Raw genomic sequence first — 144,179 nt, 5'->3', positions numbered from 1 at the left:
CTTTTTAGGAATTTGAGGGAGTTAGGTAATCATACCCATATTACCTGTGGGTTCTGAACCAATTGAAAAAAAAGACACCCTGGTGTGTAGAGGGTATTTGTTTCATGGTGGTGGTGATGGTTGCTTTTGGCCATTCTCCTTTCCTAATAGCACCCAATTTCCATTTACAGAATGTCCCCTCTACTACTGTGGGCAGTTCCCATGGGACGATTGGTAAGGTGTCTGCCTTGTCCCAGCCAATTGAATCCATTCCCCAGTGGGTGTACGTTTGGGTCGTACCAGTTATTTGCTGTTGTGGTAGAAGCTGCTATAAACATTATTGCATAGGTCTCCTGGTGTTTATATGCAAGAGAGGGGATTTGCTAGGTCATAGGATATGTAACAAGTTACTGCCGAAGTTTTTTCCAAAGTGGTGCTTCTAATTTGCATCCCATAAGCCGTGGATGAGAGTCTCATTGTTCTGTGATCGTGCTAACACTTGGCACTTTCCAATATTTGAATTTTCCCAACTTGTTTGCAATAAAATATCATTGTGGTTTTAATTTGTATCTATCTGATATTGAATGAGGTTGAGCACTTTTAAATTTTTTATAACTACTTCCTTGGGATATAATTCACACAACTTACAATCCACTCATGTAAAGTGTACAATTCAATACTTTCTGATTTATTCACAGAGTTATGCAAACATTACCACAAGCAATTTTAGAATATTTTCATCACCCCTAAAAGAAACCCTGTACCCCTTAGCAGTCATTTTTCATTTCCTCCCAAGACCCTAAACCCTGGTAACTTTTTGTTTCTATAGATTTGCCTACATTGGACAGTTCCTATAAATGGAATCATATAAACCGGCTTCTTCCACTAGCGTAATGTTTTTAAGCTTCATCCATATTGTAGCATGTATCAGTATCAGCACTTGATTCCTTTTTATTGTCAAATAATATTCCATTGTATGGATGTACAACATTTTATTTATCCATTCATCAGTTAATGTTAAATGGAAATACACTATATGGGCTGTTTATACTTTTAAATATTCATGTACAAATTTTTGTGTGGATACATATTTCCATTTTTCTTGGGTATACACTTAGGAGTGGAGTTACTGGGTCATATGGTCACTCTATGTTTAACCTTTTGAGGAACTGCCAGACTGTTTTACCATGGGGGCTGCCATTACCATTTTACATTCTCACCAGTTTGTACATATCTTCATCAATTTATTATCTGTCTTTTGATTATATTCATCCTACTGGATGTGAAGTGGTATCTCAGTTTGATTTGATTTGCATTTCCTGATAGCTATTGATGTTGAGCATCTTTTCATGTGGTTATAGGACATTTGCATTATATATGCAATATATCTATATCTTCTTTAGAGAAATGTCTATTCAGAGCCTTTGCCTATTTTTAAAATGGGTTAACTGTCTTTTTATTATTGAGTAGTGAGAGTTTGTTATATATTCTCCACACAAGTCTCTTATCAAATATAGAATTAGCAAAACTTTTCTACCATTTAGTGGGTTGTCTTTTCACTGTCTTGAGGTGTCCTTTGAAGCACAAAGTTTTAAATTTTGATGACGTCCAATTTATCATTTTTTTTCTATTGTTGCTTGAGCTTTTAATATCATAGCTAAGAAACTACTGACTTGTTCAAGGTCCTAAAGATTTATGTTTATGCTTTCTTCTAAAAGTTTTATAGTTTTAGCATTCACATTTAGATTGATCCATTTTGAATTACATTTTGTGTATGGCATAAGGTAGGGCTCCAAATTCATTTTTTTGCTTGTGGATACCCAGTTGTCCCAGCACTGTTTCTTGAAAAGACTGCTCTTTCCCCATTGAATTGTCTTGGCACCTTGTTGAAAATCAATTGGCCCTGACTATGACAGTTTATTTCTGACTCTCAATTCTATTCAAGTGACCTGTATTTGAGTGCCGCATGTCTTGCGTACTGCAGGACTGTAGTAGGTTTTATAATTGGGAAGTGTGAGCCCTCCAACTCTGCTCTTTTTCAACATTGCTTTGGCTCTTCTGGGTTCCCTGCATTTCCATATGAATTCTAGGTTCAGCTTGTCAATTTCTGCAGAGAAACCAACCATGATTCTAATAGGGATTGCATTGGATCTGTAGACCAATTTGGAGAGTACTTCCATCACTACAGTATTAAGCCTTCCAATCTGTGAGCACATAATGTCTTTCCATTTATTTTAGGTCTTCTTTAATTTCTTCCAACAATGATTTTTAATTTTCAGAGTATATTTTTTGTACTTCTGTTAAATTTGTTCTTAAATATATTATGCTTTTTGATGCTATTGTAAAATGAATTGTTTTCTTAATTTCATTTATGGTTTGTACATTGCTACTATCTAGAAATTTTGTGGTATATAAATCTTTTTTTTGTTGTTGTTGTTGTTGTTTTTTTTTTTTTTTGCGTTACGCGGGCCTCTCACTGTTGTGGCTTCTCCCGTTGCGGAGCACAGGCTCCGGACGCGCAGGCCCAGCGGCCATGGCTCACGGGCCCAGCCGCTCCGCGGCATGTGGGATCTTCCCAGACCGGGGCACGAACCCGCGTCCCCTGCATCGGCAGGCGGACTCTCAACCACTGCGCCACCAGGGAAGCCCGTGGTATATAAATCTTGTGTCCTGCAACCTAGCTGAATTCATTTATTAGTTCTAATAGTTTTTAAATAGAATCCTTAGGATTTTCTGTATACAAGAAAGATCATACCATCTGCAAGTAGAGATAATTTTTCTTCTTTCCTATCAGGAGACCTTTTATTTTCTTTCTTGCCTAACTGCCCTGGCTAAAACAGCTGGTACAATGTTGAATAGAAGTGGCAAGAGCAGACATTCTTTTCTTGTTCCTGATCTTAAGGAGAAAGCATCTAGTCTTTCATCATTAAGTCTGATGGAAGCTTTTCGTAGATACCCTTAATCAAATTGAGGAATTTCCTTCTATTTCTAGTTTATTGAGTGTTTTTATCATGAAGGATAAAATTTTATCAAGTGCTTTTTCTGCATCTATTGAGATGATCATGTGGTTTTTGTCCTATATTGTTTGATGTATTACATTGATTGATTTCAGATGTTAAGTTTGAGTATTTGTTTACAGGCCATTTGTGTTCTTCTATTAAATACTGTTCATAGCATCTGCCTTTTTTTCTACTGGGTTGTTTGTCCTTTTCTTACTGACTTTAATACTTTTTTTATATAGCCTAAATATCTTTCTCAGTTATAAGTGTAGCAAAAATTTTCTCCACATTTGTCATTTGTCTTTTCTGTCTTTTTATGAAGTCTTTTGATGAACAGTAGATTCTTAACCATAAATGTTATATACAATTTTTAAATCTTTATGGTTTGTACTTTTGGAGACCTGTTAAAGAAATCTGTCTCCTCAGGAAATAAGTGTATTCTCCTGAATTGTCTTCTGTTGACAGTTAGATCTTGACTCCACCTAGAATTGTTTTTTTTTTTAGGTGTGAGGTAGGATCAGATGTCATATTGTCCCATTGTTTGGGGCCAATAAGTGGGGCTCCTCAGATTCACTCAGCCTCACCTTGCCCAGGGTCCTCCGCTGATGGTGCTTGGGGAGCTCCTCGTCTGCTGTTCCTAATGCCTCCTCTACCAGCACTGCAGCTGTCTTGACCTTACCCATGGAGAGTGGCAGCTCCAGCATTGCCCCCATCATGTCTGTTGCTGTGGGAACATCAGTAGATCTGGAACCCGGGCTGTATGGTCAGGCCACTCAAGATGGCTGTTCTCTTGCTCTCTGTACATCCCCTGCTGGACCAGTCCCTGCTTCACCTATATCCTGCTCACATGACTGACCTTCCCTCTCAATACATTGCCCCTGGCCCAGCTGGTGATTGTTCTGATCTTTGTTCAGAACATCTCCACCACGATAGCTTATCAAAGGGATGGTGAAGGGCAAGCTCCTCGGCCGGTTTCCTTGGTAATAGATGAGCCAACCTGATGTCAATTCCCCCTGTACACACCCCCGCCCCACCACCCCCATAGCAAAGACTACTGCCACGTCCTGCCTGCCGTCTGCTGCACACGGTGGGGTGTTGCTGCAGGACCTTGCTTTAGACATGTAAGATCTCCCATCCATTAAACCATTAATGTCTCTGTTGCTGACTCTGGGCTCTTTCTTGGTCTTGAGGCTGGGCAAGTACAGGGCTTGCAGGCCTGCAGGGTGCAGCCCAAGACGGGCCCAAACCAAATGGACCCATAGAGTCTCTGGCTCCTCCTGCCTCTGCCCACTCTGGACAAAATCCAACACTACAAGGTATGAGATCTTGGCGTGAGTGTTCTAGAGGTGGCCCAAAGAGGTCAAGTGATACTGCCTGCAATTGTGCTGGGGTTCATGGTTTCGGAGATAGACTTTGACCAGTGAGGAATAGAAGACGAGAGAGAACCAGCAGATCAATTCTCTCCCCAGTCTTCCCACTGATAGGCTACTGTGAACCATCCATGATGATCTGAATAACCTGCCTTAAAATGTCCAGCATCACTGAGCAGTGAGCAAACAACCATGTCTTTATGTGAAGCTGTGGATAGCTCAGAAATATATTCGTTTCCCCTCCTTCACAGCCTCACTGCTTCCCCCGCCCCCTGGCCAGCTTTTTTTTTTAAATCACTTTTTGCTGCCCTAGGATTAGATCTCCCAGTAAAGTAAAAGCCCTTAAGCTTTCCCCTAGGCTCTAGTTTCCAAGAATCCAGGCTAAGATAATTATCTTAGACTCTCTTTTACTCACTTAACCTGCAATGCCTATGATACCGTAAATCAAGTTTCTCTAAATGTGTGTGTTTCAAATTTGTATATTTGGTTCCATTGATCTATTTATGTACCTTTACCAATACCACTCACTTTAAATTTTGTCATATAGCCCCCAAACTTAATCATCTTCAGGTGATTTGGGGTCATAATATATTATAAATCTAATACTCACCTAGATTCAGTTCATCAGTACTTTGCCAAGACTTTACAGTTATGTTCATAAGCAGAAGGGTTTGTGTAAAGTTGGGATCATATGATAGAATTCACCTGTAAATTTTATGGGGCTTGGCATTTTTTTTCTGGGAAAAATTTTAAATGACCATTTCCATTTCCTTAATGTTTAGAGATTATTTCTTATACGGTTATATATGAGTCAGTTTTAGAAAATTATACTTTTCAGTTTCATGAGCTGTAGAGTATGTGTGTGTGAATATAAATATCTATAAATCAGTACCAAAAAATCAAATAGCAGTGGATATGACCAAGCATTTCACAAAATAGGAAACACAAGAAAAATACTCAGTCTCACCAGTAGTAAAGGAAATGTAAATTTAAATAAAAATGAGTACTATCTTATACCCATAAATTGTTAACAACGTAGGCTGAAGATACCAAACGTCAGAAAGAATTTGGAGCAGCGGGAACTTTCACTTCTTTGTGAGATATATGTTGGTGTAACTGCTTTGAAGAATACATGTTACATGTATGTGCACAAGGACATCATACATGTACACAAAGATATCATCAGGTATATTAATGAAAAAAATGGAAACAACTTATTTGTCTATAAATATAAGAATGGAGAAATAAATTTTAGTATAATCATGCAGTAGAAAAAGAAGATCCTAAATGCAATATGGTATCCCAGATTAGAATCTGGAACAGAAAAAGGATATTAGTGGAAAAACTGGTCATATCTAAATAAAGTCTCTAGTTTAGTTATTTGTAATGTATGAATGTTAATTTCTTCATTTGGACAAAGTACCATTGTTGTGTGAAATACCCACTGGGAAAAGTTGAGGAGGTGATGTGTGGGTAGGCTCTTTACCCTCTGACTTTTCTGTAAGTCTAAAATTATTTCAAAATAAAGAGTTGGGCTTCCCTGGTGGCACAGTGGTTGAGAGTCCGCCTGCCGATACAGGCAGGGGACACGGATTCGTGCCCCGGTCCGGGTAGATCCCACATGTCGCGGAGCGGCTGGGCCCGTGAGCCATGGCCGCTGAGCCTGCGCGTCCAGAGCCTGTGCTCAGCAACGAGAGAGGCCACAACAGTGAGAGGCCCGCGTACCGCAAAAAGTAAATTAATAAAGAGTTTATAAAAAAGAATGAATAGAGCTACTTATATCATTATGAATAAATTTCGCAAACGTAATGCTGAGAAAATAGCAAGTTGAAGATGACACATGCAATATGTCCAAATAGACAAATGTAAAAGCATTCAGCGTATTATGTGTTATTTCATGAGACGTACATATGTATGTGAATAATAAACACCAAATTCTGAATATTAATTACTTCTTGAAGGTGAGGGAGTGGCATATGATCAGAAAAGTTAATGACAGAATTTAAACTTTATTTTCAGTGTTTAATTTCTTAAGTTGGATGGTGTGTACACATACAGATTTTGTTATGAAATTCTCCCTTTAAATTATTTAGAATATTTGATAATTTTTTAAAAGCCAGTTTCTCTAAAAGGAAGGAAACAAGGAAGGGAAGGATGGAGGGAGAGAGAAAAGTGGAAAGGAAAGGAAGCAGTACTAAGTACAGAAAGTTTTAAAAATACTCTTTTCTAAATGGTTTGGAAGTCTTGATGACCTCTCGTAGTAACCTCTAAGGATTGGAATTTGAGGCACATTTAGGACAACAACCATCTGATTCAGAAACTCAAGGAAGCTCACAAAGAAGTTTGATTCTAGGCCCAAGACCCCAAGAGATTTGAGTTCAAGTAAGACCTAGAACTTGGACTTTTAGCATACTAAGTGTTCTTATACCATTTAGAGTATGTCTACGTAATTAAACTGATTTGGTTTATTTTAGCATGAATGATTTCAAAAAACTTCTTATTTATCTCTCTCTATGTCTCTCTCTCTCTCTCTTTCTTTATCTAGCTATCTGTATACTTTATGTGAGTATGAATGTATGTATATGTGAGTTATAGGTTACCTGAATTAATGAGTAGTCCCAGCTGAGAGATAACTTGACCAAGAGATTATTAGCCAGCTAGGTAGCTATCCTATAATGGGTTTTAAACTTTCTTGTACTTTGCATCCTTTGACAGTCTGGTAAAGTTGTGGATCCCTTTTCAGAATAGCGCATTTAAATGAATAAAATAATTACATAAGATTATAAAAGAAAATAATTATATTAAAATATAGTTATAAATTATTTAAAAATTTTTGTAGTATATTAATGTGTGTTTATTAAGGCATTGAATAACAAGATATACTGCAGATATAGCTATCATAATTTGAAAGTAGTGATGAACATAAATGATATTTGGTGATATTTGCAACAATCATAATGTCACATGAATCATCTATAATTTCTACTGGCCTCGAAGTCACAGATAATACTTATACTGTTATAGTTTGTTGCCTAAGTTCATAGTTAAAGACAATGCTAAAAAAAAAGAAAAGGAAAAGGAAATGCTAAGTTTCAATTAGAAGTTTTTGAAAATAATAATTGTCTGTAGGGCTTCCCTGGTGGCGCAGTGGTTGGGAGTCCGCCTGCCGATGCAGGGGACACGGGTTCGTGTCCCGGTCCGGGAAGATCCCGCATGCCGCGGAGCGGCTGGGCCCGTGAGCCATGGCTGCTGAGCCTGCGCGTCCGGAGCCTGTGCTCCGCAACGGGAGAGGCCACAACGGTGAGAGGCCCGCGTACCGAAAAAAAAAAAAATTGTCTGTAGATCAGGTCTAGCACCAGGATGAGGTGAGTAAAGCCATCACCTCAACTGCAAAATTTAAGGAGCACCCAAAAACTCGGTTATCAAGATATGTTTAAGAATTTTAATATGTTTAATAAATCAAAATTTTACAAAAATATTTACAATATTTAAAGTATTTTTAAAATTTAAGGCAAAACGAATCATGATGAGCAAAATATCAAGATTTTTAAATAAAGAGAGGATCAGTATGTATGTCCTGAATTCCAACTGCAGACCCAAAGAATTCTACCCAGAATGCAGAAATCCTGCATTTAGGCAGGCATTCTCACTTTACCACTTTTCCACCACTTATTTGTCATTGGCTGGCAAAATCTTCCAAATCTCACTTTTGCATGAATAATCTCTACATGTGATAACAAATACGTTTTTCTAAGTGCTGTATAGATTCCTCAGAATACAATAAGGTTTCAAAATCAAGTCTGTCTGGATTCTTTGGTGATGGTGACAAAGATTAAAAAAAAAAATACAGAAAAAGGTAATTTTTTTTTTTTTTTTTTTTTTTTCTGTACGCGGGCCTCTCACCGTTGTGGCCTCTCCCGTTGCGGAGCACAGGCTCCGGACATGGCTCACGGGCCCAGCCGCTCCGCGGCATGTGGGATCCTCCCGGACCGGCGCACGAACCCATGTCCCCTGCATTGGCAGGCGGACTCTCAACCACTGCGCCACCAGGGAAGCCCCCCAGAAAAAGGTAATTTTGACATCTTGCAGTTTCCGTTTGTAACCTATTAAAGTCGTTTAAAATAATTCTGATTATTTCTCTTATAATGTGAGATTTTTTACCCTAAAAATAAGTTAGTGGTGGTGTCCCTCTAAGGAGCAAGGAGAAATGGTGGGGAGACCATGCTAAGAGGTTAGGGACAGTCCCTCCCGCCCAAACACTGCCTCTTAGAAACCCCCTGAGACAGAATACCCACAGCGGCATGAATGTGCTTGTTTTTTTGTTATTTTTTTAAAATTGAAGTATAGTTGATTTACAGTGTTGTGTTAATTTCTGCTATACAGCGAAGTGATTCAATTACACATACATACACTCTTTTTCATATTCTTTTCCATTACGGTTTATCCCAAGATATTGAATATAGCTCCCTGTGCTCTACAGTAGGACCTTGTTTATCCATCCTATACATAATAGCTTACATCCGCTCACCCCAGAATAATGTGCTTTCATTCTTTATTAGGGAACACACTCTTTTGAGAGTTATTCTTAAGCAAAACATATATTTTTCTATATTCATCTTTTTCCTATACCGGAAGCACAATATCAACAACGCACAAGTCTGGGGATAAAATGCTGTCATTCTTTGCGGCATTTTTAGAGGACTTTGATGTATGTTCTTTCTCATTCGCTCTTGCATTTGTGGCGACCAGTACTGAGGCTCCACCTAGGGCCCTTTTCTGTAATTACATTCATACTCGTGAAAGCTAATCTTTGGGACGGCAATAGGAAAAACAGTTATGCAAATTAGAGAGAGTGGTTGAATCTTTGTTTTCTTCTGAGCATCCAGCACAGACAAATTAGGTTTGGTCCCTCCCGATGACAGGAACGGAAAGCTAAGGCTCTGATGGCCATGGGGGATGCTGACCAGGCGAGGATGTGGTTCACATCGTTCCTGTGGCCTTGGGACAGTGCCCTCCAGGAATGCAGCAGGCTAACCTCTCTAACAGGTGGTCCCAGCCCAGGCGGGGCAGTAACGGGGAGAAACAATAATCTCTTTGTGCCTCACAGGGAACACCAGCCAGCGAGGTGGGAGAGGCTTAAATCAGATGAAGGCAGAGAAAGATCAAAGGGCAGGACTGAAGAATTTGGTAAGAAGTTACAACGCTTAAAACCTTGGCTGTCTCCTTTACCTTTTGTATTTGTGTCTATTGGTTGGATTTTGAGCACTTTACTCCTCGTCCACTGGGCGATGGATTTTTTGCTTCTCCCTTTCTCCAGCAGTGAGTAATGCAGAATGCTTTGAGCTAGCGCCCCAGAGTGTTTTGACTCACACCTGCCATCTGTCTGCTTAGTCACCGTGCAACCATCCTTCCCCGAAGTGATGGTTTTTATTTGCTATAAGAGCTGGCAGGAGGCAGTGGTTGTGTGAGGAGATTGCTGGATTCCCAGTTTTCTTTATTCTTGTGATCATAGCAGCAGGGCGCATTAATGTCTCAGATATTCCCTTGGCTTTTTCTGGCAACTACCATATGTTCCTGAAGATACGGAGTGTGGGGAGAGTTGTAAAAAAGAAGGGGATTATTTTTGAAAATGTTATTTTGAAATTGTAGGCATGTAGACCGTTACCACTCAGCATAGAGCAAAGTGGAAATCTCCCAAATTATTGATATACAGAATGAATAGAAATAATCCCAGTCCCCAGTTTCATCACAACCACCCCGACTTTCTGCTTGTTCCCATGGATAGACTTACTCCGTAGAGTTTGGATGTGAATTCTCAAGGAAGTAAGACAGAGCCGTAAAGAGCGAGTCCTCTTTACATTCGGTTATTGGAACCATGCACACAAAGCAGAAATTGTGCTTAAAGTGACCACTGCAGGTACATATCCAGACAATTTAGGCAAACAAACCCACTTTAGAATCAGGTTGTAAACCAGGAACATAGTTAGTTCACTAAACGCCTATTACATATGGTAACAACAAATTCATTTAATTATTTATATATGTAAAGAATATATAATATACATATGCACAGTATAAATAAGAAAAATAAACACCTCTACGTACCACGCGGCTTAAGAATGAAAACCGTGACATATTTTTGATCCTAGCATTACCAAGCATCACCAGCCTTCCAACTTACTCCACTCCTGGCTTCCTGGGTAACCACTATCTGGAATTATGGGTGTTATTTCTTTATTTTTCTTCGTAGTTCCAAAAAACGTATGTATCACTAAATAATATGTTTGTGGGGTTTTGTATGTGTTTCTATATACATTTTTTATAAATGGAACTGCAGTCTATGTACTCTTCTGTCACTTTCTTTTTCATCAGCATTGTTTCATTCATCTGGCTGCATGAAACTCTAGTCCATTTGTTTTCACTGCTATAAATTAAGTATTCCACCTTATGTATCTACCACAACTTATTTATCCCGTCTCCTGTCAATGATCTTTTGAGTTGGTTCCGGTTTTCACTATTAAAACCAGTACTGCAATGAATATTTTAGCCCCTGTGTACTGTTGCATATATATGAGAGTTTCTGTAGTCTAGGGTATTTATCTAGAGTTGGAATTGCTAGCTGTTAGGTGGGTACATCTTCACCTTTACTAGATAATGTCAAATTATTCTCAGAGGAGGTTGGACGCATTTACTCTCTCATGAGCCGTATTTAAGAATTTCTGTTTTCCCTTATCCTCACCAGCACGTTGGTCTGTCAGGCTTTCAAATTGTGGCCAATATTTTGGGTGCAAAATGATATTTCAGGCTTTTCCTGATTACAAGTGAAGCTGGACATCTTTTTGTATGTTTACTTAATATTGGCTTTTCATCTTCTATGAAATGGGTACCCATGCTTTTTGTCCATTTTTCTATTGGTTTGCATGGCTTTTTTTTTTTTTTAACTGACGTTTTATAGACGTATATGATTCTAACACTTTGTTCTAACTAAAATGTGTTGGAAATATATTACCCTGGTTTATATCTTGTCTTTTTACATTTTAAAAATGGTGTCTTCCAATCAACAGAAGTTCTTATTTTAAGAGACTTGTATTTGCTGTTTTTCGGTCTTAAGAAGTCCCTTTTGTGACACAAGTTTGCAAAGATAATCTATATTTTCTTCAGAACGTTTAGACATTTATGTGTATTTAATCATCAGGAATTTATTTTTTGGTTATGACGCGGGTCCATATAGAAAGCAAACTCTCCATCCATTATTTATTAAGTCGTCCATTCCTTCCACATTGCTCTAAAACTGCAGCTCTGACTTCTTTCATATACATATGTGAAGGTCTGTCTCTGAGGTTTGGTTCCTATTTTTGTTGCTTTGGTATATTTGTGTATCTCTGCACCACTAAGACACTTGTGAAACTTTAAGTAAACCTCGAAGTCTAGTAGGTCAATTCTCTTCTCCATCTATGCACATTTTTTCTTCAGTAGTGTATTGGCTATTCTTTCTTCTCCTTGGCTATTCTCATTCTTTTGCTCTTTCGTGTAAAATTTCAATTCACTTATCACATTTCACAAAAGCAATTTAATAAACTTTTTCTGCAGGTGTACTCTCATTAATTATAATTTTTCTATAACATAGGAGGAAAATAAATGTTAAATACTTAAGTAAGTGTTAGACACTGCACAAAGAAGTGTTAAATCATTTTAAAGCAGTGCTGAGAGACTAAGGAATGAGTTAACACAGTAACATCCATCCTAAAAAATTTAATTAGCAAGACTTTATTTTGTTTAAAAACAAGAAACATCACAGCCTATAGGAAACCAGCCAAGATCAATGAATGGAGATTTTATATGTTCTATACCAGATAGCTCATTTTTGGGAGAATCTAAGCTTTCAATAAAAATTGTGAACAAGTATTTATTCATAATCAATTGTAATGTACCTAGCCCTGTTCCAGATAATATAAAAATATGTAAATGGAGTAAAATATGATGTATGTCTTCCAAGGATTTATAGTTTATTGTGAAAACAATTGATTATTAATAAAATTCCGAGCTTTGTACTTCTGACTATGAGCTATTGTGGAATACAAGTTCAGAGAAAAGAGTTCTGTGGATTAAAGGAATCAGGATAAATTTCATATTAAATAAGTAGGATTTTTTTTTAATAAGGAAAGCAAGAGCAAGGTCTGGTACATAATAGGTGTCCAATAAATATTTGTAAAATGAGTGACATCAAGGAATAGTTGACCAAGTAGGTACAGAGCTGTATATGGTCCGATGGAAAATTCACTTGATAGGGTAGAGGGCAGAATAAATCAAGGAGAAACTGAGTCACAGGTAGTTGATTAATCCAGTTCAAGGCAATAAAGTTCGGAAAAAAAGTGTCATGGCAACGTGGAAAGAATGTAATTGGAGAATTAAGAAAATATTAATAAAGAAGGGGGCTTCCCTGGAGGGACAGTGGTTGAGAATCTGCCTGCCAATGCAGGGGACATGGGTTCGAGCCCTGGTCTGGGAAGATCCCACATGCCGCGGAGCAACTAAGCCCGCGTGCTGCAACTACTGAGCCTGCGCTCTAGAGCCCATGAGCCACAACTACTGAGCCCACGTGCCACAACTACTGAAGCCCGTGCTCCTAGAGCCTGTACTCTGCAACAAGAGAAGCCACCCATTGAGAAGCCCACGTACTGCAACAGAGAGTAACTCCCGCACGCCGCAACTAGAGAAAGCCCACACGCAGCAACGAAGACCCAATGCAGCCAAAACTAAATAAATTAATTTAAAAAGTTTTTTTTTAATTTATAAAGGGATCGTTGAAATTAGTGACATATTAGGTCACTAAGAAGGAATTACTAACATGTAATAATTAGTATCTAATAAAAATAAGAAAGGGAAGAGTCAAAGATTACCTCAGCATTTTTCATGAAGTATGATTATACTACTGATTCCTGTCCCCTCCTCCACAAATTTAAGAAGTTGGAAAGACTTTCTAGCAGGTTTGATGGGAAAGATAATACTTCTGTTCTGGACATATTGAGTTTGGGACAACAGAAAAATACAAGCATTTGGAAGCATAAGATGAGCACACAGTTAAGATTTCAACTAAGTTTTTAAAAGCTAAAATTATAGAGGAGTGTCTCAGTCTGGGAATTTAAATAGGGTTTGGATGCGACACTTTTGAGTATATCTAGAGGTCTAGCAGAGGCTGCTGCTTAATTCAGGAACTTTAATACACGAGTTCAAGATAAATCCAAGCTCTAAATATTTGACACTGGCAATAAGCCAGGTATTGTTCCTCCACACTCCTTGCTCTCATGGAATCCAGAATCCGGTAGGGGCTGAGATGCTCTTGGGAAGTAACTCATTCTAAGGGAGGAGAGTGTTACATACAGGTTCTGGGATGAAAGGCTAGAGCTCTCAGCTCCAACCTCCTCCCCCCGAAACTTACCAAAGCGTACCGTTCATCTCACTTAATACTAGGTCGACTGAAAAATAATGCACAACGTAAAAGTTGAGAGTTATGTTTTATTCGGTGGGCACTCTGAGGACTTCAAGCCTGGGACATAGCATCTCAAATAACGCTGAGAAACTGTTCTGAAGAGGCAAGGGGGGAGCCAGGATACATCAGAGTTTTTGCAACAAAAGACCAGGTAGTTGGAACGTTAAAAGCTTACTATTAATAAAAGAAAACCAGACATCTCAAGTTAAGAAATTTAGCACTTTTCTATATATGGGAAGATGCAAGAGACTGGGCTCACTGAAATTATTCCTTTGATATGCACCTCAGCTGTCTGGGGCCAGTATCCTGTGTTTTCTCATCCTGAGTCCTCTCAGGGTGCAACGTAGGGGTGGCTGCAGCAGCTGACTGCTGGATGGGGGGGCATCCTGCTTCCACCCTGAGTTCCCTCAGGGTTCATCGTCAGGCTTGATGGCTGCAACATCCTTTGTTTACTGATATGGCAGGTGATATTTTCGTTCACAACTGTCAGAATGTGGAGGAAACAGGCAGGTTCTGAGAAGACAGTGGTACCAGTGTGTATCTGGAAAGAGCTGTCGCAGGAAAAAGCACCAGCAATGATGAGATGGATATCACTGCAGAAAGCTGAAGCAGGAGGAAGGAAGTTAGCTGCTGTCATGTAGGAGAGGACAGGTCTATTCCATGAGCACAAGTGAGATACCCCCTAGGGACTCCTATAATTCATTGGGAGAGATGTAGAGGGGAAAAAGAGTTTGGGATGTCTCAAATCTGCACTGTATCAATGAATATCCTCAGGGACAATATGACACCCCCAAAGGGTAATTGTAAATGTGTGTGGGCACTTTTGCTTCTCCCAATGACTCTGGGGTCCTGTAGCCATTTAGTGTGTTGGGACCAGACGTGATAAACTAATGCAATGCTCAGAACAATCTCACACAGGGAATTATCTTTCTGGCCAAAATGCTACTAAATAGTGCCTCTAGTGAGAAACCGTGCATTATAACGATACCAAATAATATGATAAACTATGAGTTATGTTCTAATTCTCTTTCTTCTACAATATTTAAGATATTTGATACATGACAAAAACAACTGCATTTGATGAGCATTAATTTTGAAATCTAACATCATGGCAAAAGTAGTAAAAGACGTAATTTGCAAACTCAAGGCAAATACAAACTAATGTTGAATTATAAAATTCTAAAAATTAAATAAAATACAGTGCAGTTTTATATTCTTGAAGTTTCTTCTGCCACACATAAAGGTCATTGTAGGAGGCTTAATTCTTATTGTATTCATGTTTTTAAAAGATGGAGAATTTTCTCATTTCCAAATCCCAGGAGAACGGAGATTGTGAGAAAATTCAAAGAATAAAAGACTTAAAGAAATTTATTATGTGTTCCCTGATTCCAGGGAAAATAACATATAAATTGTTCCAAGAATAGAGTTCTCTGTGTGGAGGGAAAAAAAAAGGGAACAATCATCTTAACTGAATGTATTCCTCCCTTTCTAAGTAGGTTTAATATTATATCCTCCTGCTGTTGAACATTCATTTCTTCCTTGTTCTCCTGCCAGGGAAAATTCCATTTCATTAATCTAAATGGGAATTTTCCAAATAAAAAAAAACAGAGAAAAAGCTTATCCAGAAAAAGAGGAAGAAGCTAAGCCAGAAACAGCAGAAGATATACCAGGGGAGCATTACGGGTCAGATATCAAAGAGAGTCCACCTTCAACAGCACAAGCTATCGGGACACCGTAGTAATTTCCTCTCTATTATAATTAAAAAAGCATATTACAGCCCTTCATACATAATGTATCATTCTATCACCCATCTTGAATATTAAAAAGATTCAGTTCTGTGAAACTCTTGTGTATATTTTGAGAATCATTATACATGAAAAAAATAGCATACATTTTATTTTAAGTTAAATAACTCATAAATTGGAAGGCTCTCTTGATTGATAGAATTAGGGAAACAGGGAAGAAGGAAAGAGTACTAATTTTGAATCCAGAGAGCTGGAGATCAAATCCTGGCTTTACTACATGCTGTGTAATTGGGTAAATAGCTTCCGTGACCTCATCTGTAACCTCAGAGATTCGCTTTTTCTAATAAAGCATCATGGCAGAATTAGTAAAAGAACTTGCAAACTCAAGGGAAGTACAAATTAATATTGAATAACAAATTTTAAAATTGAATAAAATATAATGCACTTCCACTTTCTTCAAGTTTCTCCTGCTGGGCATGAAGGTCATTGTCTTCTAAATTCTATTTACAAACTGAGCAGTTCCTTCTTTAGCTCATCTCTCTCTTAACAGTAGTTTTTTAAAAACTTAATTTTATATTGGAGTATATACATTGGATTTATAATGTGTTAGTTTCTGCTGTACAGCAAAGTGACTCAGCCATACATATACATATATCCACTCTCTTCCAGACTTACAATACCTTCTAATAGACAGCTAGCAGAAACCAGTTGGTACTGCCTGGAAATCTCCATAAGAGCTCCACAAGTTTGTTAGGTATATTTGCTATCTTCCAAAGTACCACAGGTGACAGCTGTGAATTGTTGGACTACTATACTAATGGGTCACCATGTTTTCAGCCTGCTGCAGCAGTTTACTTATTGTCGTTCCAGTCTTCACTAATAGTTGGTTCAGCATTCTTTCCAGCCTTTGCTAACGGCTTTCTTGCTACTATTCCAGTCTTTGCGAACAGCCTTGGTCCACAGCTTTTCCAGCTTCCGCTGGCTGCCTACCCCTAAAGCCGCTGTCACACCTTTTAGATATTTTTTATAGCAACACCTCACTTACAGAAACACATTTTTCTATCAGCTCATTTTTGCTTGTTATGAATCACTCCAAAACATAGTCCCTGAAAAGGATCATCGGTTACTAGCTCACAAATCTGTAGACCAGCGATTTTGGCCGGATGTATCTGCATGGTCTCACCTGGACTCACTCATGTGATTATGTTCAGCTGGTGTGTCACTGGGGTCTGGTAGTTTGTGAAGGGTCTCACTCACGTGTGTGGTGGATGGCAGGAGCCACAGGAACAATTGGGTTACATGTCTCCAACATGTAGCAGGGAAGCCGAGGCTTCTTGACACTGTTGCTGTGTACCCAAAAGAGCAAGAGAAAGTAAGTTTCAATTCATAATCCTTTTCAAGTCTTTGCTTGTGTCACACTTGTTATTCTCACTGGCCAAGCAAGTTAGTGTGGGAGGTGACCACCAGGTGTAAGGAGAGAAATGTTGTAAACGACCTGTGACAGATGGTGATGCCTGAGCTCGGTTTTGGATGCACAGGATTTTACAGATAGAGAGGCAGGAGGGAAATTCATTGCAAAAAGAGGGAGCAGTATGTTCAAAGCCATGGAGGACTAAACATCATAACCTGCTCTGAAAATACGTGATGTTGCCTTTTCTTCATAGTGCCACCGTTCAACCTTGCATGTGTCAAGCTTTGAAATAGAACTTAGATTATATTTTTAAATGTCAAATTTGAATTCCAACCCATTTGCCTATGCTAATAGAAGAAGTCTTAAAAATCATGAAGAGGACAGTAAGAAAATGCAATGTTTAGAGTTGACACACCTTGCCTTTCAGACTTCTATTGTCATCACTTTCTAAATATGATAAAATTTCAACTCACAGACACATAATAAATGAATGATTAATATTATTTCCATTCAAGACAAGTCAGATTGGGAGTGGCGATGGTGGTGGGCGGTATATGAAACCCGTGAAGCACACCAGTGGAAACCCTTGAAAAAATGGACTCTGTGGCCTATGATGGATTTTACGTAGCTGAGTAGAACGGGAACCAATGACTAAGTAAAGTTTATTGGTGATGGTCGGTTTTATGCAGAAAATGGTTTAGCCAGTGATAGTAGTTGACCTGTTTTGTTAGGTACTCTATTCTATGCTTAAGTGACATTCTGTAACTCTCCATATTCTGATGTTCTGAAATTGAAAGAAACATCTGTGTTTAGATGCATTTCACATTTAACTGCAGGGGCTAGAAGATTTTGCTACTAGATCTGTTTTATGCCACTGCCAAGGTGTGTGTTTTTCAGCATTTTACCTCTGTGATCTAGATGATGAAAATTGCTCAGAGCAGTTGTAACCCAACTTTATATCTTCGCTCCCTCACGACCTATCTGACATGACAGTTTTCAGAAGAAGAATGTCATACATTTGAAAATCAGTGAGTTACTAAGCTGTTACATCTAGAGTCTTGCAAAATTATTAATATTTTTTTGCCAAAGGTGCGGGGAGATTCATCTTAGTGTATTAGAGGTGAATTAGAGACTGGAAATATGGTTCACCCTTTCATTTTAGCACTGTCCAGAGAGCTGAAGTTACTTATCCAAAGCTATGAAGCCAGTTAATTGAAGACTTGAGTTCCTAACCTAGACCACCCATCTGGACTAGTGCTGTCTACCACATCATGCTGCCTCTGGTCAAAATAAAGTTTGTGGTACAAATCAATCACCATTTCATAGCGATTTCAAAGTGTTAATTAAATATTTGATATCAGCCCAAGTTCAAGGTGCCTAAGATAGGACAGTGAACAAAAGATAGTACTTGCCTTCATGTAGTACCAGCTTAGTTAAAATATCACATAACTAATGGTTTTGACATTTTATAACTGTTTGCCCCTACATTCATTTGTTCAGGAAATATTTCGTAAGCACTGAATATACGTCATTACTTTTATAGGCACTGGGAAAATGTCAGTGAATGAATCAAAAAAAAAAAAAAAACCCTGCTCTCAAGGAGCTTGTATTGATAGTATAGTATTCATTTTTAAATGTGTTTTTAAATAAATAAATATAATAGTGTAAATATAAAATATATAAACATAAAATAAAATATTAACTAAATAAAATAAATATCAATATTATAAATATAAACATACACACATAAATAATATGGCATAGTGCAAAGGCAACTTTCTTGTAATCAGATGTGGATTTTACTTTTGATTTTTGCCTCTGAACAACTTTATGACTTTTTAAAAGTTACATAACTTCCCTGGGTGCACATTTACGAGTCTGTGAAACAAGGGGAATAGACTACGCCTATATGATTCAGTATGATAGCACGCCAGCCCTGGAATCAGTCATTCCTCGTAGAAGCCCTGGTTCCTTCCTTTCTGTAGGGAATGACATTAGAGAACAAGGTCTTGGCACTCACTATACTTGTTGTTTTGCTTCCAGGGCCCTTTCACTTGACAGAGCTCTTCCTGTTTCTTTTCCTTAAAAGTATCCATCTTCTCCCATTTATCTGAGTCATCCCTACCTGCTTCTGATTCTTTCATCCTGTTTGCTTTCTTTTTGCAGTTGCAGTACACCATTACTGTACCAATCCCAACCCTCATTCCTGATTTGCCCTTCTTCTACAGATCCAGAATAGGTTGTCTGTTATTCTTAGGAAAGTTGATACATGTTAACTTATTTCTTTTCTTCTTTCCTTCTGGGCTCTGGAAAGCGGATCAGCCTACTTTTCTTTTTTTTTTTGGTGGGTATATGGTTGGATTGTGATTTACTCTATTTCACACTTTCATCTCTCCAGTTCTTATATCAAATCGGTCTGCTAGAGTGCAGTATTCTTCTAGTAGTGATTTAGCTCTTTTTTCCTGTTACAATTTTCTGAACTAAATACTTTTATTTTTTTAATTTTTTTTGGCCACACCACATGGCTTGAGGGATCTTAGTTCCCCAACCAGGGATTGAGCCCAGGCCCAGAGCAGTGAAAGCTCGAAGTCCTAACCACTGGCCTGGCAGGGAATTTCCCTTTTACTTTCTTTTCATTTGAAATTTGTTCATTAAGTCACTCATTTATATATGTGTCATGACTATGCTTGGTATTCCAGATAATAAGGTGAAAGAGACACACCCTGCAGTGGTAATTCTAATCAAAGTCCATGCCACCAAAATATTGATCATTGTTTTCACTTGGTGATAGATACATGGAGACTCATTATACTAGTCTCTCTATTTTTCTGTATGTTTGAACATTTTCATAATAAAAAGTTAAATTAAAAAAACACCCCAAGTGCCAAGAATGCATCTTATAAAGTCACCTCAGTTTGTTATCCAACTGTTGTGGTGCACGGGCTTCTCATTGCGGTGGCTTCTCTTGTTGCGAAGCACGGACTCTAGGCTCGCGGGCTCCAGTAGTTGCAGCATGTGGGCTCAGTAGTTCTGGCATGTGGGCCCTGGAGTGTGCAGGCTGCGGTAGTTGTGGTGCGTGGGCTCAGTAGCTGTGGCGTGTGGGCCCTAGGGCACCTGGGCTTCAGTAGTTGTGGTGTGCAGGCTTAGTTGCTCCACGGCATGTGGGATCTTCCCAGACCAGGGATTGAACCCGTGTCTGCTTGCATTGGCAGGCAGGTTCCTAACCACTGTGACACCAGGGAAGTCCTGATATCTCTATTCTTTTTTAGCTTCTTTTCCATTATAGGTTATTACAAGGTATTGAATATAGTTCCCAGTGCAATACAATAAGACCTTGTTGTTTATCTATTTTATATATGGTAGTGTGTATCTGTTAATCCCAAACTCCTAATTTATCCTTCCCCCCCAACCCTTTCCCCTTTGGTAACCATAAGTGTGTTTTCTATGTTTGTGAGTCATTTCTGTTTTGTAAATAAGTTCATTTGTATCTATTTTTAGATTCCACATATAACTGATATCATATGATATTTGTCTTTCTCTGTCTGACTTACTGCACTTAGTATGATAATCTCTAGGTCCATCCATGTTGCTGCAAATGGCATTACTTCATTCCTTTTTATGGCTAATATTCCATTGTGTATATATACCACATTCAATCGTCGATGGACATTTAGGTTTCTTCCATGTCTTGGCTATTGTAAATAGTGCTGCTATGAACATTGGGGTGCATGTATCTTTTTGAATTAGAGTTTTCTTCGGATATATGCCCAGAAGTGGGATTGCTGGATCTATGGTAACTCTATTTTTAGTTTTTTTAAGGAACCTCCCTCCATACCGTTCTCCATAGTGGCTGCATCGATTTACATTCTCACCAACAGGGTAGGAGAGTTCCTTTTTCATTTTTTAAAGTGAATATATGACTATATGTAGTTAACAGATTCTGTGATGTAAGTATCCTCAAATAAATTGCTTCCTCCCTTCAAAAAGGATTCTAAAATTCACATTTATATTATGCATTTATGCAACCGTGGAAGGCTGGTCTTGACACCAGGATATAGTTTTTATCCTTATATTTGCAACACCCTCAACCATTGCCTATTTGGCAGTGGTGGACCCTTCTGTGTGTAGATGACCTGTGTTCAAACCATGCTGGTTCTCCAGTCCACCCATCTCCAGAGCTGAGCTGTCTGCAGGAGTTAAAGCAGCAGACTCCACACACATCCTCTCATCTGCTGTTCATTCCTCAGGGCTATGCTGTCTCCTTCCTCGCAGGTGTGGCTCATTCGAGTGAAACTCATTTGACCCTCATAGCAAGTCAATTCGCTGATGTGTTTAAAATTAGTTTTCTTATTTAGGAGATTCTCATTTATGATACTCATTTGCCTTGTAAACATTTTCTCCCTTGATGATTCCAAGGAAAACAAGAGCCCAGTCAGACTTGAATGATCATGTCTTAAATCAGTGACGTTCAAAATAATAAACTGTAATATACATAATTGTTTGTCCATTCCAGCCTGATTAATTCCAAACTCCCCACAATCAGGGTAACTTTTCTCCTGGAAGCATTCTGGAAAAAGTTTTGCATGCCAAATGGGACACATAAATGAATAATTGTCTTGTAAAATATTAAAATTGACTTAAACATGGTATTTTCTGGATAGCTAATGTTTGCTGGCTGAAGCAAGTTGTGTCCTAGCAAGCTTATCCACTACTAATTACAATGCATTTTCCTTCAGTGCTCATTTAGTCCAAATGTAAATATTCCAAACATAATTACCCTCAGAAGGTTACTGTATGGTAATGTTTGCTACAATCTGGGAACATTCCCAGTGGGATAGCTCCAGTTCTCTTATTTCTCTATTAATAGCTCCCCACATTTTTTTTTTCCATTTTACAGATGTTCTTGAAAATCTTTGCTGGATGCTTTTTGTTGCTCAATAAGAATTTTAAACCTTTTATATTTTAATAATAATTTGGAAAACTCAACATCTTCTCCATAATCATCAATTTTAATTTTTTGTGTCACGAACCACTAAAATGATCATGAACTAAAAAGGAAAAAGAAATAAATAGGTATTAATTTTAATAAAAATTAAAATGTGACTCATATTATAATTCTGTGTATCTTCTTTTCCCAATCATCTTATTTATCATGATTTAATTTTGAAGTTATCTATAAAATATTATAAATATAAATTGCAGGTACTCTTTTATATCTGCTGATTAAACAAACAAATCATGTTTTTTTATTTATTTATTTTTTGCGGTACGCGGGCCTCTCACTGCCGTGGCCTCTCCCGCTGCGGAGCACAGGCTCCGGACGTGCAGGCCCAGCGGCCATGGCTCACGGGCCCAGCCGCTCCGCGGCATGTGGGATCCTCCCGGACCAGGGCATGAACCCGCGTCCCCTGCATCAGCAGGCGGGCTCTCAACCACTGCGCCACCAGGGAAGCCCCAAATCATGTTTTTTAATCAAAGTTTATTGCAATGTATATAATAGCATTCTACTTGGACACCTAGGAGTCTATAATTATGCATGTGGTCTGGGAAGAAATATAAATTGGCAATTGTTATTTTATATATTTCTCACATAGTCAGAAAAGCATGAATTGTTATAAAAACAAATATGTTACTTTCTGAGTTTTCAAAAGTACTTTATCTTTTTCTAATCATAAAAGTTAAACATGTTCATAATAGACAACTCAGAACATATATTTAAAAAAATACAGAAAATTCCAGTAGTTCCATCATCCAAAAACAGTTAATATTTTTGCACATTTATTATGCTTTTGTATTGAAGTTTGTTTCTTTTTAAAAATTATCATATTATTTCCTCTCCTCATTGTAAATTTTACATTTTTAGTGTTTCCAAAGTTTAATCATATACCATGATATTTAATCACATTACTATTTATGGTTATCTTCAATTTTCTTTTTAAAATATTTTTGTGACTATTGTACATTTGCACATTACAAGTTTTGTATATAGGAATTTCTTCAAGGAGAATAATTCTAAAAGTGGAATTATTGGGTTGAGAGATACAGTCATTTTAAGATTTTTGATGTACTACTAACAAAATGGTTTAAACCAGTTTATACTACCAGAGAGTCTGAGAGTGCCTGTTTTAATACCTCCTTACCAGCATTCAGTATTTTTATTCTTGAAATAAGAAATAAGTGGAGGGATGAAAATAGAATCTACTTGGATTTAATCATTTCATTCTGAAAAAATTTTAAAGCCTTCTAATGCCGTTAGACTTTTCTATATTTCTAACATGCATTAATTTCTCTTTGGGCAACTGTCTATTCATATCTTTTGTTTATATGTTTACTGGAGACTTGTTTCACTATTTTTAATTTTAGAAAGCTTCCTCCTTGCAGAAATCTGATAAATATTTCATTTTATGCTTGCTTTTTATATTTTGAATTTTACATTTAATTCGTAAATTCATTTGATATGCATTTAATGAAATAGTATAAGGTATGGGTTATAAATAATGATCTCTAAGCCCATAACTTTCCCTAGAGTCATTTAATGAATAATTCTTTTATTTTTTTGCGGTACACAGGCCTCTCACTGTTGTGGCCTCTCCTGCTGCGGAGCACAGGCTCTGGACGCACAGGCTCAGCGGCCATGGCTCACGGGCCCAGCCGCTCCGCGGCATGTGGGATCTTCCCAGACCGGGGCACGAACCCGTGTCCCCTGCATCAGCAGGCAGACTCTCAACCACTGCGCCACCAGGGAAGCCCCTCTTTCTTTTTTTTGATTTGAGAAGTTTTCCTTATCATATATTTTAATTTGTGTTAGTACTATTATAAAAATTGTGGTAGGACTCTAACATTTTAATGTTTGAACATGTTATATTTCTCCTCATAATTATTATTTTTCATTTTTAAACTTACTTTGCATGTTTATTCATCTAAATATGTTTTAAGATCCTTTTGAAAAAATTTTTTAAATGGTTTTGGACTATCAGTGAGCCTATAAATCAATTTGGGATGATTTGACACCTTTAAATTATTCAGTTTTCCTTTCCAGGGACATGGTATATTTTTAGCTTTTTCTTTATGTAGGTCATGAAATGTAACTATTGTGAATGAACTATCTTGTCTTCTACATTATCTAGCCAGATATTGGTAGATATCTGATAATAATATCTGTAACAACAATATTTATCTATATAATAATATCTATCTCTTTCATTGTCCAACTAGATATTGCCAGGTACCTAATAAAAATATAATAATACCTATGTTCACTGAGGTTTACTAAACAATTATGTTATTTAATTTTCAAAAAAGTCTGAGGAAGTGGACATTTTGGTTTCCATTTTACAAGTAAGGAAGCTAAAACTTAAGAGCATTTGGGTAACTTGCCCCAGTTTGCAGCTTCTGAGAGACAGAGCCAAGTTTCTCTGACCTCTGACCTCAAAGTCTGTGCTATTAACCACACCACACTGCAGTAGGAAAGTTATTCCATTTTATATTTTTGACTTATACTCTGATGGACTGAATTTTAGGATTGAGAGGAAAGTACATTTGACTTACAAATTTCAAGTCAGCATTCTTTATTCCCTGTTGCAGACTCCTCAATAAATCTCTATTGAATTTCAAAGAATACTCCAGAAACAAGAATTCTCAAATGACTGTCAGTAGAACTTGTCAAAAGAAGATTAGAAAGGCTCTATTAATATTTTTGCACGTATTATGTCCTTAGCACAAACTTTGTGATTTAAAAATTTTGTCTCTCTCTCCCACCCCTGGAATTTCTTATATACAAAAAGCTTCTAGACACTTCCAGAAACTCCTATTTAATTTTTTGTTATACATTAGACAGCTATCATAATGACACAGTATTAATATACCTACTATGGTCACAACAGGAGAAATAAGAGGGAAAGACAGGTCATTTGCCTCTTCAAAGGCCATTGAAAATTATACTCATGAGCTCAACACAGCTTAATTGACCACATAATTTAAAATGACCATTAAGAAGTGCATGATAAATAATAGCTTCTGAACAATAACTGTAGCATTTCTTCAGAATGAAGAAGAGTCCTTAAAAAATGGGACCAGACCTTATAATTTTCTCAGAAACCTGTTCATTATCAAAGATACTTAATGAAAGAGGAAGGAAAATGGCTCCGTGTTACAAGATTAAGTCATCCAGGATCTTTGGTATTCTGATGGCTTCTGTCCATCATGGCTGCAAAAGTCACCGTTCTTATTTTTGATATATCATGTTTGCATGCTTGTGCACGTGGTAAAAAAGAAACCGAACAAACCAAAACATACACTGAATTTTTGGGTCCCTTCTTTTCACTGGGCCACAAGTATGGATTAGCTTTTATTTTTTTTTGCGGTACGCGGGCCTCTCACTGTTGTGGCCTCTTCCGTTGCGGAGCACAGGCTCCGGACGCGCAGGCTCAGCAGCCCTGGCTCACGGGCCCAGCCGCTCCGCGGCATGTGGGATCTTCCCGGACCGGGGCACGAACCCGTGTCCCTTGCATCGGCAGGCGGACTCTCAACCACTGCGCCACCAGGGAAGCCCGGATTATCTTTCTTTAGATGGTCAACTTTTTCTTTTGCACTCGGTTCTTCTGAACATGTGTGTATCTTGTCTAAAACTGAGGTTTTGTTGTGATTTTGAACAGATTCTTTAGAATGCAGTCTTGCAAAATATTTCCACGTGTAAGAAAACATACAAACACTCTCTTCCTCAACATTCTGTAATTTTGATCAGAGAGACATTGGGACTGGCAGGTACGAACTCAGAGGCCATGGCAGATTAGACGGTAAAACTAGAACTTTGTTGCTTGACTTGCATCAGCTATGAACTCCATCTTTTCTTTCTTCACTTGGTTGTTTAGACTATAAATGCTTCTCAAAGGAAAATTCCAGCAGTGACTGAGAAGTGGCTTCCATACCCAAACTGAATCCTCTTTGGGAGATGGGAGTCTCTCTGGTCTACCGCAGCACAATTAAAAGAGTCTGAATCACCAAGGCAATGAGGGGTTGATTGCACGTCTTTTGGCGTAGCATCTCATGCTTAGAGTAACTGCAATCTGAAATACTGCAATCATTATGAGAATCATGTAACCTATTTTAAATATCAAATAACCATTAGAGCACGCTCAGAAGTTAGTCGTAAAATTCATAGATGTAGATCCTCTGTTTTGACAGCTGAGAACATTCCCAAAGCAGGCTTGGATTTTCCTAAACCAGTACTTTTCAAACTTTACTGTGCGTACAAATCACCTGGATGAAGGTTTTTATTCTGTAGGTCTGGGGTGGGACCTGAGATTCTAAGTGATGTGCAGAGATACTGACACTGCTTGTTTGTGGACTCCACTTTGAGAAGCAAGATCTTGGCCAAAAGAATCCCAGCTGACATTTAGATAAACCACTGAGAAGGTAGTCATGACTCCCTTAGTATTTCAATAACTTCTACTGCTCCATTATATAGCAAAGAATTTGAGGGGTGAGGCTTTGTAACTCCTAAGAACTTGCACATAATTTAAAATCTCTTTATAGCCTGCAATGAAAAAAGCACACCAGAGGATCAGTAAAAAAGTCCTTCAAAAAAGTAACAGTCCCCATTAGTTTATAAACTATAAATGGAGTAAAACCTTTAAAAATTGTGAATCACTATGTTGTACACCTGAAACTTACATAATGTTGTACATCAAGTATACCTTAATAAAAAATTAAAAATAAATAAAGTCTTGGCAATGGGGGAAAAACGTAACAGTCCTTCAGATTTTGAAACATTGCAAAAATATTCTTAATTGGCCTTCATCAGGGTGCCTTGAAATGATAGATATTTCTAAAGGGCCTCTTTGTGGTAGGCTGACATGCTTCCCTTTTGATGTTCAATTAACACTGCATCTTTGACTACTGACTTTTGTAGAAAATCTTTGCTGGATTTTGCATAAAAGAATATGCTCTTCTGGGACACTGGCAGAAAAAGTATTAAAAGAAAGGCTCAGAGATAGACGCCATGGTCATGACATTGAAGTCCCAGTAAGACAGGTTTGCTGGAGGCACTGATAGTTGTGCCAGCATGGAAACTGCTAGAAAAGGCACCCACTATGGTAATCAGTTACTTTCTGATAATATTCTGCATTAACCACACCATATGTGGTGACCATCCCATAGAAGACCTTAGCCTGCATGGTCTTGACTTGACCACTTGTAGGAACAGCCGTCAGGTGGTCGTGGAGCTAACTCTGTAAGATCATGTCCGGTTTGGGTGAGACAGGACCAGCCAGTGCAAAAGTAGGAAGCAGCAGCTCCAGGAAGAGTATGTCCTAATGGGGAAGGTCTCATTGGTGGTCTCTGCCGTGGTCAGGTTTTTCTCTTGGTTGTTTTAAATAAGGGGGGGGAAATGGTTATGCATGTCTCATCCTACAGAAAAATCTAGAGAAGCAGAGGATCTCAGTGGGGGAAAATCCAGGAGTGGCTCAGTAAACCCATGGCTGGTCACACCCTCCATTTTGTGTGCGTGCAGAAATCATTCCTTTCTGAAACCAGTGCCAGCCTCCTCTCTTCAGGTCCAGTGTTTGCCTCTTCCAGCTACCAGTAGTTGCAAAGTCCAGCCTTCCCTCTTGGCCTCCTCCCTTCAGATACATGTTATTTTAAATTCTTTATCTGAATGTATAATACTTTACAGCAAGCCCATGGTCATTACTTTGTGTGTGTGTGTTTTGAGAGCCTATTTTTTTCTTATCTTTAAAAATTTTTTAAATCTATTTTTAGTTAAAATTTTTATTTAAATTTTTTAAAATTTTATTTTTTATTGAAGTATAGTTGATTTACAATGTTGTATTAGTTTTAGGTGTGCAGCACAGTGATTCAGTTATACATAGATATATCTCTATTCTTTTTCAGATTCTTTTTCCTTGTAGGTTATTATAAAATATTGAGTATAGTTCCCTGTGCTATACGGTAGGCATGACATTTTCCTAATAATGATTTTTTTTTCTATGACAGAAGAAATAGAGATAGGAAGCTTGGGGAATGTAGAATTGTAGAAAATCCAAAATTGTCCATAATTCTTATCGTTCAAAAACAACCACTATTAACAATTTAGTGTATTTTTGCTGTTTTCCTCTTACTAAGCATTTAAACATTTGTTTTTATTAAAGCAATATAAAAACTTAGAAAACCTTTTAAATTATACAAACTTCTCTGAGACTCCTTGCCACTCCCCCCACCTCCTATGCCAAGTGTCACTTCCTGGATAATCATTTTCATCAGTAGTCCACTCACTGTTTGTAAGGGATTTTTGTTTGTTTGTGGTGGTTACTCCTTAACCTCAAATAATACATTTCACTTCGATTTCTTGTATTTTTTTTAATTTAAAATTTAAAAACAACTTTTTAAAATTGAAGTATAGTTGATTTACAATGTTGTGTTAGTTCCAGGTGTACAGCATCACTTGTATTTCTTGACTTATTAATTATAGGTAGTATTCATCAACTTGTCATGAAAGATGAGGAAATTGAACACCTACGGATACTCTGCCTTTGTCCTTCCTGAGTTTGTTAAATTTTTTAAATTGTTGACATTTATAATGTTGATATTGTCTCGTGGCTTTAAGGAGATCTTCCATGCTGTGTTTATAGGTTGAGTTTGGAAATATAAACCCAGGGGAAAGAGAGGGAAAAGGGAGTGGGGAGGACCCAACAGTCTCAGTGCTTCTTATTTATTTATTTTAAAATTTATTTATTTATTTTTATCTTTGGCTGCATTGGGTTTTCATTGCTGCGCGCGGGCTTTCTCTAATTGCAGTGAGCGGGGGCTACTCTTCGTTGCAGTGCATGGGCTTCTCATTGCGGTGGCTTCTCTTGTGGCAGAGCACAGGCTCTAGGGGTTCAGTAGTTGTGGCTCACGAGCTCTAGAGCGCAGGCTCAGTAGTTGTGGCGCACGGGCTTAGTTGCTCCGCGGCATGTGGGATCTTCCCGGACCAGGGATCGAACCCACGTCCCCTGCATTGGCAGGCGGATTCTTAACCACTGCGCCACCAGGGAAGTCCTCTCAGTACTTCTTTAATTAGTTACACTGATAATATCCCCATCCTGAACTGACTTTTGCCAGTGTTGCCTCTGAACTTGGAATTTCTTTGGGCCTCCTTTGGAAAGGACTCCTCTTACTTATGAACTTTTGGACTGTAGTTTTTCACTTTTTGCCCCTTCAGTCTGATCCTAATTAGTTTCTGTCTTCTAGGACTTCTGCAAACTTCTGGTCAGCTGCTAGCTATCTCCATCCCACGGAGATATATTATGTTTTTTGGGGTTTTTTTTTTTTTTTGCAGTATGCAGGCCTCTCACTGCTGTGGCCTCTCCCGTTGCGGAGCACAGGCTCCGGATGCGCAGGTTCAGCGGCCATGGCTCATGGGCCCAGCTGCTCCACGGCATGTGGGATCTTCCCGGACCAGGGCACGAACCCATGTCCCCTGCATCGGCAGGCGGACTCTCAACCACTGTGCCACCAGGAAAGCCCGATATATTATGTTTTTAATCTTCAAAAATATTTTTAAAAAATCTATGTGATGGCTCTTCTGTTATTTCCCTGGGACTTCAGGGAGCAGGGGGTTCAATGTGTATGTTCAGTGCACCACTTGGCAACACTAGGAATAACTTCCCCTGTATGGCAATGGGTGGTTTCAGCCATATTATGGTAAACCTAATATCTTACTAACTGAATTAACTTAATTTAGATCTTAATACAAACAAGATCACGTCACGTAGGATCATGTCGATATTTATTCAGATGCCAGGACCCAAAGCTCCCTCTTCCCCTTCGTCTCTGCTTCTGCAAGTGGCTCTGCCTCCTCTCATTTTCTTCTGTTAGATCCATTCTTATCCTAACCGCCTCCTATGTGGTTCCCATAAATGCACCCTGCAAAAACTGAAGGGAAATTGAGGAGTAATTATGTCCCATTCCTACTTAAAACTACATTAATTTATTTTTAAGTACTTATTCAGCGCCTTCCCTTATTGGGCCCTGTTCAAGGTACCAGGCATACGACAGAGGATGAAACAGTGACAAACACCCACCCTTGTGGTGCTTATATTCTAAAAGGCAGAGACATGTTATATCCTGTAGGACTGCAGCCATCAGCTCCACACAAATTGGCAAACACTAGAAGGATAAAATGTGTAATGCTGCCAGCTTAGTAAACACATCATCGAAACTCCTGGCTGGCTTACGGATATCCCAAACTGTTCTAATGAATTACTAGGTAGTCAGTGGATATTTAATAATGATAAAAATAATCACATTGGGCTTCCCTGGTGGCGCAGTGGTTGGGAGTCTGCCTGCCGATGCAGGGGACGCGGGTTCGTGCCCCGGTCCAGGAGGATCCCACGTGCCGCGGAGCGGCTGGGCCCGTGAGCCATGGTCGTTGGGACTGCGCGTCCGGAGCCTGTGCTCCACAGCGGGAGGGGCCACAGCAGTGAGAGTCCCGCGTACTGTAAAAAAAAATAATAATAATAATCACATTAAAAGAACAAAAAAATATTATAATTCAAATTTGAAAGCAACATCTATGTCCTACAACAGAGTAATGGTTAAAAACTTGTGACATATCTGTAAAATGGAAATATGCAGCTGTTATAAATAATATTTATAAAGTTTTTTGAGCATGTGAAGATTTTTTTAAGATGATGAGAAAATTGTTATAAGTAAAAAAAATCACGTATAAAATTGTGTACATAGTTTGATTCTGTACGTTAATTAAGCTGTCTCAATATTCAAAAATACAACAGTATCACTGCTTTCAACTGTGCTCTCTTCAATTCCAGATTAACATCTTGGACAGATTCCATAACACTGTGGTTACTTTCAGGTTTTGAAGTATAGTCTAGTTTTAAACCTTCAGTCTCATTTCTGATTCAATTTCTTTTCCTTCCCTCGTACAGTAGAAGCTGGAACTCTGAACACAACAGAAGTAGGGGAGGCCGTACAGCTGGTTCTGGACAATGGAGGCGGTCAGCATCCACCTCCTTTTGTGAATGGCCCATGGATCACAGGTGGGGAGACATCACTTGTCTCTCTCTGGTTCGTCGTGTTCTTGTCCGATGCCAATGCCTCAGAGGATGAGATGGTCTCCAGACAGGTGAAGGTGTGGGTCCCTTGGGGCAATGCTCAGCTTTCCCCAGGTCCCCTCTGTTGCTGTGGGGAAGAGAAGGGCAAACTAGACTTCCTTCAGGTCGCCCAGCTGTTTGCTCTCCCAGCTTCTATGGGTTGTGCATCTACCACACATCTGCCTCCATGCTCTTCTGCTTCTCCTCTAACTCTCCACTCCTTCCCTGGAATAATGAGACTTCGGGTGTCCCTGCCATGTCCTTTCAAATCATGGCCAACTGATTGGGGGCAGGAGCCTTCACCTTCTTCTAGGCATACTGTATCTTCAAGCCTTATTGGGAGTGGTTTTTCTACTCTCAGCTTCAGACATTTCTAGACTAGAAATGGACATTAGTCTCTAGGCATGCCCCATAAACAATGGAAGATGCTCCCAAAGCCATCTCAAATGCCTTATTCCAAAGGCAGCACAAAGTTACAAAGGGGCTGCAACTTAGCAGGCGTCAGTCAGGGAGCAAGATGCTAGTCTCCTCTTCTTCAAGTTACCTGTGAATTGTTCTCCTGGATTTCTTCCCCTCACCCCTTTGGTGAGGCCCAAAGGCCCAAAGGCCTTTCCTTTGGTGAGATGAAGACAAAGAAAGGAGTTTCCTAGGGTGGTGGTTGGTAGTGGTAAGATTGCTTCTATACTTTTTAAAAAGCACTGGTAGAAGGTTTTGAGTCCTAATTATTTATGGCTCTTTAGAGAATGATCTCAGCTTTGGGAAGTAGCCACAATTCTGGACCAACAGGAAAAAATCCCATGCAACATGTCACTAAGCAGGAAGTGGGTAAGGGGAAGACTAGAGACACTTTCAAGTTTAATAACTTTTACCCCACTATTTGTATTATTTAATTTTTATTATCTGAAAAGAAAAGTCTTCTCAATTCATCCAACTCTTGCAGTTTTCTTAAATGTCTTAGGTATTGTCCTAGTGTCAGAGTCTGCCTGGTGTCTGTTCCCAGTTACTAATGTTGGTGTTATAGACTGGACCAAAGCTTATGAAATGGCTACCCTGTTCTCCCTAACCTTCTACCTGGTCCAGATACCATGACCTTAATCCCACTCTTGTCCTGTCACTAGGAGCAGGCAACTGGCCACTATGCCTTTTTTTTTTTTTTTTTTTTTTTTTTTTGCGGTACGCGGGCCTCTCCCTGCTGTGGCCTCTCCCGTTGCGGAGCACAGGCTCTGGACGCGCAGGCTCAGCAGCCATGGCTCACGGGCCCAGCCGCTCCGCGGCATGTGGGATCTTCCCGGACTGGGTCACGAACCCGTGTCTCCTGCATCGGCAGGTGGACTCCCAACCACTGTGCCACCAGGGAAGCCCGCCACTATGCCTTTGACAAGATGTTGCTCCCTGCTGTCTGATTTCTTACCTGAGCTTTCACAGCCAGGTCCCTCGTTCTTATCTCAGGATCCGGTATGGTGAATTGCATTGTTACTGATGCTCATCCACAGCCTGGACTTGCCCTGGGTGTCCTGCTTTGCCTCTGAATTTTCAGGAAGGGCATCCTGTGCACGTCAGCTTCCCTAAACTCTAATGCTAGATTGTGATCTATCACTAGTTTCTGCCCATGCCAGTTCACTAAAACTTCTTTCACCAAGGATAAGAACAGCTATGAATTGCAATATTTTTAAAAATTGTAGCAAAATACACATAAACATATATAAAATTTACTTTTTTTTTTTTTTTTTGCGGTACGCGGGCCTCTCACTGTTGTGGCCTCTCCCGTTGCGGAGCACAGGCTCTGGACGTGCAGGCTCAGTGGCCATGGCTCACGGGCCCAGCCGCTCCGCGGCATGTGGGATCTTCCTGGACCGGGGCACGAACCCGTGTCCCCTGCATCGGCAGGCAGACTCTCAACCACTGCACCACCAGGGAAGCCCTAAAATTTACCATTTTAAGTGTACAGTTCAGTGGCAGTAAGTAAATTCAAATGTATAACCATCACCATTTTTTATTTCCAGAAGGTTTCATCATCTCAAACAAAAATGCTGTATCCATTAGACAGTAACTCCCATTCTCTCCCTGCCCTTTGGCTGCTGATTACCTCGGTTCCACTATCTGTCTCTCTGAGCTTGCCTATTCTGGATATTTCATATGATATTAATGTTTCCCCCAAGGCTTACTCACCTCTGGTTACACTGATCACTGAATGCCAGATTTTTATGGGTTTTTTTGTTTGTTTTCTGTTCTTTTTTTCTTTTTTTTAAATTGAAGTATAGTTGGTGTACAGGATTATATGTTACAGGTATACAATATAGTGACTTATGATTTTTAAAGGTTATACTCCATTTATAGTTGTTATAAAATATTGGCTATATTCCTTGTGTTGTACAATATATCCCTATAGCTTATTTTATACCTAATAGTTTGTACCCCTTAATCCCCTACCCCTATCTTGCCCCACCCCCTTTCCCTCTCCCAACTGGAAACCACTAGTTTGTCCTCTATATCTGTGAGTCTGTTTCCCTTTTCTTACAGTGTTACGTAGGCTCTCCAAACTTTACTTAACCTAGTATAAGTTCCTTATATACATGTAGTGAGAAGAAACTTTAAATATCTTTTATAATTCCTTTTCCTTTGGAATCATATTTTTGAAATTATCTTCCTATTGATTTAATTATCAAGAAAAAAGTGCAGTTGCTGAGATCAAAAAGATTCTTCGAATTTACCGAGGGAAAAAAGGTTAAAAAAAAAAAAAAGGAAAGAAAGAAAAGAGAAAGCATGTTAATTCTTCTTTAATAATTCAAGATTTCAGTGATCCAAAAGTATTGGGGAAAAAAAATCACCTGAGTAATAAAGCATGCATCATTTGAACGGATTAAAGTTCAAATCACTGCAAAGCAGCTTACTTTTCATCCATCACCATGGATACAAAAGGACAGCTCAAGTGCAGGCATCTGACATCACAAGCATGTCCAGACAAGCCAGGGAGGGGAGCGGAGCCACAAAGGACTGGAAGAAAAGCCACGAAGGGAGGGGAGGAAGAGGCAGAGGGAATGGGTTATTGTTAAAATGATAAATCAGAAGTTCGGTTGGGAGGATTGAATAGGTGGAGGCACGAGGCCAGCTGAGAAGCTTGGAGACCAGCGTTTGTTTACAATGACCTTTAAATACCTTCTTAGCCAGAAACAGAACCAGAGGAAGACTGAGAAGAGGTATATCAGATCATTTGCTACTCAAACGGCAATTTCGATAGTTTCATTTGTTCTCCTTATTTTATTTTTAGACTTTAATTTTAACTAATGTTCTAAAGGTTTCACTTGCCTGGCCAGTGGTTAAGACTCCGCAGAGGCTCAGTTTGATCCCTGGTCCGGGAAGTAAGATCCCGCATGCCGCGCGCGGCTCTGTCAAAACAAACAAACAAGAACAAAAACACCTCAATCCCCAAAGTAGCTGAAATCTCCAAATAACAGCTGAAAAGACTCAATGGGACCAGTGCCCACAGGACAATACAAAGTGGTAAATATTGAGACAAATTGCTAGGTATTGGGCTTCCCTGGTGGCGCAGTGGATGAGAGTTCGCCTGCCGATGCAGGGGACGCGGGTTCGTGCCCCGGTCCGGGAAGATCCCACATGCCGCGGAGCGGCTGGGCCCGTGAGCCATGGCTGCTGAGCCTGCGCGTCCGGAGCCTGTGCTGCGCAACGGGAGAGGCCACAGCAGGGAGAGGCCTGTGTACCGCAAAAAAAAAAAAAAAAAAAAAAAAATTGCTAGGTATTAAGTTCTTCTTCATGAACAGACACAATTTTTACTATTTAAAATTTTTTATTAACTTAAAATTTTGTTTCCTATAAAGCGACAACGAGTGCATCTTATTCTCAGGTTGCTGCCTAGCGTATAAAGACCTGGACTTGGAAACTCTGGATTGGGAGGTGTGCTGGTCAAGGTATAACAACCGGTTCTCTGGGGAAAGCCCTGATTTGTAGTGTTTGCTGATTTCTGTGGTTTAAATATTTTCGCCATGCCTGATTTCCGGCTACTGTCCTGATGTCAGCTGGCTTACAAACCTTCTGAAAATGTTAACAGTTGGCTCTTGGGAGCCAGTACCAACGAGCTCTCGCAGGTCATTGATTGGTTTCTGTGACAGCTCTGACACCAGCTTGTCCTGGGACTCCAAGCATCTCACAAGACCTCAGTTTCCTCATGGGATGAAGGGGTTGGAACTGGACTTAAACTTTGGTTGTTAAAATTCTGTGTTGGTTTGCCCTGGTGATTTGAGAGAGGATTCTTGGGCGCCTGCTTCTGGGAGGGGTTTGGGAGATCCTCATATGCACTTCCCCTTTGCACAGCTATCCTCCTGACTCTATCATAGAGTATATATATATATTTTTTCCTTTATTTAAAATTGAAGTATAGTTGATTTACAATATCATGTTAGTTTCAGGTATACAGCACACTGATTCAGTTATACATATATATATTCTTTTTCAGATTCTTTCCCCTTATAGATTATTACATAACGTTGAGTAGAGTTCCTTGTGCTATACAGTAGGTCCTTGTTGATTATCTATTTTATGTATAGTAGTGTATATTTGTAAATCCCATCCTCCTAATTTATCCACCCCCCCCCTTCCCTTTTGGTAACCATAAGTTTATTTTCTATGTTTGTGGGTCTCTTTCTGTTTTGTAAATAAGCTCATTTGTGTTTTTTTTTTTTAGATTCCACATATAAATGGTGTCATATGATATTTGTCTTTGTCTGGCTTACTTCATTTAGTATGATAATCTCTAGGTCCATCCATGTTGCTGCAAATGGCATTATTTCATTCTTTTTTACGGCTGAGTACTATTCCATTGTATATATGTACCATATCTTCTTTAATCATTCATCTGTCAATGGACACTCGGGTTGTTTCCATGTCTTGGCTATTGTAAATAGTACTGCCATGAACATTGGGGTGCATGTACCTTTTCAAATTATAGTTTTCTCTGGATATATGCCCAGGAATGGGATTGCTGGATCATATGATAACTCTATTTTTAGTTTTATAAGGAAGCTCCATACTGTTTTCCATAGTGGCTATACCAATTTACATTCCCGTCAACAGCGTAGAAGGGTTCCTTTTTCTCATAGAGTATATTTTAGATTTCTGTGTAACCTACTGTTTGAAAAGAAGCTTCTATTACTACGGGAAAATAATCAGAAAGCCACTTGACTAATTGATCTTAAAGACTCCCTTCCATTAATGAAAACTGACGATTCTATGAAACTAAAAATGTGAGTCAAACACAAATATAATGATGTCTGTGGATTGTACTGTACTCACAATAGTACTTTCTTTTTCTTGGTTAAATCTTAAACTAAACAGTGGCTGAAAGAGTCAACCATACCTGAGTGGAGTTGTACCCATGGAATCATAGACTTTAAAATGAGAAGAACTTAGAGGTGATTTCCTCCAAGGGTTTCAAATATGCCCAAGGGGTTCATCCAAGTCCTCTCAGAAGATGCTCTGTGTGTGTGTGCATGTGTATGCACAAACACGTGTGTATGCTAAACAGGTTGTGAGCCACTTGTACCCCTCCCTCCCCATTGGCATTCCTCCTTCAACAGAGAAGCACATCTTATGTTTTAAATATTGGCTTTCCATTCAAGATTTCCCTTGAGGAAAGGGTTCCGATGTGTGTATGGGGGAAAGAAGAAGACTGGGAACAGAGTAAAGACAAGTGATTAATGCCATTTGCTTTGTTTTAAAGAAGAAGAATTCCTTGTCCTCTATCCCACAACCAGTAAGAGGCTGAGTCATGTCTAAAATTCAGGTCTTTAAGTTTTCAGACTATTATTTCCCTTTTCAGAAGCTGACTACCTTCCTTATTACATGCCTTTGGGTAAATAGTCTAACCCTATATTGCCCAATAGGATAGCCACAACCCACTGTTGAGTACTTGAAGTGTGGCTGGTCTGAGATGTGTTGTAACTGTAAAATAGACACTTAAGTGTCAAAGTCTTAGTAGAAAAAAATGTGAAATATCTCATTGATAATTTTCAAATATCAATTGCATGTTGAAAATGATAATACTTTGGATATATTACGTTAAATGAATTGTCTAAAACTTATTTTAGCCTGAGTACTAGACAGTTTAAAATTAAACATGTGGCTCACATTATGGGTCTATTAGACAAATCTGACTTAACCTTGGGGTCAGTTTCCTCATCTGTTGAAAGGGGAAAGTATCTGCCCTTTCTATTTCTCAGGATTGTTTTAAAATCAAATGAGGTAATCTTTGTGAAAGTGCTATGCAAAATGCTACACAAATCTAAGATCCTACTCCAAGGCATTTTAATGCTTGTTGGGTCACCCATTGTGTTAGTTGCTCCTTGGAAAGTTTTGTGGAGTTTTTTCTTTGTTATTGTTTATATGTTTTTGGAGGGTGGGGCAGGGGGAGGTAAAGTAATAGTGTAGGCTACAAACATAATAATGAGCACATTCACTTAGTCTTCTCATTTATATTCTGTGTGTGCACTGAGTCTGTTAACTCAGCCTCAGTACTGAACCGTATAAATGGTAGATGCTATACTTACATGCTGTGAGGATCTCAGCTTGAGCCATAGACCTCAGAATCCTCCTGGGAAAGAACTTTTCCAAGGGGAAAAGGGTAAAGTACAGCTACCTTGATCAAGAGCTGTCAGAGAAGGTAGTGTCTGACTACAGCACTCAAATCCATGCCAGTCCAGCTCCCTACTGTGTTTGTATGATAAGGCAAGAGAAATGAAAGCACTGTTTCATTAAATTATGTAAAACATCTGGGCATAATGAGTGTCTTAGTCAGTGTGGGCTGCTATAACAAAAATACTGTACCATAGACTGGGTGGCTTAAACAACATTAATTTATTTCTCACAGTTCTGGAAGCTAAGAAGTCAAGATCAAGATGGCAGCAGATCTGGTGTCTGGTGAGAACCCACTTCCTGGCTTGCAGGTAGCTGTCTCATTGTAGCCTCACATGGCAGAGTCCTAGCTTTCTGGCCTCTTCTTATAAGAGCACTAATCCCATTTGTGAGAGCTCCACCCTCATGACCTGATCACCTCCTAAAGGCCCCATTTCATAATACCATCACATTGGGGATTAGATTTCAACATATGAATTTTCAGGGAGACACAAACATTCAGTCTATAACAGCAAGAAACACTTAACTGGGATCCATGTAACAGAGAGTGACACATAGGGAAGGGGGCATATCACTTTTACCTCCAAACCTTGGCTCTAGAACACTAGGTCAGGATGCTGTTGGGAAAATAGAAACTGCACTAGGTTTAAATAGAGGGTATTTGGGAATTCCCTGGCAGTCCAGTGGTTAGGACTTCATGTTCTCACTGCCGAGGCCGTGGGTTCAATCCCTGGTCGGGGAACTAAGATCCCTCAAGCCGTGCTGTGTGGCAATAAATAAAATAAAATAAAATAAAATAAAATAAAATAAATGAGAGTATTTAATACAGGGAACTGGTACACAGGTGTTGAAAGGCTGAAAGATCACAAAGGATAACCCAGATATTTGTAACTGCAAAAAGCAATTACCTGTATGGATTAAAGGAATAAACACAGAGGTGGGGTCACTAGAACCTAGGGACTCAGAGAGAAGGCCCCACAGGTCTGGTATCTACACCCAGAGGAGAGAGCTCTAGGTATCTAGTCCTGGGAGCAGCAAAAGACATGTTAGACTAGAGCCAACTGCTTCTGCTGCTGGAGAAGGAATGTCTCTCTGCTCACCACCTGCCTTCTAAACTTTCCCCAATGCCTTCTGCTATCAGAACCTGGCAGGGAGCCAACTCACAAGGGAGTTTGGGAAATGCAGATAGCCAAGTCCTAGTACCAGCATCACATAATAGAATACAGAAAGGCAGGCTAGGAAGTGAGAAACAATAGGCATTTAACTGGCACTATTCCAGTTCAACTTTGGCACTGACATAGTGGTGGTACTTAGTGATTCAGTAACAGCCACCAGTGGAAACTGCCGGGTTCTGGAGAGAAAGGGGAGAGACTAACCATGATAGGGCAGTGGTCCTATTGTCTCTCCTAAGAAGGATTACCATTGAAGGTAATGGTGTTTGTAAGTATGAGACACTCTCTGGGAAGTCCCATAAATTACTGGTGGGGAAGTCTTTTGACAGTGGAGGGTCAACTATAAGTCAGAAGGGGTCAAAGGACAACAAAATTTGGCTGATCTGATCTGTATTTACAGACTGGGGATCTTAGAATTACATGTGCTTTTCTAAAAAGAACTTTAAAAAACAGCAGACCCTCCGAACCTATTTGAATAAAATTATTATCACTTTTGGGGACATCTGTTGGTTTTGTCCCGTATTCCTTCTTCTAGTAACGGCATTCCAGTTTTCCTTTGGAGAAGCACCTCTCTCAGCTCTTCTGGGTGAACATAAAAATACAGGTGACTTGATCATACCCTTTCCACCTCCCCACCCCAAGGAGCCACTTGGCCACAGTAATTAGTTCATGTTCAGGTATGAGCAGAGTTAATACCAGGATTTCTGCTGGACCAATCAGAAAAGAGGTGTTCTTTTTCCTACGGGGTTGCTAGATGAATAGAATGTAAGTTTGGCGCTTTGGTGGTCAAACTTGGCAGGGAAAGCCTGCCTGACATAAAACCTACACATAAAGAAGTACATGCAAGAGACAAAGAGAAAACAAAAATTTAATATCAATAACATTGAGCACTTGGATCCAACCATATTTGGAGCTGGGTTTACTTCTAGATTTTTCTATCATATAAAACAATCTATTCTTCTTTGTTTTTTACTAAGCCATTTTTAAAAATTGAGGTAAAGTTCACATACAGTGAAAAACACCTATCTTAATTATAAATTTTGATGAGTTTTGATAAAGGAAACACTCTTAACTACCTCCTCAGTCAAGATATAGTATATTCACATCACTCTTTCACTCCTTTCCAGTCCGTCCCTACCCCACCCCCATAGTCTACTGTTCTGATTTTCACCAGTTAAGATGAACTTCGCCTGTTTTTTAACTGATTGTTAGTGGAAATATACAGAATATATGCTTTTGTGTCTGACTTCTTCTGCTCAACATTATACCTTTGAAATTCATCCATGCTGACCAGTAGTTAATTCTGTTGATGACCAACATTACATTGTAAGGATAATACTGTATTTAAAAGTATTATTCTCATGTTAATGGATATTTGGGTTGTTTCCTGTTTTGCCTAATATGAATAACGCTGCTATAAATGCTATTGATTAAGTATTTTTTGAATTTTTTTTTATATCTCTAGTGTAAATACCTTGGCGAAATTACTGGGTCATGTTATAAATGTATGTTTACCTTCCTAAGAAATGCTGTCTGCATTTTCACCTGGATGTCCCAAAGATATCTCAAACATGGTCCCCAAACCATTTATTACTGTCCTTTATCTCACACTTGCCCTTCTGTACTCACCGTCTTTGGTGAAGGGTACCAGGCGTCTTCTCCAGGAATTTGGGGTCAACCTGGGATTCTTCTTCCCCATCACCCTCTCACATACAATCAGTCACCCAAACTTATAACATAGGTAATACACACCCATTTTCTTTCTCTCCCTACTACAATTGCAGTATAACATAGTACAGTCATTTTCAAACTTTCTTTTTTTTTACTTTGAGACATAGTAATACCACATAATAGATATATAAAAATCACTGAAACAGAAGTTTCATAAAATGATATTTATCCTTCCTGTACACAATATACTCTGGTATTTTCTGTTCTCCTCTATATCCATTAAAAAATGTGGTTACAAACCATAAATTGATTTGATAATTCATTAATAAACCACAAAAACAGGTGGTTGAAAGCCCGGGTCCTAGAGTCAGACAGGGATTTAAATCCCTACTCTGCTATTTCCTAACTGTAACCCTGGGCAAAACACTTAGCCTCTTTCAGCCCCAGGCTTCACTTGTAACAAACAAATAACAAAAATAATACTATATCAGAGTCGTAGTAAGGATTAAATTGGGTTGCGGCAAGGATTAAAGTGAGTATGTAAAACTGTATGTCTAGGGCCAGGAATAGAAGATGCTCACTTGATATTGGTCAATATTGCTCCCTCGATCAATATTAGTTGATTCAGGCCCTCCTCATTTCTTGCCTATGTTACTAGCCCCTTCCTGAAGTTTTAAAGGTCTTACCTGACCTTTCTGCTTCTAGTCTCACCCTGCTGGGATAATCTATCTAAAGTGCAGATCAAATCATATCAGTCCAAAAATTCATCAGTCACTACCTATGGTGTTTGGGATTAAATACAAGCTTAAAAAAGCATTTAAACATCTCTAGCCTTTGCCTCCTATCCAACCATACACTGGCGAGAGAAGGGGCTACTCCCTCTCTCAGTGTATGCTCTACCTTTCCCCATGCCCTCCCCCATGATGTTTACTAAACGATTTGCCCTGCCTCTGGGCATATACTGCCCTGCCTGGGGATATACTGATTTATTTCTACCTTATTTATCTTCCCATTTCTGGTTAGCTTTATGTGGCATAAGCTCTAATTCAAGAGTTATTTCCTCTGGGAATCATATCTGGGCCACCAGGCTGAGTTAAGAGTTCCTTCCCCAAGTCCCCTTAGCACCTTAGGTATATCTTTATAATTGCCCTTATTACATAGATGACCTGCAATCAGAAAAACTTATCTTTCTTGTTCATTAGACAGCAGGCAGCTGGAAGACAAGGACTTCATTTTTCATCTCTGTGTTCCCCAAGTACTCAATATGTATTTAATGAACGAAGGTTTCTACCTCAGAAATTTCCCATTGCAGCTCTGCTATGCCATTTTTCTGTTTTCACTGGAGAAATACCTGTCTATTATGCTAGAACTCCAAAGTAGTAAAAACACTTTTTTCTTTACCTAGGATATTTATTGTCAATTAAAAAGACAGTCACTGATTTTAATAGAATCTCCTGTGGATTATTTTCAGTTGAGAACAGGCAATCATCTACTAAGAAAACTATACTAACATTCTCCCTTTCAAATCTAACCATGTGAATACAAATAGAATTACATTTTCCTTCAGTGTTAGTCCTACTGTGTTGGAGACAGCATTTGACCTGTAGGTCAATTTACTTAAAGATGTAATTGTGGAGTAACAAAATATGAAAACATGTATTAAAAACTAGCTTAAAGCAGCTTTTGATTTAGTTCTTTCTATGCAAAACAAAAGCAAAAGCCCCCCAAATTCAAATAAACTCTAAGAAATTGAGAAACTATTAATGATTTACTCACCAATTATGAAAGAAAAATACTAGTAAACATCTCAATAGCCTTATTTCTTTCTCCACTAACAAAATAATTAACTTGTAAATTTCATCAAGTGATCAAATAAGATTTATCCTTTAAAGAAAGTAATAGTCAAAGAGTATCAGCTTTCTGTACTGCAAAGGCAAATAATAACAAAAATCAATTAGACTAAATTTGTTTTTATAAGAGCAGACTACTTTCTGTGTCCCCAGTTTTACTGTTCTTTATACCCTACTCAAGTTTTCCTAAGCCATTCCATTTTTTTAAACATCTGGTATATTAGATAATGTTTAAAAGTTAATATTATGTGTTGGCAACCCACTATTTACCTGGAATTTATAAATAAATTTAAAATTTTCTAGCAATATGGACACCAAAAAGTTAGATTTAGAATTTTCGAATTTTGTACTACTTATCACAAAAGGTAAAATATATAAGAATATATATATTCTTATATATATATTCTTTTTTTTAAGAATTGTATTAAATGGACAACTGAACTTTAGCTAAGAATAATTATATGCTGGTGTACTTTCTAAGTTGTGATTATTTCTAGTATGCCCATTTTAAATTATAGTCATTGTAATTCCTGGATTGTCTACAGTTGGAAAGTCTACTTACTAGTCTATTAATTTTATGAAGCTTCTAACAAATTGTTCAAACACTTAAGTTTCCCCATATGCAAAATGGGAATAAGTCTACTGGTAAGCATTTCTAGGAAGATTTTAATTGATATCATCTGTATCACTGTTGCCACATAGTATTAAACAAGGCAATCAGAGTCCTGCAAAAAGTTAACATTCAGTTAAATCTGGAGATATTGCAATAACAATATAAGCCCCAAAATAATAAAAATAAAACTCCAAAGTGCTTAATAATTATTAACATAATTTTTTTCATAAACATAATCTTTAAAAATAATAAGTCTGGTTCCTGTTGCTTATAATTTCAAGTGGCAGAAATGTAAAGATGTGATTTTGTTGGCTTTGTTTCCCTTTTTTTTTTTTTTGAAAAGCAGAATTCTATGTAGTATATAGTGAAATGAAATGGCAAATGGTATAATCTTAGGAAATTCCAGCCCTATCAAAATCATATCAAAACCATGTAAAATCACATAAAAACATTTGAAATTATCTCCTATTTTGGGATAACCTTTTAAAAAATTAGTTCAATAAACTGATTCTTAACTTATGTAGGTTTATAAATTCTTTTGGTCTTTTTCCTAGGTCCAACAAATTGATAGTCACTGTTATTCCAAATACGATAGAGTGAATAAAACTGTACATTGTAAAGATCTTGAAAATGTGTTACATACAATTAGACAATTTTGTGGAGACTCCTGAACTTTTAAATTCTTTCTTGCTCGCCAGCAACTCTATTAACCTGTAGGTGAAACACATTAAAGGCCTTAAATTTGAAACCTGGAACTTAGCTGACCTTGGCTTGAATCCTGACCCCACCACTTACTACTTTAGTATCTAGTGGTAGATCCTTTAACCTTTCAGAATCTGTTTCCTCAGGTAGAACGATGAATAACAATACCAGTCTAGAACCTGAATGAAGCCAGAATATTACACTGACTAGCACACTGTTAGTGCTAAATAAATACCGTTTCATTCTCAGCTCTCCTTGAGTGCTAGCAAACCCCAGTTTGACTATTTGGGGAGAGACTCTTTTTGTTTTTGTTTTTTAATCTAGTTACAGGATGTTTTTTGACTCTTTATAGCAACTTCCTTTAAAAGTAATCCATCAATGCGTTTACTGAGCTACATAGTATTAACTTTAACGGAGTAATAACCAGTGAACTAGTTTAATGAAGAGTATTAGCAGATTTAAACAAATTAATGAAAAGCTATTTCAGTGCAGTTTCTGGTATTACTCATCTTGATTTTTTTACTAACAGATGATTACTATCTTCTCCCGATTATTGCGCATAGAGACGATTGTATTTAATTATGGTATTGTTTAGGTGGGTTAATCTTTAACTTGAAGTAAAATATATTGACAGGGTAAAATGAAAGGTTTGAAACAGTGCAAGTCGAACACATGGTCAAGCAAGAAACGGAATTACCGTAATTCATGGTCAGAAGATTGATTAGAACGCCTTTGCCTTCAAGAATTAGATTCTCTGCAGAATGAAGGTGCTAGAGAAATTAACAAAGGCGAGAACAGCGGAGTATGGTGTTAAACCATCATAATAATCAGAAGGCTCAGAAAGGCTTGAAACTTCATCGCAGAGAGGATTTTCTTTTTACCTTCCCTGCCTCCCGCAATTAATGCCATTTAATATACACTGTCAATTATTTTTGAAGGGAAAATATGCCTTAAAGCAGCTCTCGATAGGTTACTGACATGCGCCACAAATGTCATTCCACCTCAAACCCCTTCCAAAACCTAACAATCACTTTTAAGCCTAATTCGGGGCACTTTCGTGCTTCACTAAAGCCAGGTCTTCGAGGCAGGCGCATCAGTACACTTATTCCACATCCTCCTGAAAATCAGCAATTTCAGTGCTAAGACAGAGAAGCGACTAGCTATTTGTTTCTAATTTAAAACCAAGCGATTTCCAAAAACGATTCGAGACAATTTTCAATGTTTTCAACTACGCAGTTGCTCATTTCTACAATTCACGTCAAGTAACCCCTCTCCTCTCCGCCCGCGCCTTTCACCTCCCACCACCCAGGGGCCTAGACCCTCTGCGGCCGCCCCTGGCTTCGCTCAGCTTAAAGGGCCGGGCGCGCTTCTACGAGCTTCGGTGCGCACGACTTCGCCACTCTCCGTAGCCTCTACAGCCAGAGCGGTCAACCAATGGCCGCCTAGTCTCGTACTCATCGTCCCGCCTTCCGGTTCCACTGAAGCCAATAGAAAGAACCCTCTAACAACAGAAGCCAATGGGAGGTCGGGGGCGGGCTTATCATTGGCTGCGGGCGTCCCGCAGTGCAGTCTGGGCCTCCCCCTCCGTTACCCTGGAGCCGAGGTCGCCGCGCCGTTGCAACCCAGGAGCTGACGTCCCTGCCCCTACCTTAGCCCCGTGTTCAAACTTTCCGCACCCCAGCCCCCTGAGCGCCCGCCCCGCAGCCGGGTCTGGCACCCCTTCTTTGGCGGCCGGACGCCGAGGCCCCGCGGACAGAAGGTAAGGAGGCGGGCGCCGCGTCCGCGTTGAGGAGGGGCGGGAGCGGTTTGGAGGTGGGCTTTGGGGTGGGCGTGGGGATAGGGGGGACTTGAGGGTGCGAGTTGAGGCCGGGCTGTGCGGGACCCGCCAAGCAGGTTGGGGGCGTGCGAGTGGAGTTGTTAAAGGATAAGGGATGGAGGAGGATTGGGGGACGCGGGGAGAAGGAAAGTCCTCGGAAAACAAATCTGGAGCCCGGCGGCTGGGAGGGGGTTGGGCGGAGGGGAGGTTGACCGAAAGATGGGGGATTGGGAAGTTAGGATGAGAACGAGTTCGGGAGGGGTTGCTTTGGGAGATCAGGGTAAGAAGAAAGGGAGCGCCTTGCAGGAGGATCTAGAGAAGGGGTTCGGAGTTATTAGAAAGCCCTAGGGGCCTGCAGACACTGAAGATGGGAAAGGAGGGATGGGGCAAGAAGGGGAAGGAGGCTGTGGGGCTCTTTGTAGCCCTGGAATTAATAAATGATAGGAAGTTAAGACTGATTAGAGTGGAACGGCTCTTTGGTGCAGGCTGTGAAATTTTTACACATCCTTCAGAGATGGGATGAGAGGAGGGGAGAGTTGGCAAAAATAAAAAAAAAAAGTGCCTTCTTGGCATCGGTGAATCGGAGTGGGTGCTCAGATACTTGGCGTTTTAAGTCGGCAGGACCACGGGGTAGCGTTTAACAGTAGTGAAGAGCACGGATCCAGTTCACCTGAGCTTAATCCCCCTCACTGACTTCCACCTGAGCTTAACTCCCTCTCACTGACTTCCACCTGAGCTTAAACCCCTCTCATTGATTTTCACCTGAGTTTAAACCTCTCATTCACTTTGTGGCCTCAGACAAACCACAACTATCAATTAGTAACAAATTGGGAATTAAGCAGGAGAGTCATGCTGTCTGATCTCTTTGTCAAGTTTCAATAGGTTTCTCTAACTGGGGCAACAAAAATGAAAGCAGGATATCAGTTAGGAGGCTGTTGTAGAAGTTCAAGTGAGAAAAGATGGTGGCTTGGACCAGGGCAGTTGCAGTGGGGATGGTAAGAAATCATCAAATGTGGAGTATATTTTGGAGATAAAACAGCCTGGTTTTACAGATGGTTTGGTTGTGGGATGTGAGAGTAAGAAGGAATCCGGGATGATCCTTAGATTTGTGAAATGGATAATTTAGTAGATGGAAATGCCATTTAATGTGATCAGAAAAATAGGAAAGAGTGGGTGGGAGTAGAAAGGGGATAGATCATGATTTTGTGCTGGCATGTAAGGTTGAAATGATGTTTAGATACCTAGCTGGGGTTGTCACATAGGAAGGTGAATATATGAATCCGAAAGGCAGGGTAAATGAAGTCTAGGTGAGATCACCTAAGGAGAGAGCGTAGATAAAAGAAAAGAGGGCCAAATATGTGGTGCCTTGTGTACTCCAACCTTTAGAGGTCAGGAAGAGGAGGCGGATTCAACAAAGAAGACTGGGAAGAGACAGCCAGTGAGGTAATGAGAAAACCAGGAAAGCAGGTGGCTATGGAAGTTAAGTAAGAAAAGAGAGTGTTGTAGGCAGGAGGGACTGGTCAGTCTCGTCCAATGCTGCTGGGGGGTCAGGGGTGAAGAGGACAGAAAATTGGTTCTTGGATTTCACCAGGCTGAATGTCACTGTCTCTTTTGACAAAAGCTATTTCAGCGGAATGGTCGGGATGAAAACCTGACTAGTGTGGATTCAGAAAAACATTGTTGGAAAGGAAGTAGAGATGACATTCTAGATTATAAATTACTCTTCGAAAACTTTTACTGGAAAATTGGAGTGGAGAAATTGGGTTGTAGATGCAATAGGCCATGGAGTCAAGCAGCAGCTTTACTAGAACCTCTTTGTTGATTGGAATGATCCTGTAGAGAGGGCAGAATTGCAGGAGCACAGTCCTTGAGATGGAGAGGAGTGGGAAGGAAGACAGGTGAAAAGTTTAGCTCTAAAAAGGAGCAGAAATGCTGCTTCAGTTTTAGTAGGGGGAGCGCCACACTATGGAATAGATGCACATGGAGGTGGCTTTAAAGATGAGGTAGTTCTCATCGATGGTTGGTATTGAAATATTGAATAGGTCCCTCAACCAAGAGTCAGAAAACTTGTAGTCCATTTCCAGTTTTACTAACTTAGGTCTATGACCTTAGATAAGTTGGGATCTTGGGTAAGTCACTTTGTTTTTCTGGGTCTTAGTTTCCTTAATCTATTCAAAGAAAGGAGTGATTTCCCAGGGTTCCTTCCAGTGCTAAATTGTTATGTAATCTTATTGAACTATAGTAGTTCATTTGTTTTTACTTCGTAAAAACATTATTAGTTATTATTCTAATAGTTGTCTTACCTCATCTTTATCCATTTCTTCCTTTCATATTTTGGTCTAATATTTCATGCATTTTCTTTTTTCTTTAACTTGTTAACTTTTGTTTTCCTGTTTGCTTGTTTGAACAGTTTTTCTGGCAGCCACTGACAGCCAGGCAACGGTGTTCTTACAAGGACTAAGGACTAATTTTATAAAGGAAAATTTTCACAAGTGTCTAAATTTCCATTTTCTAGGAAGGCTTAGATCTTTGGGTTGCTTTATTTTCTAAGGAATGCTTGTTTGTTGTCATGAAGGTTTGTAACATAATATGGGATTAGAAATACCTACCTTATTTCAGCATAGAGCCTAAGTAATCAGAAGTTTGGCAAAGGTAACAAAATGTTCTCTAGCATTCCTGGGACTATTCTTCTCCTTTTTTTTAAATTTAATTTTTTATTTTATATTGGAGTATAGTTGATTTACAATGTAGTGTTAGTTTCAGGTGTACAGCAAAGTGATTCAGTCATACATATATCCATTCTTTTTCGGGTTCTTTTCCCACATAGGTTATTACAGAATATTGAGTAGAGTTCCCTGTGCTGTATACTAGGTCCTTGTGGATTATCTGTTTTATATATGGTAGTGTGTATGTGTTAATCCCAAACTCCTAATTTATCCCTCGCCCACACAACGTTTCCCCTTTGGTAACCATAAGTTTATTTTCTATTTTCGAAGCCTATGAGTCTGTTTCTGTTTTGTAAATAAGTTCATTTGTATCATTTTTTTTTTAGAGTCCACATATAAGTGATGTCATATGATACTTGTCTTTCTCTGTCTGACTTATTTCACTTAATATGATAATCTCTAGGTCCATCCATGTTGCTGCAAATGGCATTATTTCCTTCTTTTTATGGCTGAGTAATATTCCATTGTATATATGTACCACATCTTCTTCATCCATTCCTCTGCTGATGGACATTTAGGTTGCTTCCATGTCCTGGCTGTTATAAATAGTGCTGCAGTGAACATTGGGGCGCCTGTATCTTTTTGAATTATGGTTTTCTCCACATATATGTCCTGGGGGCTGTTCTTGAATTTATCACTTTTAAAGTGTTCTCGTGTAATTAACATGTAATAGTTTCAGGGAATATATAAAGGATACATACATAATTTATTGTGACTGTTTTTTCTAATCTTCTCTCTTTGATGGAAGAGCCAGACGCTGCTCTAAAAGAACTCATAGTGTATTTTTGCTCATTTTAGTTTCCTCATTGTCTAAAATGGCGTCTGTATCATCAGTAATTTTTGTTGACTGAATAAGTGTATGAATTGAATAGTAGTTTCATGAACTTTGGAAAAGTGATTGCTTATATCAAGTTGTCTTGAAAGGTCGAGAATAATTGTTATGAATAATTAGCCTAAAGATGACTTATATTTGCTGTTAAAGATATAGATCTGACCATATGTATTTGTCTCTTCTACTTGGAGACATTAAAATCATATTAAAGAAAAAAAGAGAATAAACGTATAACATTGTAAGAATGATAGAATACTCTCAGTAGACGAGAGATAACAACACATTTCTGAAACATGAAAGAAATGACGGGTGGAATAGATTAGAACAGAACTATGTCCCAAGATATTCAAGAGGGAACTGCAGCAAAGAAATATTCTGATATATCCAACAGAGTCTCAGAGTATCTTGGGATTTAAAAAGTCAGAAAAGAAAATTGAAAATGGGGAGGAAGAATAATTAAAAAACTATAAATGGAATAGTTGTGCCTCCTTTTCCACCCAAGCTCATGCACAGCGACCGTCAGTGTAATACTCTCTGCCCTTCACCCCTCACTCTCTTTCCCATCAAAAAACATAGAAGTAATTTCTCCTGGAAATAAAAACAAAGATGACACTAAAGAAGAAGTAGAGTTGCCATGGTGGACATTTGTGTTTGGAGATAATCCCTTCTCATTGCTAACTTTTAGGGAGTCCCCAGCATAATGACTGATTCTTTGCTGTTCATCCTAAAGCAACATGTGCCTGTCAGGAGGCCCCGCTCACATGTACATGGTTTCTGTTCATTCTTTTTCTTCTTTCCTAAATATCAGTGGGTGACTAAAAATTATCTTCAAAGAAATAAAATCAGCAGTGTATAAAAAAACCTAAGATGAACAAACTGAAAAACTGTAACTGTGTGAAACGAAGATAATTTATGGATCAGAAGAGACCTTAAAACAAACAAAATCTCTATTTAGTGTTCTTGGGAAAGAGAATGTATTGCCTCATTAAAGTAAGAACAGAATAATTATTTTAAAAAATCAGAACAAGAAAGAGTTCTTGCAAATTAAGATGTTTGCACAAATTAAAAAAAAAAATTCCTGGATGATTTAGAAGATAGAGTGAGTAAATGTCTTTGAAAATAGTCCAAAAAGACAAAGAGAGCAAGTCTGTTATTTAACCAGTAGAAGTTTCAAAAAGAGTAAAGGAAGAGTCAGTTATCAAAAAAGAAACCTAAGAACATTTCTCGTGCTTAAAGACACAAGTTTCCACATTAAAAGGAAGAGGGAAAGAAAAGGGCAACACAATGAAAACAGAACCACACCTACGTACATCATTGTGACATTTCAATATAGCAAGAGGGAAGATCCTAAAAGTTCCTAGGGAGTTAAAAAAAAAAAAAAGATTACCTATGAAGAATGAGAATCAGATGAACATAACTAGAGTGTGAACTCCATAAGGGCAGGGATCTTTCGTTGTTGTTTTTTCATTACTGTTGCATAGTGAGAGCTCAAGAAAAGTATATGTTGAGTAAAAGAATGACTGTCACATCTCATAAGCAGCTCTGAGGGTTTAGAAGACAGTGGAGCAGTGTCTCCAAAGTTCTGAGAGAGTCACTTAGAATTTGGAACCTATGAAAACTATCAAGTATGAGGCAAAATAAAGACATTCTCAGGCATGCAAAGACTCAGAACTTTTACCTCGGATAACCCTTTCGGAAGAAGCTGCTTGAGGATATGGAGCAGTAAAATACAATGAAAACTAATAAAGACGATGACATGGGCCACTAGAAATGGTAGATTAACTCAGAAGTACGGTAAAAGTTATTCCAGAATGACAGTGGTGCAGCGGGTAGAAAGTTATTGGTTTACATTAGAATAGGAAATTACTGGTCTCCAAGAAAAATGTCTTTTAGGAGGAAGAATAATGGATTTCAGGCTATAGATAGAATGACTAAGAAACTGATAGATATCAGTGATGTGATAAGAAGGATGCTTTTTCCTCTCAAGAAAAAAGGACAATTAGGAATTCTAGAGAAAAACCTCTGCGTAACCAACATGTAGTTGCATGTTGCAGCCATTTAAAATGAGGTGTGAGTTAAATCCTCATCTTTCATAGTCTAAAATTGCTAATTCAAGAAATAGTATAAGCACAGTACTATATATAAAATAGATTAGCAACAAGGACCTACTGTATAGCACAGGAAACTATACTCAATTTTTGTAATAACCTATAAGGGAAAAGAATATGAAAAGGAATATATATAGATAGATACACATAAGTGAATCACTGTGCTGTTCATCTGAAACTAACACAATAATATAAATCAACTATACTTCAGTAAAAAAGATAGTATAAGCAAAAAGTATAAGCCATTAAAATAGTTGTCCCAGGAAACAGGATTTGGATAATGGGGCAATGGATATTTCCTTTTTTTTTTTTTTAAATATGTATATGTTTGGGGCAGGGGTTGGGGCGAGAGCTAGTGTTGGTGTATATGAGATGAATGGCAGGTAATGTTTTTGTGGATTCTTACCCTTCGCAAGAAAAAGTTAGGTGGGACCCCTGACTTGTATACATGGGATAGGTCATAGGGAGCTACTGCTGCTATGTGCATATAAACAAATAATCTTCATCCATATCATATAATCAACTTTTAATTATACTGTTAAAACTGAAAGTCTTTGACAAAGAGTATTAATCAGAATTTACTGAGCATCTTGTATGTTTGAATTGTAATATACAATTATTGATATTTACCAAGTGCTTATTGTGTGATAGTTATTGAATTATCCCATTTAATTGTCACAACAATTCTTTAAGGAAGTTACCATTATTATTTCCACTTTACAGATGAGAAATTTGAGATTTAGATTTAGATTGAGAAGTTAGGTGGCTTCTCCAGGTTTGCACAGCTAATAAGTGATAGAGCCACTTAATTGCTTTAATCCATCATCCTTTTTTCCTAGACAGTTTTTTAAATGTGTAAATATTTTCTGTCATGATTGCAAAGTGAAAGATTCAGACTGATTTATATATTTTTTAATATTAGTACTTGTTGCTGATTTCAGATCAGATAGCTAATTGTAACAGAGACTGAGATTGCCAGGCACTAATAATCTACCAGGAAGTAAAACAAAATTCTAAGTTTGTTTGCTTGATTTTGAAAAAATCTTTTTTGTTAAGGAAAATTTGAAACAATATGAAAGCAGAGGTAGAATAGTGAAGCTGCAAGTCTCCACAGTTTTTACATAGTTTTATTAACTCATGGCCAGTCTTATTTAATCTCTACTTTTACCTCCTTCCCCTTGGATTATTTTGAAGCAAACCCCAGACATTATTTAATTTTACCTATAAATATCTCAACATCTACCTCTGAAATATAAGGACTCTTTAAATAAAGTAATCACAATATCATGATCTCACCTAAAGCAATAGCAATTCCTTAATGTCATTAAATATCCAGTCAGTGTTTAAATTATCTTATAATTTTCTTTTATATAATTTGTTTGAATCAAGATTGAAGCAAGGCTCATAGATTGCAATTGTTTGTTTTCCTTAAGACTTTTAAAAAATATAGAAACCTTCTCGCCATCTCTTCTTTTCCTGCTTGCAATTTATGCGTTAAAGAAGCCAGTTTGTCCTACAGGCTTTGCCACAGTGTGGATTTTGCTAATTGCTTCCTTGTACCTCTGTCCCCTGTATTTTCTATAAATTGTCATTTCAGTTTAGAAGTTTGACCAGAATCAGATTTTATTTTTCTTGTAGGAGGAGCCGATTACTTCAGAGGTATCCTTGTCCTATCTGGAAGGCACACAGTGTCTGATTATTTCTTTTCTATGGTGTTAGCAGCCATTAGTGAGCACTGTCTACTTTCATTATTTCATTAGTGGCTACAAAGTGGCAGTATTCTAATTCTGTCATTCTGATATTCCCTTTTTAATTTATTAGCTAGAATAATTCTGTAAAGAAACAAACTTTTTGGCCAACCCAATACTTCCCCTTATCTACTGTTTTGTTATTTTAAGATACAGCTCTTAACAGTATAGGTAGGATACATGTTTGATTTTTTTCTCTTTATGTATCAATTTCATATGAATGAGTTGGTTGCCTAGTGTCTTTCAGAGGTAACTAATTAGTTTTTTTAAAATAACATATGACCTCATGAATTTAAACGTATTTGATGTGTCTTAATCCTTTGCTGATATAATTCTTATTGACGATGCAATTGTCCCACTGTTGGCTAGTCGGAGCTTCTTGGAGTGCGCTCCCGAGCCCTTCTGATGCTCCATCAGGAGTGCCTCACAGCTTTCTCGCTCTCTAGTATGAACAAATTTCTAGATTTTTAGATTCATCTTGTATGTTTCCTCTCTTAGATGTGGAGTAAGACGTTTTACAAGGAGTTCTAGTTTCTTCTAAGGGAAACGGTATTTAGACACTACATTTGAGTGCTGGGAATGTTTGTTGCTATTAATTCGTTTCTTGCTTCTAGGGTTTTTCAGTGGACAGAGCTGGGAAACAGTGTTTTTTTTTTTTTTAATGTAAAATCCGTTATAAATTCATACTGATACTCAAAATTCACCTTTTGGGCTCCAGAATTTTAAAACTCGTATTGGCTTATACTTGTTTGTTTTAGAAAATTCTAATACCTAACCGAACCAATGTAATTACTTGTTTGCTTTATCTCACAGTGCACATGTAGTAGCCTGAGAATAACAATGCCAACAATGTGATTATTGAAACTAGTTTTTAGAAAAATTTTGTACCTTTTTGTCAGTAGGATATATCTCACTAGGGATTGTGTTTTAAAGTCATTAGAATTGGTTAATCTGTGTGGTTTTGCCACCAACTGTATATATAGTTACATTTATTTGTTTCATTTTCTTTGGATTCATAGGAAATGCTTTTTAAAAATCTAATTTCTAAAAATTATTATTTCCAAAGTTGAGTCTACAAAAGTTATAAAGAAGTCTAACTCCTATCCCTATCCCTGAACTCTGCTTCCTGCTTTCCTCTACAGCTATACTGTCCAATCAGCTAACCACTAGTGCATGTGGCTTTTAACATTTAAATTAATTAAAATTCAGCATAATTAAAAATTAGTTCTTCATTCACACTTGCCACATTTTAGGTGTTCAGTAGCTACATGTGGCTAGCTATCATACTGAACAGATTTTAGAACATTTCCATTCTTGCTGAATGTTCTGTTGGACAGCCCTGCCCTAGAGAACCCATTGTTTGTTCATTATTTAATTTGTTCTTCTACTTTTTAAAAATATAAAAAGTTGTGTATATAAATTTATAACCCTCCTTCTTCATTCAATGGTAGCGTACTATACATGCTTTTCTCCCTCTTCCTTTTCTTAATCTAGAGATCACTTCAGACTGCAGAGAATATACAGAGGTAATCCGCATTCCTTTAATAGCTTCATAGTACTGTACTTCACTGTGTGGAGGTTTACAGTGTATGCAGCCAGTTCCCTATTGATGGTCATTTTGATTGTTTTAGTCCTTTGCCCCTACAAAAGTGCTACATGAATAGTAGTAGTGCTACCTTGTGCATGTGTCATTTTCATTTATTACTAGTATATACTTTTAACACTAATTTCATCAATGGGCTTTTCATTTCTTGTAAATATTAAGAACAATTATAATTATAAAAGTAATCCAATTCCAGACGTTATTTTGGTATATTATGTATACCTTGGTTTGCAATTTTTTTTCAGTTCCTGAGTTCAGTTAAAAAGAATACTCAGTGTTTTCAGTATTTTTCAATGACTGTGTGTAGTTGAGATCATATTTATACACCAGTTTGAATTTTTCTTTTTACTGTAATAGTATAAGCATCTTCGTTGTTAACACAAACTTTCTGTAAACATTTCTAACAGTTGCATGATACTAGGCTATATTGATTTTTTCAATACTTTCCTTAATTTTGTTAGTTATTTTGCAGTGGTTAGATTAGGTTGCTTCCTTTTTTGTTTTTTTTTTTAATTGTACTGCATTAAATATTTGTGCATAAACTTTCCCCCTATTTTTAGGGTAATTTTCTTGGTATCCGGCAATGGAATTATCAGATCAAAGGTTAAAAGCATAATTAAAGTTTTAATATATTTTGCCAACTTTTTTCCCAGTATTTTCTTGACAGCCATTCTGGAAGCATTGAGTGTTGAGAAATCTGTGACAATTTGATAGGTTTAAAAATGGTATCTGAGGTTGAATGTTATTATGTGCCTATAGTTTGTATTGCTTGCTGTGGGTCTTAATATGTATTTGCCCATTTATCTTTGGACTTCATATTTTTCTTATGGCATGATATGAGGTATTTATTGTTAAGGGTGGTAACCATTTTTCTGTCGTGCTGCAAACGTTTTTTCATCAAGTGCTTTAATTTGATTAATTTTTTTACATACTTTCAGTTTTACATTTTTATGCAATTTTAGATATTTTTCTTTGGTTTTGTTAGCAGTCTTGTCCTTTACCACCATCCCCCAACACCCCACCCCCCAAAAAAAGAAAGAAATTGGTGATTTGATCATAATTCACCTGTTAAAAATCAGCACTTGTGTTTATTTTAAATCTTAAGATTCAAGGGAGTCAAGTGCAGTTAACATTTATTCAGAAGCAAGTATATGTCAGGTACTTTACATGTTCTCTGTCTAGGCTATGACAGTTTGTCTTTTCTCCAAATACTGTAAACAACTGTGTGAAAATATAGATGAATTAAATTACAGCCTCTTTTAAAAATTATAAGCAGTATATTATTTTGCTTTTAGTATATTTCATTGTAATTAACTGTAGAAATCTATTTCATGAAATATGATGAGTTTCCTTCCCCCTTCCTTAATTGTAGGGGAAAAAGTGTATTTTCTGGTCCCTCCTGTGAATTGTGGACCACAGATACAGAGAGAAAACAAATTGCACATACATGAATATTATCCCCGGGATCTGAAGACTCTAAAAAATGCTCTTCAGGATTGCCATGGATTTTTCTGAAGAAAAGAATCTGTGAAATTATGTGAATAGAGGCCATTTTTCAAAGCCATGGGGGAAAGAGAAAGAAGTCCAGGTACTGGTAAAGAAAGTAAGGCAGGCAGACATTATTACTCTTACTGTTCATCTGATTTTGGAGCTACACCACAGTCTTCTGGCCGGTCATCGCTGGTCCATCCGTCCTCACCGGCAAGTATTAAGGGAAAAAATCCTAAAAAACAAATTTCAGACAGCCAAATGCGTCATCAAGGTAAGCATCCTTTAAAAAAGTCCAGTAGATCTAGAAAATTCATTTTGAATGCTTAAGGAAAACATGTATGAATGAAACTCTTCTATTAATATGTATATGGATATGTGCATGGAAATGGGATGATTTACATTTAGAATAGGATATATTTTTATAAATGTTGCTTATGGTACTGTGTATTATCCTTTGTTATATTCAAAGTCATACGGTATACCAAAGAAAGAACCATAACTGAGGCTTCTCATTTTGTTTTCTCTTGTTCCTAAATAAATGATTATCTTGGAGTTTGTGAGGTACTGTAAAGGCAAAAAAAACCACAAAAAGCCCCACAAAACACGTGGACCTTCCTTTATCTTCAATTTCAAAAAGTAGTGAGAAGCATTGATATAAAGTGGTTAAGGGGCATTTTTATAGATTGAGTAAAATTACTTTCCCTACTTATTACAAAAGTTCAAATTCAGCCTAGAATTAGAATTTGGGGCTTGGGTCCACCAGTCTGTTTTCTATTAAGCTGTGTTATAATGGAAACAACGTAAATCATTAGAAATAATTTTTCTTACTAAAATGTTACTAGTCTGGAACTAGTTATTAATATATATTTGACGAGATAATGTTCTAGAAATCTCTTCTTCATCTTAATAAATCCCTGGTCAAGAAAACCCTGATGTGTACTTAGTAACAAAATATGTAAGGAGTATATCATAGAAAAGTAAGCTAAGGTAAATGAGGTTTTATAATATATGTTAATAAATACAGCACAATATAACAGCAGTAGCTTAGAATGGTAAGATTGCAAGGCAGGGAGTGGTAAGTTTGGGAGATGAAAAGGAAAACAGGGGCAAGGCAATGAAACACCTGGAATCTTGTGTTAAGATATTGACTGTTTCTGTACAGGAGAATAGTTAGCTATTGAAAAGTTTTATTCAGGAGTTTGATTAAATTTGCCTTTACAGATTTTTACTTTGAAAAGTAACATTTGCTTTTTTAGAAGAGTGTATGTTCCTTTTGAAAGCAGCCCTCTCATGGATCCCTGATCTAGCTTCCCAGGGATGTTGATACTTTGAACAATTTGGGTGCATTTTCTTCTTCTGTTTGTCTGTTTGTCCTGCAAGTACAATGCTGCAGGTTTCTTAGTCTCTTCCTCCAAATCTGTCTCAGTGCAGTTTTCTTGCTTTGATTTTGTGACTGAGAGCATGATCTGATATTAAACTTTTGCTATATAATTAAGAACAAACAGACCTTAGGATTGAACCTTAGAAAATGACTGTTTATTCCCAAGAAATCATTTACATACCTTGGGAATTACTGGCAAGAATACTTTTTCACTTGTTACCCAGAAGCAGTTTAGGAGGCTACCCAATTAAGGAGTCAGAACTTCTTACGCCTTATCTTATTTAAGAAGATAATTGAGAAAAAGCTATGAGAAACAGTTCTAATATCACCCAGAAAAATTTCGGTTATTGTCTTCAATCTGACTTGTACTGTTTTCTGCTTTGCATTATCTTTTGAATTAAAATCTGTGGTAATTTGTCTACCTTAGATCAAACAACATAACCAAACTGATAACTTTCCTTAAACACTAAGTTAATTCCTTTTGGTTTAAGTCACAATCATCAGTGTAGACTAAATTAAGGAAAGAACAAATGTGATTAAAAAAGCATCTTTAACACTTGAATTTGTGGAATTTCATGTTTGATAACATATTCTTCCTCCTTTTAAATTTCAGCATGCTTTATTTGTGCTCTATCAGAAGTTATTTGTGCTCTATCAGAAGTAAAATTTGTGCTCTATCAGAAGTTATAATAAAATTTAATAATTTATACATCTTTGTGTATTACATATTACATACTTATTCTATTTCTTGTTTTATCAGTAATATAAACACTGAGTTTTTGGTAGATGCATAGTTTATCTTTGTTACATGTTTTTTAAATGAGTCATACCGTAATTTTAACACCTGATGGAAGGAAAAAAGCAGTTATTTGCCCACCCTCTTTTTGGTGGTGACTTAACAAGGGGGAGATGAAGAATGATATACACAACAATAAGTCATCTTTGTTCTGACTCCTATTGGCCCTGTATTTCATCTTGATAGTTTTAAAAATGAAAGAGGTAGATGAACGCTAAGAAATATTTTTGAGTTCTGGTTAAGTGTACTTTGTCTGTAGATGTACTAATAGAATATGCTAAAAATCAATGTTCAGATTTTTAGGATGTCAAAAGTTGGTTGTGGAAGCCCTTTCTGTCTGGCTAAATTGTTCAATAAAATATTAGTGGAAAATTTTTATCCTGATTCGTATAATATCTAGGCTCTAACTTTTCAAATTAAGTTTCCATTTGTATGAAGTCTTGTTTGCTGAGCAATATAATTTTATACATAAAAATCAGAGATTTGGAATGATTAACATTCTTCCTTATGTATAGTCATTTTTATGTATAAAGTTTCTGTCACTCCAAGAGCTGAATACATATTCTATAATAGCATATAGATACTAAAACTCTATTAATTCAGTATGTTGGGAAAGAAAGAGAATTGAAATGATGGGTGCTCCAATTTAAAACTGGAGCAATCTCTCCAATGGAAATATAATGCAAGTCACAAATGCAAGCCACATATACAATTTTTTACTGCCACATTTAAAAAGAAAAGCAGGTGGAATTAATTTTAATAATATATTTTATTTAACCCAACATATCCAGAATATTATCATTTCTAAATATAGTTAATATAAAACATAGTGTGTGGAATATTCTGCATTCCTTTTTTTTTTTTAAACTAAGTGTTTGAAATCTGGTATGTATTTCATAGTTACGGGGTATCTCAGTTTGGACCACCCACATTTCAAGTTTCTCAGTAGGCACATGTGGCTAGTGACTACTATATTGGATAGCATAGTTTCAGAGTTACAAGTAGGTTTTCCCTCATTTCTTTTTATTACCACTTCCTTTCATATATTCAAGCATTTATAGAGCTGCAATCCCGAATCAGTTACACATTCAAAATAGCTTCTATAAAACTTCCATCTCTTTAATGAAACTTTATAGTGTTAAATTGTAAATATTACTCTTACCCTTGTTTACATAATGAAATCAGGGTATCCATGGCTGGTAAAACGGGTAGGGAAACATTGGATTTTCTAGTTTTTCTTCATTTTTTTTTCCCTCTGGAATGCATTTCCTTCTTGAAAAAATGCAGTCACCTTGGAGATTAAAGTTCGTTATTCTCAACTGTGGCAGACTTCCAGATGCCTCTTTTAAAGGGCAGGTGCTTTGTATATTGAGGCTTAAGTTTAATGAACTTTTAGTAAAAAGAAAAAAAAACATTCCAAATTTTTGTGAAATATTGTGATTAATGTGTATTAGTTAACTTTAAAGATTTCACATGCTTGTACTTTTTAGGGTGGAGTTTTTTGTTTATCTTGTTCTTAAATTATGCCAGATGTTTTTGATTCGAACATCACACAAAAGAAAGCCTCTGAGAAAGCATTTAGAATCACACCTGTACTGCTGAAGTGTTTTCTGTTTCCAATCACTGATACCTGGGATTAAGTTTTTGTCGCTGACAGAGAATATTTGTGGAGAACTTTCTGTTTTACATGCAAACTTCAGTTAATCCTCACGACAACAAATGAGTTGTTATCCTTATTCTGTGGGTAGGGAAGATAGACCTGGAAAAGGTTTAAGTTGAATTGCTCAAGGATTTATTAAGTGGTAAATCTGAGTCGCAAATCTTCTTGCTGTCATGTCATCCTCTTTCCCCAAATAAAGATTTCTAACTAATTTAAAAAACCCATACATTTCCACATTTTAAATAATGATCCCAAATATCTTGGGACAAATGACTTGAGTATCACAATATTTTGTCCAGTATTTATTAGGCACCATGCTAGTGCTGACGGTGCCTGTGTTCAAATGCTGGCTGGCTATCTTATCTGTAAAGTTAAAAATGGTAAAATAATTCCCTGTAAACTATGGGGATATTATTTTGCTGGATCAGAATATAATTCTTGAACGTTCTTAAAAGATTTCAAACCTTTCTTATAAAACCATTATATTAAGAGCTCTAGGTAAAACCTGATATCTAATTAAATATTGTAAAATCATTTTTTAAGGAAACAAGATAACTAAAGAATGTTGTGGATCCACTTGTGTTAGGATGAGTAAATAATACTACATCTGGTACAGCTTTCACTTTACATTATTACTGTTTCTTTTTTAGTCCCTAGGAAACCAAGCCCTAAGGGTCCACCAAACAGAAGGGGAGTCCCAGCGGGATTTCACTCCCAGGGCCTCAATAGGGAGCCACTTCGGAAAGATACTGATCTTGTTACAAAACGGGTTCTTTCTGCAAGACTGCTAAAAATCAATGAATTGCAGAATGAAGTAACTGAACTCCAGGTCAAGTTAGCTGAGCTGCTAAAAGAAAATAAGGCTTTGAAAAGGCTTCAGTATCGGCAGGAGAAAGCCCTGAATAAGTTTGAAGATACAGAAAATGAAATCTCACAACTTATTGCTCGTCATAACAATGAGATTACAGCACTCAAAGAACGCTTAAGAAAATCTCGAGAGAAAGAACGGGCAACTGAGAAAAGGGTGAAAGATACAGAAGGTGAACTATTTAGGACAAAACTTTCCTTACAGAAACTGAAAAAGATCTCTGAAGCTAGACACCTACCTGAACGAGATGACTTAGCAAAGAAACTCGTTTCAGCAGAGTTAAAATTAGATGACACCGAGAGAAGAATTAAGGTAAAATTTCTACAGTTTCTAATTGTGCTGTTTTGTGTTATTCTTCATTGGGCATTTAATGTGCTCTTTTAAGACTGCTTATTGCAGTTCTGCATTGCTTGGAAATGAAAACTATTTTTTTGGTATTACCTTTCTGAGTAAGAGATTAGGAAAAACTTAAGATTTTATCTTTAAGAGCAAGATGTAAAGGATTGTGTACATTAATGGGCCACATGTTAATGGATATTTAATTCCATGGGTATTGGCCATTTGGGGGAAATATACTATTTGATTATGTGATTGTTTCTCTGAAATTGAAAATGATACTATAAGAGCTATAGTGTAGAAAACTGACATTTTGGGGCCATTGTGTAAGAAATGCCACATGAATAATACTTTCTGTTTTTATTTCTTTGAACATTTGTGAAAGATATATTTTGGGACAGGGTGTGCCTCTACTCCCCCAAATAAAAACTGATGTGAGAGGTGGGTGGAATGATGTTGAGTTAATGGTCTGAGAATACAGCAGATCTTATAAAAATATTTTTTTCTTATAATTAGGAAAAGAATACTACCCCATGACTGTTATATGGAAAACTTATATTAGATGCTACCTGTGAGATATATACACACACCCACCCACACCCACACCCACACCCACACACACACACACACATACATATATATCTCAAATCAAATATTATATTTTCCGCAAGTGACTAAGATTCACGGAGTTAAACATCCACTGGAATGTGGTGCTGTGTGTGTGTGTGTGTGTGTGTGTGTGTGTGTGTGTGTGTGTGTGTGTGTCTGTGTGTCTGTGTGTATCAAACAGAAGCCCTGAGTCAGGGCTTAGAATTACTTAGAATTGACAAAGTAGTTTAGAAAGCAAAGGTAGGGAAAAAGTATGAGAATAATGCCTGCTGTGAGAGCTCTCTGAGCAAGGGAAAGTCAGAACTATAAATAAACTAGCTTTCTGCAGTGTATTAATTAGATGTTTTTAGTACATGGTATGATAATAGTACTTCGTAGTCTGTATAGTATGCCAGGCTCAATCTACCAATGCCATGCCCAGAGACAGTGGCTTATTAAATGGAGTGTATATCAGTGACCAGAAAAAGTGCCTAGCTTATTCTCCAAAATTAGCAATCATTAACTTCTGTTTCAGTGCACAGAAGATATCTTATTGTATAGGTTCCACCAGTGATCAACTCGAACTTCAGAGCAACATACGAAAACTTTTTTTTAAGGACCACTTTCCTATGTAGTGGGGTGGGGGTAGGGATGGAAGCAACTATTGTCATAAACAAATAGCTGACATTTTAATTATTTTTAAAGGGAAGTATAAAATGTGCCACATAATGGATTTTAAAATTAGGAACCAAGAGCACAGAATGCTAATTAATAAGTATGGTTGAAAACAACCCACACCTCTGTGCATGTTTATATAAAACTAGAGAGAACACGGAGTTGCAGTACGCATGCACACACACACACACACACACACACACACACACATACACATATACACATACTGCAGTTCTCTCTTATAGCCAGTTAGGAAGGGGGTTGATGGAGTGGTAGAGGAGGGAAGAGAAAGAAGGAAGAGAGGAAAAATGGAATAAGTCTGTGGTTTCTGAGTTGTAGATGGAGTTGAATTATGTGGCTACCCACTTGAGAGCTGAAAGTCAGTCATCTGTGATGATAAGTCTTTGAAATACTTGTTAACTGTATAGTGTCCTCAATTCTTACTTTTTTTTCTTAGTGGAGTTAAGAAATTTAAAAAAACTTTATTTTTGGTTAATTTAGGTTGACATGAAGTTTTAACAACATTATGTAGAGAGATCGCATAGATCCTTCATCCAGTTTCTCCAGTGGTAACATATAGCATACTTACAATATAATATTGCAGTTAGGAAATTGGTGGTAATACATTGATACAACTCATCAACCTTATTCAGATTTCACCAGTTTTACCTGGACTTGTTTCTGTGTGTGTGTGTGTGTGTGTGTGTGTGTGTGTGTGTGTGTGTGTGTGTGTGTGTATTTAGTTCTATGCAATTTTATCACGTGTAGATTCACGTGACCATCACCGTGGTCAAGATGCAGAACAGTTCCATCACAGGGAACTTGTGTTACCAATTTATAGGCACAGTTACCTTCGTGGCTTCCCCAGCTCTCTGATCTGTGGCATCCACTGATCTGTTCACCGTTTCTATAATTTCATCATTTTAAGAATGTAATATAAATACTGGAATCATACAGTATTTAACCTTTTGCGGTTGGCAGATTTCATTTTTTCCCTTGAGCTCCATCCAAGTTGTTGCGTATATCAATAGCGTGTTCCTTTTTTTATTCCCAGGTAGTATTCCATGGCATGGATATACAACAGAGTGTTATGGTATATCCCGTTGAAGGGCATTTGGATTGTTTGCAGTTTTTAGCTATTACCTAATAAAGCTGTTATGACCATTCATGTACAGATTTTTGTGTGAACATAAATTTTCATTTCTCTGGAATATATGCATGAAAGTATACTTGATGGATTATACGATAAGCACACGTTTTGTAAGAAACCGCCTTTCTCTTTTGTAGAGCAGCAGTACCATTTTACATTTTTACCAGCAATGTATAAGTGATCCACTTTCTCCACATCCTTGCCAGCATTTGGTGTTATCACTTTTTAAAATTTTAGCCATTCTTACAGGTTTTTAGCACTATTTCTTGGTTTTAACTTGCATTATTCCTAATGGCTAATGATGTTGAACATCTTTCTATATGCTTATTTGCCATCAGAAAATCCTATTCATTTTGTTTGTTTTTTGCCTATATTTCTCATTGGATCGTTTGTGCTTTTACTGTTGAATTTTGATAGTTCTTTATATATATACTAAATGCAGGTTCTTTGTCAGATACGTGGTTTGCAAATATTTTCTCCCAGTTTGTAGCTTGTCTTTTCATCCTCTTCACAGGGTCTTTCAGAAGAAAGGTTTTAAATTTTGATGTGGTCCAGTTTATCAGATTTTTCTTTCATGGATTGTGCTTTTTAGTGTCAAGTTAAGAATTCTTTGCTATCCCTGGTACCCTTTGTCTGTAGCTCCAAAGATTTTCTACTGTGTTTTTATCCAAAAGCTTTATGGTTTTATGTTTTAAAGTCCATGATTCATTTTGAGTTAATTTTTGTATAAGTTGTGAGGTTTAGGTCGAGGTTCATTTTTTTTTTTCCCCACCTTTTAGTGCCCAGTTGCTCTAGTACCATTTGTTGAAAAGACTGTTCTTCCTCCACTGAATCTGGCACCTTTGTCAAAAATCAGTTGGGCTTATTTTTGTGGGTCTATTTCTGGATTCTTTATTCTATTGATATATGTGTCTGTCCCTCTGACGATACCACACTCTCCTCATTACAGGCTACATAGTAAACCGTATATATATGATTATGGTAGAGGGATTCATCTCATGTTATGCTTTGTTTTTAAAATTTTACCTATTTTAGCTACTCTAGGTCCTCTGCCTTTCCAAATGAACTTTAGAATAAACTTGTCTCTGTCTACCAACACCTTCCTGAGATTTTGATAAGAATTGCATTAAACATGGATCAATTTGTGGAGAATTGACATCCTTATTATGTTGAATCTTCCAATTTTTTTAGTATATTTATTTTTTATTTTTTTATTTTGGCTGCACTGGGTCTTAGTTGCGGCACATGGGATCTTTTAGCTGCAGCATATGGACTCTTAGGTGCGGCATGCGGACCCTTAGTTGTGGCACGCAAACTCTTAGCTGCATCATGCAAACTCTTAGTTGCGGCATGTGAACTCTTAGTTGCAGCATGTATGCGGGGTCTAGTTCCCTGACCAGGGATCGAACCTGGGCCCCCTGAATTGGGAGCATGGAGTCTTACCCACTGGTCCACCAGGGAAGCCCCGAATCTTCCAATTCTTGAACACAGTATATTTCTCCATTTTTGATTACTTTCATCATCATTTTTTAATTTTCTGGATTCAGATCGAAACAGGTTTTGTTAGATTTATACCTAAATATTTCATTTTGTTTGAAGCAACTGTAAATAGTCTCAGTTTTTTCTGGATGAGAAAATTATTTTTGAACTTTTATTTTCAAATTTCAAAGCTCATTTTTATTGCAAAAATCATTTTCACAAGGGATTATGACTATTTAATGCACATAAAGGAATGGCTTAGCTTTAGAAGTTTACTCGCAAGTTTCAGGAATGTTAAATTTATTAGCTCCAAGCCTCAAAGTTTGTTTGGGAGATCTAAACTGCTTCATTTCTGTTGTAAATTATATTGGAATCAACATTTAATACGTTATTATGAACCTACTCTCAAATCAATCTCAAGTCAGCTGTCATATCAAACTAGCTCTCTTATGAATGGAGGAGCCTCTGCAACCCACCTGAGGGTAATTCTCTGCTTTTTAGCTTACCTTTTCATACTTCCTAAAGTTTTCATTTTGAAAGAAAATTATCTTTCATAATCTCAGTAATCAATCCAGAATTCGAAATATTTACTATTGAGTGTCTTAATTTAGTGTGAAGTTTAGCTTTTGTTAGCTTTTGTTCTCATGCCTCATTCAGTTTTTCAAATTTTATTTAACACTAAGTTAATCTTTTTTCTTCAGACTCAGTACCATTGACTTTAAGGGTAAGGGAGGAATCTAGGAGCTCAATTGTGGTGTTTCATTTTGCAAATTAACTAAAACCTGAGAAAGTCCCGAGTGTCCCTTGAAATTGCAGTAAAATCCTAGTAGTGCTGTCTTTAAGTTTTGTGCTATTCTTTACTAAGGATGACTATCTGTACGGTGTTGTTTGTTTATTTTAGGAATATGTCCTTAAGCTGGAGTTTGTGACAGGCAACTTTGTTTATTTGTTTATAGATTGCCTTATCCCAGAAAGGATTTCAGGCCACAATTCTTATTCCCCTTGTGTTACATTTTCTTCCTGGGGGGGGGGGGGGGCGAGGGGCGGCGGGGAAGCATTCTTCAAGGTTACCTCTAAATAGTTGAGCTGTGAAAAACTTCCCTCTTCACCCTCGGTAAGTTGGATACAAGTTTATTTTGTTAGTTGATGGAAGTGACAGAATGCATAGTCTGAGTAATTTAAGAGTACTGTGGTTTAGAAGTGGACACATGGTTAGACAAACAACCTCTTAAAATACGAGTAGGGACAATCAATCACCCGTAGCAGTTGTTTTTCACCAGCCTTGTGCCCCGTGGTCTGCCGGATCCTGGGCCTTATACCAGGAATGAAGAGCTGCTTGATAGGGTTAAATTTGTTGAGCTCTGTACAAAGGTACAGACAGCTAAATCAGACTACATGTTTATTACTTTATTTAGGGTTGGCTTTATACCTTCATTTAGGCTTTTACTTCAATAAGTTTATTGAGTAGGGTCCTATCAAAGTAGCAGCCCCAGTTAAATATGTTTATTTTAATATTAATAGCTATATATATTAATATTTAAATAAAACTGCAACAAATTGTAAAAAAGCGGCAAAAAACTGTTAAAGTGCTAACATTTGCAGCAGTAAAATATTTTTAGTTATATAATGCAGTGATTCTCAAATTTTTTGTTCTGAAGGCCCTTTTATACTCTTAAAAATTATTGCAGATCCCCCCCCATCCATTACCACAGGAGCTTTTGTTTATATGGCTATACCTATTGATATTTACCATATTAGAAATTAAAATTGAGAACATTCAAAAATATTTCTTAATTTATTTAAAATAAACAATAACTCACTAAATGGTATCATGAAATCTTTTAATGCAAAATATCTATTTTCTAAACCCAAAATAAATTGGGACAAGAGTGGCATCATTTTATTGATATATATTTGCAAATTTCTTCAGTGTCATACTTAATAGAGGACAGCTGGGTCCTCATAGCTGCTTCTGCATTCAATCTGTTGCAATATGTTGTTACGCTTGATAAATAAAAGAAAATTCAGCCTCACACAGATGTCTATAGGAGTTAGAAAATGGAGGAATATTTAAAAGCTTTTCAGATAACTGGATATTCTTTGATACTACATCAAAACTTAGTAAGTGGTGTTCTCAAAGGTTTGTTGCAATGTGGAATCTAAAACCGTGTCAAAGAATTTTTTGTACTCTGTCGCCTTAAAATCCATCGGTCTTCTCCTTTGAATGAATGTTTTACCCATGAATGATTTTGTAATATCATGGATTAGTCATTTGGAAAATGTTCGTTATTTGGAAAATGTTCGTTCATTGCATTAGGCACACTTTCCAAATATTGACATGTTTCATTATATAATATCACGTTATATAGCCTTTGGAAAGCTCCATCGTACACTCATGACAGTGAGTGAAAATAGCAAATAATATTGTATTATAAAGTAGTTCTGACCTTGCAAACTCCCGAAAGTGTCTCAGAGACCTTTAGGGGTCCCTGTACCACTCTTCGAGAATCACTGATTGAGTATCAGTGGTTCTTTGTTAGCAACTTCATTAGCGATTCCCCCAGTTTGCAGTTTCTATTGATGACTGCCAAACTGCACCATTGTTTACCGGGCCTGGAACTGTCCTCCAGTAGGGGCTGAAGGTAAAGGCACCGATTCTGTCCTGTCCCTCATAAGAAAGCCTTACAGCTGGGGTTGCATTCCCGATCTCAGGATGCAGTAGCAGATTAGTCAGAGATATGATCAACAGTCTGTCATAAAGCAAATATCATGAATTGCTGACTATCATAAGAATCCTTAATCACTAAATGGGAAGTTATCTACTAAGTTTTATGAAAAGATCATAAATGTAATAGCATGCGCATAATTATTAAAATACTCCAGTAAGCTGTAGGGCACACATTTTAATGCATTAAAAAATCCAACTCTAGGGCTTCCCTGGTGGCGCAGTGGTTGAGAGTCCGCCTGCCGATGCAGGGGACACGGGTTTGTGCCCCGGTCCAGGAAGATCCCACACGCCGTGGAGCGGCTAGGCCCGTGAGCCATGGCCACTGAGCCTGCAAGTCCGGAGCCTGTGCTCCGCAACGGGAGAGGCCACAACAGTGAGAGGCCCGCGTACCCCAAAAAAAAAAAAAAAAAAAATCCAACTCTATTTTAACGTTAAATTGGCACAGAGTGAATTACCTTGTCAGAAAAATATAATCAAACTGTTAACAAGGCTTTCTCTCACTTTTTAGAAATTTCTGAAGATTTTGGGGAATGATTTGAGTAGCCTGAATATCATAGAGCTCTAAAATGAAGTTTGAATAGACTTCTTTTTCTTTTGATAGTTTTTCTTGTAACAGATTGGCATTCAAATTCCCTTGGCCCTAGAGCTGCCCTCAAGTAGGTATTTGTTTCTTGTCGATAAAAAAATAATATTGTCCTCCACTGTAAATCATTTTCAAAAGTAAGAATTGATTCAGCTTTGTCTTCCCTTACCCTTCCTAGTTGATTTAGAATGAGAATTGAGCTGTGTAGTGTTGGCTAGGTAGATTCCTTTTCCTGTATCTTTCCCTGCCATACCTTACTCCAGTGGCTAGGTCTCTGCTCTAAATGTTTTTTTTGCCGTTTCACCCTCCAGAAACCCAAATCCAGAAGGCCTGCCTTTGCCTCGCCTACCTGCTTTGTTTCTTAAAAAAAAAAAAAAAAAAAAATGCTAATTAGGACAGAGTAATGGAGGTCAGACCAGGAGCTCAGCTCAGTTTTTGCCCTATTCTGACGTTGTGCAGCCCTCTTAATGCCCAGATTTTGGTTGCTTTGTTTGCAGAATTAAATGATTCTGAGGCCCCTCTCAGTTCTGAAATCTGAATCAGAGTCTAAATCATGTTTTTAAACCTTTCATGTGTCAAAAGTATTTTTAGCATGGTAAACCGTATTTATTAAAAAAAATTAAGTCCTTATTAGGCTTATTATTGAAGTTGGAGAAATGAAAGATTTCTAATGTTGAAGAAAGGAACTGATTGTGAAATAAAATAGCATTCATTGAGATCCTTAATTGGCTAGATTTTATTATATTATTTACAAAATTTTTATCATTTTTGGTGGAAGAAGATTTACAATGAAATTATGAGATCTGTGATTGAAGGGTAAAGTTTAAAACCATTGCAGAGAATAAATTTGGTAGGGTGCTTAGAAACTAACCATTTAGGTAGAACAATTATTACAGCAATTTTGTGTTAATATTTACAGTAAAAACCTTCTATCGAAAAAGTAATAGAAGTACTAAAAAAAGGGCCTAAAAATTCAAATAATACAGAGGTATACAGTGAAACATCAGTATCCCTCTATGCTAGCCTTTGTAGGCCTCTTCTCAAGAAGTAATCACTGTTAAGAAATCGTCTTTACATGCACAAATTCATACATGTATATGTGTATGTCCCTTTTTTACTAACTACAAATGAAAGTGTACCATACACATTGCTTAATATGTGTTTTTTTCACATATTTTGGTGTTCTTTACATATCATTGTGGATGTATATGTAATATATATATGTGTGTACACTCATATACACATATATTAAATCGGCCTCATTTTTATTTTTCAGGTTTTATTGAGATATAATTGACATATATTACTGTATACGTTTAATGTGTACAGCAAAATAGTTTGACTTACATATATTGTGAAATGATTATTGCAACAAGTTTAGTTAGCCTCCATCATCTCATAGATACAATAAAAAGCAAAAAAGGTTTTTTTTTTGTTTTGCTTTTGGTAATGAGTACCCTTTGGATTTGCTCTCTTAAACAACTTTCATGTATATTCTACAGCAGTGTTACCTATAGTCATCATCCTATACATGCATCATATGCCTAGTACTTACTTTGTAACTGGAAGTTTGTACCTTTTGACTGCCTTCATCCAATTCCGCCACTGCCCCCTGCCCCACTTCCACTTCTGGTAACCACAAATCCGATCTCTTTTTCTGTGAGTTTGTTTGTTGTTGTTGTTGTTGTTTTAAGATCATTTATACACACACCCCACAACTTCTTTATCCATTGATGAATAATGGACATCAGTGGATTTTTTTGCATCTATTGAGATGAGCATATGATTTTTTTCTTTCCTTCTATTAATGTGGTATATCATTTATTGATTTGCATGTATTGAACCATCTTTGCATCCCAGCTATAAATCTCACCTAATCATGGTGAATGTTCCTTTTAATATGGGGCTGATTTTGGTCTGCTAGTATGTCATTGAGAATCGTTGCATCTGTGTTCACCAGGGATATTGATCTGTAGTTTTATTTTCTGGTACTCTTCTTTTCTGTCTTTAGTATTAGGGTGATGCTGGCTTTGTAAAATGAGCTTGGGAGTGTTCCCTCTGCTTTGATTTTTTGAAAGAGTTTGATGTTTGGCAAACTTCACTGGTGAAGCCATCTGGGTCGTGTGCTTTTCTTCATTGGAAGTTTGGTTACTGATTCAATCTCCTTACTAGTAATCGGTCTATTCAGACTTGTTTCTTCTTCAATCAGTCTTGGTAGTTTTGTTTTTGTTTTTTTGCGGTACGCGGGCCTCTCACTGCTGTGGCCTCTCCCGTTGCGGAGCACAGGCTCCGGACTTGCAGGCTTAGCGGCCATGGCTCACGGGCCCAGCCGCTCCGCGGCATGTGGGATCTTCCCAGACCGGAGCACGAACCCGTGTCCCCTGCATCGGCAGGCGGACTCTCAACCACTGCGCCATCAGGGAAGCCCCTTGTCTTTGTTTTTTATAATTGGAGTATAGTTGCTGTACAGTATAAGTTACAGGTGTACAATATAGTGATTCAAAATTTTTAAAGGTTAATTTCCATTTATAGTTATTATAAAATATTGGCTATATTCCCCATGTAGTACAGTATATCCTTGTAGCTTATTTTATTCCTAATAGGTTGTATCTCTTAGTCCCCTACCCTCATAATGCCCCTCTCCCTTCTCTCTTCCCACTGGTAACCGCTAGTTCTCTATATCTGTGAATCTGTGGTTTTTTTTTTTTTGTTATATTCACTAGTTTGTTGTATTTTTTAGATCCCACATATAAGTGATACCATATAGTATTTGTCTTTGTCTGACTTACTTCACTTATCATAATGCCCTCAAAGTCTATCCATGTTGCTTCAAATGGCAAAATTTCATTCTTTTTTATGTCTGAGTAGTATTCCATTGTGTGTGTGTGTGTGTGAAGAAGATGTGGTATATATATATTCATCTGTTGATGGACACTTAGGTTGCTTCCATATCTTGGCAGTTGTAAATACTGCTATGAACATTGGGGTGCATGTATCTTTTTGAATTAGTGTTTTTGTTTTTTTCGGATATATACCCAGGAGTGGAATTGCTGGGTCATATGGTAGTCATATAGTAGTTTAGACTTCAGACTATACTACGAAGCTACAGTAATCAAAACAGTATGGTACTGGCACAAAAACAGACACATAGATCAATGGGACAGAATAGAGAGCCCAGAAATAAACCTACAGACTATGGTCAATCTGTGACAAAGGAGGCAAAATATACAATGGAGAAAAGACAGTCTCTTCAGTAAGTGGTGCTTGGAAAACTGAACAGCTACATGTAAAAGTATGAAATCAGAACATTCTCTAGCACTATATATTGATTAAAAAAACTCAAAATGGATTAAAGACCTAAATGTAAGACTGGATACTGTAAAACTCCTAGAGGAAAACACAGGCAGAACATTCTTTGACATAACTTGTAGCAATATTGGATCTGTCTCCTAAAGCAAAGGAAATAAAAGCAAAAATAAGCAAATGGGACCTAAATAAAGTTAATTCTTTTGCACAGCAAAGGAAACCATCTACAAAATGAAAAGACAGCATACTGAATGGGAGAAAGTTTTTGCCAATGATATGACCAATAAGGGGTTAGTTAATATCCAATCTACGGAAACAGCTCACAGAACTCAACATGAAAAAAAAGCAACCTGATTAAAAAATGAGCAGAAGAACTGAATAGACATTTTTCCAAAGAAGAAATACAGATGGCCAACAGGCACATGAAAAGATGCTCACATCACTAATCATTAGAGAAATGCAAATTGAAACCACAATGAGATATCACCTCACACCTGTCAGAATGGCTGTCATCAAAAATAACACAAATTACAAATGTTGGCAAGGATGTGGAGAAAAAGGAATACTCATACACTGTTGGTGGCAATGTAAGTTGGGGTAGCCACTGTGGAAAACGGTATGGAGGTTTCTCTAGCAGGCTTGGTAGTTTGTATGTTTCTAAGAATTGGTACATTTTCTAGGTTGTCCAGTTTGTTGGTATATAGTTGTTCACAGTAGCCTCTTAGGAGTCTTTGTATGTCTGTGATATCAGTTGTAATGTCTCCTTTTTTTCATACAGTTTTGTTGATTTGGATCCTCTGTTTTCCTTGGTTAGTCTAGCTAAAGGTTTATCAATTTTATCTTTTCAAAGAACGAACTCTTAGTTTGGTTAATCTTTTCTATTGTTTTCCTGTTCTCTACTACATTTATTTCTGCTCTAATCTTTATTATTTCCTTTCTTCTGCTAACTTTGGGCTCAGTTTTTTCTTTTTCTAGTTATTTTAGCCATAGAGTTATATTGTTTATTGAGATCTTTCTTGCTTCTTAATGTCAGCATTTATTGCTCTGAACTTCTATTTTAGAACTGCTTTTGGGGCATCCTGTAAGTTTTGGTATGGTGTGTTTCCATTTTTGTTTGTCTTGATACACTTAAATTTCCTCTTTAGTTTTTCTTTGATCTGTTGTTCAGGAGAATGTTATTTAATTTTCATGTTTTGTGAATTTCCCAGTTTTCTTCTTGTTATTGATTTCTGATTTCATACCATTGTCAGAAAAGATACTTGGTATAATTTCAGTCTTCTTGAATGTGCTAAGACTTGTTTTGTGGCCTAGCATGTGGTCTGCCCTAGCATGTGGTCTTCCATGTCTGCTTGAGGAGAATGTGCATTCTGCTGTTGTCAGGTAGAATGTTCTGTGTGTGTCTGTTAGGTCCATTTGGTCTATAGTACTGTTCAAATCTGTGGTCTTCTTACTGATTTTCTGTCTGGATGAGCTATCTGTTGTTGGGAGTGCATTATTAAGGTCCCTAACTATTATTATATTGATGTTTATTTCTCCTTTTGCTTAGGTGCTCTGATGTTGGGTACATAAATATTTACAACTGATATATCTTTTTGGTGTATTGACCCTTTCTCATTATATTACGACCTTTGTCTTTTTTTTTTTTTTTTTTTTTACAATGAATGACCTTGAATTTATTTTTTAAAAGTTACAATAAGCTACAAGTATCAAAGAAGTGAAGTCATCTACAGTAGTCTGTATAGGAGCTCTTCGGACTTTCTTCTATTATGCTAAAATAGTGGTGCTTTTAGGATTTACATTATTGTACTGTACACCATTTTCATACATATCAACATTGGTGGATGAAAAATGTCTCTTAGCAGTAATACTGGATTGTAGCCTCTGGTTTTACCAGCTGCATACACTAGGACTATTATATAAGTAAAAATCTCCCTTTTGATACTGGAAAGTGATTAGAATGTGCAAACTGATGTAGTTTTTATTTATTTATTTTTACCATTTTTAGTTTAAAGACTATTTTGTCTGATGTAAGTATAGCTCTCCCTGCTTTTTTTTTTAATACATCTTTATTGGAGTATAATTGCTTTACAATGGTGTGTTAGTTTCTGCTTTATAACAAAGTGAATCAGTTATACATATACATATGTTCCCATATCTCTTCTCTCTTGCGTCTCCCTCCCTCCCACCCTCCCTATCCCACCCCTCTAGGTGGTCACAAAGCACCGAGCTGATCTCCCTGTGCTATGCGGCTGCTTCCCACTAGCTATCTATTTTACGATTGGTAGTGTATATATGTCCATGCCACTCTCTCACTTTGTCACAGCTTATCCCCATCCCCATATCCTCAAGTCCATTCTCTAGTAGGTCTGTGTCTATATTCCCGTCTTACCCCTAGGTTCTTCATGACATTTGTTTTTTTTCCTTAGACTGTATGTATATGTGTTAGCATATGGTATTTGTTTTTCTCTTTCTGACTTACTTCACTCTGTATGACAGACTCTAGGTCTATCCACCTCATTACAAATAGCTCAATTTCGTTTCTTTTTATGGCTGAGTAATAGTCCATTGTATATATGTGCCACATCTTCTTTATCCACTCATCCAATGATGGGCAGTTAGGTTGTTTCCATCTCCGGGCTATTGTAAATAGAGTTCCAATGAACATTTTGGTACATGACTCTTTTTTAATTATGGTTTTCTCAGGGTATATGCCCAGTAGTGGGATTGCTGGGTCATGTGGTAGTTCTATTTGTAGTTTTTTAAGGAACCTCCATACTGTTCTCCATAGTGGCTGAACCAATTCACATTCCCACCAGCAGTGCAAGAGTGTTCCCTTTTCTCCACACCCTCTCCAGCATTTATTTTTTCTAGATTTTTTGATGATGGCCATTCTGACTGGTGTGAGATGATATCTCATTGTAGTTTTGATTTGCATTTCTCTACTGATTAATGATGTTGAGCATTCTTTCATGTGTTTGTTGGCAGTCTGTATATCTTCTTTGGAGAAATGTCTATTTAGGTCTTCTGCCCATTTTTGGATTGGGTTGTTTGTTTTTTTGTTATTGAGCTGCATGAGCTGCTTGTAAGTGTTGGAGATTAATCCTTTGTCAGTTGCTTCATTTGCAGATATTTTCTCCCATTCTGAGGGTTGTCTTTTGGTCTTGTTTATGGTTTCCTTTGCTGTGCAAAAGCTTTGAAGTTTCATTAGGTCCCATTTGTTTATTTTTCTTTCCATTTCTCCAGGAGGTGGGTCAAAAAGGATCTTACTGTGATTTATGTCATAGAGTGTTCTGCCTATGTTTTCCTCTAAGAGTTTGATAGTTTCTGGCCTTACATTTAGGTCTTTAATCCATTTTGAGCTTATTTTTGTGTATGGTGTTAGGGAGTGTTCTAATCTCATACTTTTACAGGTACCTGTCCAGTTTTCCCAGCACCACTTATCGAAGAGGCTGTCCTTTCTCCACTGTACATTCCTGCCTCCTTTATCAAAGATAAGGTGACCATATGTGCATGGGTTTATCTCTGGGCTTTCTATCCTCTTCCATTGATCTATATTTCTGTTTCTGTGCCAGTACCATACTGTCTTGATTACTGTAGCTCTGTAGTATAGTCTGAAGTCAGGGAGCCTGATTCCTCCAGCTCCGTTTTTCTTTCTCAAGATTGCTTTGGCTATTCGGGGTCTTTTGTGTTTCCATACAAATTGTGAAATTTTTTGTTCTAGTTCTGTGAAAAATGCCAGTGGTAGTTTGATAGGGATTGCATTGAATCTGTAGATTGCTTTGGGTAGTAGAGTCATTTTCACAATGTTGATTCTTCCAATCCAAGAACATGGTATATCTCTCCATCTATTTGTATCATCTTTAATTTCTTTCATCAGTGTCTTATAATTTTCTGCATATGGGTCTTTTGTCTCCTTAGGTAGGTTTATTCCTAGATATTTTATTCTTTTTGTTGCAATGGTAAATGGGAGTGTTTTCTTGATTTCACTTTCAGATTTTTCATCATTAGTGTATAGAACTGCCAGAGATTTCTGTGCATTAATTTTATATCCTGCTACTTTACCAAATTCATTGATTAGCTCTAGTAGTTTTCTGGTAGCATCTTTAGGATTCTCTAGTATAGTATCATGTCATCTGCAAAAGTGACAGCTATACTTCTTCTTTTCCGATTTGGATTCCTTTTATTTCCTTTTCTTCTCTGATTGCTGTGGCTAAAACTTCCAAAACTATGGTGAATAATAGTGGTGAGAGTGGGCAACCTTGTCTTGTTCCTGATCTTAGTGGAAATGGTTTCAGTTTTTCACCATTGAGGACGATGTTGCCTGTGGGTTTGTCATATATGGCCTTTATTATGTTGAGGAAAGTTCCCTCTATGCCTACTTTCTGCAGGGTTTTTATCATAAATGGGTGTTGAATTTTGTCGAAAGCTTTTTCTGCATCTATTGAGATGATCATATGGTTTTTCTCCTTCAATTTGTTAATATGGTGTATCACACTGATTGATTTCCGTATATTGAAGAATCCTTGCATTCCTGCAGTAAACCCCACTTAATCATGGTGTATGATCCTTTTAATGTGCTGTTGGATTCTGTTTGCTAGTATTTTTTTGAGGATTTTTGCATCTGTATTCATCAGTGATATTGGCCTGTAGTTTTCTTTCTTTGTGACATCTTTGTCTGGTTTTGGTATCAGGGTGATGGTGGCCTTGTAGAATGACTTTGGGAGTGTTCCTCTCTCTGCTATATTTTGGAAGAGTTTGAGAAGGTTAGGTGTTAGCTCTTCTCTAAGTGTTTGATAGAAGTTTCCTGTGAAGCCATCTGGTCTTGGGCTTTTGTTTGTTGGAAGATTTTAATTTTTTGTGCGGTATGCAGGCCTCTCACTGTTGCAGCATCTCCCGTTGCGGACCACAGGCTCCAGACGTGCAGGCTCAGCAACCATGGCTCATGGGCCTAGCCACTCCGTGGCATGTGGGATCTTCCCGGACCGGGGCACGAACCCGTGTCCCTTGCATCGGCAGGTGGACTCTCAACCACTGCGCCACCAGGGAAGCCCAGGTTGTGCATTTCTAAGAATTTGTCCATTTCTTCCAGGTTGTCCATTTTATTGGCATAGAGTTGCTTGTAGTAATCTCTCATGATCTTTTGTATTTCTGCAGTGTAAATTGTTACTTCTTTTTCATTTTTAATTCTATTGATTTGAGTCATCTCCCTTTTTTTATTGATGAGTCTTGCTAATGGTTAATGAATTTTGTTTATCTTCTCAAAGAAACAGCTTTTAGTTTTATTGATCTTTGCTATCATTGCCTTCATTTCTGTTTCATTTATTTCTGATCTGATCTTTATGATTTCTTTCCTTCTGCTAACATTGGGTTTTTTTTGTTCTTCTTTCTCTAGTTGCTTTAGGTGCAAGTTTAGGTTGTTTATTCGAGATGTTTCCTGTTTCTTAAGTTGGGCTTGTATTGCTATAAACTTCCCTCTTAGAACTGCTTTTGCTGCATCCCATAGGTTTTGGGTCGTTGTGTCTCTCTTGTCATTTGTTTTTAGGTATTTTTTGATTTCCTCTTTGATTTCTCAGTGATCACTTGGTTATTAAGTAGTGTATTGTTTAGCCTCCATATGTTTGTATTTTTTACAGATTTTTTCCTGTAATTGGTATCTGGTCTCATAGCATTGTGGTCGGAAAAGATACTTGATACCATTTCAATTTTCTTAAATTTACCAAAGCTTGATTTGTGACCCAAGATATGATCTATCCTGGAGAATGTTCCATGAGCAGTTGAGAAAAATGTGTATTCTGTTGTATTGGGATGGAATGTCCTATAAATATCAATTAAGTCCATCTTGTTTAATGTATCATTTAAAGCTTGTGTTTCCTTATTTATTTTCATTTTGGATGATCTGTCCATTGGTGAAAGTGGGGTGTTAAAGTCCCCTACTATGAATGTGTTACTGTCGATTTCCCCTTTTATGGCTGTTAGTATTTGCCTTATGTATTGAGGTGCTTCTATGTTGGGTGCATAAATATTTACAATTGTTATATCTTCTTCTTGGATTGATCCCTTGATCGTTATGTAGTGCCCTTCTTTGTCTCTTGTATTAGTGGTTATTTTAAAGTCTATTTTGTCTGATATGAGAATTGCTACTCCAGCTTTCTTTTGATTTCCTTTTTCATGGAATATCTTTTTCCATCCATTCACTTTCAGTCTGTATGTGTCCCTAGGTCTGAAGTGGGTCTCTTGTAGACAGCATATATTTGGGTCTTCTTTTTGTATCCATTCAGTGAGTGTATGTCTTTTGGTGGGAGCATTTAATCCATTTACATTTAAGGTAATTATCGATATGTATGTTCCTATTCCCATTTTCTTAATTGTTTTGGGTTTGTTATTGTAGGTCTTTTCCTTCTCTTGTGTTTCTTGCCTAGAGAAGCTCCTTTAGCATTTGTTGTAAAGCTGGTTTGGTGGTGCTGAACTCTCTCAGCTTTTGCTTGTCTGTAAAGCTTTTAATTTCTCCATCAAATCTGAATGAGATCCTTGCTGGGTAGAGTAATCTTGGTTGCAGGTTTTTCTCCTTCATCACTTTAAATATATCCTACCAGTCCCTTCTGGCTTGCAGAGTTTCTGCTGAAAGATCAGCTCTTATCCTTATGGGGATTTCCTTGTGTGTTATTTGTTGTTTTTCCCTTGCTGCTTTTGTTTTGTTTTTTTTGCTGTACGCAGGCCTCTCACTGTTGTGGCCTCTCCTGTTGCGGAGCACAGGCTCCGGACGCGCAGGCTCAGTGGCCATGTCTCACGGCCCCAGCTGCTCCGCCTCATGTGGGATCTTCCCGGACAGAGGCATGAACCTGTGTCCCCTGCATCGGCAGGCAGACTCTCAGCCACTGCACCACCAGGGAAGCCCCCTTGCTGCTTTTAATATGTTTTCTTTGTATTTAATTTTTGACAGTTTGATTAATATGTGTCTTGGTGTGTTTCTCCTTGGATTTATCCTGTATGGGACTTTCTGTGCTTCCTGGACTTGATTAACTATTTCCTTTCCCATTTTAGGGAAGTTTTCAACTATCATCTCTTCAAATATTTTCTCAGTCCCTTTCTTTTTCTCTTCTTCTTCTGGGACCACTGTAATTCGAATGTTGGTGTGTCTGATGTTGTCCCAGAGGTCTCTGAGACTGTTCTCAGTTGTTTTCATTCTTTTTTCTTTATTCTGTTCTGCTGTAGTTATTTCCAGTATTTTATCTTCCAGGTCACTTATCCGTTATTTTGCCTCAGTTATTCTGCTGTTGATCCCTTCTACAGAATTTTTAGTTTCATTTATTGTGTTGTTCATCGTTGCTTGTTTCCTCTTTAATTCTTCTAGGTCCTTGTTAAATGTTTCTTGCATTTTCTCTATTCTGTTTCCAAGATTTTGGATAATCTTTACTATCATTATTCTGAATTCTTTTTCAGGTAGACTGCCTATTTCCTCTTCATTTGTTAGGTCTGGTGGGTTTTTATCCTGCTCCTTCATCTGCTGTGTGTTTCTCTGTCTTCTCATTTTGCTTATCTTACTGTGTTTGGGGTCTCCTTTTTGCAGGCTGCAGGTTCGTAGTTCCTGTTGTTTTTGGTGTCTGTCCCCAGTGGCTAAGGTTCGTTCAGTGGGTTGTGTAGGCTTCCTGGTGGAGGGGACTAGTGCCTGTGTTCTGGTGGATGAGGCTGGATCTTGTCTTTCTGGTGGGCAGGTCCATGTCTGGTGGTGTGTTTTGGGGTGTCTGGGGACTTATTATGATTTTAGGCAGCCTGTCTGCTAATGGGTGAGGTTGTGTTCCTGTCTTGCCAGTTGTTTGGCATAGGGTGTCCAGCACTGTAGCTTGCTGGTCATTGAGTGAAGCTGGGTGTCGGTGTTGAGATGGAGATCTCTGGGAGATTTTCGCCATTTGATATTATGTGGAGCTGGGAGGTCTCTTGTAGACCAGTGTTCTGAAGTTGGCTCTCCCACCTCAGAGGCACAGCACTGACTCCTGGCTGTAGCACCAAGAGCCCTTCATCCACATGGCTGAGAATAAAAGGGAGAAAAATTAGAAAGAAAGGAAGAGGATAAAATAAAATAAAGTAAGATAAAATAAAATAAAGTTATTAAAATAAAGAATAATTATTAAGAAAAAAATTTTTTAAAAAGTGAAAAAAACCAAAATGGACGGACAGAACCTTAGGACAATTGTTGAAAGCAAAGCTGTACAGACAAAATCTCACACAGAAGCATGCACATACACACTCACAAAAAGAGCAAAAAAATAATAAATCTTGCTCTCAAAGTCCCCCTCCTCAATTTGGGATGATTCGTTGTCTTTTCAGGTATTCCACCAATGCAGCGTACATCAAGTTGATTGTGGAGATTTAATCCGCTGTTCCTGAGGCTGCTGGGAGAAATTTCCCTTTCCCTTCTTTGTTTGCACAGCTCCCGGGGAAGTTGTCCGTGGATCCCGGGACCCTGTCAGTGGCAGGCTGCACAGGCCCCCAGGAGGGGAGGTGTGGATAGTGACCTGTGCTCGCTCACAGGCTTCTTGGTGGCGGCAGCAGCAGCCTTTGCGCCTCATGCCCGTCTCTTGGGTGTGCGCTGTTAGCCGCGGCTTGTGCCCATCTCTGGAGCTCCTTTAAGCAGCGCTCTGAATCCCCTCTCCTTTCGCACCAGGAAACAAAGAGGGAAGAAAAAGTCTCTTGCCTCTTTGGCAGGTCCAGACTTTTCCCTGGACTCCCTCCCGGCTAGCCATGGTGCGCTAACCCCTTCAGGCTGTGTTCACACCACCAGTCATCTCCCTGCGATCCCTGCGATCTGACCAAAGTCCGAGCCTCAGCTCCCAGCCCCGCCCGCCCCAGCGGGTGAGCAGACAAGCCTCTCGGGCTGGTGAGTGCCGGTCGGCACCGATCCTCTGTGCAGGAATCTCTCTGCTTTGCCCTCTGCACCCCTGTTGCTGCGCTCTCCTCCGCGGTTTCGAAGCTTCCGCAGTCTCTGCCCGCGAAGGGGCTTCTAGTGTGTGGAAACCTTTCCTCCTTCACAGCTTCCTCCCACTGGTGCAGGTCCTGTCCCTATTCATTTATCTCTGTTTATTCTTTTTTCTTTTGCCCTACCCAGGTACGTGGGGAGTTTCTTGCCTTTTGGGAGGTCTGAGGTCTTCTGCCAGCGTTCAGTAGGTGTCCTGTAGGAGTTGTTCTACGTGTAGATGTATTTCTGATGTATCTGTGGGGAGGAAGGTGATCTCCACGTCTTACTCTTCCGCCATCTTCCCCCTCTCCCCTGCTTTGTTTTTATTACCGTTTGCTTGAGATATTTTTTCCATCCCTTTATTTACTCTCAGTCTATGTGTGTCTTTTAAGGCTAATGGCTTCTTGTAGGTGGCATATTGTTGAATCTTGTTTTTAATTTTTCAGCCATTGTGTGTCTTTTGATTGGAGAATTTAATTTGTTTATGTTTAAAGTAATTGTTAGTAAGTTAGGACTTACTATTGCCATTTTGTTAACTGTTTCCTGGTTGTTTTGTAGATCCACTCTTCCTTGTTTCTTATCCTGCTGTCTTTTTTTGTGTGTGTGTTTTGATATCTTGAGGTATCATTATGCTTTGACTTTATCATGTTCTCTGAGGCAATAAATGTAGAGTTTTCTATTGTGGTTACCACTAGGCTTACATAAAATTTCTTAAAGTTATAACATTGTATTTTAAACTAGTAACAACTTGATTTGAGTAAAATTCCTAAACTTTACACTTTCACTTCTCTCTTACCTCCCATTTTAGGTTATTGATGTTACAGTTTACATGTTTTTTATAGTGTGTAACTAATAACAGATTATTGTAGTAATGATTATTTTTACTGAGTTTGTTTCCTTAACTTTAAACTAGAATTGTAAGTGAATTATGCACCACCATTACCATATTACAGAATCCAAATTTGACTATATATTTACCATTACCAGTGAGTTTTACTACCTTCTGTTTTTATGACATTAATTACCATCTTTTTACTTCTTCTCAAAGAACTTCCGTAGTCATTTCTTGTAAGGCAAGTCTATTGGTGATGAATTTCCTCAGTTGTTTTCAAAATTTATTTTACTGAAGTATAATTGTTTAACAATGTTGTGTTAATTTCTGCTGTACAGCAAAGTGATTCAGGTATACATATATTCCCTCAGCTTTCATTTGTTTGGGAAAGTGTTTTTCCCTCCTTCACTTCTGAAGGATAACTTTATAACCTATAACCAAGGTATAGTATCTTTGGTTGGGATTTTTTTCTTTTAATATTTTGAATATGTCATTCCATTCTCTTCCAGCCTGAATAGTTTCTGTTAAGAGATCTGCCAGAAGTCTTAGTGGGATTTCCCTTGTATTGTAACGTCTCTCTTTTTTTGTTGTTGTTGAGTTTATAAAATTCTTTGTTTTTGACTTTTGACAATATAATTACAATGTGTCTCTGTCTAGCCTTATTAGTGTTCAGCCTATCTGGGGTCTTTGGGGCCTCTTAGATGTAGAGGTCTGTTTCACGCCACAAGCTTGGGCAGTTTTCAGCCGTTATTGCTTTAAATGTACTTTCTGTCCCTTTCTCATTCTCTTCTCCTTCTGGAATTTCCGTAATTTGAATATTGTTTCTTTTCATTTTGTCCCATAAGTCCCATAGGCTTTCTTCACTATTTTCATTCCCTTTTCTTTTGACTCCTATGACTGGATAATTTCAAGTGTCCTAATTCCAGGTTGCTAATTTCTGCTTCTGTATGGTCGACTCTCCTTTTGAAGTTCTCTATTGAATTCTTCAGTTCAGTTATTGTATTGTTCAGCTCTAGAATTTCAGTTTGTTCATTTGTTTTTTATGGTTTCTATTTCTTTGATAAAGTTCTTGTCTTGTTCATGCATTGATTTCCTAATATTTTTAGTTGTCTGTGTGTTCTTGTAGTTCACTAAACTTCTTTAAGAAGATTATTCTGAATTCTTAGTCTGACAGTTCATAGCTCTCCGTTTGCTTAGGGTCAGGTATTAGAGCTTTAATAGTTCCCTTCAGTGGTGTCATATTTACCTGGTGTGTGTGTGTGTGTGTGTGTGTGTGTGTGTGTGTGTGTGTGTGTGTGTGTGTGTGTGTGTGTGTGTGTGTGTGTGTGTGTGTGTGTGTGTGTGTGTGTGTGATCCTTGATTCCTGCATTGGTTGTCTGTGCATTTGAGTAAGTGGTGCCTTCTTCCAGACTTTGCAGCTTTGCTTTGGCAGAGACCGTTCTTCACCCGTCAGCTCAGTTTGGGTTTCTGGATGTTTCTGCTGGTCACATCCTTGAGCAGGCAGGGCCTGCTTTTAGGGTCTACTTTTGGCTGAGACAACTACTTGAGTTCTGAGGGGTCAGGAGTGGCGGGGTGTGCCACTGGTGGAGAGCAGCTGGGTAGGCCTGCTGGCTTGGTTCCCTGACCACGTGAGGCTGTAGGATGGCCTCGCTATTGCCTGGATTCTCTGGAGAGGCTTACTAGACAGTACAGACTGGGAGATACACTCAGCAGTGGATGGGACTGTGAATTAGCGGCCCTGCCCTGGTGGGGTAACAGGATGCCTGGGTGCCTCATTGTTTGGGGACCCAGATCAGGCAAGAGTGTGCGCTGAATATCCTAATCAGGTGAGGCCATCAGCTTTGCTCTGCAGACAGGGGGAGCCACGGGCCGTGCTCTCTGTTCAAGTGCCACTGTCAGCAGGGATGTTGGCTGGGCTCTGCAGCCCCCCTGTGTGCTCTGGTGAGGTTCCCTGGTCAGGCGGGCTGAAGTCTGTCTTCAGCAATAAGTGGGGCTGTGAGTTAGTTTCCCAACCCGGGCTCATCAGGTAAGTATCTCCAAAGCCACTAATGCTCTTTGTCATCTTGACACAAGCCAACCTGTGCCCCAGTTTCACTGGCCGAACAGTGCTACTGACTTTGCTCTGGGGGCCACCAGTTCTGCTCACTCACCTGCTGGGTTGTGCAGCTTCTGGGTTTTCCTGTCAGCCCTTCCTCCAGGTGGGGCTGGGGGCCACACACTCTGGTGGGTGGGGCTGTGACCCAGACTTCTGCCTGGATGGGACTGGGAGAGCCCACTTCAGGCAACTCCCTAGTTTTTTCTGAACAGGATTTCTGGTAGGGAGGCTGGGGGAGGAGCTAAGACTCAGCTCTTCTGCTGGGCGTGGGCAGACCAGGCTCCAGGGCTGGCGGATCTCCTCATTGGAAGACCCGAATCAGGCAGACTTGCGCCCCACCAAGCTCCGTCGTCAGACTGTGCCACCAAATGGGCTGCAGAAGAGCAAAGCTGCTGGTTGGGTTGACTCTTTGGGCTCTGCAGGCAGGAGCTCAGTCTGCCAAGATCCGAGTGCTGCTTGTTGGAAGCCCCTCCTCCGTTTCTCCATCACAATGAGATTCCCAGTGGTTGAGCCCACAGATGCTCCTGTGAGCCCCATGGGGTGAAACCAGAGTAGGGGTTCCCATGAAGTGACCCCCGTGCTGGCGGTGCTGGGTGTCACCGCTGTGTTCTCTTTTGCCACTGGGGGAGCTGTAGGCGCGGTGCTGTGCCGGCCCAGGGAAAGGGCCATGCGGTCAGCATGTAGCTGTTTCTCTCACCCTTGAATTCAGTCTGTCTTGGTCTGTGTGGTGCAGGAGGTGCTTCAACCTCACTCCCGTGTTCTGAGATTCTCTAAGTAATGTCTTATTCTTGCATAGTTGTTAGTTGTTTTTCTTGTAAAGCAGAGCCAAGTCAGGAACAACTTACGTCATCATCTTGGTTATGTCATTCTAAACTTCTCATTCTTTTTAAAGGTTTTGTATTATTCAATTGTGTATATATATTATGTTGACCCTTTCCCTTATTAATATATATATTAGTTTCTTGTTTTGGGGGTAGTCTAATATACATGGCAGGGAACATAAGTCTTTGCATGCATATATAAGTATACTAATGCAAAATTTCTGCAAGTTAAAGTCTCTGGATCAGTAAGTCATTTAAAAATCATTTTTGCTACTTGTTAATATAAGGTCCTAAAGAATGTTGCTGGATAATTGTTTTTCTTGGAGTAATAAAGTAAATTATTCTATTTTTTGAAGGATCAAATTGGCCTTCCTTGTGATTAATATCACCTAAGATTTCAAAACATATGCATTTTTATGTAAGCATCTTTAATATGAAAACTGTTGAATTTTGTAACTTAGTTGTTAGAAAATATGGCCTTAGCATTCAAGGCCACATAACAATTATTTCTTTTAATTATTCTGTTAATTAATACCTACCTCTTAAGCTGTTATATCCTAATGAAACTTGGAAGTTTATGGACATACATTATATAAACCAGGTTCCAAGTCTTGTTCTATACCGGGCTAGCTTTATGATGTGCTTTACCACTTAGATTATCTGAACCTCTGTTTTCAGTCTGTAAAACCTTGCAGGTGGTGATGAACCATTTTACAGATAAAATTCATAATGAGTCTGGCTTAGTGCCTGGTATTTATCAGGCACCTAATATATGAATTGAAAAAGAAAAAATACACTGAGGGAAAAGTACACTATTTAAAAATAAGTACATTACAGTTAGTATCCTACAATTTGAAAGGACCATAGAAATGGTTTAGTGCATTGGTTTTCAAATTGAGCTCAGTGGACTTTAAGCGTTCTTTTTTTTTTTTTTTTAAGTTTACAACTACTGATTTGGTCCATCGGTTTTTCAAATTTTAGCAGTTCTTCATAGAAAACCAGACAAAGGGTGAACTTGAACTATTCTGTGTGGTGATTGGTGAGTTAGGCTGCAGACAGGGCTTTAGAAAGTCACTTGCCCAGCAATCTGAGGCAGCCCATGAAACCCCTTCATGGGGCACTCTCTAGTCCAACTCAAGCATTTTACAGTTGAGGAGGTTATGACAGACAGATGTTATTTACCATGTTCTAGGTTACATAGAGTCGCACAGGTCATTAGGACCACATGTCTGGAACTAGAGCTGCAGTCTTTTGTCTCCCATTCTGTTGCTCTATTATTTTATTATCATTTTAGTAAAAGCCTTAGGATTTTATCATGTATCTAAATGCTGAATAATATGTTCCTCTTATAGTGCATTTGTGTTTTTTTCATAATTTTTAACGATAGCATGAATTAAGATTAAAATTAACCTTGGCTGTTTTATCAGTATCCACATGCTGTTAAAGAAACAAATCATTTTTTCAGAATCTCTCATATTAATTTTCTATATGCAGTTTGTTGAGTAGGTAACACTTCGGAAATGTGTTTTATTTTTGGCGCTAACTGTGGAGTAAAATCTAACAATGTTGGAAGACAAAAACTCAGAGTAAGCAAAGGCTTGCAAACATTTTAAAAGAAAACAGTAGAAGTTTCATTAGAGTAATTCTACCAAAACTCAACACTTGAAATGCTCAAAGGAAACATAACTTTTGGATTCTATGTTTTGCTTCTTTCTTTTCCTGCTTGAGGCAGATGAAGAAATAATAAGTGATGGGTAACTCATTTAAAAATCTCAGTCTCCAGATTTAGATGAATTATACCTCAGAGGACTGAAGAACCCTGTGAATGTGATTTCAGAATCTTTGTCAGTATTCTTTGTGGAGTTAGGAAGAGTAAGAAAGGCAAGAAAAGTAACAAAAAACAAGTACCAGTGTTTTCAAAGGCAGGTGGAAGTAGATGTTAGAAATTATCAATCAGTATACTTAATGCCAGTCTCTACCAAATTTTTGAGTATGTTTTGGAAAATATTTCTCACTCAGAAGTATCCTCACTTTTTTCCCCATGAGGTTGGTAGATTGGTACAGTGAGGTATACTTTATTATATTCTACTATTTACATATAGTATATGTATACATCCATATTCTAAACTATATGCTCTATACTATACAATATATACTACAGATTATACTATACCATTTATATAGTATATAATGTATACTACATACATCTATATTCTGTAGGTATATACTATATCTACTGGATTCTAATAGGTATATCTTGATATATAATAAATAGAATATATCTTGATATACAGTAGATACAGTAAATCTTTCATATTTGTGATTTAGTGGAGAAATGTGGACTGGTTGAAAATAATGTTAGAAAGCATTACAGTTGGATCAGTAACTGAACCCAAAGAGTGCAAATAAACACACAGCTGTCAGCTTGGAGAGAACATTTCTAGGTGGGTGTTTGGGGTGCCATGTTAGGCCCTGCCCCTTTCAGCATGTTTATCAGTGTATTTGAGTGGGCTCCTTAAGGACAAGAACAAGTCTTATTTGATTTTGTATTTGCAACATTTGATACACTATCTGGCTAGAATTAGTGTCTCTTAAAGGAATGAATGGATGGATAGATCAATGAAATAAAGTGGCATTCGTGGACAGGTTCACAAATAGAAGGGACAGCTAATTTGATGGATGAGAAGATGAGATTGAATTGATCTCCTTAGGTTCAAAATCTGGCAGAAAACAAGCAGGATAAAATTTAATCAAGTTAACTGTTGAGTCCTCAATTTTTTTCCATTCGTTTTATGGATACCATATGGGGAGACCTGGCTTGAAAGTTATTCAGTTTTTTAAAAAGTCTAAGGTTTCAGTTGAGGAACCTATAATCATATAACTGTTTAAAAAGATAACTGAAAGAAAAAAGTTAATTGAGTATGGTGGTGCCTAGGCTCTCAAGGTAATAATAACTTATTTTACTGGCCAGATCACATCTGATAACAGGTACCCAATTTTAGGTAACAAACTGACCTGTAGAGAGCAAGCAGAAGAGCCAAGGGGTCAAAGAACTGGCATATAAGGAACAGTGGAAGAAGCATGAAATTATGGATAAGATTCAAATTAAGGGAAAATGTAACTTCAGTATTTAAAGAGCTGTTGTGTGAAAGAGGAGAAACAGATATGCTTTTGGATGTTCCTGAAGGCAACATGAACCTAATGGATATTTCTGGGAAGCAGGTTTCCACTCATTTATAAACAAGAGCTTCCTAATAGTTGGAATTGTCCAATGATAATGAAATCAGTACCCTTTATGTTATTGAGCTTTTCTGCCACCACAGGTATTTGTACAGAGGCTGCATGACCACCTACTAGGAATGTAAAAACTGTTCCTATAGGGCAGGAGTTCCCCGCCCCCTTAGAAACCGGGGCTGCACAGCAGGAGGTGAATGGCAGGCGAGTGAGTGAAGCTCACATTACTGCCTGAATCATCCCTATCCAGTACGTGGAAAAATTGTCTTCCATGAAACCGGTCCCTGGTACCAAAAAGGTTGGGGACCACAGCTATAGGTTCCTTGCTTATACAAGGGTCTAAGCCTTCAGAATTGAGTTACAGTAACACTGAGCAATGAATAAAACAACTGACATTTATAGACCTGTTTTAACAAATGGAGTGTTGTTATTTAAGTATATATTGCTCTATTAATTAATAAAAAATAAGTGAAGGTAAGTTCAGTTATCCTTTGGGTTTGCTTGCAAAAATTAAATTATGTAAACCTTTATTTCTCTCTTTTAAACAGTTAGAATTCTGTGCTCTTTCATTTTGGAAAAAAATAAGTTATTTAACTTTTTTTTATATTATAAAAATGTTTGTTAAAGACATTTTTAGACTTACAGTGAAGTAGGGGAAAAACACCCGTAGTCCTTCCAGCCAAAAATTTTTCTTCTTTTTCTATTCCATATCTTTAATTTCTTAAAGCACTTTTTTTCTTATGAAATATTTTGAACGTATAAAAAAGAGAATAATATTTAAAACATTCATCTACCTACTTGATATTTTGTTAATTTTGCTTTAGGTCATATTTAAAAAAATAAGATGTTAAAGTTCCCCTGTACACTTTCTCCAAAACATCTCTCTTCTACTCTCCCTCCTCAGAAGTAACTATTCTGAAGTTGATATATCTTCTTCCTATTCGACTTTTTACAGTTAAATGTATTTTTAGAAATTGTCCTTTTATTTTGTATAAGTAGCACATATACATTTTTAAAAACTTGAGAAAAATAAAAACATTCTTACACCCAGATATCATCAGTTTTAGCATTTTAGTGTATATCCTTTTTTTTTTTAAATTTATTTTTGGCTGCGTTGGGTCTTCGTTGCTGCGCTTGGGCTTTCTCTAGTTGCGGTGAGCGGAGGCTACTCTTCGTTGTGGTGCATGGGCTTCTCATTGCGGTGTCTTCTCTTGTTGCGGAGCATGGGCTCTAGGCGCGCGGGCTTCAGTAGTTGTGGCACACGGGCTCAGTAATTGTGGTTCGTGGGATCTAGAGCACAGGCTTAGTAGTTGTGGCGCACGGGCTTAGTTGCTCCGCGGCATGTGGGATCTTCCCGGACCAGGGCTCAAACCCGTGTCTCGTGCATTGGCAGGTGGATTCTTAACCACTGCGCCACGAGGGAAGCCCGTATATCCTTCTTGATCTTTTCTGTGTATGTGTATAATATGTATTATAGATGAAGAATTACTAGCTTTTCTATTACTAGCTTCCTAAGATTTTTGTTTTAAATCACAGATAGTGGAGAATTTTGTCAAATGTTCAAATGCCTTTTTTTGCGACTATTAAAGTGATCAAGTATTTTTTTCTCATTTAATTAACATGGAAAATTACATTTATATATTTTTACTGTTACATTACTCTTACGCTTTGCTTTTATGGGAGAAGTGCTTCTTGTGATGTAATTTTTGTACATTGCTGAATTCCTTTTGCTAATATTTGGGATTTTTGCAGCAATATGCATATGTAAGAATGGAAAATGTAAAAATGTAAAAATAATATGTAAAAATGATGTATTTTTTCAAGCTGTCCTGATCCAGTTTTGGCATCAAGGTTATATAAGTTCTCACAGGGAATGACTTGGAGAGCTTTTTCTTCTTTCTATTCTCTTTCGCAGATTATAAAAGATAGGAAATATCTCTGTCTTAAAATTTGTAGATTATCACTTCTGAAACCTGGATCTAGTTTGTTTTTGTTTTTTTAAATTTTTTCTACTTATTCACTTCATTTGTAGATTGACTCAGATCTTATATTTTTAGTTTTAATAATTTATATTTTTCTGGGAAATTATTCATTTTATCTCAGATTTTGTATTTGTTGGCATTAGGTTTTTCATAGTATTTATTATGTTTAAATTTCTGTCACTTCTATAGTTACATACCCCACTCTTATTCCTAATGTAGTTAATATGTACCTCTTCTTTTTCTTGATAAAGCTTGCCAAAAAACGTAGCATGTTTGGAAGCTGTGTTATTTATAGTTTCAGAATTGAAACTAAAACATATTCAGGGTTGTTTTGCCTTTCTGGTGATTTTTTTTTTTCAATGTTGAATAAAAATTCCTCTCTCTCCCTAATAATGCTTTTTGTCTTAAAGCCTATTTAATCTACACTACTTTTTTTTTTTTTGCCTAATATATTTTTTCTTTTACTTTCATCTTTTTTTTTTTTTTTTTTTTTTTGCGGTATGCGGGCCTCTCACTGTTGTGGCCTCTCCCGTTGCGGAGCACAGGCTCTGGACACGCAGGCTCAGCGGCCATGGCTCATGGGCCCAGCCACTCCGCGGCATGTGGGATCTTCCTGGACCGGGGCACGAACCCGTGTCTCCTGCATCGGCAGGCGGACTCTCAACCACTGCGCCACCAGGGAGGCCCCTTACTTTCATCTTTTTGTGTGTGAATGTTTTATCTCTGTGCTTGTACAATATTTGACTAAATTCATTTTTAAAAAGGATCCAACATAAGAATATCTCGTTCCACAAAACTATTTATTTACGTTTGTTGGGATTACTGAGATTGTTAGATCTACATGGGTTATCTTTAAAAACAAAATTATCATTTTTCTCTCTGCTTCTTTTTTTTACTTCCTGCTTCTTAACCCTTTACCCTGACTTTCCATTGATTTCAGAATGACAGATTCTACTATTCTTTTAGAGTTTAGCCTTGAATTTTTAAGATATGTGTACTTGAATTAAGGAAGACTGAAGCAATTAATATCTTTTTTTTTTTTTTCAAATTCTCTCAGGACAGTAGAACACTTTCTTTCTCCAGTCTCTTCTCATGTCATCTTCCACATTATTATTGTCTGTCTTAATTTACCTTATTTTGAAACTCCTCAATTTTTTAACCATGCTTATGAGGTTTACCATTAGTTTCTTTGCTCACCATTGTTACTTGCACATCACCGTTGCTCATTACTGCACCTTTCATTCACTGTTCATTGTCTTTCTTATCTTTTGGTGATTCTTTCAGTGAGGGCTTCTGAGTGGTAAAATTTTCTAGTCTTTGTATCACTCTTGAATGATAATTTTACTGGGTCTTGGAGTCTAGGTTGACAGTTATTATCACTTAGAACTTGATTTTTTTTTAACTCCAGTAGCTTTCAACATTTTTTCTTTATGTATAGTGATTTCCTGTTTTGCCTCCAAATATCGAAGGGTACACTTATTTAAATAAACTTTTTATATGGGATTAATTTTAAGGTTACAGAGAGTTGTAAATATATATGTAGTTCTAACAACACTCTCATACTCTTTACGCAGATTCACCTTTTGTTAACATGTTACCCCATTTGTCTTATGTACACATGCTCTCTCTCTGTCATGTGAACACAGACATACATGTACATGTGTAAATTTTTAAAAAACGATTTGAGGGCAAGTTCCACACAACATGCTTTTTACCCCTAAATACACTGGTTTTATTTCCTAATAATAGGGATATGCCCTTGTATAAACATAGTATAATTATGATATAAATTTACATTTGTAAAATAATTTTCTCGAATCTCTCCACAATATAGTTTTTTCAGTTGACTTAATATTGTCTTTTATGCCACTTTACTCCTTCAGTACAAGGTCCAGTCTGGAGTCAGGTAGTGTGTTGGTTGTCTAGATGTCTTTAGCCTTCATTAATCTGGAACATTTCCTCATACTTTTGTTGTCTTTTTTACAACATTCACATTTTTGAAGAATATGGTACCCCATCTCTTTTCATTTAATAGAATGTTCTTAATTTGCAGTTCTCTGATTTTTTTTTTTTTTTTTTTTTTTGCGGTACGCGGGCCTCTCACTGTTGCGACCTCTCCCTTTGCGGAGCACAGGCTCCGGATGCGCAGGCTCAGCAGCCATGGCTCACGGGCCCAGCCGCTCCGCGGCATGTGGGATCTTCCCGGACCGGGGCACGAACCCGTGTCCCCTGCATCGGCAGGCGGACTCTCAACCACTGCGCCACCAGGGAAGCCCTCTGATGTTTTATTGTTAGACTGAGGTTTTTGTATTCTTGGCTAGAATACTGAATAGGTGATGTAATTTCCTTCTTAAGATATCACAGCTGGAGGTACATGATCTTCACGTATCCTTTATTGTTGATGTTAATTTTGATCACTTTACCGATGTTTCTTGATTTGTACACCATATATACAATTACGATTTTTCCTCTTCAGTGAAACCAATAAGCAGTCTGTGGTGAGCCACTTGGAATTTATATATCTTATTTCCCATCAAAGTTTAACATCCATTGATGATTCTTTCCTGATCCAGTCTTAATTGTGATGGTTTTTCCAGCTCTCTCTTTTTATATCTTCTTTTTATATTTTTCTTTCTGGAAAATTCTTAGTCTTTTTGTTTTGTTTTTCAATATTGTTTTTTCCCCTATTGTGTCATTATCTTTTAAATTCCTATTACACTATATAAAAAGTTTATAAAGAATATGGATGGCCAATAAACATAAAAATTAACTTAAGTATTAATCCAAGAAATACAAATTAAAATATTAATATCCTTTTTTGCTAGTCCAATAGATTTAAAATTTTCAATATCCAGTTATTTCAAGAATATAGTAAAATAAAGGCTAGTAGACTTTTGAAGAGAATGTAAATTGTTGCAATCTTTCCAGCAGTCATTTGGTAATGCTTTTGAAAAGCGTTAAAATCGTATAAATGTCTGTCAACCCAGAAACTTAATTTCTTAGCATTTACCCTGAGGAAATAATAAAAAATAAGCTTAAATTTATGTGTAATAGGATGTTTACCATAGGAAAAATTGGAAGTAATCAAATGTTGAGCAGAATATGATTAAATAAATTTTGATAATCTATAATATAGAATGTTACCTCCTTAAAAATTTTTGTGATATTAGTGTTTTTATTGATATAGAAAGGCATTTATGATATTATTTACTGAGAAAAATGTATAAAAGTCTCAAATTATACACACCAAAATGGTGGCAGTGATTATCACAGAGTGATAGACTGTCACTTTTTAAAATTTTCTATTCTTTGTGATTTTTTAATATTTTAAAGTAAACACTTATTACATTTGTAGTAAAATTTTATAATTATATCAATAAAAGGCATTTTTTCATCCAGATGTTAGAAATGGTATCTTGACAAGTTATTTAAAAGAAAATTTTTTAATTGAATAAATTTGACATGTAACATTGTATAATAAATTTAAATAAATTTAAGGTGTATAGTGTGTTACTTTGATACACTTAAATATTGTAATATGACTCACTGTAGTGATGTTTATCAGTGTTACATAATTATAGTGCAGTATTATTGTCTACATTCATTATATGATGTATTAGATCTCTGTGGCTTATTTACTCCTCATTACGAGTTTGTACCCTTAAACACCATCAGTTATCCCCCCAGCCCTCATCCCCTGGTAACCACCATTTTACACTCTGTTTTTACAGGTTTGACTTTTTTAGATTCCACACATAAGTGATATTGTGCAGTACTTGTCTTTCTCTGTCTCAGTTATCTTGCTTACTATATTGTGTTCAAGGTCCATCCATGTTGTCACAAATGGCAGGATATCCTCCTTTTTCATGGCTAAAAAAATTTTGTTATGTGTATATATATTCACATCTTTTTATCCATTCATCCACTGATGGACATTTGGGTTGTTTCCACATCTTGGTTATTGTGAATAATGCAGTGATAAACATTGGAGTGCATGTATTTCATGAAAATCCTGTTTTTATTTCCTTTGGGTATATACCCAGAAGTGGAATTGCTGGTTTGTATGGTAGGTCTATTTTTAAATTCTTGAGGATCCTCCCTATCATTTTCCATAGTGGTTGGACCAGTTTACATTCCCACCCACAGTGTATAAGGGTTCTCTTTTCATCACATCCTTGCCAGCACCTATTGTCTCTTGCCTTCTTGAGAGCCATTCTAACAGGTGTGAGGTGATATCTCACTGTGGTTTTGATTTGTATTTCCCTTATTGATCATCTTTCCATGTGCCTGTTGGCCATTTTGATGCCTTCTTTAGAAAAATGTCTATTTAGTTCTTCTGCCCATTTTAAAAATTGGATTGTTTGTATTTTTGTTAGTGAGTTGACTGAGTTTTTTATATATTTTGGATATTGACCTCTTATCCTATATATGGTTTGCCAGAATTTTCTCTCATCCTGTATGTTGTCTATTCAATTTGTAAATTGTTCCTTTTGCTCTTCAGAAGCTTTTGAATTTAATGTAGTTCCATTTGTTGATTTCTTGCTTTAGTTGTTTGCGCTTTTGAGGTCATTTGCAAAAAATCATTGCCAAGATTAATAACAATGAGCTTCTTTGCATTTTCTTCTAGGAGTTTTATGGTATCAGGTCTTATATTTAAGTCTTTAGTCCGTTTCAGTTTAATTTTTGTGAGCAGTGTAAGATAAAGGTCCAGCTTCATTGTTCTGCATGTCTTTTTTCCAGTTTTCCCAGTACCATTTGTTCAAAACAGTATCCTTTCCCCATTGTGTGTTCTTGGCTGTCTTGTCAAATATTAGTTGACCGTATGTGCTGGGACTTAATTCTGGGCTCTCTGTTCCGTTCCATTGATCCTGGTATCTGTTTTTGTGCCAGTACCATACCGTTCATATTACTTTGGCTTTGTAGTATAGTTTGAAATCAGGAAGTGTGATATCTCTGGCTTTGTCCTTTTTTCTCAGCATTGCTTTGCCTTTTTGGATTCTTTTTTGGTTGTACATAAATTTTAGGATTGTTTCTTCTGCTTCTGTGAAGAATGTCTTTGGTGTTTTGATGGGGGTTGCATTGAATTTTTAGATGGCTTTGGGTAGTATAGCCATTTTAACAATATTCTTCTAATCTATGAATATGTTATGTCTTTGCATTTGTTTGTGTGTTTTTTGGTTTCAGCAAAATCTTGTAGTTTTCATTGTACAGATTTTTCACATCCTTTGTTAAATTTTTTCCTAAGTATTTTATTGTTTTTGATGCTATTATGAATGGAATAGTTTTATTTCTTTTTCAGTTGCTTCATTTTAAGTGTAAAGGAACACAATTGACTTCTGTATATTGATTTTATATCCTACCATTTTACTGAAGTCATTAATTAGATCCAGCAGTTTTTTGATTAACTCTTCAGGGTCTTCTATATAAATGATTATATTATCAGGAGATAGTGACAGTTTTATTTTTTCTTTTTTGATTTGGAAGCCTTTTATTTCTTTGTCTTGCCTAATTGCTCTAGCTAGGACTTCTGGTAGTATATTGAATAGTAGGGGTGAGAGTGTACAACCTTGTCTCTTGATCCTGATTTAAAGGAAATGCTTTCAGTTTTTCTACACTGAGTATATTGTTAGCTGTGGTTTTGTTGTATATGTCCTTTATTATGTTGAGATGCATTCATTCTCTCTATGCCCAATCTGTTAAGGGTTTTAGTCATAAAAGGATATTGTAGCCAAATACTTTATCTGCATCTTTTGAGATGATCACATGAATTTTAGTTTTCATTTTATTGATGTGATGTATTTGCATCTTTGTATTTGCATCTTTGCATCCCAGGGATAAATCTCACTAAGCCATGGTGTATAATCCTTTTAATGTGTTCTTGAATTCAGTTTGCTAATATTTCGTTGAGAATTTTTGCATCTATATTCATGAGGGATATTGGTCTATAGTTTTCTCTTTTTTTATATGGTATCCTTATCTAATTTTGGTATCAAGATATTTCTGGCTTCTTAGAATTTCCGAGTTCAGAAGTGTTCCATTCTCCTCGATATTTTGGAACAGTTTGAGGAGGATTGGTGTTAATTCTTTAAATGTTTGGTAGAATTCTCTGGTGAAATCGTGTGGTCATGGAGTTTTCCGTGTTGGGAGGTTTTTTGGGTTTTTTTGTTTTTTGTTTTTTGCCGTATGTGGACCTCTCACTGCCGTGGCCTCCCCCGCTGCGGAGCACAGGCTCCGGATGTGCAGGCCCAGTGGCCATGGCCCATGGGCCCAGCCGTTCCACGGCATGTGGGATCCTCCCGGACCGGGGCATGAACCCGTGTCCCCTGCATCGGCAGGTGGACTCTCAACCACTGCGCCACCAGGGAAGCCCTGGTTTGTTTTAATTAAAAATTTTAAAACTAAAGTATGGTTGATTTACAATATTAGTTTCAGGTGTACAGCATAGTAATTCAGTATTTCTACAGTTTACATTCCATTAAAAGTTGTTATAAGATAATGGCTATAATTCTCTATGCTATATAATATGTCCTTGTTGGTTGTCTATTTTACCCATGGTAGGTTATATCTCTTAATCCTGTACCCCTAATTTGCCCTCTCCCCTTCCATTTCCCCTTTGGTAACCACTAATTTGCTTTCTAGATCTGTGAGTTTGTTTCTGTTTTGCATATACATTCATTTGTATTGTTTTTTAGATTCCACATATAAGTGGTATCATACTGTATTTGTCTTTCTCTCTCTGACTTCTTTCACTGAGCATAATATCCTCTAGGTCCATTCACATGGCTGCAGTTGGAAGAATTTCATTCTTTTTTATGACAGGAATATTCCATTATGTGTGTGCATGTATACACACACACATACATACATACATATACACATACCACTTCTTCTTTATCTATTCATCTGTTGATGGGCACTTGGGTTGTTTCCATGTCTTGACTATTGTAAAAAGTGTTGCTATGAACATTGGGTGCATGTATCTTTTTAAATTAGTGTTTTTGTTTATGGACATACACCCAGGAGTGGAATTGCTGGATCATGTGGTAGTTCTGTTTTTAGTTTTTTGAGGAAACTCCATACTGGTTTCCATAGTGGCTGCACCAAGTTACATTCCCACCAAGGGTTCTCTTTTCTCCACATCCTTTTCAACATTTATTATTTGTATTCTTTTTGATGATAGCTATTCTGAGAAGTGTGAGGCAATATCTTATTTTGGTTTTGATTTGCATTTCTCCAGTAATTAGTGATGTTGAGCATCTCTTTATGTGCCTGTTGGCCATCTGTATGTCTTCTTTAGGAAAATGTCTGTTCAGGTATTCTGCCAATTTTTTGATCAGATTGTTTGGTTTTGGTGGTTTCATTTCTGTTGAAATGAAAAGACAACCTATGGAATGGGTTCTAAGTTTTAAACTTTTAAGTTTAATTACATCTCATTTGTTTACTCTTGCTTTTATTTTTTTTACCATAAGAGACAGATCCAAAAAAATATTGCTAGGATTTATGTCAAAGAGGCTTCCACCTATGTTCTCTTCTAGGAGTTTTGTGGTTTCAGGTCTTACATTTAGATCTTTAATCCATTTGAGTTTATTTTTGTATATGTTGTAAGGAAATGTTTTAATCTCATTATTTTACATGTAGTTTTCCCAGCACAGCTTATTGAAGAGACCGTCTTTTCTCCATTGTATATTCTTGCCTCCTTTCTCATAGATTAATTGACCAAAGGCGCATGGGTTTAATTCTGGGCTCTCTATTCTGTTCCATTGATTTATGTGTCTGTTTCTGTGCCAGTACCATGCTGTTTTGATTACTGTAGCTTTGTAATATAATCTGAAATCTCGTAGGGTAATACCTCCAGCTTTGTTCTTTTTTCTCAAGATTACTTTGACAATTTGGGGTCTTTTGTGGTTCCATATGAATTTTAGGATTACTTGTTCTAGTTCTGTGAAAAATGTCATGGATTGTATTAAATCTGTAGATTGCTTTGGGTAGTATGGTCATTTAACAATAATTAATTATTCCAGTCCAAGAGTATGGGATATCTTTCCATTTCTTTTTTTATCTTCAATTCGTGTTTTATAGTTTTCAGAGTGTAGGTCTTTCACCTTTTTGGTTAAGTTCATTACTAGGTACTTTATTATTTTTGATGCAATTTTAAGCAGGATTTTTTTTTTACTTTCTCTTTTTGATAGTTTAATATTAGTGTATAGAAACGCAATGTATTTTTGTATACGTATCTTGTATCCCACAACTTTGCTGAATTCATTAATTCTAATAGTTCTGGGTTGGAGACTTCAGGGTTTTCTATGTAATGTATCATGTCATCTGCAAATAGTGGCAGTTTTACTTCTTCTCTTCCAATCTGGATGCCTTTTATTTATTTTTCTTGTCTGATTGCTGTGGCTAGAACTTCCAATACTGTGTTAAATAGAAGTGGTATGAGTGGGCATCCTTGTCTTGTTCCTAAATTTAGTGGAAAGGCTTTCAGCTTTTCACTATTGAGTATGCTGGCTCTGGGTTTGTCATAAATGGCCATTATTATGTTGAGAGTTTTTATCATGAATGCATGTTGAATTTTATCTAATGCTTTTTGTGTGTGTCTTTTGAGATGATTATATGATTTTTATCTTTCCTTTTGTTAATGTGGTGTTCACATTGATTTCAAATATTGAACCATCCTTGTGACCCTGGAATAAATCCAGCTTGATCATGTTGTGTAGTCCTTTTTACATATTGCTGGATTCAGTTTGCGTGTACTTTGCCTGAGGATTTTTGCATCTATATTCATCAAAGATATTGGTCTGTAACTTTCTTTTATTGTAGTGTCTTCTTTTGGTTTTGGCATCAGGGTAATGGTGTCCTTGTGGAATAAATATGGCAGTGTTATCTCCTCTTCAGTTTTTTGGAATGGTTTGAGAAGGATAGGTATAAGTTCTTTAAATGCTTGGTAGAATTTCCCTGTAAAGCCATCTGGTCCTGGACTTTTGTTTGCTTTTTTTTTTTTTTTTTATTACAAAAAAACTGCTTGACTCAGTCTTGGCAGGCTTTATGTTTCTAGAAGTTTGTCCATTTCCTCTAGATTGTCCAGTTTGTTTGCATATAACTGTTCAGTGTTCTCTTAGGATTTTTTGTATCTCTGTGGTATTGGTTGTTATTTATCATCTTTCATTTCTTATTTTGTTCATTTGGGTCCTCTCCCTTTTCTTCTTGGTGAGCCTGGCTAAACATTTATCAATTTTGTTTATCTTTATAAAAAAGCAGCTCCTGGTTTCATTGATCTTTTTCTACGTTTTTTAAATCTTTATTTCCTCTGATTTTTATTATTTCCTTCTGCTGACTTTGGGCTTTGCTCTTTTTCTAATTCTTTAAGGTGGTAGGTTAGGTTGTTTGAGATTTTTCTTGCTCTTGAGGAAGTCCTGTATTGCTATGAACTTCCATCTTAGAATTGCTTTTGCTGCATCTCATAGATTTTGGAAAGTTGTGCTTTCATTTTCATTTGTCTTGAGGTATTTTCTTATTTCCTCTTTGATTTTGTCAGTGACCATTGTTTTTTTAGTAATATGTTGTTTAATCTCCACGTTTGTTCTTTATCCACTTTTCTTTCTGTAGTTGATTTTCTAGTTTTATATTGCTATGGTTGGAAAAGATGCTTGAAATAATTTCTGTCCTCTTAAATTTGTTGAGGCTTGTTTTGTGACTTTGTATGTGATCCCTACTGGAGAACGTTCCATGTGTGCTTGATATGAATGTGCATTCTTTTTTTGCATGTAGTCTCATATAGATATCAATTAAGTCTAACTGGTCTGTTGTGTCATTTAAGGCCTCTGTGCCTTATTGATTTTCTGTCTTGATGATCTGTCCATTGATGTTAGTGGAGTGTTAACATCTCATACTATTGTTGTATTGTTATCAACTTCTCTCTTTATGTCTGTATTTGCATTATATGTTTAGGTGCTCTTGTACTGGGTATGTTTATGTTAACAAGTGTAATACCCTCTTGTATTGATCCCTTTATCATTGTATAAGGCCTTCTTTGTCTTTCATTGTAGTCTTTATTTTAAAGTCTGATATGATTTTGTCTGATATGAGTATTGCTACCCACACTTTGTCATTTTTGTTTGCATGAAACATCTTTTTCCATCCTCTCACACTCTGTGTGTCTTCACCCCTGAAGTGAGTCTCTTGTAGGCAGCATATTCAAGAGTCTTGTTTTTTTTTTTAAATCCAGTCCGCCACCTTATGTCTTTTGATCAGAGCATTTAGTCCATTGACATTTAAAGTAATTATTAATAGGTACATACTTATTGCCACTTTATTACTTGTTTTCCAGTTGTGCTTACCATGGGGTTCATATATGTTGACTCATAATTATATCTACTTGTTTTAAACTGGTAATCATTTAAATTCAAACACATTCTAAAAGATCTACATGTTTTACCTTCGTAACCCACATTTTGTGTATTTGATATCATATTTTACATCTTCTTGATTATCCCTTAACTATTTAATTTTAGTTATAGTTGCTTTTATAGTTTTTTTGTCTTAATCTACATACTGGCTTATTTAAGTGATCTTCAATCCTTACTGTGTATTTGACTTTCCTACTGGGATTTTCCCTTTCCTACAGATTCTTACCTCTTTTCCATTTAGAGAAGACCCTTCAACATTTCTTTTAGGGTAGGTTTAGTATGCTGAATTCTTTTAGTTTTTGCTTGTCTCAGAAGTTCTTTATCTCTCCTATTCTAAATGATAATCTTGCTGGGCAGAGTATCATAGGTTGCAGGTTTTTCCCTTTCAGGATTTTGAATATATCATGCCTATCCCTTTTGGCCTGCAAAGTTTCTGCAGAGAAATCAGCTGATAGCCTTATGGGGATTCCTTTATATATGACACTTTGTTTTTCTCTTGATGCCTTTAGAATTCTCATTAACTTGTGCCATTTTAATTGTATGTCTTGGTGTGGGTCTGTTTGGGTTCATCTTGTTTGGAACCCTCTCTGCTTCCTGTATCTGGATATCTGTTTCCTCCTTCAGGTTTGGGAAGTATTCAGCCATAATTTCTTCAAATCCATTTTTGATCCCCTTCTCTCTCTCTCCTTCTGGAACCCCTATAATGCAAATGTTGGAACACCTAATGTTATTGGAGAGATCTCTTAGATTGCTTTCACTTTATAAAATGTGTTTTTCTCTCTGCTGTTCTGATTTGGTGATTTCCATGATTATATTTTCCAGGTCAATTATGCAATTATCCGTATTAACCTGCTATTCATTCCTTTCAGTGTGTTTTTTTTCAGCTGTTGAGTTCTTCACTTCTGATTGGTGGGTTTTTTTTTATGTTTCTAATTCCTTGTTAAAATGTTCAGTGTTTAGATCAATTGTTTTACCTAATTCAGTTAAGCTTTTTATTACCAATTGCTTTGAATTACTTATCTGTTGTTTATTTCCATTTCATTATTTTTTCAGGGTGTTTTTCTTGCTCTTTGAATTGAGAATAGTTCCTCTGCCTTTTAATTTTACTTTTCTTTTTTTTTTTTTTTTTTTTTTTTTTTTTTTTGCGATATGTGGGCCTCTCACTGTTGTGGCCTCTCCTGTTGCGGAGCACAGGCTCCGGACGCACAGGCTCAGCGGCCATGGCTCACGGGCCCATCCGCTCCTCGGCATGTGGGATCTTCCCGGACTGGGGCACAAACCCGTGTCCCCTGCATCGGCAGGCGGACTCTCAACCACTGCGCCACCAGGGAAGCCCTAATTTTACTTTTCTCTGCTTCTATGAACTAAGGTGAAGCAGTGACCTTTTGTGGACTTGAAGGGGTGTTCTTATTTGGGAGTGTCCCTATGCAGACTGCACATGCCCAGTGCCTTTGGTGGGAGGGCTGGATTTGATGTGGATGCCAGTCACATCTTTCCTGATGTTGTGCTGGCTGCTCTTACCTTGGTAGTGGGGTGTGACTGGGGATGGAGGGGCTAGAGCTGGCTCCTGGTGTGAGATGGGACTTTCTCTCTGTTCAGTGGCTGTCACCTCTCTGTCAGGGGCGGGGTCTGATCCCAAGTTGCTGAAGCAGAAGCCCTTTGTGTCAGGCTCAAGCTGCCTCTGTTCCCTTTATGTGTGTGTTTTTCTCTCTCCCAGCACCAAGACCTTTGCCCCAGAGTAGGGAGTGCTGAAGCAAGTGGGGCCTTTCACATACAAAGGTTCAACGCACTGCTTGTGTAGGTGTCTGTGGCTCCTTCAGATGCAACCCATGGTAGAGTCTTTTTCCTGGTCGTGGCTGTCCCACATCCAGTGCCGCACTGTGGCACAGACTGAGTAGAGCCAAAGCATTCACTGGTGCACGGTGAGGTGGCTGTGGGAAACCCAGCAACCACCCAGACCTCTCCTCAGAGGCAAGACCCCTTTTCCCCTCACAGCTGGTTGCTGTTCCCAGCCTCCACTGTGCTCTACAGGGGAGGGGAGCCTGAATGGTTTCTCTGCGTTTATGGGGTAGGGAGGTGTTGAGGTGTGGTACAGTGGGGCCCAGAGTGGCACGGTTGTGGGAAATCCGGCAGCTGCTAGAGCAGACCTCTCTTCACCCTGCTTCAGAGGCAGGCCAGTGCTCACACCTCATGAATAGAGTCCAGGCTTCTCCAGCCTTTCTATCTGTCCAAGCAGTCCAGGAGGCTTGTCTCCTCCACATAGGACCCCAGGACCGGGACACCCAGTCTGTGGCTTGACCCACTCACTCCTGGATACCCAGGGTGGGTATCCACCTTTGCAATTTCTTATTTCCTCTGAGTTCCCTCCCAGGAGCACAGGTCCCTACCTGATCGCTTTTCTTCCATTCCTGTGTGATTACCTCTTCCTTACAGCCTTATTCAGTCCTTTTTCCAGTTTCCAGTTAGTTTTCAGTGAGAATTGTTCCACCTGTAGGTGTATTTTTGATGTGTCCATGGGGGGAGGTGAGCACCACGTCCCCTTACCTCCACTGTGTTTCTCTTCCGTGTTGGGAGTTTTTTGATTACTGATTCAATCTCATTACTCATTAGTCTGTTCAGATTTTCTGTTTCTTTCTGATTCAGTCTTGGTAGGTTGTGTGTTTCTAAAAATGTATCCATTTCTTCTAGGTTACATAGCTTTTTGGCATATAATCTTTCATACTAGTTGCTTATGATTCAGTGCATTTCTGTAGTTCAGCTGTAATGTCTCCTCTTTCACTTCTAATTCTCTCTTTTTTCCTTAGTCCAAGTAAAGGTTTGTCAATTTTATCTTTTCAAAGAACCAGCTCTTAGTTTCGTTGATCCTTTCTATTGCTTTCCTGGTCTCTATTTCATTTATTTCCACTCTGATCTTTATTATTTCCTTCCTTCTGCTAACTTTGGGCTTAACTTGTTCGAGTTCTTGAAGTGTAAAGTTAGGTTGTTTATTTGAGATCTTTCTAATTTCTTAATATATGCATTAATGCTGTAAACTTCCAGCTTTTACTGCATCCCACAAGATTTGGTATGTTGTATTTCCATTTTCATTTGTTTTGAGATAATTTTTAAATTTCCCTTTTGATTTCTGTTTTGACCTAATGGTTGTTTAGAAGTGTGTTGTTTAATTTCCACATATTTATAAATCTTTTCACTTTCTTCTTGTTGTTGATTTCTATTTTCATACCATTGTGGTCAGAAAAGATAGTTGGTATGATTTTATTCTTCTTAAATTTGCTAAGATTTGTTTTGTGGTCAGTATGATCAATCTTGGAGACTGTTCCATGTGCACTTGCGAAGAACGTGTATTCTGCTGCTGTTGGATGTAGTGTTCTGTATATGTCTGTTAGTCCATTTGTTTTAAAGTGTGGTTCCAACATTTGCTTGCTGATTTTCCATCTGGACAGTCTTTCCATTGCTAATAGTGTGGTATTGAAGTTCCCTACTATTATTGTATTATTGTCTATTTCTCCCTTACGATCTATCAGTATTTGCTTAATATGTTTCAGTGCTTGGGTGTTGGGAGTGTATGTGTTTTTTAAAAAATATTTATTTATTTATTATTTTTGCTGTGCTGGGTCTTAGTTGCAGCATGTGCAATCTTTTACTTGTGGCATAAGGACTTCTTAGTTGTGGCATGCAAACTCTTGGTTGTGACATGTGGACTTCTTAGTTGCGACATGCAGACTTCAGTTGTGGCATGCATGCGGGGACCAAACCAGGGCCCCCTGCATTGGGAGCGCAGAGTCTTACCCACTGGACCACCAGGGAAGTCCCAGGAGTGTATGTGTTATGATTGTTGTCTTCTTTATGTGTTGACCACTTTATCATTAGATAATGACCTTCTTTTTCTTTTGTTACCCTTTTTGCCTTGAAGTCTATTTTATCTAAGTATGACTATGCCCACCTTCTTCTGGTTTCTATTTGCTTAAAATATCATCTTCCATCCTTTCACTTTGATCCTGTGTGTCTTTAGAGCTGAAATAAGTAAAAACTGGGATGATGGTCGCTGCACCTTGAATAGTGCTGTGTAATTTTACACGGCTGCCTCAGGTTCTGTTTGCCCAAACAATGATTCCCAAAAGCCAGTGCTTCTCATCACATCCTTTGGCTGTCTCTTGCTCCCAACTTAAATGACTATCCATGTGCTCTGGATGCAACTGCTTAAGAATTTATCTACAAATCATTGTGGAAAACAGAGAGGAATAATAGGTGAAGTATCTTACTAAATTGTTGGTAAATCTATATTCCGTTTTATTGTATGTTTATGAACACTAAGGCCAACCTGATTTGTATGTCTTGTTTAGTACCACTGAAAATGTCATTCTGACACTAAGTGCAGTATTTTACTGTTGAATTATTTTTTAAATACTATTTTTTAATGTATTTATACACATATCATAGGAACTATCAAGAAACCTTGAGCTAAGTACTAACAGTTTCCAGCGACAGTTGCTTGCTGAAAGGAAAAGGGCATATGAGGCTCATGATGAAAATAAAATTCTTCAAAATGAGCTACAACAACTACATCACAAATTAAAGGTAAGCACTTTATTTTAAATGGCATCATTTCTCCCTATGTTATATATTAGATGAAGACTCTATTTTAAAACATTGTTATCATTTATATTTGGAACTTTGGTACAATATCATTTACAAAATTCTAATATTTTCTTTGGCACTTATAAAGAAAATATTTGTTAAAATGAGACATTAGATACACTAATAGGAATGATATAACTGAAAAAAGTTATAAAATCCTGCAAGAAAGTTATGGGAACTAGAGTTTTTCTGTGTTGCATGGTTGAATAGTTCAGTGTTCTTCCTCAGATAACCCCATGATTGATTATTTTTAAAGTTGTTCCAAATAATGCCCTTCCTTTTCACAGTGTCTAGAAGAAGCATTAGAATTAATTAATTCTGTTAAAGTAGGTGTTTCTTAATTCTATCCAGAGGTCATTGATGGGTTGAAATTTTGTGCAACATTAAGTGTTTATGCATTATCTTGCATAGAATTTTCATTTTGTTAATCAAATTCTCAGAGAAAGCCATAGCCGCAAAATGGTGAAGAACACTTGTGCTTTAAAAAATGGTCTAATTTTTAACTCGCCATTAATTTGGAACCCACATTTGAGAGATGCTAATTAAATTCTTTGTGTGGCTAAGCCTGGAAGTCAGTTGAAGACATTACTATATCATGTAGGAGTGGGTAGAAAATGAATTTGGCCTTATTCTGATTTTCATGACTGCTAGTGCATATTGGACTTTCAATGGAGAATCATTGCTCTACCGTAACCTAAATGTCCTAAAGACATTCCTTTCTATAATTGGTAGTTACAAAGGGAAGCTGAACTTAGGTATATTCCAATTTGGTGAGGAAAATACCAGTTGAAAAGATGAGGATTTTTTTTTTATTTTAAACTGAGACTCTACATTCTTAATTGTGTTGCGTTTGTTTTCAGGAAAAGGAGAGAGAACTGGACTTAAAAAACATATATTCTAATCGTCTGCCAAAGTCTTCTCCAAAGAAAGAAAAAGAAATTACATCAAAAAAAAATGGTATAGTAGTTATTATTGTTGAAAAATATTGTAGTTATTAATAATAAAATAAATTAATTTTGAAGTAGAAGGAAGATGAAGGGAAAGAACTTTATTGAAATAGATTTCCTTATAGGTACTTTTCAGAAATCCTTTCACTTTCTCAGTTTTTTCCCTTGAGGTCATTACAGTTATGTTTTACATAATTGAAATGTTTTTTCTAATTATAACTTATTTTTCTAAACTTTTATGAAAAACTATAAGCATACCCTAAACAGGAGATGATAGTATGATAAACCTTTATTTAGGTGTCACCACCTTTAACAGTTATACATTTTACTAATTTTATTTCACCTATTTTTTCTACTTTTTTTCTGGAGTACTTTAAAGCAAATCCCAGCTGTCATTTCATTTCACTCATAAATACTTTGCTATTTTTATGCATATTCTTACTTTTTCAAAAAACAAAAGTATAATTTCCTTCTTCTCTGGTTTGCAAAAAGTTAAAAACATAAACTTTGTAAAAGTTTAATAGATTTATCCCTCAGAGTTGTCCTCAAATGACAAAATTGCCAGTAAATCCTAGAAATAAAAACAGTAATAGTGAGTAGTCATGGAGCTGAGAAACATGCATTTTCTCATTTAGAGGGTGAACATATACCAATTGAACTCCATATATCTTAGCACTGTTCAATACGATTAGAAAAATTCTTTTATAATTTTCATGGTAGCTGCATGCCAGAGTGATTTTACAAACCAGTGTACAAAAGAAGTACAAACCAGTGAAGACTTCGAGCTGGAGGAATATCCTATAACACCACAAACAGTTATGTGTTATGAAAACAAATGGAAAGAACCTGAACGTCTTTCTTTGGTGAGTTTAGCAATATGATTAGGTACGAAACTCTAGGTTTGAAGTTATTCCTAAATGCACAATATCAAACATTTTAAAATTTCAGCAATGAAGCTAGTGCCATAGCTGTATAAATACGCAACTAGCCTTTTACAGGGAGAGAGATAACATCTGTGCATTTTATTAAACTCCTTTGGATTGACTTAGTTAACACTGCATCTTTCAGATGCTTCAGAAATGTCAATTGTACTCTCTAGGTTGGAGGAAGAAGAAAAAATTATCTAAGTTTCTTACCTTTTATGTCTCTTACCAGATAGTCTCTAAAAATCCTTCTGGCTTTTATGTTTAATAGCAAGTTATAGTAGCTTTCAAATGATTTGTTAGAATTTGACTACATTTAATTTTTTTGGCTTCCTATGTAAGAGAATTTTATAGTTTAGCTGAATGTCGAGCAAAGTAATTGCAGTGGAATCTGACTTTATATCATTCAAATTAGAGTGGAATTCAGGAGGTCTGTGTTGCATCTTCATTTAAAAGGACTCATACTGAGTACTGGAAGGTCCTTTTCTCTAATAGGGTTTTATCTTTAGTGTTTACAGTTGAAACTCTAAAGAAAACAATATACGAGGGATCCTGCATATTTCATATAATGCTGTATTTTTGATACTACTTATAAGTATCCCAGGGATCCTGAGATCACCTGTGTGTAGACTGAATTGATTCCTGTGTGTACTCTAGTTTTGTTTTGTTTTTTTCCTTTATTTTGTTTTTGTTTTACAATTTAGATAAGTTAGCTGTATCTGCTAAGTGTGTTTCTTCCTATATTTACAAATCCTTGAGACTAGATCATGTTAATTTTTTTTTTTTTTTGAAAAGGCAAATTGTGGAATAGCAAAGTAATTCTTAATTTTAGAAGGGTTAAAAAATTTGCCCTTTATAAGATTCAGCAGAAGCAGCAACCTGATATAGTGAAAGGGGATATAGCCCTGGAGTTAGCACTGCGTTTTAATTAAATTACAGTTCTAACATTTTAGTGACTTGTGTGACTTGTTGGAGCCTCAGTTTCCTAATCTATAAAACAAGGGTGGCTTACCCTTCAGGGTTGTGGTAATAACTAATCACGAAGTTTATAAAGCCCTTAAGACTAATCCTGTCACTTTGAGGGGTCCCAGCAAATGGGAGCTCTGTTAGTAAAAGTATAGGCTGTTGCTATTGGAAAAGAGACCCAGAATACAGTGGCTCAAGTAAGAGATAAGATTCTTTCTCTTGTAATAAACTGAAGGTCAGTGGGTAGTCCCCAGGATAGGTAGACACCTTTGTTCCATGGTAGCCATTCTCTATCTCATTGTTTTTCTCATGAAGCGTGTAACCACATCTGTGTGGTTGCAGTTGTCTTATCATACCTGGGAGAAGGAGGAATGAGGAAGTGGAGGGCAAGCAGCTTTTGTTTTTATAAATGTGATCAGAAGTTGCATACATATGTCCACTCACATTCCATTGGTCCTGTCTAGCTGCAGGGGAGGCTAGCAAATGTGGTCTCCAGTTAGGCAACCCTGTGCTCTGCTAAAACTTAAGGGATGCTGTAACAAAAAGGAAGAAGGGGAAAATGGATACTAGGAGACAATTCTCTACAAATCCACTAGTAACAAATTTTACTTTTATTAAGAAAAATCACACACACACGTGAAAGGGACCATAAGAAACAATAAATTTTAAGTTTACATTTTTATTTGATTTAAATATTATAAGATTTATTAATTGGAGACCTTGGGCATAGTATAAACTTGAAAGATTCTATGCCATTGTCACTGTCGGTGTTACAGCTCAGCACCATAACACTTGGCCTTTAATAGTTGATGAATAGCCTTTATTGGTTAACTGAATTCATCAGATTTTGTTGTAAAATATGCAAAGTAAGGATACCTCTTTTTTTTTTTTAATAAACATTTATTTTATTTATTTTTGGCTGTGTTGGGTCTTCGTTGCTGCGTGCAGGCTTTCTCTACTTGCAGCGAGTGGGGGCTACTCTTTGTTGCGGTCGCAGGCTTCTCATTGCGGTGTCTTCTCTTGTTGCGGAGCATGGGCTCTAGGTGCGTGGGCTTCGGTAGTTGTGGCTCGTGGGCTCTAGAGTGCAGGCTCAGTAGCTGTGGCGCACAGGCCTAGTTGCTCTGTGGCATGTGAGATCCTCCCAGACCAGGGCTCGAACCTGTGTCCCCTGCATTAGCTGGTGGATTCTTAACCACTGTGACACCAAGGAAGCCCAGTAAGGATACTTCTGATACTTGTCTCTTAAGAATTTTATGTAGGGCATTGGCTTTGCTTCCATTATATTGGTTCTGATATGTTTTCCAAATGCCTCTTTAAAAATCTTAACTAAAGTAAGAAATAATCTTGTGTGCTTTTGAAAATCTTTCAAAGGTGGTAACTTGTAGCTTGCTGCTTTAGAAATGGAAAATTTGCTTTAATTTCTAACAGTTGGGATTGTGCTTAATGGGAGATAAATCTATGATATTTAAATTGCTTTTTCCCCCTTTTCCTGCATGTGAACTTGCATTTTAAAAAAAATGTATAATAGCATCTGGAATCTCAAGAGAGAGGTGATCATGAAGAAGCAGGGATTCTAAACCCAATTGTGGAAAGAGAAGACAAATTTGTTAAAGATCAAGGACTCCATGCTGTGAAACAGGAGGCTGAGAAGCTGGAGGATGGTAAGTCAGCATGCCTTGGAAAAGAAAGGGTTAATATCCCCTAATATCTTCCAGCTGAACAGTGACTTGGTTATACAGAACAAGAAAAGGTTGATACAGTGGTGGGGGGAGTCTATCAAGCAGTCACAAACCTTTGAATGAAGTTACTAAGGAAAGAAAAAGAATGAAGACTGTAAGTCAGTTGCTATTTGGGATTAGGGGATAGAAACAAGTTACCTTCAGAAAATTCAGATAAAGTAGAATTCATTTGAAAGGGGAAAAAATTCTTTATGTATAACTAAAGCCTGATGAAGAGATAACTGAAAGACAACCCTGTTTATTGGCTTGACCTTGAGCCTGTCTAGTCTGTAGACCAGCCCAAACATTAAAATCAATGAATTGTGAGGCCTTGAATATATTCCTATAATTTTTCTTCAGTTTTAATATATAAAATAAATCTTTAACATATTCAACCATTAATGTGGAAGTTTAGTGAACCAATTCACATAGTTTCAGATACTGGAAATGAAGTTCAGGAATAAATTCATTTCCATTTGGATAAAATGTCTTAAAGGTATAAGCGAGAAGGATCCCAGACTCTAATCCTTTGCATGTATTTTATTAATTATGTATTAGCTGCTTACAGAGAAATACTGTTTTTCCCTTAAAGTTAACAAAAAATCATGACCTAATTATTGCTTAGAGTATGTATATTTTTGTGTGTGTATTTAAAACAATCTAACAGTTGAAATAGAAGCCACATTTATATCAATGTTGGCTAAACCACAAAGGAAGACACGCTTGCAACATATTAAACTATAGAGTAGAAAATAGGTATTATGGTCAGTTCTGTCTAGGAACCAGGAAAAGGAATAAAGTAGCAGAAGACTGTCACTTCTTAGTCATTTTTGACTGATTTTTTTTTTCCTGGAGTCTGTGTGGAATGATCTGATTATCAGTGAGAATAGGTGCCATTTATAAAGTTACCAAATGCATAGTGTTCTTACATGTTTAATATTTTTAGTTTTTTCTTTTAGAAATCCTTTCAAAATTATAGTAAAGTGGCAATAATAGCCAGAGAACCACGTAAGAGTAAGTTGTATACTTCATGGCCATATCCTAAAATACTTTCATATGTATTTCTCCAAAATAAGGACATTCTCTTCTATCATTCCAGTATAGTTTAACTTCAGGAAATTTAACTTTGATACAACACATTTCTTCAATCTGCAGTCCACAGTACTGTTTTGTCAGTTGACACAGTATTGTCCTTTATAGCATTTTCTTCCCTTTTTTTTTTTAACATCTTTATTGGGGTATAATTGCTTTACAATGGTGTCTTAGTTTCTGCTTTATAACAAAGTGAATCAGTTATACATATACATATGTTCCCATATCTCTTCCCTCTTGCATCTCCCTCCCTATCCCACCCCTCCAGGCGGTCACAAAGCACTGAGCTGATCTCCCTGTGCTGTGCGGCTGCTTCCCACTAGCTATCTACCTTACGTTTGGTAGTATATATATGTCCATGCCTCTCTCTCGCTTTGTCACAGCTCACCCTTCCCCCTCCCCATATCCTCAAGTCCGTTCTCCAGTAGGTCTGTGTCTTTATTCCTGTCTTACCCCTAGGTTCTTCATGACATTTTTTTCCTCTTAAATTCCATATATATGTGTTAGCATACGGTATTTGTCTTTCTCTTTCTAACTTACTTCACTCTGTATGACAGACTCTAGGTCTATCCACCTCATTACAAATAGCTCAATTTCGTTTCTTTTTTTTTTTTTAAACATCTTTATTGGAGTATAATTGCTTTACAATGGTATGTTAGTTTCAGCTTCACAACAAAATGAATCAGTTATATATATACATATGTTCCCATATCTCTTCCCGCTTGCGTCTCCCTCCCTCCCACCCTGCCTATCCCACCCCTCCAGGCGGTCACAAAGCACCGAGCTGATCTCCCTGTGCTATGCGGCTGCTTCCCACTAGCTATCTACCTTACGTTTGGTAGTGTATATATGTCCATGCCTCTCTCTCGCTTTGTCACCGTTTACCCTTCCCCCTCCCCATAGCCTCAAGTCCATTCTCTAGTAAGTCTGTGTCTTTATTCCTGTTTCACCCCTAGGTTTTTCATGACATTTTTTTTTCTTAAATTCCATATATATGTGTTAGCATACGGTATTTGTCTCTCTCTTTCTGACTTACTTCACTCTGTATGACAGACTCTAGGTCTATCCACCTCATTACAAATAGCTCAATTTTGTTTCTTTTTATGGCTGAGTAATATTCCATTGTATGTATGTGCCACATCTTCTTTATCCACTCATCCGATGATGGGCACTTAGGTTGTCTCCATCTCTGGGCTATTGTAAATAGAGCTGCAATGAACATTTTGGTACATGACTCTTTTTGAATTATGGTTTTCTCAGGGTATATGCCCAGTAGTGGGATTGCTGGATCATATGGTAGTTCTATTTGTAGTTTTTTAAGGAACCTCCATACTGTTCTCCATAGTGGCTGAACCAATTCACATTCCCACCAGCAGTGCAAGAGTGTTCCCTTTTCTCCACACCCTCTCCAGCATTTATTGTTTCTAGATTTTTTGATGATGGCCATTCTGACCGGTGTGAGATGATATCTCATTGTAGTTTTGATTTGCATTTCTCTACTGATTAATGATGTTGAGCATTCTTTCATGTGTTTGTTGGCAGTCTGTATATCTTCTTTGGAGAAATGTCTATTTAGGTCTTCTGCCCATTTTTGGATTGGGTTGTTTGTTTTTTTGTTATTGAGCTGCTTGTAAATTTTGGAAATTAATCCTTTGTCAGTTACTTCATTTGCAAATATTTTCTCCCATTCTGAGGGTTGTCTTTTGGTCTTGTTTATGGTTTCCTTTGCTGTGCAAAAGCTTTGAAGTTTCATTAGGTCCCATTTGTTTATTTTTGTTTTTATTTCCATTTCTCTAGGAGGTGGGTCAAAAAGGACCTTGCTGTGATTTATGTCATAGAGTGTTCTGCCTATGTTTTCCTCTAAGAGTTTGATAGTTTCTGGCCTTACATTTAGGTCTTTAATCCATTTTGAGCTTATTTTTGTGTATGGTGTTAGGGAGTGATCTAATCTCATACTTTTATATGTACCTGTCCAGATTTCCCAGCACCACTTACTGAAGAGGCTGTCCTTTCTCCACTGTACATTCCTGCCTCCTTTATCAAAGATAAGGTGACCATATGTGCATGGGTTTATCTCTGGACTTTCTATCCTGTTCCATTGATCTATATTTCTGTTTCTGTGCCAGTACCATACTGTCTTGATTACTGTAGCTCTGTAGTATAGTCTGAAGTCAGGGAGCCTGATTCCTCCAGCTCTGTTTTTCGTTCTCAAGATTGCTTTGGCTATTCGGGGTCTTTTGTGTTTCCATACAAATTGTGAAATTTTTTGTTCTAGTTCTGTGAAAAATGCCAGTGGTAGTTTGATAGGGATTGCATTGAATCTGTAGATTGCTTTGGGTAGTAGAGTCGTTTTCACAATGTTGATTCTTCCAATCCAAGAACATGGTATATCTCTCCATCTATTTGTATCATCTTTAATTTCTTTCATCAGTGTGTCTTATAATTTTCTGCATACAGGTCTTTTGTCTCCTTAGGTAGGTTTATCCCTAGATATTTTATTCTTTTTGTTGCAGTGGTAAATGTGAGTGTTTTCTTGATTTCACTTTCAGATTTTTCATCATTAGTGTATAGGAATGCCAGAGATTTCTGTGCATTAATTTTGTATCCTGCTACTTTACCAAAATCGTTGATTAGCTCTAGTAGTTTTCTTGTAGCATCTTTAGGATTCTCTATGTATAGGATCATGTCATCTGTGAGCAGTGACAGCTTTACTTCTTCTTTTCCGATTTGGATTCCTTTTATTTCCTTTTCTTCTCTGATTGCTGTGGCTAAAACTTCCAAAACTATGTTGAATAAGAGTGGTGAGAGTGGGCAACCTTGTCTTGTTCCTGATCTTAGTGGAAATGGTTTCAGTTTTTCACCATTGAGGATGATGTTGGCTATGGGTTTGTCATATATGGCCTTTATTATGTTGAGGAAAGTTCCCTCTATGGCTACTTTCTGCAGGGTTTTTATCATAAATGGGTGTTGAATTTTGTCGAAAGCTTTCTCTGCATCTATTGAGATGATCATATGGTTTTTCTCCTTCAATTTGTTCATGTAGTGTATCACATTGATTGATTTGCATATATTGAAGAATCCTTGCATTTCTGGAATAAACCCCACTTGATCATGGTGTATGATCCTTTTAATGTGCTGTTGGATTCTGTTTGCTAGTATTTTGTTGAGGGTTTTTGCATCTATGTTCATCAGTGATATTGGCCTGTAGTTTTCTCTCTTTGTGACATCCTTGTCTGGTTTTGGTATCAAGGTGATGGTGGCCTTGTAGAATGACTTTGGGAGTGTTCCTCCCTCTGCTATATTTTGGAAGAGTTTGAGAAGGATAGGTGTTAGCTCTTCTCTAAATGTTTGATAGAATTCTCCTGTGAAGCCATCTGGTCCTGGGCTTTTGTTTGTTGGAAGATTTTTAATCACAGTTTCAATTTCATTGCTTGTGATTGGTCTGTTCATATTTTCTATTTCTTTCTGATTCAGTCTTGGCAGGTTGTGCATTTCTAAGAATTTGTCCATTTCTTCCAGGTTGTCCATTTTATTGGCATAGAGTTACTTGTAGTAATCTCTCATGATCTTTTGTATTTCTGCAGTGTCAGTTGTTACTTCTCCTTTTTCATTTCTAATTCTACTGATTTGAGTCTTCTCCTTTTTTTTCTTGATGAGTCTGGCTAATGGTTTATCTATTTTATCTTCTCAAAGAACCAGCTTTTAGTTTTATTGATCTTTGCTATTGTTTCCTTCATTTCTTTTTCATTTATTTCTAATCTGATTTTTATGATTTCTTTCCTTCTGCTAACTTTGGGGGTTTTTTGTTCTTCTTTCTCTAATTGCTTTAGGTGCAAGGTTAGGTTGTTTATTCGAGATGTTTCCTGTTGCTTAAGTTGGGCTTGTATTGCTATAAACTTCCCTTTTAGAACTGCTTTTCCTGCATCCCATAGGTTTTGGGTCGTCGTGTCTCCATTGTCATTTGTTTCTAGGTATTTTTTTATTTCCTCTTTGATTTCTTCAGTGATCACTTGGTTATTAAGTAGTATATTGTTTAGCCTCCGTGTGTTTGTATTTTTTACAGATCTTTTCCTGTAATTGATATCTAGTCTCATAGCATTGTAGTCAGCAAAGATACTTGATACAATTTCAATTTTCTTAAATTTACCAAGGCTTGATTTGTGACCCAAGATATGATCTATCCTGGAGAATGTTCCATGGGCACTTGAGAAAAATGTGTATTCTGTTGTTTTTGGATGGAATGTCCTATAAATATCAATTAAGCCCATCTGGTTTAATGTATCATTTAAAGCTTGTGTTTCCTTATTTATTTTCATTTTGGATGATCTGTTCTTTGGTGAAAGTGGGGTGTTAAAGTCCCCTACTATGAATGTGTTACTGTCGATTTCCCCTTTTATGGCTGTTAGTATTTGCCTTATGTATTGAGGTGCTCCTATGTTGGGTGCATAAATATTTAGAATTGTTATATCTTCTTCTTGGATCGATCCCTTGATCATTATGTAGTGTCCTTCTTTGTCTCTTCTAATAGTCTTTATTTTAAAGTCTATTTTGTCTGATATTAGAACTGCTACTCCAGCTTTCTTTTGGTTTCCATTTGCATGGCATATCTTTTTCCATCTCCTCACTTTCAGTCTGTATGTGTCTCTAGGTCTGAAGTGGGTCTCTTGTAGACAGCATATATATGGGTCTTGTTTTTGTATCCATTCAGCCAATCTGTGTCTTTTGGTGGGAGCATTTAGGCCATTTACATTTAAGGTAATTATTAATATGTATGTTCCTATTCCCATTTTCCTAATTGTTTTGGGTTCATTATTGTAGGTCTTTTCCTTCTCTTGTGTTTCTTGTCTAGAGAAGTTCCTTTAGCAGTTGTTTTAAAGCTGGTTTGGTGGTGCTGAACTCTCTCAGCTTTTGCTTGTCTGTAAAGGTTTTAATTTCTCCATCAAATCTGAATGAGATCCTTGCTGGGTAGAGTAATCTTGGTTGCAGGTTTTTCTCCTTCATCACTTTAAATATGTCCTGCCAGTCCCTTCCGGTTTGCAGAGTTTCTGCTGAAAGATCAGCTGTTAACCTTATGGGGATTCCCTTGTGTGTTATTTGTTGTTTTTCCCTTGCTGCTTTTAAGATGCTTTCTTTGTATTTAATTTTTGACAGTTTGATTAATATGTGTCTTGGCATATTTCTCCTTGGATTTATCTTGTATGGGACTCTCTGTGCTTCATGGACTTGATTAACTATTTCCTTTCCCATATTAGGGAAGTTTTCAACTGTAATCTCTTCAAATATTTTCTCAGTCCCTTTCTTTTTCTCTTCTTCTTCTGGATCCCCTATAAATTATCGAATGTTGGTGCGTTTGATGTTGTCCCAGAGGTCTCTGAGACTGTCCTCAGTTCTTTGCATTCTTTTTTCTTTATTCTGCTCTGCAGTAGTTATTTCCACTATTTTATCTTCCAGGTCACTTATCCGTTCTTCTGCCTCAGTTATTCTGCTATTGATCCCATCTTGAGTATTTTTCATTTAATTTATTGTGTTGTTCATCGTTGTTTGTTTCATCTTTAGTTCTTCTAGGTCCTTGTTAAATGTTTCTTGCATTTTCTCTATTCTAGATTTTGGATCATCTTTACTATAATTATTCTGAATTCTTTTTCAGGTAAACTGCCTATTTCCTCTTCATTTGTTAGGTCTGGTGGGTTTTTATGTTGCTCCTTCATCTGCAGTGTGATTTTCTGTCTTCTCATTTTACTTATCTTACTGTGTTTGGGGTCTCCTTTCTGCAGGCTGCAGGTTCGTAGTTCCCGTTGTTTTTGGTGTCTGTCCCCAGTGGCTAAGGTTGGTTTAGTGTGTTGTGTAGGCTTCCTGGTGGAGGGGACTAGTGCCTGTGTTCTGGTGGATGAGGCTGGATCTTGTCTCTCTGTGGGCAGGTCCACGTCTGGTGGTGTGTTTTGGGGTGTCTGGGGACTTATTATGATTTTAGGCAGCCTCTCTGCTAATGGGTGGGGTTGTGTTCCTCTTCTGCTAGTTGTTTAGCATAGGGTGTCCAGCACTGTAGCTTGCTGGTCGTTGAGTGAAGCTGTGTGTTGGTGTTGAGATGGAGATCTCTGGGAGATTTTCGCTGTTTGATATTATGTGGAGCTGGGAGGTCTCTTGTGGACCAGTGTCCTGAAGTTGGCTCTCCCACCTCAGAGGCACAGCACTGATTCCTGGCTGCAGCACCAAGAGCCTTTCATCCACACGGCTGGAGATGGCATCAGATTCCACGGGTCCAGGGCTCGGTCCTTTGCGACTGCCCTCCCTCCTGCTTCAGACACCAATCACCAGTCGAGTCTTTTGGGAGGTCTGAGGTCTTCTGCCAGCGTTCAGTAGGTGTTCTGTAGGAGTTGTTCCACGTGTAGATGTATTTCTGATGTATTTGTGGGGAGGAAGGTGATTTCCGTGTCTTACTTGTCTGCCATCTTCCTCGCCGTCTCTGCATTTTCTTCCCTTTAGGATGTGATCATGAATTGCATTTAGTTCTCATATCTTTTCAGTCTCCTTTCATCTAAAACAGCTTCTCAGCCTTTTAAAAATATTTTGTGAGATTAACATTTTTCATGAACACCGACCCCTTTTTTTAATAAAATGTTTCTTGTTTGGGTTTTATCTGAAGTTTTCTATTAATTAAATTCAGGTTATTGCATCTTCTGTCAGAACACTACATAAGTGATGTTGTGTCCCTCTCAGGGTATGACATCCAAAGGTTCAATTTATTTTTAAATTTAAAAGTTTTTGCTCCACCCATTCCCACCATCCTCCATTCAGTGTACAGCACACTATTAGGTATAAAAAATAGGCAGAGAACCTTCTTTCTCACCCCTAACTTGAAGAACAAAATTTTTTCTATAATTGTGAATCTTAAATATATGTTAAGTATGTTAAGTATATATTATTTTTTGAAACCCTAAATATCAAGTATAAAAATGAAATTTATGGCGTCCACCCTCGATGTACTGATCATACACAAATTAGATAAAGCTATTGTTTTGTAAAAGATGAGAGTTTTCTTATTTGAAAATACTGACTACTGTAAAATCCCATTTTTAAAATTTGATTTTATACAGAGCGGGAAAGAGAAGAACTTGCTAAAAAGCAAAAGGAAAAGACATCTTTGTTGGAGAGAGAAGAAAAGCCAGTGTTGGAAACTGGAAGATACCGAATGGAAACGTACCAAATCCAAAATACTGATAAACTGGAAGAAGAGGAAGAAGAAAGGCTAAAGAGAGAAATGCTACTTGCTAAACTGAATGAAATCAGCAGAGAACTCCAAGGTTCTCGGAATCTAAAATATCCTTCTCTGCCATTGCTTCGTGATTTGGAATCAAAACTGCGCTCCCCAGAGAGAAACCCCAAAACACACACATTCTTTAAATCCTCGGAGAGATTATTTAATGGGCATCATTTGCAAGACATCAGTCTTTTCAGTACAAAAGGCGATGGTCAGAATCCGGGCAGTATCAGAAAACCAGCCTCTCCAGATGGGCTTGCATTTGGTAGCTATGTGCCTTCATTTGCGAAAACATTAGGCAAGTCAAGTCCAGTTAGCCACAAGAGTAGCCTTTTGGATTTCCAAAGAAACAATATAGAGAAATTTAGTAAAGACAGTGGCGATTTAATTACAAGAAAAGAGAAAAAAGCTAATCTGATGGAACAGCTATTTGGTGCCAGTGGTGGCAGCAGCATTTCCTCTAAAAGCAGTGACCCACATTCTCTGGCTGCCACCAATGGAGACTTTGACCCTCTAAATTTTCTCCCTGGGGATAAAAGCAGCAGGGGTAGGGAATATGATGATGACAATGACTTTTTCTTCAGCGAAGGAAGAAGTTTTAATCCAAATAGACACCAATTAAAACATGCAAACACTAAACCAGCAGTAAAAGGTGATTCTGTAGAAGATGAAATTGAAGAAGTAGCACTGAGATGACTGACTAGAGTATATATTTTTTCCAATTGTAAATATTAAAATGTTTTAATACAGTATTTATTATAAACAGAGTTTTTAATAAATATTAAGAAGTCCTTATTAAGCAATAGTTTTTAAAGTATAAATACAGCGGAAATAGAAAGTAGATCATATCACACCGCATAGCTAGTTTGCCAAGAATGAAGCATGCTCTTTTGACTGAAACCGAAAATAGAGATGCATCTTACTTTCTTTTTACAAATAGGTTTTACCTCTGAATCAGCTCAGTGGGGAGTTTTACTCCATTGGCGTACGTATTCATTTTCTATTTTATCCCTATTTATTTATTTATTTTATTTTTGGCCCTATCCTCTCTGAGCTAAATACAGTCTTCCTGCTGATTGTCGAATGGAAATGAAGAGTGAGAGACTCTGTTGGGAAGTGTGGCAAGGCTGAGGGTACTCTTAAGTGGAACAGTGACAACATGGGGACTTCCCATTCCTCTGGAAGCAACCACAGTTAAATGCTACTCATTTCCCAATTACAGAGTCTCGTTAAATCACTTACCTACAACTGTGCTAATACACTAGGTTGGATTCAGAAGATGTTTGTTTGGGTGGACAGTTCCCTGTCATGGCTCCCAGAGGCTTGGGTGCAGTGTAATCAGTAATTCGTCTTCTTGATCTCCTACGCTTTTTATATCTCAGTGACTAGATGTGAGAGTTCATACCAAATACACGGAATAGAAGAAATTTCATCCCAAAATAGCAAGATTTTCAACTCAATTATGTTTCCAGAGTAACATAACTAGGAAATTTTAATACGTACTTTTAAGATTTGAACTTACTGTCAAACCAAAGAGACAACGATAGTGTGATACTATTGGACTTACAGGGCTAATTTTAAAGCAACCTTGGTAAAAATTGTTTAAGAGATGGGGCTCCTGCCTCGCGGAGTAGGGTGGTTGATTTTCTGTTGAAAAGTGTTTGGCCTTTTGCTGTTTGTAGCTCACTTCAGCTGCAAAGGAGCTGATGACCTTGGGTTATGCTGATTGGGTTGGGCATGATTGGTCTTTAAGAAGCAGTAATACACCACCAAGCAAGGAGAAAACACAGTTCAGATGAAGAGTGGTGGAAATAGTGCATCAGGGGAAGAATAAATAATGTTGATGGGCACTAATTCTAAAGTGAACTGTTGTTTTCAAGAATTTACTACATATTTGCTCATAGTATGATTTCTCATGCCAAGCACACATACTGATGAGGGGACTAGAGTTACTGTTTTATCTTGAGTTCTTATAAATGCTTATTATTGAATATAATTTCATAATTCTTTGACAAGACTGACCTGGTTAGGTCTCTAATTAAAAGATGTTACCACCTAGCATCTTCTAAATTGTGTTCCTGTCTGGGAACTGAATCTCTCAAAAGTGCTAAAGTATATTAAAAATTTTTTAATAAAGAGTTTTCTATGACTGATATAAATAAGCATTTAGTATATTGTAAATCATTCTAATATATGTAAACCACAATATTGTAGTGCAGTTCTTGATAAAATATTATTATGTAATGTTAATTTTGTTCATAGCTGCTAATTTTTCAGCCAAAAGTATTCTAATTTTTAGGGGGTTTTTGGTTCTAAAGGCTTTTGTAAAAAGTCCTTTAGTAAAGTTTTATATTCAGGTCATTTTAGTTAGTCTCTTGCTTTTTTCTACCTGATATTTTCTAGTCTTTCTAACCAGATGCAATAAGGCAGAATTATTAAATTAAACCTAAAATTAAGTTATAGACTTAGCATTATAGTGTTAAGCATTAAAATTGGAGATTATACAGAACAAGTTTTTCTTTATGAACAAACCTTAGTGAATAACTTTTTTTTTCTAAATGTCAAGTTAAATTTATTTGCACTCAGAACTCTTATTAATAAAAATGTAAAACACACTGACTCTTTGTTTGAATGGTACCTTCCTTAAGGTCACTTGGGAAATATATAGTGGAAATAGGACCTGCAGGGTTTTTATTTCATTATTCACCTTTTTAAATTTTCCTATTCAGTATTTTTAGTTGAAGTAGATGAATCTGCCCTCAGTCGGGTTAGACAGTATGCTTAGCCTTATCAGATAATTATAGTCTTAATGAATTCTTTCACGCTTAATAGCTGTCATAATGGCATATGTTGCTTATAATATTAAAAGGCGGCGGTAAGGGGGACTAGATTGAATCAAAATAAACACTTCAGGGCTGACGCACTGGCTTTCTGATGCTCATCCCCACCTCACTTTCAGACACGCTGAAACTTCTGCTGTCCCTGGCTGGGTGTTAACCTGGGTAGAGCCTGCAAGTCGGCCTGGTGAAAAGGGGATGGGAAACTTGTATTACGGTGACAGTGTGGATTTTTTAGGATTAAAGAAGTTACCATAAATTGTCAAGAAAGGATCTGCTTTTAAAGCTTTTTCCTTTCTACACAGTAAATGCCCCTTTCACCTTCAAGTCCCCTTTCGTATCACTTGAAAGTGTTTTTCTGTTCTGGGTTTTGAGCAAAGAGCACATCATGTATTCATTCACCGACTGCTTGTTTGCGTGCTCCCCGCGGGGTGCGCGGCACTACCTTGCCGGGAGAGTAAGGCCCTGCCTCTCCCTCAGTGTGGACACGAGCCAGCCGGGCTGCATCCCTGCCCTTCCATCCACTCCCTGGGCGCCCTTGGGCTACTTAGCAATCACTAGTCTTTTATAATGCTTCCTAGGGTGGCTATGAGGAGTACCTTAAATACTTAGGTTAATGTTTGGCAGAGTGCATGATACATTATAAGCACTCAGTAAACATCAGCTGTTGTTATCACAGTTGTTATGAGTTTCCTTTAGGGACTACTTGGAAAAAATAGAGCATAGGTAATGTATACAAAATACATTGACATTATACTTTGAGTAAGATACAAGCAAAAAGAGCTTCTAAACCTCCAAATTAACATACAATATCTGTACTGAATATATTGTGCCTCTTAGGTCTGCACTTAGAATGTCCCTTTATTTGGCACTAACTGTGTATGACTGATGAGCTGGCTTCCTAATCTACAAAAGAGTAAGTAGAACAGCTAAGTTTTGGAAAGCTTTTCCGAAGACAGTTTTAGTGACGTAAGGAGAGGTAGAGAGTTAGCCTCATAGCAAAAAGACAATGAAATCCAGAAAACACTGGACTTGGATTGCAGAATGTGACCATTTGTAGCCCAGCTCCTTCCCCCCTCAATGTCTGCGTGTGTCCTTGGATATGTTCAAAGCCTCTCCACACCGCCCCTCCCCTCTACTAGGTGGGGCTAATGACAGTACCTACCTCATGGTAGTTGCATACAGTAAATGAGTTCCTACATGAAAAAACTTAGAACCATTTGATGCTCAAATTGTTGATGTTCTGGAAAGGTAACGGAGAAAAGTGGGGATGAAGTGGTATTGTTGAATTCTATATATAGAATTGGCGGTTGGTGTTTTTTTCCGCGTGGTCCTCCCAAAGCTTTCTCTAAAGAAGGCACTTACTACTGCTCCCATTTGACAGTTGAGACTAACGGGTTGTAATATATGATAGATTACACAGGTAACAGGCTGCATTCAATAGTCTCAATTTAAGAAGTCCAAAGAAATAAAGTATTTTAGGAAGAGTTTTGCAGTAGTGCTCTTTAAGTGGTAAGTGACAGAAACCCAAATAAGACTAGCTGAAGCAGAGCAAGGAAATTAATTTTGCCTTGAATCTGGAAAGCTCAAGAAAATGTGGTTTGCTCTGGAGGTTAAAACAGTAGTGCTTTCTCTGTCCACCTCTTAGCATATCATTTGCTGGGTATCATTTCCAGATAACTTCTGCATTTGCTGACAGTATTGCAATTGGCAGCCCCAAGCCCTAGCATCCCTTCAGCTGGCACCCACCTCAAAAAGAGAAAATCTTTCCTGTAGTTCTGGCAAAGGTCTGCTTGGCTAGTTTACATTACGTGCTCGCCTGTAGGGCTGGTGGCATGTGCATGGGAGGCGTGGACTCCCTACTCAGCCCTCTTCCTGGAATGATTGGTATTTCTGTGGGGTGGGGGAGGCATTTTTCCCTGATGAAGACACTTTGGGCATAAAAAAGAAAACCATATTTACTGTATTTCCCAATTAATTAAAAAAATGAATGGCTCTTAATGGAATAAGCTTTAGCTGCTTACTCCATACGCCTTATTCCTAGGAACAGGCCATTTCTGTGATAAGATAGGATTTCACCATGCTTGTGTTATGAAGTTCACTTTGTTGTTAAAGGTGAGCAATTTCAGCGGTAGGTGAGTCTGCAAGACATTTAAACTACGCTTTTCTACGTTCATAGAAAAGGCTTAGAGATCCAGATACATATTTTCCCATACTAAATGCTACATTTGCGAAATCTATATCTGTATATAAATGAAGACATTCTGTCTCAGTCCAGCACAAAACAAAAATTAGAAATAGGTAGCCAGGGTAGGGTAGAAAGAACACAGGCTTTGGGGTTTGTCACTTGCTAATTACAACCTTATAATTATTTGACTTAAGGTTCCTCGGATGGGGAGTAGGGCAGATCATATCTTACAAGGGTTATTGTGAGGATTAATAAAAGGATGTATTCTTGAGAGAAGAGAATAAGTAAAACAGTGGCATGTCAGCATAGGGAGAGCATCACCTCGTCAGTACTTTACTTCCATATCAACGCCCCAAACTTTTGTTTAATAGCAGATGCTTGTTAATATGGAATTTTAAAAACTAAACATGCTATTTCACCCTATAATCTGCCATCTTTGAAATGGCTCTTGTCTTTACAGAGCCACGCGGAGGTTACAGTTTTTCCACAGAAGGCACTTTGCTGCTTCTGGGAACAAGCCGCCTGTGGGAGAAGCAGTTTTACACACATAGTTTTGCTTCACTAGCCGTTTCCATGGAGGAGGAATAGATGGAAATCCGGAGCCCACATTGTGTTCTGAAGACAGGGCATTGAAATTCAGGGTGAAGCCTCCCTGCCACAGAGCGAGGATTGCCCTGAATAGCATGGCCGAAAGCAGCTGCCTTGCCTCTCTCTGTGTAACTGACCTAAATATCAAATTTCAGAACTCCTGTCCCAGTGGGTATTGATCCTGGCTAGGCATACTTTTCATACAATCTATATATATAACAGGACATCATAGATTTCACATCTTTTTTTTTTTTTATCCTGATAAAAAGAACCCAAGAGTTACCCTACCTAGGCAATCGTGGATACTGAAAATTTCTGGGTACACCTGGGAACAAAGGTTTATTGAAGTCCTTTTGTCCTTCTATAAGAACTTACCCCCAGATCTTAAATTCCACTTCAATATTTGCTTCTAATTTAAATGATATCTGTACTATTTACTCTCCTAAGCACTTACAGAGGACCTCCTTGACTTAATCAGCACGTATCTGTTCTTTATTTAAAATATTTTCAGTAAAAGCTAGAATCAGTAGAACCAAAGAACAGGGGCCAGGAACATCTGTCATGTTATCACCTCAAACATTATCACCGGGGTCCAGAAACAATGGCACGCGTAACTCTGAAGTCAAGCTTTATCATAAATACGCAGTCCTTGGTTCTAAGCAGGAAATAATGGCATCTCTCTGAACAATAACCATGGTTTTTCTCTTGAAGAACAGATTCAGCATCATTTAAATAGACTCATTTGCTTTAAACTTGAGGCAGTAGTTCTCAAAGTGTGTCCCCAAACCCACCCAGAGCTGCAGCAGTGTCCCCTGAGGAACTTGTTAGAAATGCTAGTTCCTGGGCTCCACTCCAGACCTCTGGAATTAGAAAGTCCAGGGGTGGGTCAGTCTGTATTTGAAGAGGCCCTCCAGGGGATCGCACTGCAGCTGAAGTTTGAGAACTATTGCTCTAAGCTAACAATAGGAGGTGGTGGTGAGGGGAAACGTTCCTACACAGACAGAAGTGGCTGCCTGCAAGTTTTTGCAAATTCGAATCTTAGCACTGAGGGCTTGGGGTTGCAGTGTGCAGGTGCTGGATCTGGACTCACCTTTGCCCCTCACACTGCGTGCCACCTAGACTAGAAATAAGACACTTCTTTACGGCTATAACCAGATATGGTCTAACTGTTAGCTCTCTGTGGCTAATACATCAGAAGATTTGAACTCGTCAGGAAAGAGAAACGCCTTTGGAACAACCAGCACCAAAAAGATTAGTTAGTTCATATGTCATTCCTCCATCACAGCCTATAACCCCCAAGCTTCCAGAAAAACTTTCCAAACATCCTCCAGCACTCCCTGAAGGAAAACTAATCAATGTGGTTTAAATTTGACATTACATCTAAAAGTTCAGCTTTCTCAGAGTTTGAGATGTGTGTGTGTGTGTGTGTGTGTGTGTGTGTGTGTGTGTGTGTGTGTGTACCTGATGATCCAGGCAAGTAGCTTTCTGTGCCTGAGGTTTAAGAAATATTAAAATTATCTAAATTAGCCTATATACAGGGAATATGTTAAATAAAAGAAAAATTAGAACTAAGTATTCAGATTTCTCATGTCCACTCCTTAGCATTGCTGAAGACATGTATATAAACAAGAATGCCTATATACATCCAGGGGAAGTTTTTATTTCTAGACAAAGTAGGCCATGTTTTCACAAGTTTGGATTTTGTTTGCTGTACAAAGTCTCCATCTGTCTTTCTCTGGCTTCCTTGATTTATGCATCTGTTACCCAAAAATCCCCTACCTCATCTCGGACAGACCTGTTTCTGTGTAATCTGTTATAAACATATATAGATATAAAGAGAGAAAGATGGGGCCGAATATCAGGCCATGTAGAATAACGGTGGTGATTATGGGGAGTTTGGACTGGTGGTTGAAGGACGTAGGACGTAGCGGTGATGAAATTAGCTCTGTTTCCAAATGTGTGCTCCAGAGAAACATGTTTCTCCAGGGCTTAGCTCCCTTAAAATGCATCACCACTAGAAAGTGTACATTTAGACAGTGCCTTGAAATGTAGTGGGGTTTCAAGTTTGAGAATATCTATAAAGCTATGATGATTCCAATGTAATTTTGACCCTGGAACTAGCAATCTCTTAGAGTAATAATACATTGGTTCTGACACCCCTACTGCAATCATAACTTTACCAATTTCATGGCTCCTCTGCTTCTTGATAAACATGTTCCAGGGTAAAAAGTTCTCTTTATAGTCAAGATAATTCTTCCCTTATGCCCTTTTACCAATAGTTCTCATTTTCAGCTGTGGCTTAATTTCTGTTTCTGTTTTTAAGTATCTTTTTGATTAACTGCGAAGTTTGATGGAGACCAGCAGAGTAATTAAATCTGTGTATATTGTCAGCTGGGTCTTTCCTTAGCTGCTGAGAGGTTGCTAGGATACTCTCTTAAAGGTACAATTCTCTTGATTAACTGCAAAACCCAGATTGCCCAAGTAAAATTTTTATTAATTCATAAAAATACAGGTCAGGATTACATTTAAATTGATAGCAAGATGAGCGCTCTATATCTCTGGAGGCTTTTAGCTTTACAGAAATGTGTGCAGGTACACTTATAAAGAATGTGTTTTTAAACAATTTAGTGGATGAGAATTAGTCACTTCTTTTGAGGGAGAGTGTTCCTTTGTGTTGCACAACATATATGGATTTGGAGCTGAAAGAATTCTGAATTTTAAATCACCACTAGGAAATACATCTCCATTGTGTCCATAGTACTGCAGAAATCCTATTGTGATTATTATGATTATTATTTACTGGTCTTTTCAATTCCAAAATTTCATAAAGTTGCCATCATTGTCTCTGGTTGATTTAATGAAATAAAATCAAGAAACTTACAAAGAAAAATAACTTCATCTGTAATAGTTTGATGTGATATGGACAGTTGTTTCAGAGGTTAAGTTCTAGCAAATGGGTTAACTAGCTGGCATTTCTTCTAACAATTGTTTTATGGCTAATAAGTCTGAAAATAACTGTGCCTAAATCTACTCACTGCCTATCATCCAGTTGTCCACTTCTTCATTCATTTAACAAGAGTTTATGGAGATTCTGTTATACAAAATGGAACTTAATAGAAGTCAAAAGAGGAGTTTTGATGACATAAGAGTTTCATTGTGGAGCAATAACTTCTATACTAATGTGGAAAATGGATTAAACTGTTTAGGAATTGCAGATCAGAAATAATGAGAGAATGACATCACCAAGATGGTGACATAGGTCATACCTGATTTGACTCCGTTTCACAAGAAGAACAACTAAGAACTATGCAAGAATAAAACATCACTCAGAGAATCTCAGAACACGGGAGTGAGGTTGGAGCACCTCCTGCACCACACAGACCAAGACAGACTGAATTCAAGGGTGAGAGAAACAGCTACATGCTGACCGCATGGCCCTTTCCCTGGGCCAGCACAGCACCGCGCCTACAGCTCCCCCAGTGGCAAAAGAGAACACAGCGGTGACACCCAGCACCGCCAGCACGGGGGTCACTTCATGGGAACCCCTACTCTGGTTTCACCCCATGGGGCTCACAGGAGCATCTGTGGGCTCAACCACTGGGAATCTCATTGTGATGGAGAAACGGAGGAGGGGCTTCCAACAAGCGGCACTCGGATCTTGGCAGACTGAGCTCCTGCCTGCAGAGCCCAAAGAGTCAACCCAACCAGCAGCTTTGCTCTTCTGCAGCCCATTTGGTGGCACAGTCTGACGACGGAGCTTGGTGGGGCGCAAGTCTGCCTGATTCGGGTCTTCCAATGAGGAGATCCGCCAGCCCTGGAGCCTGGTCTGCCCACGCCCAGCAGAAGAGCTGAGTCTTAGCTCCTCCCCCAGCCTCCCTACCAGAAATCCTGTTCAGAAAAAACTAGGGAGTTGCCTGAAGTGGGCTCTCCCAGTCCCACCCAGGCAGAAGTCTGGGTCACAGCCCCGCCCACCGTAGAGTGTGGTCTTTACCTACTCCTATCTTACGGGAAGGGCTGACAAGAACATCTGGAAGCTGCACAACCCAGCAACTCTTGAGCTGACAGGCAGGTGAGTGGGCAGAACCGGTGGCCCCCAGAGCAAAGTCAGTAGCAACTGTTCAGCCAGTGAAACTGGGGTGCAGGCTGACTTGAGTCAAGACCACAAAGATCATTAGTGGCCTTAGAGATACTTAGCTGATGAGCCTGGGTAGGGAAGCTAATTCCAGCAGGAGAAGAGAATGAGAAAGGGACAGAAAGTATATCTAAAGCAATAACGGCTGAAAACTTCCCAGGCTTGTGGTGAGAAATAGACCTCTGCATCCAAGAGGCCCAAAGGATGCAAATAGGTTGAACCCTAATACGCTCTACCGAGACACATTATAGCTAAATTGTCAAAAGTCAAAGACAAAGAATTTTAAAATCAGCAAAAGTGAGAAGTTACATACAAGGGAAACCCCGTAAGACAACGAGCAGATTTCTCAACAGATCAACAGACTGAAAAGACAACCTATGGAAAGGGAAAAAATATTTGCAAACCATATATCTGATAAGAGGTTGATATCTAAAATATATAAAGAACTCATACAACTCAATAGCAAAATTCAAATAATGCAATTTAAAAATGGGCAAAAGACTTGAATAGACATTTTTCCAGAGAAGATATATGTAAGGCCAACAGGTACATGAAGATGTTCAACCTCACTAGTCATTAGGGAAATACAAATCAACAGTACTACAATAAGAGATCACCTCACACCTGTTAGAATGGCCACCATCAAAAAGACAAGAGACGACAAATGCGGGCGAAGGTGTGGAGAAAAGGGAACCCTTGTGAACTGTTGGTGGGATTGCAAACTGGTACAGCCACTGTAGAAAACAGTATGGAAGGTCCTCAAAAAATTGAAAATAGAACTACCATATGACCTGGTAATTCCACTTCTGGGACTAGATCCCAAGGAAATGAGAACAGACTCAAAAAGATATCTGTACCCCCAGGTAATAGCAGCATTATTTACAACAGCCAAGACATGGAAACAACCTAAGTGTCCATTGATGGATGAATGGATAAAGAAGTTGTGAGACATAACTATAGACATATCTATATTTATATATTTATATAGATATATCTATAGCTGTATCTGTAGATACACAGATATAATAAAACAGCCATAAAAAGCAAGGAAATCCTGCCATTTGCAACAACATGGATGGATCTCAAGGGCATTGTGCTAGGTGAAATTAAGTGAAATAAGTCATTCTACAAATGACTATATAAATACTATACAATCTCATTTATATGTAGAATATAATAACAAACAAACAAACTCATAGAAAAAGGTGATGTATGCGGTTATCAAAGAAGGCAGGGTGAAGCGGGGGCGATTGGAGGAAGGTGGTCAAAAACACAAACTTCCAGTTATAAGAAACGTAAGTATGAGGGATATAACGTACAACATGATGACTGTAGCTATCACTGCTGTACGTTACATATGACAGTTCTCGGAAGATTAAATCCTAACAGTTCTCATCACAAGGAAAAAAACATTTCCTTTTTTTGCTTTTTCTTCTTATTGAACTCTATCAGATGATGGATGTTAACTAAACCTATTGTGCTCATCATGTCACAACACATGTAAGTCAATCCATCATGCTGTACACCTTAAACTTATACAGTGTTGTATATCAATTATATCTCAATAAAACTGGAAAAATAGAAATAACAAGAGACAGAGTCAATAGGACTACACTATGGATGAATTGTAGAGTTATTTTTTAAGAGAGAATTGACAGCACTTGGTAATCCATTAGATACAGGAGGCCCCAAGTTACTGAGGAGGTGAGTGACACAGACTGAAATGGGGACTGAAAAGAGCAGGTGTGTGAGGTAGGAGGTGGGGTGGGTGACTGCAGTTTAAGTATGTTGAGTTTGTTGTCCATATGGACATGTCTGGCAAACTGAAGGAAGAGACACACCAGAAATACCGATCCGGGACTCAATCACACATGTCTGGAATTCGTAGCCATGGGTCTGCACAAGGTTACGAAATATGTAAAAGATGCAAATGCAAACGTCGGTAATAGCAGAGATGATTGTGTCAGTTTCCCTAAAGATCAGTTCTCACTTTTAATTCTGAGTTTCATAAATACATGAACTGTACAGATAATGAAGTTGCTGGACCTGTTTTCTTTCACCCTTCAAATCCTTCAAGGTAAGAAATGTATCTTTTAAAAAAAATAGGAGAGGCTATCAGTTTTTAAACATTTTTGTGAAGATTAATTCTCTGATTCTCAAAAGGCTTTGATCCATCATCGTCTCTGCTAAACTTTCCGAGAGGGATTAAGGACATTTAATTGTTTTTCTAGCGCCACAGAAGAAACAAGTTCACTGAGGAAATAAAAAATACGGATAGGAAAAAAAATTAAACGGGGTGTGTGTATGTGTCTATTTTTGGACTTTGTATCTTGTTATAATGATCTGCCTTTTCTTACATCAGTACCACAGATCTCACTGTTGCATCTTCTTTTTTTAAGTTAAACATTTGCCTAGGTAATGCATTCCATGGTTCAAAAATTAAAATAATATGAAAAGGTTTATAGTAAATTCTTGTTCCTTTCCTTGTCCCTAATCTAACCAGTTACACATGCACACAGATAACCACGAGAATCCTTCCGGAACTTATGCAAATACAAGCAATATGAATTCTTATTCTTACCCTTTTGTAAATAAAACGTAGCATATTTTACATACTACTGTGTATCTTGAATTATTTTTCACTTAATATATTTCTTGGTGATTGTGATGGTTAATTTTATGTGTCAGCTTGGCTAGCTGTAGTACCCAGTTGTTCAATCAAACACTAATCTAGAGGACAACACCATAAGAGGATGGAGGCAGATACTAAAGTGATGCCTACAAGTCAAGGAACGCCAAGGATTGCCTGCAACCAGTAGAAGCTAGGAGAACGACACGGAGCAGATCCTTCCTAGGGTCTTCAGAGGGAATGTGGCCCTGCCAATACCTTGATTTCAGACTTCTTATGTCCAGAACAGTAAGACGATAAATTTCTGTTGTTTTAAAGTGACCCGGTTTGTGGTGATTTGTTACAGCAGCCCTGAGAAACTAGTACGATGATCTTTTTACATTATTACATAGAAAGCATCCTTGCTTTTAAAAAATAGCTTCACGGTACTCCATTGTGAGGAATAACCAGAGTTAATTTACTGGTCCTCTATTGATGGGCATTTGTATTGTTCCAGTCTTTGCTCTTACAAACAATGCTTCATTGAATGACTTTGTACATCAGTTTTATGTATATCTAAGTATATCTTCATTTGGACAAAGTCCCAGAAGTGGAATTGATGGGCCAGAAGATATATAATTTGTTATTTTGATGGATACTACAGTATTACCCTCCATGGTTTTAACCAGTTTACACACTCAGCAATGTAAGTGCCTGTTTTGCCTTTCTGAAGATCTCTCAATATGGTTTTCATTTGCATTTCCCTTCGTAAGTGTGGGATTGTGTTTAAGAGCCATTTACATTTCTGAACTGTTCATAATCTTTCCATTTTTCTATTAGGTTATTGCTCTTTATTTCTAGGATTTATTTACATATTAGGGAGATTAGCTCTTTACCCGTGATATGACTTGGAAACTTTTCCCCCAGGTTATCCCTTGTCTTTTGATTTGCTTATGTGTTTTTTTCTTTTCACCATGCATGATTCATTTTTATGTAAAATTTATCAGTCTTTTGTTTTGAATCACAGAGTTATAATAGAATCCTCTATTTTCATCTAACAATTTTTTAGTCTCATTTTCGATAGAATTTGTATCAATACTTGTATATACTGTGAGACAGGGTTTCAACGTAATTTTTTTTTCAAGATGGCTATCCAATTGTCTTGACACTATTTGTTAAAAGTTTGTCTTTGAACTTTGATTTGAAATTCTACCTTTATCATATACTAAATTATTTTATGTATTTGAATGTATTTCTGGTATTTCTATGTTCCTTTGGTTGTCTGTCTATTCATTTGCCAATATTACATTGTTTTAACTTTTGAAACTATAAAATATATTTTAATATCTAGTGGTACTAGACCCTCCACCGCATTTCTCACCTCATGTTTTTCAGAGTTTTGCTTGATATATATTGCTTTTTGCCTTAAAAACTTTAGAATCATTTTTGTCTATTTTTTTAAAATTTTTGGTATTTTTATTAAAACTGTGTTAAATTGATGCTTTTAATATTTGGCTGACTTATCTAAGAATATAGTATGTGTTTCCATTTGTTCAATTTTTTTTGTATCTTTCAGTATGTTTTAAAGTTTTGTTGTTATTGTTTTTGTAAAGGTCTCACACATTTCTTGTTAAGTTCATTCCTAGGTTTTTAATCTTTTTGCTGCTACTGTAAATAGCAACTTTACTTTCATATCATATATTTTATCTGATTACTATTTGTATATGTCAAAGCGACTCTTTGAGTTTTCCAGGTTTGTGATCATGTTGATAACGGTAGCTTTATCTGTTTTCATTCCACATGTGTCTAATTTATTTTCCTTGTTGATTGCATTGGCTCCTTCCTCCAGCACAGTTTTATATAATAGTCAGGACAGTGGTCATACTCGTTTTGCACATAATTTTTGGTAGGAATGCTTCTATTGTTTTCCCTTTAAGCATGATGCTGACTTTTGGGCTGAAATAGATTTATCATGTTAAGCAAATAATCATATTTTCCCATTTTACTTGAGTATTTGTAATCAAGAATGATTGTTCAGTTGTTTTCCAAATGCTTTTTTCGTAACAATAGATAGGATTATATGAATGGTCTAATAATGTGGTGAACGATATTAGTAGACTGTGTTTCTAATTCTCCTTGTAGGTTCTGCAATTTTTGCTTTATAACATTTGCAGCAACATTATTTGGTACATGAAAGATTCTTAAGTATACACTCACTGTGGGTTGTGCCCGTTAGGTTTAAAAAAGTCCTTTTTTGTGTGTCTTGTTTACTGCTTTTTGGTATGAATTCCACCTTTTTTGATATTAAGATCCTGACCCTATTTTTATTTTGGGAAGTGTTTGCTTAGTATTTATTTTGAACCTTTCTAGATTGTTTTGTTTTAGATATGCCTCTTGTATAAAGCATAGAGTTGGGGATTATTCTGTGATCTAATCTGAAAATCTTTCTTTCAATATGTAAATTAAATTTACATTTATTGATATTCAGATGACCTTTGTTCCACTGTATTATTTTATGTACTCTATTTTAGCAGTTTTTAAAATGTCTTTCATTATGTGGCTTGTTTTCTTTGTACATGCATATGCCTCTGTGTGTGTGTGTTTTCTTTTTCTGATATTAAAGGTTTGTGAGTTTTTTCCCTACTACCTAATACTCTTACTTAGTCTTCTACTACTTTGGACAATATCTATTCATTTCCTACCCTGCAGTGTTAAAAAAAAAATAGCATATTTCTTCCCCCCATCCCCTTTTCTCTAAAAACAAATTTTAGCTGATAGTATCTTCTTTTTGTATTGTTAAATATTATTATATTTCTGATTCTTGAGCCATCAGCTTTAAATGATATCTTTTAACTCTAAACTATTACAGATGAAGAAATTAATGTTCTTACAATAGCTCCTATTTCTTTCTCCCTTCCTTTCCCAAGTTTAATAATTTCCGTAATATCAGGACATAAAACATTTACACTCTGTTCTGATACCCTATTCTTCGTTTGCTTTAGTCTTAATTCTATAGGTAAATATACTCAGTGCTCATAGGCAGCAATCCTTTCGTGGTGATATTCTCAGTCCTCCTGCAGTTACCTGAAGTTCATTTCACCACAGTGGGGTTCTTATTGCCATCTGCCTGGTGAATTGGGTTCCAGATACCATCCCAAGGGTGAGCTTTCTAGGACCATGCTTCCCCTACCTTGTGTTCTTGGGAAAGGGAAAAGCAAGCCTGAGACAAGAGCTTGTGTACAAGTAGTTTATTTGAGAAGTGATACCAGGAGTAGGAGTGAGAGACCAGGGAGAGTGAAACAGGGAAAAGAGGGACGTTTAAGGTGTGTATGTGTTATTGAGTTGATGAGCAGTATGTGAAAGTGGTCCTTGATCCCATAGGGACATTCTGAGGACTGTACTGAAAGTGTCGTAGAATTGTCTCCCCAAAGGACAAAAGGAAGAACTATTTCTCCACTGACTCCCATCCCCATTGGTTGAGGCCTTAACTTCCCCACACGTCCTGGTTGAGAATCCATGAGTACTAAGTATGACCCACCCTTGAGGGGCATGGTTATCTGCACATAACAGGCTGAAACCTGTGTGGAAATATTTGTCTCAGATACAGATGGAATCAGAGGTGAAACCAAGAAGGATGTAAGGTACACAGGCGGCATCTGATGTAATTTATTTCAACTTTCTGAAACTGTGATTTGAATTGTCTCTTTGACTGGAAGTTTAGGATTACTCAATATTTTTAATTCATTTAAAATTTTATTTTACTGTTGCCTGTATTGTTAATCTTCAGTTTTAGTTTTACAGTCAGAGAATATAGCAGGAAGAACTGTCATTTTTTGAATTTTATTGAGTTTCTATCTGGGGCTAGTATATGATCAAATTTTGTAAATTTTCCCATAAATATATGAAAAGAATGCATATCCTCTCTGTTCATAGAGCACAAATTTTGATGTATTCATATTCTTATTATTTGTTCAAATTCTCTATCTCCTGTCGTAATCTTTGTCCTTTTGTTCAGTTAAGGATTGAAACAGAGTGTTTTAAGTATCCCTTCTAGAATGTGGTTTTGTCAATTTCTTCTTATATATTGCTTTAATATATTTTCATTAAAGTTAATGGCCCCCATTTTGGAGGTTTGGAGGCTGTAAGTACCCACAGCTCTCTCCTTTTTAGTTTATAAACTAATTGGTAAAGATACTCAGAAATCAGATTGGGATAAAATATTAGCTTCATTGCATACTAAACTGAATTGGAGGATTTAGCTTGGAGTTCTAGCCAAAATAGACCTTCCTCTACTCACTGAATTCATTTAGTCATTAACGGAGTAGCCAGGACAGAAAAGGCAGTAGCCCAGGATTTCTATATAGTTGGGGTGGTTCTGTATAGTGAGGTTGGCAGACCATGCCAGGGAGCAGATCCTGAAGCCGTGTCTGCAGAGCAAGCACACTGTTTCACTCTTCATTCTAGTGCCTTCAGTGAGGAGGGGCTGGATTTCTCCAAAGCCACTCGCCAATGGAATCATTCTATATTCCAGGGAGATTTCCATGTGGAACTCATTGTGCTTTTAGGTAGGTGGCTCTAAGAAAGTGTGCCAAGAGTGGAGTCCCTGAGTACACATGATCCTTTTCTGATTTCACTGATCAAATGAGGCATCCCTTGGAAGGGACATAGGAGAGCAAAGGGGAAAGCACTTCTGAAGGCTTGGGCCTTAACACTTCTGAGAGCTGGGGAGCTCCTATTTCAGAGAGGGAGACAATGGCATCTCTCCCCTTTGTCATCACTGTGTAATTTTTAGCAACATTAAAATCTCCTTTTTTTCTCCAGTTAATTTTTTTTACCTTGAGTTTTATTTGGGCGTTGATACCAAGACCTCCTACTTCTTTTCGGTTTGCATTTCTCGTGATATCTTTGTTTATCCCTTGATTTATTTTCTGCTTTCTATATGATTTTGGTTTTGATAGATTGCTTATAAAGAACATATAGTCGGATTTCTTTAAAAGCCAGTGTAAGTGTTTTTGCTTTTTACACTTACAGGTGTCACTACTGGGTTTTATTTTATGTTTGTCATCTAATGCTAGAATTTCTTGATATTATTTCTCTATTAGGTTTTCTTTCTTTCTCTCTCTTTTTTAAAAAGCTATTAACCCAAATACTTTTCTGTTACTTAAAGCATTAAATATGTATGTATGTACGTATTTCCTAAATTTTCCTATCAGCATCGAGAACAAATCCAAATGTGCCCCCCCCCAGTGTAGAATATAAACATTAACATACTTTCTTCATTCTTCCTTTCCTACTGCTTAGTTTTTTGTTCAAATATTAGAGGATTTTAAATTTATAGTTATTATTAGCATTTTACTTTATCTTTCCTTTCAAGACTTTTGCTTAATACGCATTTTAAGTTTAGTAGCCACATTAACAATGAGTTCAACATTCACTATTTTATTGGTTTTACGGCTTGCTGACTTTTCTTCTATAGCCTGCCTTTGCTTTTTAAATCAGGATTTTTGGGTGTGTGTGCATCTCAAGTATTCCCTGAGTAAGTTACTACAAAGTACTAATCTGCTTTAAGAATAGTTATTAAGACTATATTTTTTACCTCAGATTGAAGTAAACTAGCATTTCCCCAATAATGACTGTCATTCTGAATGACTTTGGGAAATACAAGGGTAAACAAAATTAAGCGTGCTTCTTTGTTGCAAGCTTCTCCGAGTCTGTACCAGGCAATTACATATTATGAATCTGTAAGTGGAGTGTGCGTCATTTCCTAAATTTGATACCACTCCAATTCTCTTGCTATTTAGTATTATAGAGAACTATTACTCTAATTCAAATCTCCTCCCCTTAGTAACTTCTTTGTTTGCCTAGATTTTCTTTCCTTATTACTGAAATAAAAATGTCAATGGGCCATGTTTACTGAAGGCCTCTCCTATTTTTTCTGGTACCCTGCGTATCAGAACAAGTTTAGCATAAGACAGAAACCACTCGAGAGATCTTGAACAGAAAGGATTTAACACTGGGAATGAAGTGCTTATGAAAACAGAAGAACTGGAGGAGTGGGCTGTAGACTGGGCTCCTACAGCTGACTTCCAGAACACTGCCTGACTCATCCCCAAGGGCACCCCTTCCTCGCCACAGGCAGGGGCCCCCGACTTCAAGAATGCGTTATCCCTGCTTCAATTCAGGGAATTAAAAGCCGTTATTGGAAAGCAACATCACCACAATTGCTGGACACTGGAGCCTGGAGTCTAGTTCCTGCTGCCCCTACAGCATCTAGAGGGTATATATAGGGGTCTCCACAGTCTTGGCTGCCAGCAGAAAAAAAAAAGTGCCCCAAACTGAAAGAAGATAACCTTCACCTCATTGCGTCCAGAACCCTAGGTACGTACAAGTCTGGGGAATGTCATTTTTCGCTTTCCAGTTTGGGGAGGTCAGGAAAATGGTGGTTTCCTGATTGGTAGAATCTTAGACTACTGGGATGAGCCAGTTTAATGGAGGCCAGTGCCTCCAGTGATTGACCCTGTAACGGGTAAGACTTCAGAAATAGTCCTCAGGATTTATTTGCTTTCTCTAGCAGCAGACTGAGAAAGCAATTCTGTGGGCCATGCATATTCTGAACCACTCATTTAGGTAAAGGGTCCACTGACTCCTGCCTGCTCTTCTCTCCTCACCCTCTCACTGCACTTCAAAACCGTCCCCCAAACTATTCCTGCTCTTCCAGTCACCAAAGCAATGTTCAAATCCAGTAAAATAGAAATGAAATGTGCGATCATTGCCCCATTATCCACACGAAACATCCTGAATGACTCTATCATTGAACAACTACAGTGTTCTGGCAGAAGGTGTCCATACATACAGGTCCCAATCCTCTGTCTAACCGATGTAGCGCCCATGCCCTGTCACCTAGTCCCCCTGGCCCAAAGCAGAGCAGAATCCTAGTACCTGGGCCAGTTTTCTTGAACAGCCGAAAGACCTGTAGTGTGTTCCTGAACATCCTATACAAGAAAATTAAAGGTGTGCATTTGCTCACTGCTTTTCATCATCCCCAAAAGCCACAAGAAAATGCTATCCTTTCCAGCCTCAAATTCTTACCAAGACAGTGAACACTTAAAGATACTGTCTCCAGAAAGCTCTTAAAGAAGAGAGACCAAGGGAGAATCACTTTTGAGCTCATCCTATCCGTGTTAGTTCTTTTATCACATTGCCTCATGGACACATGGCCCAGGAGGGAAGGCGGGTGGGTAGATGATATAAAGCAAAGAGCACTGCTTACAGGGTGGGGCCAAGTGTCCTCAGCCAGCAGAGTGTCCTCAGGCCCAATCATTTCATTTCACCCTTGGTTTCCCAGCAGCGAGGTGGGGATAATAGTCCTTGCCCTCCTAACTTCCGGAGTTGCCGTCCATGCCATGTCCAAGTATGACAACCACACAGAACAGCATGATAATAATAATTCTCAGGACAAGGAGAAACTGGTCTGTGACAGTGAGAAGACCCAGTAGTTACGGAGTCAGTACGAACTGAACAGCACCCTTCTCAGAGCCATGGGCTCTGACCTCATACAGAGTTTAGTGCCTAAAATAGAAAGTACTGTTTCTGTTCAGTGGCCAAGGCACTGAAGGCAGACGGCTTCTGACCCTCGGTTGTACCTAGGCTGTTTCTGTGTGTCCCAGGCTAGAAGCTTTCTTGCTCACCCCGCCAGAGGCCCCCCCGTGAGCAGAAACTCCATCAAGAGCCACTGTTCCCAAAGTGGGGCCTTGGTTCCAGAAAAGAATTCCAAAAATGCTGGAAGAAGGCTGCCCACATCCCACTCCACACTGAGACGGGCAGTCAGACCCAGGGAGCTCTGTGATCCTGGCCCCGCCAGCCACTGTGCGGGGCTGTGGTGGTGATAAACCCTTAGAAGTACATCTTTGGCACCTACTTTAAAATAGCCTCTTAGCTGAAAAGGATAAGTCATAGGAGGAGGAATTTTGTGTAACCTCCTGCCCTGGAGATTTAAAGAAATCTGTAGTTTCCAGGATTTGTCTTTTCCAAGAGCTATTTGGAAGGGAAACCTAAATGAACACTTAAAACCCCTTTTAACTTCTAGCCTGTGAAGTTCAAATGCATCCTAGGAGGCTTGTGAGGAGACGTAGTGCTATAAGTGAGCCAGCATGTCCTGTCAGCTCTCGCACACCTGCTTGCTCTGACGATGCACCTTTTAGCTTGGCTCGTAGTTTGAGGAACCTGCTAAGAATGACTCTAATTGCCATAATTCTCAGATTCCTTTAGACGAATGGGTCACGTCTAATTAAGATGGTACTCACTCTACTAACCACAGCCATATCTGTGGAAATGTGTCCCTTCAACTGGACTGTCCCGAAAGGTAGGGGAAAGCTTTGCTGTGGCTGATGGATCATCTTAGCAGATTTTAAAATTCCCTTCATCTTTAACCTAATGTATCTTCAGGTGTTTTAATATTCTAATCAATAAGTAGAAAAAAGGATCTTGGGAAATTAAATGCTCATGAGATTTCGTTCCATCTCTGCTATGATAATAGTTGACCTGGGACATCCCTGGTGGCGCAGTGGTTAAGAATCTGCCTGCCAATGCAGGGGACACAGGTTCGAGCCCTGGTCCAGGAAGATCCCACATGCCATGGAGCAACTAAGCCCGTGCGCCACAGCTACTGAGCCCGTGTGCCGCAACTACTGAAGCCCATGTGCCTAGAGCCCATGCTCTGCAACAAGAGAAGCCACCGCAATGAGAAGCCCGCGCACCGCAACGAAGAGTAGCCCCCGCTCGCCGCAACTAGAGAAAGCCCACGCGCAGCAACGAAGACCCAATGCAGCCAAAAATAAATAATTAACTAATTAAAAATAAATAGTTGACCTGCTGACCTTACAAGGTCAATGTGAGGCTCAGGTGAAGTCTTACATTTGGAGGTGCCACGTAAGCTGTCAGGTACAGGTGTACGTGCCGAGTGACAACTTCACCGTGATATTTATTGTCTTACAAAACGGGACCTGAATGCTGAAGGAAAATCTTAAAAATATAACCAGTTCTCTATACATGTAGTTTCAGCAACAGAAGAAAGGAAATATTGTAAACTTCATTCTCAGCCATCTCATTATGACAATAATAACCTGCTTCAGCAATTTATATTTGGGATTAACATCTTCTGTACTTATTGACTTTTTATGCCTCTAAGGCAGATATTAATCTCCAAGGCTTCTCCTGCTACTAATCAATAGTAACAATATAAAATTTTGCCCAATATTTCTTGTAACATTATCAAGTCATCTGTGGCTATTTCTCTGTGTATCATGCAAGATGGATAGAAGAAAAAAATGTAAGATTAAACCACAAAATTAGATGGACAGACGCATATCCACAAATGTTTCCTATCACTTCTTCTTATTTCCATGCGTTTCAGCCAGACCACACTGTCTGTCCCCTTGGAATTCAGCTGGTCGGGCTCTCTTCCCGATATTCGGGGTTTCTGAGCTGGCCCAGGGCATAGAGCTGGCAAGGCTTCCTCGAAACTCTATCCTACACATTTTTCCTTACACGTAACACACTTGCCCAAGACACGTACCTGGATTCCCTTTAGAAACCATCACCTTTTCCCTTTCCAGGAACTTTCCCCCAGGGTGGTGACAAACAGTTCTCAGCACGAAGAAGCAACTAGGGCTGAAGAATGGTCTTTCTGCTCCAACAGTCCCAAAGTGGGGTGGGCAGCTACCTAGGGGACTTACGATGAGGGCTGGCCTGCATTCTTTTTATAATTTTGAATCCATTTTTGGATTTACAATTGAGTAACGTTTTGGCAGATTAACTGCTGAATTCAACCTGGATATGGGCTGCACCTCACGTGGATTTCCTTTAGAGGGCACTATTGATTCTCTGGAACCATGGAAACCTTCATGTTTCCTTGGTAAAGTTGGCCAATTTTGAAATCATATTGGGTTTCAGATCTACTCACATAGGAGCATATCAGTATGATACTCATTACCAAATACATACTTTCAAGAGATTGTCCATGTACAGAATAATTCAGAAGCTAAACCAGAAAGCTGGTTGTTAGGAGATGTCATCAATAGAACACACATAGCTCTATATTTGGAAACTTCAACTGGTTTATTTGTTTTTGAAAATCCTCCGAACGGGAATTTCCTTTTATAAGGTGATGCAAAACTTAAAACAACTCAATCTTTTATTTAGAAAGACAAATTAGCACCTCTTTAGAAACTAATGTCTCATTCTAGAAATGGATAATTATTAACATATTTTTGGAAGAAACCATATTTTTGGTATTTTCATTCAGACATTTATTAAAGTCTGGAGATATTCTACTCAGATTTGTTCTTCAAATTTCTCATGTTTCATAGCCTTTGCCAATTCATAGAATTTTGAGAAAGCCCACAGGAGAGAAATTTTCTTTTTTTTCATTCTACGAAGTTAGCAAAAATAGAAGTTTGGAAGCTAGCTCACTGCTAGCGTCCAAATTAGTCTTTATCTAATTTCAAAATAATGGGAAACCCAAAATATTTCAAAGCTCAGAAACATAATTTTTCAGATACAAACACATTCATGCCACCGTCTACCAGAGTTCATTTAACTTTCATATCATAAGATACTGTTTCAACACATGGGTCTTGTATAGCAATTTTTTACTAAATTACCAATATTCTGGGATAGGAGTGGGTAGTAATTCCACAAGTGTTCTATAAATAAGCAAATTAACAAATAAAAAGGTCATGTGTGTAATAAAAATAAGAGAAAAAATGATGGATTTTTATAATTTAAATATAAATTCATCAGACCAGCCTTTATGCTTCTTTACAGGATGGTCCTAGTCTGTCTTCCTAGCCTCAGCTTCCTCTATCAGTAACTGAAGCTCCCAGAAAATGGCACTCCCCACTATTACCTGGACACCCATGCCTTCCCACATTCCTTCCTTTACTCATCCAGTGTCTTCCCCTTGGAATGCATTTTCCTCCCCAGCTGCCACCCCAGACCCAATAAAAGTCCAATCTATCCTTTGAGTGGCATTTTGAATACCCCTAATTCAACTGAGCCCACTTCAGAAGTGATCTACCCATCCTGTGAATTTCCCTGGCTAGTTAGGTAGAATTTCCATGTGGAATTTTATCAATGTTTTGTATTTAAGTGGTTTAGGTGGTCATTTCATCACTTTTTCTAAATTGCAAAGTTTTTAGAGTTCATTTCGGGATCTGTAATGAGCCAAGCATCCAGCATGTAGTAAGGGTTCCCTACGTATTATTTCAAATGAATTGGATTAAACTGAGACACTATTACCATTTGTCTGAGGGACACTGAAGGCAGAACTTTGGTACAGTGTTGGAATAGAGGATGAAGATAAATGCAAAAGACATTAAAGTGAAAGGTCTCACCAACTTATTGAATGTCGCAAGCAAGCACTCTGTCACTCTTACCCTCTTGCACTCATCTAATACGATATGTATTCCCTTACTGGAATGAAGCTCTATATGGGCAGGAACTTTGTTTAGGTCATCACTATATCTACAGCACTTAGAAGCGTTCAAGAGATATCATAGGCACTCGGTAATATTTGATGAGTGAATGAATGAACTAATAAGGATGCAAAGGTGACAGTAAATTGTCCAGCTAAAAGGAGGGCAGCAGCATTAACAGATTAAGAAACAGGGGAGAAGGAATATGTTTGGAGAAAAGGCAATGATTTCAGTTTAGTTAGAATGCAGAGATGGACATCCAAGCAAAAGACACCGAGGAAGCACTGAAAACTGACACTGGAATTTGAGAAACAATTTGGACTCAGATGAGTAGAATCGGCGCTTAGGACACAGATGTGATGGTCGAAGCCATAAGATCAGATGGTGTTGTGAAGGGAAGAATGCAGATCTGCTCCGGCTTTTTCACTGGGAAGCACCCCTGCTCAGGGGCAGGGCTAAGAACCCAAGCATGAGTAAGAACTGGTCATAGAAGTAACGAGGAAACCAAGAATATTCTATGTTCTTTTCTTGACTAACCTCTCCACTATATTATTGCATTTCTCTTCCCACTTGGTTTCACCATTTTTTACTGGTCCTACCTTCCTATCCCATATTATATGCTGTATATTTTCATTTCCTCAATATCTTTTGAATTTGTTCTACCACCTTAACAGCCCCCCCACCATAGTTGTAGTTCAGAAACATCATCATTTTTATCCAAATTCTTTAGCATCCTCCTTACTTGTCCTCCAGCTTCTGGGCCTGCCTATTTTGTCCTCCACTGGAATGACCTTTGTAAAATATGAATTGGATCATGTCATTAAATGGCTTAGAATTCTTCAGCAGCTGCCCACGATCTATGTCACATTGTCCAAACCCTTGACCGACCTGGCTTCTACCTTCTTGAACAACTTTATCTCCCTCCCGCCCCAGAGTCTCTGCCATCCTTCACACCATACCAAGCCACTTGTAGTTTCCTGATTGTACCATGCTTCTCCCTGTGCCTTTGACATTTTCCAATCAACAGGCGCCTAGCTTTTTAAAAACAGTCCAAGAATTGCCTTTTTAGAAGCTTCTCCTATTCCTAGTAGATTTAGATGTTTTCTCCACTCAGGCTCTCACCTGTTGTTTCATTGGTTGCCCTTCCACTGCCTTATAACCTCTTTGAGAACCAGATTCTTTTAATCTTTGCATTCTCAGCATCTACCCCAGTGTCTAACACGTGGCAGGTGAACAATAAATATTGATCAAATAAATGGATAGGAAGGAGGAGAGAGTTTCACGAAGGAGGATGTGGTGATCAGAGAAGTTGGAACTGGCCTGACATTTCGATTCGTTTACAGAGAAATGATTCTGAGAGAGCAGATTCAGCTGAGAGGTTGAGGCAGAAGCAAGATGATTGACCTGGGGCAATGAATACAGACCGTGCTTTCAGGAACTGTGATAGGGAAGTTAAGGTAGCTTGGTGGAATAGCAGGTTTGGGGAAGCTTTGATTTTTTAATTTTAATTTAATTTTAATTTTTGTTTGGTTTTGGATGAAGAAGAATCAGCATAAGCAAGTGACCCAATAAAAAAGGGAGCTGATGCCAATTCAAGAAAAAGGATAAATTAACAGGAGAATGTTCCGTAGGAAAAGGAGGAGGAGATGGACTCAGGCACTAGTGGAATGACCTTTGTGATGAGCTAGCCAATATCTAGTACCTCTGTGGTAACTTCCTTGAACTTCAAGTACAGTAAGTCCCCTACATACGAACGAGTTCCATTCCAAGAGTACATTCGTAAGTCCAATTTATTCTTAAGTCCAACAAAGTTAGCCTAGGTACCCAACTAACACAATCGACTATATAGTACTGTACTGTGATAGGTGTATAATACTGTTTCACTCAAATAATACATAAAAAACAAACACAAAAATAAAGAAACATTTTTAATCTTACAGTACAGTACCTTGAATAGTACAGTAGTACAGTACAACAGCTGGCATCCAGGGGCTGGCATCGAGGGAACAGGCAAGAAGAGTTACTGACTGGAGGAGGGAGATGAGGTGGGAGATGGTAGAGCTGAAGGATCGTCAGCAACAGGAGACAGAAGGCTGCAGTTTCACTCACACCTCACGCTGACGGCACAGGTTCTGGTTCCTTGCTGGATTCAATCCTATCTACCCTCTTGAAATAATGATCCAGGGATGTCTGGGTAGCAGCTCTTTTTTTCTCACCATGGATGACACGGCAGCACTGGATTGCATTCTGAACGGCTGCTGCAACCTTCGTGTACCGTCTACGTTCAGGACCTGTGCCTCAAAAACTAACAGTGCCTCCTCAAATACAGAAAATCCCCTTGCCATTTCCCGCAACGTGAATCTCTTCAGTGCTTCAGTTACTTCTTCTTCCTCTTGTCTCTCTTCGTCCCTTCTCTGGGCCTCCAGTTCCATCAGGTCTTCATTAGTAAGCCCCTTGTGTTGCACAGCAAGGAGTTCAATGAAGTCATCCTCTTGCAGATCGATACAAAAGCACAACCACTTGTAGAGGATGCACGCACATGACAATATACACCAGACACATGAACTAACTTACGTGATTGGACATACGAACGCATATTCACATCTTTGAAAGTTCACAATTTGAAGGTTTGTAGGTAGGGGACTCATGTACCTCTTTCCAAGTCCAATGTTTCCAGCTGAGTAACTCCACAGAGCACTATTCCCATTGCATTTTATGTGGATAGCATAGAACACAGTTCCAGAAGAGAAATCCATAGGGATCAGGCCTCCTGAAACTATATAATTGGACAATGCTGCCTGGGTACCCCAAACCCTATATGCAATGGGGAAATTTGACTCCACCCTGTTTCTAGAAATAGAGTATGGGGTTCAAGC

General features: G+C 37.8%; 1 protein-coding gene across 1 annotated transcript; it reads left to right on the top strand.

The window, feature by feature from the left end:
* The first annotated feature begins 54,929 nt into the window (after positions 1-54,929).
* Positions 54,930-119,962, top strand: LCA5 (lebercilin LCA5). Its single transcript, XM_079938664.1, has 7 exons — positions 54,930-56,332; positions 60,549-61,078; positions 104,375-104,512; positions 105,433-105,529; positions 106,240-106,382; positions 108,937-109,069; positions 117,313-119,962. Exons 1-7 carry the CDS (start codon positions 56,134-56,136, stop codon positions 118,170-118,172), a joined length of 2,100 nt encoding a protein of 699 aa, XP_079794790.1. The 5' UTR covers positions 54,930-56,133; the 3' UTR covers positions 118,173-119,962.
* The last annotated feature ends 24,217 nt before the right edge of the window (positions 119,963-144,179 follow it).

This window comes from Stenella coeruleoalba (assembly GCF_951394435.1).
Source record: "Stenella coeruleoalba genome assembly, chromosome: 12".
Classification (NCBI taxonomy): Eukaryota; Metazoa; Chordata; class Mammalia; order Artiodactyla; family Delphinidae; genus Stenella; species Stenella coeruleoalba.
This window is presented reverse-complemented; position numbering and strand designations above follow the sequence as displayed.

Coding starts and splice junctions, on each gene's coding strand:
- LCA5 (XM_079938664.1), top strand. CDS start 56,134: ATGGGGGAAAGAGAAAGAAGTCCAGGTACTGGTAAAGAAAGTAAGGCA. Junction 56,333..60,548: donor CAGCCAAATGCGTCATCAAG/GTAAGCATCCTT, acceptor TTTCTTTTTTAG/TCCCTAGGAAACCAAGCCCT. Junction 106,383..108,936: donor AACCTGAACGTCTTTCTTTG/GTGAGTTTAGCA, acceptor AATGTATAATAG/CATCTGGAATCTCAAGAGAG.